The sequence below is a fragment of the Pollicipes pollicipes genome, unplaced genomic scaffold, assembly GCF_011947565.3.
Source record: "Pollicipes pollicipes isolate AB1234 unplaced genomic scaffold, Ppol_2.1 Scaffold_6686;HRSCAF=7923_pilon_pilon_pilon, whole genome shotgun sequence".
Taxonomy (NCBI): Eukaryota; Metazoa; Arthropoda; class Thecostraca; order Pollicipedomorpha; family Pollicipedidae; genus Pollicipes; species Pollicipes pollicipes.
In genome coordinates, this window is record NW_023596921.1 from 12,360,077 (window position 1) to 12,469,264 (window position 109,188).

At 51.0% G+C, this 109,188-nt stretch overlaps 4 protein-coding genes across 6 annotated transcripts in view; 1 reads left to right on the forward strand and 3 right to left on the reverse strand.

Annotated features, from left to right (window-relative positions):
• LOC119107476 (lysine-specific demethylase 5A) overlaps positions 1-8,926 on the reverse strand; it is a 27,581-nt gene extending 18,655 nt beyond the window's left edge. The window contains exon 1 of the mRNA XM_037230921.1: positions 8,918-8,926. Coding sequence (XP_037086816.1) covers positions 8,918-8,926 — 9 coding nt within the window. The remainder of the gene's footprint in view (positions 1-8,917) is intronic.
• A 1,311-nt stretch (positions 8,927-10,237) lies between these two features.
• LOC119107477 (lysine-specific demethylase 5A-like) lies at positions 10,238-41,730 on the reverse strand. Its single transcript, XM_037230922.1, is given in 36 exon segments — positions 10,238-11,425; positions 11,735-11,865; positions 12,155-12,270; positions 12,699-12,790; positions 13,416-13,658; positions 14,338-14,481; positions 14,524-14,612; positions 16,715-16,850; positions 17,447-17,599; positions 17,941-18,197; positions 18,776-18,932; positions 19,438-19,572; positions 20,124-20,273; positions 20,636-20,801; positions 21,105-21,313; positions 22,557-22,691; positions 23,137-23,263; positions 27,384-27,534; positions 28,972-29,096; positions 29,379-29,398; positions 29,400-29,558; positions 29,819-30,013; positions 30,525-30,652; positions 31,423-31,577; positions 31,805-31,986; positions 32,132-32,287; positions 32,683-32,834; positions 33,273-33,399; positions 34,963-35,100; positions 36,113-36,235; positions 36,848-37,011; positions 38,028-38,166; positions 38,766-38,843; positions 39,580-39,733; positions 41,381-41,462; positions 41,660-41,730. Coding segments are annotated over 34 exon segments (4,989 nt in total). The 5' UTR covers positions 39,727-39,733; positions 41,381-41,462; positions 41,660-41,730; the 3' UTR covers positions 10,238-11,215.
• Positions 41,731-49,232: 7,502 nt separating this feature from the next.
• LOC119107478 (uncharacterized protein K02A2.6-like) lies at positions 49,233-89,001 on the reverse strand. The gene is made up of 5 exons (XM_037230923.1): positions 88,200-89,001; positions 87,329-87,964; positions 86,878-87,011; positions 49,497-49,739; positions 49,233-49,244 (listed from the first exon to the last, which is right to left on the reverse strand). The coding sequence occupies exons 1-5, from the start codon at positions 88,999-89,001 to the stop codon at positions 49,233-49,235; spliced, it is 1,827 nt and encodes a 608-aa protein (XP_037086818.1).
• Positions 89,002-97,325: 8,324 nt separating this feature from the next.
• On the forward strand, positions 97,326-106,151 carry LOC119107205 (eukaryotic translation initiation factor 2D). Of its 3 annotated transcripts, none has more exons than XM_037230600.1 (6): positions 97,326-97,407; positions 101,737-101,805; positions 102,298-103,602; positions 104,001-104,214; positions 104,880-105,057; positions 105,999-106,151. In XM_037230600.1, exons 2-6 carry the CDS (start codon positions 101,750-101,752, stop codon positions 106,055-106,057), a joined length of 1,812 nt encoding a protein of 603 aa, XP_037086495.1. In that variant the 5' UTR covers positions 97,326-97,407; positions 101,737-101,749; the 3' UTR covers positions 106,058-106,151. The 3 variants fall into 3 exon arrangements, with proteins under 3 accessions (XP_037086495.1, XP_037086496.1, XP_037086498.1); XM_037230601.1 differs by having other exon boundaries at positions 97,332-97,344; XM_037230603.1 differs by having other exon boundaries at positions 97,332-97,337.
• The last annotated feature ends 3,037 nt before the right edge of the window (positions 106,152-109,188 follow it).

Genomic DNA, 109,188 nt, shown 5'->3' on the forward strand with positions numbered 1-109,188 from the left:
CAAGGTACAGAATGTCCCATGTCCATAATGTCCAAGGCATACAATGTCCAAAATGAGAAATCACTTCCAACATAGTGTAGAGTGGAAGGGGTTCGTTTAATAACGTCCAATATCCAGAATGTCTAAGGTACAGAATGTCCAAAGTATTGAATGTCCAATACACATATTGCCCAAGGTACAGAGTGTCCGAAGACCAAATTTTCCAAACTAGTTCCTAGAGTGGCCGCCAAGGTATGAATAATCGCCTTATTGGCAGGCAGCGTTGCCCCGCCCAGCGCCGGCCGCGCGCATACAGTCGGCACCATTACGAAGGCCACGCGCGTGAGGCTGGCCGGCCGGATTGCTAGCTTAGTAGCAAATCAATATCCGCTCTCCGACGCAATGGAGCCGGCTGGAAGTGTCGTGCCGAGCATTAGTCGCTTATTGTCAAAGTTGAGCCGGCAAAGTTTGCTTGCATTTTGGGCTGCTTAAAAACATTGAGAGCAGGCGGAATATGAAATGGAATTATAGCCGCGCTATGCCCACAAATGCAATTGTCGAAATCGATACCAGCAGTGGGTGATTGTGGACGCCGATCTTGACTGCTCGATTGTCAGTATCATGCAGACATAATAAGTTAGGATTAATAGCCTCAAATAAGTTCAAACAACAAAAAGCTTCGGGTTAATAATTGTTTCCGGCATCATACACCACATTGTGGTTACTATGGGATAGTTTTCAGCAATAGCAAGTTAACATCACAGATGTTTCGTACTCAGTAGTGGATATAGTTGAATGAAGCAATATTCTTCAATATGGTATTATCGAAACACCCCATATCCGGTAAGTGCGGAGAGCTGATCGAAACACAGACGGTTAAATTTGAAGTCACGGATGACCAGCACCAAGTTCAAGGCAATGACTAAAGCGCCATCCCTAGATGTACTTCGCATGAACAACGCTGCTTATGTGATGTCCCAAGATGGTGCATGCCTGCTTGCCTCGAAGAAAGTTGACAATTGCGTGCAACGATTTAAATATAATGAGTACTTGTCTCCTGCGTGAACATGCATTCTTTATAGCTAGTGTTTTGTTTGTGCAATGATGCATCGATCGAGCTACGCTCGCGATTTGCAACTACTTAATTCCGACATTAGGTATGCTTAAACAGTTTACTTGCTTATGTTTTCCTCGTAACGATGTGCATACCTTCCGTGCGATGTTTTCCTACGTAACGATGTGCATACCTTCCGTTTTACGTGCACCACTGAGGTGTCCAATGAAGCGGTCTGAAATCTTACGTTTCGATTATCCCACATGAACTGCCCCTGCACTTAAGCTTCTAGAGATTTGATGTCTTTCCCCGTTTTTTTAGAACTTTCATTTTCACTCTTTTAGCGCATACAAGACCAACTTTTACCCCGAACGGAACACTACGGTTTCCCGGAGAGGCCAACTAGAATGAAATTCAGATGAGGACTGCTAATTACGCTACCCTAAGGTCATGCATATTTTTTGAGTGGGCTCCCGTATTTACCATTACATATATGTACACACACACACACACACACACACACATATATATATATATATATATATATATATATATATATATATATATATATATGCATACCTATATCCATATCTGTTGCATATGATAACTAATGTAAGTATTGGAACCCATGTTACACTGCGCAGCCCTTAGAGAACGAGGGCTAAAAAGGGTTAAAAAAAACTGAGGCTGAAAGCTATCGCCAGTTGCGCCAAAAAGCTAGGGGTGTAATGTATATATCCTTTTTGTTTTAACATGTCATGTCAGATTTTTTTTAGAGGGGCCCCAAACTCTAGGGGGCCCACAATGTTTCGTGCCCGCCCCCTTGATGAAATCTTGGATCTGCTCCTGTTTGCAATCATGTCACTGTGCAGTGGTAGCGCGGTATATCCCTGTTCTCAGTTTACGCCATCTATAAATAAGGTTCCACATATTCCGAAAGCGTTTGCTTCCCCTTTTTACGACTTATTTTTGGACGTGAAGGGGAATTACATCGAGGAGGCGCAATACAAGCCCACTTGATGCTCGTTTTTACGAATACGTATTGTTCTGGAAAACGAGGAGCACTTCCTTTAAATCTACTTTCCTACACATTACGCTCACACTCACTGGAAAGGGCCAGAAAGAAACGCTCAACGTCTATAATATTTGTGATTTCAGGGCTGCTTGTTGTTTAGTCATGAACGTGCCGACGCCAAGTGTATGTATAATCGGGTCACCATGGGCTTGAAGCGTGTTGCTGTGGTTTAGGTCCCATCTGGCGGTACTACAAATAAGGTGTCGAGGAAGCAATTAACTTTACTGCGCGCTATGTGCCGATATGATAGACATGCTGGTGTTGCGCGTCTAATTTTAGCAAAGTTGTCTAGCCAGTCAGTCTCCTAGGCTCCGATGTAAGAAAATCAACACATCAACACCTTAACTTAAGCCTCATTTCGAAAGACAGAAGAATGAAAACAAATACTAGAGGTAGGGGGTGGTGCACGGCTATTACCTATAGCTATGCGTTCAAGTTGTGCACTGAGTTTGCAAAGAGCACCAGGCTATAGTCAAATATGTGAGATGGTTCTTGAAAACAGTCAGTGAGCACTCAGTTGGTGTAATACCAAAGGACGATAAGCTATCAAGCTTTCCTCGATTTTGCTCACTGTACCGACCTTATTCTGTAAACGGAATGTTCCTACAAGTTGTTGCATTCTTCGTCACGTTTAGTGCTTTCGCGTTTAGTGATACTGTCTGAACTATCATCTTGCTAGACTTTATTATCTATGCTCTGTCTGGACTCGTCTTTTCTTCCAGTTATATGCCATGTAAAACTATGATCGCACATCCGATACGCCGATGACACTTGCGCGTTTTGGTCCATGGAACTAGCTCATGTCAGGTTTCTTTGCCGAAATCGATAGAAAAGGAATGTCATAAGAACTTCATCAAACCTGCCATATATGCCTCAATCACAGGCGTAGGAGCGTTTCAAAAGGCAGGGGCCCAAACTCAGGGTGTACTCCAGGAACTTTTTCTGGAAAGCGAGCCCGATGATCGGCGAGGGGAAGGAATGGAGGTTGTTATCGCTCTTTATTCAAATGTCATGGCTGCTATGGTAGATATGCATCTAGAGCTGCTTCTCACTGGTGCACAATCCTGCCTATTCGACTCATTTGTCATTTGGCAAATACGGCTATTCAGCTTCCCAAGATTATTCGTCCATTTTAACGTTGTCTTTCCTGGGGAGGCAAAATTGCACGAGCGGGTAGGCATTTTGGATCATTGAGGAGACATCTCCCTTCACAGGATCTCCCTTCACTTCACAGATGCCAAAACACGGCCAGTGCATAGGCTGGTGAAAATTTTGAAAGTGGATCGATGGCTCACAAAGCGACAGATTTTTCATGCGTCCTCATTTTGCTGACTGCTTTTCAAGAGATAAGATTTGTCGCAGTATTTTAGGCGGGAACAAATTGGGACCTTGGACCTCCCAAAAACAATGACAAACACCATGAAACTGGAGATTCTGTTTTAAAAACCGAGCCAAATAATAAGGCCCATTTATCATATGTTCGTTATCTGGGCCCTGGTCCTGTCCGCCGTCGGTGGCCACTGCCCTGTCCCGAATGCCTCCGTAGACTGACTGCGAGCTGATCGTATGGCTGCTTTGTTGCATGCTTTTGGATTAGCTTTACTACTACATGGTGTATGAAACAAGTGTTGGACACTTGCAACAGTATTTTTTTTCCGAATGATCTTCCTTTTTACACCCCCATCGCAGAAAAAAACTCCGTGAAGTTGTCTGCCTTAGGTATGGATTGGCCCAACAGTCACTTCATTGTCCATCATGCAACGAATGCGACTTGATCTGTTTGTGTATACACACAAACACATCAAGTCGTATTCGTTGCATGATTCGTTGCAGGTAAGGGCGTAGCCAGAGTCTTGTCAAGGGTGAACACAGGGTTGAGAAAAGCCCATCTTATGGCGATCCCCCCCAAAAAATCCCCGGATATGGCATACTTGTTAAAGGACACAGTTTTCTTCGCTTTATTGTTATTTGTACCGTGTAACTCGAACAGAAATGAGGAGCTATCGTGACTTCAATTCTGTTTGTATTTTGAGGTCATAAACTGCAGAAGTCAGGCGTTGAACCACTGCATTGAATAAATTACCGGCACTCTTAATTTACAATTAGTTGATTTTCTAACCCGATAGAATTCAGAAGCTTTGTCAGAATTTTTTATCTGGGCTCTAAAGCCATTGAGGACGTCGCGAAGGTAGATTGTAGATCGATACGTTTGATCCAAATTTGAAGATGACAATTTGATTGCAGATCGAGTGGTCAACAACGTGTATTAACATGGCCAAGCCATGTTTGTCTGAAAATGTTCACCACTCACTCAGAATCGATTAGTGATACGATTTATGTAACATGTTTTTTAACATGCGCGCTCGCAAATCTTAGAAACAAAAACCTCGACACCAGGCGTTGCAGTCTCCATTGTCCGCGGAGCGTTAGCCCAGTAGCCCAGTAATAGTACTGGTAGAAGAAGTAGTAGTAATTATCAGCCGTAGCCCACCGGCGGACGAATGTGATGGCGCTTTTGAAGTTATTACCTTTAAACACTCTAATAGACTAGTAACAAGAGTTATGCAACGTAATTTTGAGCACGTGCACTCGAAAACCTTAGAAACACAAGCCACGCGTTGCAGTCCCCGTGGGCCGCGCAGCGTCGGTCTAGCGGCTAATACTACTACGTTGTGGCCAACGAGTGGACGAAAATGACGACGCTTCTGAAAAAACGATCCTTGAACGCTTCATGGCATAAGATCTTTTATTAAAAAGGCAGTCTGAGCGCACATTTCACGTGTGTAATCTTTAGACTGATGAAAAGAACGAATTGGCCCTTAAAACATTGCTAAGAGGGGCTGGAAGTCTGGTGGTTGAACGGGAAGAGTGAAGGTAGGATCTTTATTTTCATGTTTCTGCAAGTATTTATCTATCCAGAAGACAGATTAACATGGTGCCCGCCGTCTGGGGTGCTTGTAGTGGCCGAATCTTTTCGGTTTCACGGAAGCTGCAACCCAGACAATCCTTGTCTTTGCCCTCGAGGTTGCGGGTGGGCATGTTCAAGCCTTTTGATGTAATTTGCTTGACTAATACGTTCCGAAAAATGAACGTTGTCAGGCAAACATGGCAAGACCTTGCTCGTTTTTTAAGCTCATTTCGACCCGCCTCATTTAACAATGAGACCCACTCTACTTAACAATAATGAGACACCCTTTTCCCTTCCGGGCAAGGGGCCTCTCGAGTATAACACCAGGAGGACATTACCGTTTCCGGTCAAGGGCTGCAGAGCCATTCCGTCCCATCGCAAAGTGTCCTCCTGGCTATCATTCTGGCGATGCGGGTTGGGACCTCCGTGGTTGATCTGGAGGCCATTAGAAGGATATATCATGTCACATTGTTTCCATCCCTGACACGGGAGGCCTTCTGACCCGCGCATTTAGCTACGGGTCAGCACAGGAACCCTCACTGACGCAACAACATCCCTGATCACTGCATGTAGTTCAATACTTGTCATATGGGCTCCATTTCCGCGTTTTTCTGGTTTTTTTCAGAGATATTGAGCTCTCCCTGACCGTAGGTTGTAGATGAAATGGGGTAGCTAATTTGTATTAACATGGTTAACTCATGTCCGTCTTAAAATGCTCAAAATTTTGTCATAACTGATTACTGATAAGAAAATTGCTTTTGGACACGCGCGCTCGCAAGTCGTAGCAACAACAGCCTCGACGACCGACGTTGCAGTCTCCGGGACGTGCGGCGTTGGCCTTGCGGCTGTAACACTAAGCGATGGTCAGTGAGCTAACGAAAAAGATGACGCATCTTAGAGGGGGGGATGTCTGGTGAACTAGGTAAATCGGTATACATGTTTAATGTAGTGCAAAAGTAAGCCAAATGCAACCTTATCTGAAAAGTAGCGGGGGGAGTTAGCATTGCTGCCCCACCTTAAAAAGTGAGTGGCCACGAACCACTGGCCTCCCTGTTCCTACACCCATGCCTTCAATATACCAAAAGTAAATGCACAAAATAGAGCAGAATACATAGTATATAGTGTATGGTTCTGTGGGCACAGAATGTACACAAAATGTCTTGTAATCTCTTTCCAGTGACATTGTATGCAAGAAAAAACAATACATGGCACTCAGGCTTGTTTAATGAAAACCTGGGGTTACATGTTTACCGAGAGCGCACGCTCACAAGTAGGGGAGGAAGTAGTTGACATAAATGCACAATGACACACATCATGACACACCTAAACTTCTATGTGCACATTTCATCAACGGCACAACATAACGCGGACCAAGGATATACGAATCGCTGTGTATCGGTAAAGTTTGACAGAGGTTAGACTCGCAAGCACCATTGTGAAATATGGATCGTTATCGCTGTTGTTCAGGTAAGGTACGTCCAGCAATACTTGTCTGCTGATTGATTTGAACACTGATGTCGTGTAGCGAATTGCCTTCTGATATGTGATGCAGTTCATGGAAACCTTTCGGCCTAGCCATCGATGGTTCATGCAAGCCTTATCATAATGCCGTGTGCCTAACATTAGGATATGGAAGCTTGCATGCTTGATTATTTTAGTATCTTTAATTGTCATGATCTGCACAGATTTGCAACAGTTGCAATCACTCACAGGCCTTTGAGTTCCGCGTTTTGTGTTAACTTATTCACAGGTGACCATGTGTACTATCAGAAAATGTCGAATCATCATAATATTTTGGAAATATTGGCGTAGAAACGTGGCGTAACCAAAGGTCTCCCGGTGTGCTGATGTACCTGTGTTTTTGCATAGTTTTCATAATGGCAAAAAAAAAATGGTGCGTGCACACGTATGTGTGTTACAGTACTGTTGTAAACATTAACGCTTGCCATACATGTCAGCAATGCCTTTTTCTTTCAACGAGTGATGGGTTTCTGGGTTTACCCTCATGCCATGAACGCAGCCAGTGCCACTGAATTCCCTTGTAGGGCGAGCATATCTAAAAAACGAAATTGTCCCCAGATTTCACCCACTTTACAAACTAACTTCCCAGATATATGAAATTAAGCTAAGCCACCTCTCAGTCTGGCGAGATCTCATGACCTGTTAATCAGTGTCCTCCTCTTGAACTGGTGGAACTTTTAGTAGCAGAACGCCACCGTAGCTCAATCAGTGCGTGCTGCCCAGCCCACAAGCGACGGTGTGGATAGGTTTGAGTCCCCCGTTACTCGCGCCCTGCGCTCCACGTTCGTTATTTGCCCATTTCTTTTTAGGGTCTCATCTGGAGGAGAAGAAGGTTCTTTCGAAGTCTCCTGAGCGTAGGCAATCCGAACGCGAGTACTACACGCATAGATCTTCCTCCGGGCATTAAGCCTTCCGAATATAGTTTTTCTGACCCTCATCTTTCCCGGTTCGGGAGACAAGCTCACCGTCGCTGCTTCATCAGCGGCAAGCTGTATGAGTTACCGGCTCGGGGGAGTGCATGGACAGCCGAAGAAGACAACAGTAGGACATGTTTTGACACCTTGAATGTATTTTTATGCGTTTGCTCGCCCTCCACCCCCCAGGGTTCATAGTTCACGACTTCACCAGTGTCACGTTTACAGCACTGAAACTAGACTTCAACATATACTAACATTCACGCACTCCACTAGTCTGGACTTTTCTTGTCGACATTGATTTACATGAAAATTAGTGCATGGTACAGTTCAATGAGGACTCACTGTCACAGGCCTTGGTGCCCGCTTCAAAAGGACCAGGCCTGGGAGTCCCTCTCCCCCCCCCCCCCGTCTCTGAAAGGAGACCCCATGTTGTTCAGGAAGCCCCCTGGAAAAGCCTTTCCTCAACTTATATTTCCTAACGACGCCCCTGCCAGACCCAATAACTTGTGGGGAATCCACACCAACGAAAAGTCTCCACCAATCTTTCAATCTATCAGGTAATTGTTCTAAATGTTATCACGTGCGGTGTTTTCAGCACAAGTGGCTATTCATTGAACCATATCCTATGATTTGTAATTGTAGCGTGCTTTGTAATATGTTGCACCTTCGACCTAGAACCCAGTGATAAGTAGATCAGAAACAGGCTATTAACCCGATAGGAAGCATGAATTATTCATACATATACTTTCACCTTTCTTGCAAGGTTACTCCGTTGGACACTGTAGGCTAATTGTGGTGAAAACATGACAGCGATCACTTAGAATAAACAACAGTTGCATCAAGACGTTCTAGTTGCATATAGTTATGACCAAACAGCGAACACGCCCCTGGTCAGACACAGAACAAGTTCCACGCCGGCGACGCTTTAACGGCAGCTCTGCGCACGTCCAACGCCCCACTCCACGGTACTCGTCCCGTATTCAACGATCACTTGCAAGTCGATCGCGGCCTCGAAAACCTGCAGCATCCGACACCAAGTTTATCCCGGCGTGGGAAATGAATCCGTTGCTATGCGACCCAACGACCGCGTGCTTGTAATGTTCGCACTGGCGTCGACTGTATGCGCGCAGCCGACGCTGGGCGGGGCAACGCTGCCTACCAATAAGGGCGATTATTCACACCGTGGCGGCCGCTCCAAGAACTATCTTCGAAGCTCTGGTCCGTGGACATTTTGTACCTTGGACAATTACGTACATTGGACATTCTATACTTTGGTCATTCTGTACCTCGGACATTCTGTACATTAGGCATTATCATACGGGCCCCTACCACTCTGCGCCATTTTGGAAGTTATTTTTCGTCTTGGACATCATGTACCTTGGACATTGTGAACTTTGAACATTTATTTTGACATTGACATTTGACATTTGACATCATATTGAACATTTGTGAACATTCTGTACCTTGGACATTGTGCTTTGGACATTCTGTACCCCTGGACATTCTGTACCTTGGACAACATGAACGCCTACCTGCTGAAGTACACCCTGAGCTTGGCCGCCCCATTTTCTGAAACGTTCCTACGCCTATGATGGGATGGCCTTCTTTGTTTAACAAATTCATTTCGACCTACTCTATTCGCCGATAATAAACCTCCACTCCACTCAACATTAATGGGGCCCCTTATTTCCTTCCGGGCAAGGGGCCCCTCGAGTAGAACACCAAGGGCACATTACCGGTTTCGGTCAAGAGCTGAAGGTTCACTCTTTCCCATCGCGAGGCGTCTTCTGGCTGTCATTCTAGTGACACGGGGCGGGATCTCCTGGTCGATCCGGCGGCCATTGGAAGTATATATCATATCGCATTGCTCCCCTCTCTCATACGGGAGGCCTTCTGACCCACGCAGTTGGCCCCGGATCAGCACAGGAACCCTCATTGACGTAAGAACATCCCTGGTCGCCAAAGGTGGTCCACTAATTACCACGCAGGCTCCAGTTCCGTGTTTTTCTGCTTTCTTCAGAGGTATTGACGGCTCCCTGAACGTAGATTGTAAATGAAATGGGTCCTAAGCTTGCATTAACATGGGTAGTCTATGTTTGCCCTAAAATGTTCAAGGTGTAGTCAGAATTGATTACTGATGAAAAAACTATGCAATATGGCTTTGAATATATGCGCTCGCGTCATAGCAACAACAGCCTGAACGCCCGGGCGTTGCAGTCTCCATAAGCCGCGTGGCGTCGGCCTGCGGCTGTGACACAAGCGACGGTCAATAAGCAAATGAAAAAGATGACGCATCTTGAGGAAGATGTCTGGTGAATTAGGTAAATCGGCATGCATATTTAAATGTGGTGCAAAAGTAAGATAAACACAGCCCTAACCTGCAGTGTGTGTGTGGGAGGGGGGGCAGTTAACACTGCTGGCCCCCCCCCACACTGAAAAGTGGGGGGCATGCCCACCTGACCCCCCCCCCCCTCCCCGCTGTTCCCACGCCCATGGCCCCGAGTGATATCTAGCTTGCCCCTCGCTAAGAAGCCGAAAAATAACCGATCCATGGAGGTAGATACTTCCCAAGCGCCCGGCAGGGCTGACAAGATTTGCATTTAACGGAAGTTTCCGCAGACCCTCATCTTATTTCCACCCCAATTTGCATGGACAGTTGCACATTGACACAGTTGCCAAATGCGCACATGTCTGATATGGCATCAAGCACGCGACAATGTTTGGATCTGTATTTGATGCGTTAGTTACGGCGATGCACAATGCCCGACCGCGTCTTTCAGCCTTAACGAACGTGAACCCGATTTCGTTTAGAGGCACGAGTTCTAGTCATTTATTCAAACGTTCACACTCACAGTGGACAGTACGTGTGTCTGTGCTCTTGGGCGCACTACTGCGTTAGGGCTCAACCTGGAGGCATCACTGCAGTACGGCGGTACCTAGTTTCGAGGCAGGTGCCGACGATGCGCGCACTTCGCGCCGACACGTACCCAGAGCGTCACACCAGCCAGCGAGCGGCCAACAGCTGAGATCGGAGAGCGAGAGAGAGGGGGAGAGAGTGGGAAAGGAAAGAAACACGAGGCGTGATGAAGCACACGCCGCAACCCAGCCCGGAGCGTGCACACACCGAGACGGCACACAGGAGCACATGTTCGCACCCGGCAGCGGTGGCGACCGGGCCAACTACACGCCAGATCACACAGGCCACTCGTCCAAACAAGCTTGCTGCGGCCGTCGTCACCCCCGGCGGCGCCCGCCGGTCGCCAGATCACACACGGGCCTGCGCCCGGCCCCACAAGTCACGCCGGGGTCCGACATCCGGCCCGCCGAGTCACACACGGATCTGACATCCGGCCCCACGTGTCACACCGGGGTCCGACATCCGGCCCGCCGAGTCACACGCGGGTCTGACATCCGGCCCCACGAGTCACACCGGGACCCGACATCCGGCTCGCGGGGTCACACAGGGGTCCGACATCCGGCCCGCCGAGTCACACAGGGGTCCGACATCCGGCCCGCAGTCACACAGGGAGCAAACACACACTGTCTGTCTGGCGTCGCAAGAGAACGGAAAGACCACTTGCCAGGCTAAAGAGGGGCCCCGCGGGCCGCCCGCAAGGCTACATCAGCCAGGCCCCGAGACACCGCTAACGTCTCACAGGGGAGCAAACAGATCGTTCCAGATCACACTGGGGGCCCAACAGGCCGCCTGCCGGATCAGGCCGAGGCCCGACAAGCCGCTGCTGCCGGGTCCCGCGGGGACCTCACTCCTCCTGCTCGTCGTCGTCGTGTTCGTCGTCGGCGATGGAGCGGGCGGTGCCGGTCGGCTCGGTCGGCTCCCGCTTGAGGGCGGCGGCCGGGCTGGCGCCCCCCGAAGCCAGACTGAGCAGCGCGCTGGCGCCGTCCTGCTCCTCGGCGGCGGCCGCCAGGTCCAGCAGGGAGCTGCCCGCCGACTCGGTCGGGCCCCGGGGCGCCTGGCGGGCATGCACGGCAAGCTATCACCGATGCCGCTGCCGTTCTTGCCGTGCAACGGGGTTACAAACGCACACATTGGACATAATGCTGCGCAGCCAACGCACCTTGCGCACCTAGTTCTGGTACCCTATACTTAACAAAAGCGAACAAACATCACGTACATCATACGCACATGCGACACATCTATGCACATCACGCACGCGATTGGCGTCAGCAATTGCGAACCATAGCGGTAGCCGTACGCCGATGATGTAGTTCCGCGTGTTTGGTCAGGTGCCCCGCCCGGCTGGCGCCCCGCCGCGGCGTACCTGGCTGTTCTGGCAGCGCGGACACATGTACACCATGTCCTCGGTGACCTGGTAGTTCTTGGGCAGGCCCACGCAGATGTAGTGGTACCACTGCTCGCAGGCGTCGCAGCCGATCCAGTTGATGCACGAGCCTGCCGACGGGCGGACCGTCGGCGGCGCGTCACTCCCCGGCCAGCTGCCGCGCGCCGGCGCCCGAGACGGCCGCGCGTGGCAGGGCGCGTGGCGTTCACAGGACGGCGGCAGCCGCGGCGTCGGCGTGGCGCCGCATCACGCGCAGCCCAGACGGCGTCGGCCAGCTGGCGCGCATCACGCGCAGCGCCCAGACCACAGCGGCGTCGGCCAGCTGGCGCCGCATCACGCGCAGCGCCCAGACCCACAGCGGCGTCGGCCAGCTGGCGCCGCATCACGCAGCGCCCAGACCCACAGCGGCGTCGGCCAGCTGGCGCCGCATCACGCATAGCGCCCAGACCCACAGCGGCGCGGCCAGCTGGCGCCGCATCACGAGCAGCGCCCAGACCCACAGCGGCGTCGGCCAGCTGGCGCCGCATCACGCATAGCGCCCAGACCCACAGCGGCGTCAGCCAGCTGGCGCCGCATCACGCATAGCGCCCATACCTACAGCGGTGACGGCCAGCTGGCGCCACCATCACGCATAGCGCCCAGACCACAGCGGCGACGGCCAGCTGGCGCCACATCACGCATAGCGCCCAGACCCACAACGGGGACGGCCGGTGGAGCCGACGGCCATCGCAGTGGACGCGCATGATTACAACACCCATCCCGTTAGTCGACCACACATTCAGGCTCCTGCCACCACGCGAGGCGGTGGCCAACGCCATCTATCGTGCGAGTGTGCGAGCGAGACGCCCCGCTGGGGTGCGCCGGACGGTGCGCGTGGGGACGCCGCCGCCGCCGGCCCGGCAGTCCGCTTACCGTGCGGCTTTCTGGCAGGGCGTGGCCGCACAGTCCCTCCACGTAGTTGCTGATGGGCCCCGACTCGCCGTCCTCCGAGCTGCGAGCGCCGCCCTGGGGTGGCGCTGGTTCTTTATCCACACACTGGAGCAGGCAGCGACGAGACCCATCTAACACACTGGGTCCACCGCAAAACACACTCGGGCACGCGACAAGTCGCGACGTCGCCTTCAGCATCCTTCTCTCTTCCAGACCTGCCCCTTTTGCACCACAGTATTTTCGGCAGTCTTTTCTTTGGTATGGACCATGTGGAAGGCTGTTGCTACTATCACATACCAACGCTGCAGCGTAGCACTCTTGGCGTAACATGACATCTCGCTGAGCGCAGGCCACGCACCAAAGTAACAATATTTTCACACCCCGGCATTTCGTGGTGCTGTAAAGCTGCTTTTATGATCACATTTCGTCGCTCAAGCAAGACTATAACTTGAGGAGCACTTTGGTAGACCCGATCTTTTTCAGTGCAACTTGGCCGCATTCAGGCCGCATTAACGAACGGCGTAGGATCTGTCGGTTACCCGAAAAGTTGCCGGTTCTTACTGAAACCAGTGAGAGGCAAGCTAATGCCCACAGCAGTTGTTAAAAACACGAACAACTAAATGAGAACGGTCATTTTAATTTAACATCAGTCACGACGCTGCGTCACTCATTTGGAATCGAAGTGGGTCACTGACCACCTCACGTTGGCCAATCCGCCCTACCCCCGTACCATTTTCTTGGTCTTGGTTAATTTGCGTTTGAAGCCTGCTGCAGCCGCCTTCGGTGTGCGTTTGCTGGGACTGGGCGACGTCTGCTCCGGCCCCGGGCTGGGCGTGGTCGGGTCAGCAGAGTCCTCGGGCGGCTTCACCTTGACCTTGAGCCGTTTGGGCGGCTGCAGACCGCGCGGCGAGTCCGGCGAGCGCTTCTTACGTCCGGCGCCGGCCGACTTACGGCGCGCGCCGCCTTCCTCCATCTGAGGGCGGAGGGGACGGGTCAGTACAGGGTGCCGACGGACTCACGGTGCGCGCCGCCTTCCTCCATCTGAGGGCGGAGGGGACGGGTAAGTACAGGGCGCCGACGGACTCACGGTGCAGGCCGCCCTCCTCCATCTGAGGGCGGAGGGGACGGGTCAGTACAGGGTGCCGACGGACTCACGGTGCACGCCGCCTTCCTCCATCTGAGGGCGGAGGGGACGGGTCAGTACAGGGTGCCGACGGACTCACGGTGCACGCCGCCTTCCTCGATCTGGGGGCGGAGTGGGGGGGGGGGGGGGGGATAAACGGTACCGGCCGGCTTACGGCGCACCATCCTCTCCCCAAGGAGAAGCGAGGCTGGCGAGCCATGCCAATCAACACGTCATCTCCGCTCCAGTGCAGTCCAGGCCGACTGCTGGCGGGGCGCCGTGTTAGGCGCAGGTCATACGGAACACAGCAGGGTGCTAGCACACAGCGCCACACGGCCACCAGATGACAGTATAGTACCAGCAGCAGCCCGGGTGAAACATAAGATGAAAATGACACGCGGCAGTGGCAGCTCACGCCATGCAGCCCGGCTATAGGTCGGCTGGTTGTTTGCCGTCCGCTGTTGTCCGAGCTGCGTCAGCCAGCTGACGCGCCGCTCCGCCTGGCGCGCGGGGCTGCACTCCGTCGCACCTTGACGATGTCGATGTCGGGGAAGTTGAGGTCGGCGGCGGCGGGTCGGGCGGCCAGTAGCAGGCGCCACAACTGCTCTGTCTCCTCCAGGCTGACCTCCAGCAGGTCTCCTTCCATCAGCACCGTCTCCAGCAGCGCCACGGACTCGGGCGGCAGTGGGCGGGCCGGAGCCGGCGGCGGGGGCGGCGGCGGCGGTGGCGGCGAGTCAGCCCGCCGTGGCGACAGCACAGCCTTGCGCGGTTTCCGCGTCGGCGGCGGCGGCGTCTGCTTGAAGGCTGCCAGAGGACGGCACGTGAGGCGAACGTGGGGATAAGTAGCTAACCATATGGATGACGTGTAGTACGCCGTGTAGGCGCCTACCACGAGGTACGAATATCTACGAGAACAGCCGAACCACCAGGGCCCTGTTTACGCAGCCACCTCAGCGCCAAAGCAACACTTAGCAGCACGAATGCTGATACTGTTAGCCCGTACAGCTACAACAGCCGACAAGCCCAGCAGAGGTAAGCGCGGCTGAAGAAACCTGGCCCGGATCAGTTCGCAAAGGGTAGAGCTGATGGGCTGTCACAAGTTCATGTGCAGGGTGCGCGGGCCGGTGTAAATACAACTTAATGACGCCCGATCGTTAATGGAGGAGGCGGCCGCACCCAGCATCATCCTGCACCACCAACAGCAGCTAGACAACGAGACCGATATATAACGTTACAGTGCAGCTGCGGGCATTCATAAGCAGGCGTTCTTATGTTTTTCTTGCATCTTTGTAAAGATCAGAAGTTACCTAGGCACAAGTGGTAGCATATTTCGAAATTTTCTAAAACGTGAAGCCAACCAAAATACAACCTAGGAAATGAGGTGTATATTTGCCAGCCCGTGAGCGAAGCAAGGAAAATAACATCGTTTCATGAAGTTAGGAACCATATAAAAAAGGAGAAACATTGTTTAACCCGCAATCCATGCTTAAAGTTCGCTAACTGAATGCAAAACTCGTCCGAAAAATATGAAAGAACCGAACCAGTTAACTATCCATACGTCATCATCAAATCTGTATTATGAATAAAGTTGCAAAAGAACTTTGATCAATTCGTGCATGGTCTAACATGATGCGCAATCACTTCCATCTTAAATTGTACATACACGTGCATTATGTGCTATTGAACAACTAGAGGGACGGATCAGACGGGGAGAATGGGCCAGGTCAAATCGAATGGCCCGGTGAGAACAGGAAATGAGAACTCCTCCCTACAAGCTCTGGACTTGACGCAGCACCACCGTTCCCCAATAAGTGCTCAAGCATTGTTACCGACGAAAGAAAGACGGATAATTCGTGTTTATGGAGCATTTCGAACGTCAATCAATCATCACAGACCAGACCGGACTACACCGCGTATCAGCGGTATGATCCTTGGTGGCAGACATATCGTTTAGCACCTGGTCCAGACGATAGGCAAATCAAAGTCATCAGCTGGCAGGATCACCCACGACCTGGTGATGTGATTGTCAATTACCAGAGTAAGGTCCGGTTCAGATTGTTTCCAGCCGTAAAGTAGAGCTAACATTGCCCATCAGAGATAAAGCGACTCGCCCCCTCCTGCACCTCTGCCACCTCAAACGGCTGGATCGGGCGTCTCAAAAGCCTGTCCATGTTGATGGCATCACGGGAGCGCCGCTCTGGTGTGCTAGCGGCCGCCTAGCCCCGGCCAGGGGTAGTCCGTTCTGTATTGTTTTATGCGTGCCCAGACTCACCTCTTGACGGCGTCTGGGTTGAAAAATATATGCAGCCATGTTGTTCGACCACTCTGAGAACCAGTCCCCAATGAGCAGGCCAACTGCACCTTCCCAAAAACCCACCTGAGGTCATTCGTTGACCTTTGACATTGAATTTGGACGACCACACCTCTGGGTTGATGGCCCATAGCGTTCAACTACAGCATCAACCGCTACAGCCCACCAGGCTGCAAATCCGCGCGAATGTCTGTGCCGCCAGCGCGGCCTGCAGCCTGTCGTCGGTACTGAGGCAGCCGCCGCGGCCGAGCGCAGCCGGACAGGGCCTGTCGTCGGTACTGAGGCAGCCGCCGCGGCCGAGCGCAGCCGGACAGGGCCTGTCGTCGGTACTGAGGCAGCCGCCGCGGCCGAGCGCAGCCGGACAGGGCCTGTCGTCGGTACTGAGACAGCCGCAGCGGCCGAGCGCAGCCGGACAGGGCTTGCCGCCGGTAATGAGGCAGCCGCCGCGGCCGAGCGCGGCCGGACAGGGCCTGAGGCCAGCAATGAGGCAGCCGCCGCGGCCGAGCGCAGCCGGACAGGGCCTGAGGCCAGCAATGAGGCAGCCGCCGCGGCCGAGCGCAGCCGGACAGGGCGAGCGGGCGCGCGGCGTCCCCACCTGACGAGTAGGCGTGCTCGGAGCTGGAGAAGCCGGCCGGCGGCGCCGCCGGCTGCTCGGAGCTCTCACGCTTGATGTGCACCGACGAGGCGTCCCGGCTGCTGTCCGACGACTCGGCGTCAGCGCCCAGCGACGACTGCCGGCACGGGCGGCGGTCGGTCGGCCGCAGGCCGAGTACAGCACGGATGCAGAGACCGAACGCCGTGCGTACGAATACCCAGCTGATCGCGAGCCCAGATGGCGTGAGGCGGTGAACGGCGCAATAGTGCCGCGTCACGTAACAAGGAGAAATGCGCGCCGCGAGTTTTGCGTACACCTCAGCTGAATTAAATTTGCTCTGATAGCTTTTAACTACATATCTGTACTCAAAATTCGTGGATGACCCGACATAGACCCCCAAAACTGCGTACGCAAGACTGTCTCCTAGCAAGAAAAATCCACTGCCGACCAGCTCTGACATCATCTGACCTATTTTAAGATGATGCGAGCCCTAATTGCCTACACCGTGTCAAACTTTTAATGAATGAACTAAAACGCTCAGATTGCCCGGAGCATTGGCTTCTTAGGCACGACGAAAACATGAGCGGAAAGGAAAACCCGTGAGTTTCCAGCAAAACGCGGATAAAGAGGAACAAACCGAGCCGCGGGCCGGCCCCCGCACACGCTAGCGAGGAGAACATTGCTACAAATCCGACGTGGGGTTCAGACTACATCCCGCGAGCGTGGCCTGACCTCGCTGTTTCTCTGGTCGGCCTTCGCGGCCTGCCGTCCGGCCGTCTTCTCGGCCCGCTCCTTGGCGCTGGTCTCGGCGCGCTGAGAGACGGCCGCCAGGCTACTCAGGCTGGCGGCCATCTCCTCCGAGGAGAGCACCTGGCGCGCCCGGTCCTGCCGGATACCACAGACGGGGTCAGGCTGACAGATACAGCCCTGCGCCACACCACAGCTGAGGTCAGGCTGACGGACCCGATTCTAACGTAACAATCAGTCAGAGGTCAGATTGGAAAGGGTGAGGAATCTGCTGGCAAGTCACCTGGGGTTATCAACGTCCGGCACTGACGTCAAGCGTTCGCTTCGGCCTCGAATAACATCGATTTTTTATAGCAATGCCACCAGGCACATAAAAGCCACAAGGTAACAACTGACGCCAACATCGCCAGTAGCTGGCGGTGTCGTGACGCCGCTAGCTGGCGCGGCTGGACAGGCGCGCCCGCTGGCGGCCAGCTCACCTGCCAGCGCATGGCACGCTCCGTCAGACACTGCAGCGCCACGCCCTCGGCCAGCCGGACGGCCAGCTTCTGGTGCGACACCAGCAGGCTCAGCACCGTGTCCAGCCGTGGGCGGCGGGAGCGCTGACACAGCGGGCACAGGAAGTGGGCGTCGGCCGGCGGCGGCGTCGGCGGCGGTGGCGGCGGCGGCGTGCCGTCCGAGCCGCCGCCCGACCGGCCCTTGCCCGAACCCCTCTGTGCCAGCGGCACGCACGACGCTGCCGGCACGTGACGACAGCGTTTGACCAGGCACGCACGCACGCGCACGCACACATACATGTATATTAACGATTTCGCACTGACGTGGACATCATGAACGGTGGAACGATGAAATGAAAATGTTGCGGCAGATCAGCCTCACATATTATATGCACCAGCCTATAATACCAGTCCGTCTATGTAGGGCACCAACCATCAAATTACTTAGTACCGGTTCAAAGCAGCATACGCTACACTTTTCCAGATAGTCGCGAGCCAGGAGCAGGTTAGTATATCTTGTAGCACGCCACAATCGTATTACCCGATCCGTTCGCTAGCAAGGTGGTTGCTTCTTGTTGTTGTTTATTGGAGTTACCGGGCGTGCCGACTGCGGTGGTCATTTGGCGCCCATAAAGCACTTACTTCTGCGTTACCAGAGGGTAACGAGGATGTAAGCGCTTTGGCCGGTCAGGGAAGCCCCGCTCCAGTTGGCAGTTGTTGGCGGTGACGGCCGCTGGTCCTCGGCCGAGACACAGCCGGCGGTGGCAGCCGCTGATCCCCAGCCGGGACAAAGCCGGCGGCCCTCGGCGGTGCTCACCGTGGAAGTAGTCCCGGCAGAGTTCGCACTGCAGCATGTAGCCGCGCAGCCGCTGCCGGCAGAGGCAGTACTTGCCCTGCTGGGCCTCAGTCTGCCGCTTCTGCAGGTTGCCGGCGCGCAGACCGCGCACCAGCTCCAGCTCGCGATCCTCGGCAGCCTGGCGGCCACAGCGACGCGTCCGTCAGAAGAGGGCGTTCACCGCCACCTCAACACCATCCGTTTCAACCGAGTGGCGGCCCGGCCACGACCGAGTCCTGGTACCTCACCACTGGCACTGGTACCTCACCACCATCACGTGCGGCGTCATCGGAAGTTGAAGTTGGGTCGTCAACCAAAACCACGTAAGCACTCATCAGTACAGCACTGACGCGTGGACACCCGACAGAGCGGCACAATGGCGGGAGGGGCCGCGACGAGTGACGCCCAAAACATGACATTGTAATGAATGCAATCGTAACGTCACAACAAAACGCAACGAGACCGGTCGCAACACGATTCACAATATACCACAATCATAGCATTGTTTTCCAACCAAACGCCGCACAAATCTTCCTCAAAGACGCCAGGACGGCGACCCCCTACGGGAGAGCAGGGCAGGAGAGCCTGACCCGCGCTCACGCCGGTCCCATCGAGCGGCGCCGTCTGTCAGCCAGCACTCTCACCCGGTAGGCGTCCACCACCTGGGCCACCGTGCTGCCGTCCGTCTCCAGATCACTGGAGAGCAGGTGCTCCTCCTTGGGGCGCCGCCGCTTGCCGCGTGACTGGTGTACGCTCACGTCCGCGCGGGGCGACAGTACCTGGCGGCGCACCGGGGTATTGGGCACAAACGAACCGAAACCAGTGCCAGCAGTGGCACCACCGTACAGCGAAGCAAGCGCCCAGGCAGCAGTAGAAAACCAACACTCGTCGGACATAGATGGGCAACTCACATTGACCAAACAGCGGCCAGCACAAAATTAAGCGTTTGGTTCAACTGTTTCCGGCGCTCGCATCTTGAAACCGCCCAGCGATCAGGACAGGTCTTCCTTATTTGCCTCGTAGACTGGTGATGCATTCAAGCTCCGAGAGTTATAATGAGCACAGGCTTCCCAAGATCATGACATTTCTAAGAGCACATCGTTGCACAGATGCCAAACTGTACAGAAGACGTTAAGTGCCATAGCACTGCCTCGCGCATGCTTTCAAAACAAAATATCGTAATATTGTACGGCTAAATATACCACCCATCCTTAGACGATCATGTCCCTAGATATCTGACACCACAGCCGACCAATCGGTTTGGCGCAGGAAGCGAGTGCCCTCTGTCTCGAAGCGAGCCTGGAGGGCACCGACCCCGATCTGGGCTTACCTCCAGCAGGGTGAAGGAGTTTCGCTTGAGGAAGGTGCGGCTGGTGCGCTCCCGCCAGGCTCTGGCGCTGTTGGCCATGTTCTCCAGGCGGCTGAGGTCAGGCAGCAGGACCGGCAGCGGCTGCCCGCGCGCCACCAGCGCCTCCACCACCTAAATCAGCAGGCCACCGTCAGACGGCCAGGCCAGCCTGCAGCCGGATTCACTGCTCGGTGATCTCTCATACAACAATGTGACATATGCTCCCAGGGGGGGGGGGGGGGGGGCTAAGAGAGCAGCACATGCTACAGGACTTGAGTGGACACCCACCTGATACAGCTTGACCATTTGAGTGCAAAGCGTGGGCATGTGTACCCACCCCTACAGCCGTGATTCCCTTCGCCGGGCCGACGCTGAGTACAAACAGCAGATGGCGCCCATCTCACGCGCCGGCGTTCGACGCTGCCCGCGCGGCGTGTCGGGTGGTGTCGCGCGCCGCCGCATGGGACGGCCCGCTGCGCTGCCGGCCGATTCACCTCCAGCCGAGGGTGCTCCTTCTTCTCGGTGAGCGCCACCACGCGCTCCAGCCAGTCCTGCGCCTTCTGCACCACCTCCTGCAGGCTCTCGACGTTGGGCAGCGAGGCGGGCACCTTCTCGGCGTCGCGCAGCAGCGCCTCCACCTCGGTCAGACTCTGCACCGGCCTGAGGAATCGCCGCGGAGTCGCCGTCAGCGCGCCGGACGGCCGGGACGGCGTGCGAGGCGGGCGGCCCGCGGGCCAGCTCGGCTGGCGGTCTTACCGATCGACAATCGTCCTTACCGGCGTCACATCGTCAGCACGAACTGAACGGTCCTAGCACTACTACACGCCGGCAGCGGACTCCCAGCCGCCACGCTTCAAGGCCAAGTAATGACACACTCGAAGTCCCGCCGCCATCCAGACAGCCGGCACGCGCCGCGCTCGCGTGCCGCCGCCGGCGCGGGTGGCGCGGCGGACCGTCCCTGACCGTGCGGTGAGCGCCAGCCGGGCGCGCTCCTCGTGCTGCTGGCCGGACAGCAGCAGGCCCTGCAGCTCGCCCATGGCGCGCTCCACCACGTGGTAGGGCGGCAGTGTCCTGCCGGTCTCCACCAGCTGGGCGATGCCGTCCAGAGTCAGCCGGCGCCGGCCGTCCAGGCCCTCCTCCACGGCCTCCATCCACTGGGCGTGGCTCAGCCGCTGGGGGCGCGCCGACCGTCAGCACTCACCAACATTTGCGGCCGGGTCGTACATTACAGTGTGCATTACAAGCCCGCAGAGATTTTCTCTCGCCAAATATCAAAGGGATCGTGCCATATTTCTGTGAGGTTTAAACAGAACTAGACGTCCTGAAGATCATTCGGTGTAGCTCACAGTCCTGCCCCTCCTAAGACTTCAAACCCGCCCGTTAATGAGCTACACGCCCACAAAGACGTGCAGGCTATTTCGTGCCGACCATTTCATGGCCATTCAGGCCCGCATGGCGCTATAGCAACGATATTCAAATTCTGCCACCCACAATGAAGAACTTGAAGGACGTCGGCCATGCGACGTTGCAAGTCAGTGACACTATCATCATCGACCCGATGAGATCTGACATCCGTGAGCACGATTTCTAAGTAAAGCGGATGTCAAATGACTCTCAATCAATCTTGAGCGAACTGTGCAAGCTTCAATCGTGAGTAACGGTTTGCGCTGCACAATTTAAGAAGTTGAACATGGTTTATTTACTTGCTAGCCATTACGAGAATAGGACTTCTTATCGAATAATTTAGGAATAACGCTATGACCGCGCCTGTTAATACAACTTAACATCTTAAAGTTACGAATAAATATGAAAGAATGCTACGAGAACGGGTCAAAACACGAGCACCTAACGGTATTTGGCTAGTGAACACTACCAAGCACCGCCACTGCCATTTTTCGGTGAGTTTGACGTAGTGAGCGCAAGTGAGCGCTAGAATAGCAATTTCGCACTAGTTTGGCAGCACCTAAACGTCGTACAAACGTCCCATGACACGATCAAACAGTAACAAAGTGTGAAGTATATTTACTGGAGAGATGTTCTGGTCTAAAGCACGCTATCCATTTCAAAGTACACCAATAGGTATAAGTGAGCTCATTTCATCACATCTGAGGCTTGCTTCAAAATTTTTAACAGTGGAGCATCCCCTTTCACAACATCAAACATCCTACATCGATTTACATATATAATAACCTTTCGCAAACTTATGACGAGCAAAAGACACAAGGTGATGGCGCAAGGTGATCGCGAGCAAAAGACACAAGGTGATGGCGCAAGGTGATCTCGAGCAAAAGACACAAGGTGATGGCGCAAGGTGATCGCGAACACAAGGCACAAAGTGACGGCGCAACGCCCGGGGCCCGTGACCCGCTGAGAGCGGCCCGGGACCGCGCCCGTTCGGTCCGGGGAGATCCTCACCTGGCGCAGCTCAATGATCTCGGGCAGCTCGATGTCCAGCTGGGAGCCGAGATCGACGCAGGCCTGAATGTCCGCGGCCGGCGGCGGCAGTTCCGGCTCCACCAGCTGCACGGCACGCCGCTGGAACTCCTGCACCTGGGGCACGGAGGTTAACAGCTCCAGCACAGCTCGACAGCGCGCTCCTGTACCAAAGTTGCATACATCAACAGCGCGCCAGACCGTAGCATTTAGTTGCTACACCTGCAGCGCTACGGTAAACAACACTCAACAAGCACACAGCCCAATGAGCGGCAGCCAACGCCAGCACCGCGGGCAATAGAAATGGTAACGCACGGGTTTGACGCAGCTGACAATAGTTAGATCACGCTCGGATTGAATGACTGCGACCACAGGGCACCAGGTGAACGAAATCGAACCAGTGCTGAGCTTGCATCATCAGTAACACGATTGCCAGATCACCAGCAACGACCCGCCTCATCTCCGCTATCTTCGAGTCACTGTGACCTCTGCCGGATCATCACCCATGTCCCCTTTGTGCCAGCTTGGCCGCGGCCTCCAGCGCGTCTCCTCGAACACTTACCTGGTCCAGCAGGCGCCGGATGTCGTCCTGCTCGCGGATCCGGCACGCCAGCTGCTCGATGTGCTCGTGAAACAGCTCCAGCTCGTCCACCGTCAGGCGGTATTTGGTCTCGCCCTGTGGCCGCGTCCTATCGACAACAACGCGCGTCACCAACGGCCGGGCGACGCCGAGGCACCCGACGGGCGACCGTCGGGCGACACTGAGGTGTCTTGTGAACTAAGGCGACCAACAGGCGGGGCACATACGTACAGACACTGGGAGCAGACGTACGCATAGTCACAGTCGACGGACATTGGTAAGGCGGAGCTTCGGCTGTCAGATCCAGGTTTTGCGAACAGGAATCCGACCGAGGGATAATGTCTCTGTTTACCAGTCATTCGCTCTCTATGCTGCGGCATTGCGTAAGGTTTAGCTTAGTAGAGGCGCTGTGCGAGACCGGTGCCCTACGGTGGCCACAGCATGGCGACGCAGTTTTTACCTTAGAATGCTACAGTGCAGCAACCGAAAATCATGACTGCTTAAGTGACAATTTTTTCGTTTTTCTGCAATGATTGGATTAACGTTGGGTATGTTAAGAGTTTTGGTCGGGTCAAAATCGCAATATCTTCCCCATTCAGGGGACCAGTGCCTTGGGAAAATGGATAGTGGGCCCCTTCTTGAGCTGAGACTTCGGACCCTGAATATCCGAATACTCAGCCAGAATTTTCACGTTCGAATGCCTACCGGAAAACACACCGATATCTTCCAAGAACACCAAACATACACCTTGGATCCAACCAACACCTGACTTTCGCATCTCTGTGGCCCACGGTTTAATCCTCAATACCCTCGATCCCCTTACATCACGTTTGCGTGAAAAGGGACTTCATCGCAATCCTGGGACACCACTGGTATGCCAAACATCTATAGTTTTACCTACACATGGTATGAAAAAATGAAGTATTTTTTGTGGCCTTTCCCATGGCAGTGATATTTTTCCTTGAAAAAAATCCTCCCAATCCGTGGGTAAGCTACAGTTTCTGCACGTCCGCCCGGTATGTCTATGGCTTCATATGTCTTTGAATCGATCTGCATGTGTACAAGCGGCGTCCATACAGCTATATGCACGTGTCCAAGAGGAGATTACGATCAGAGCAGCGGTAAGCCCTGTTTGTCGCAACAGTCAATTCAAACTGCAATTAAAATGTTGCACTCGGAAATCAATCAGGTCCAAAGGCACCAAGCTTATCAGCGAGCACTAAGTGAATACGGAAGTTTAACATAAGCTGCGCACATGATACGAAGCACACGACGCTGTGTGCTTTCGAGTTGTGGATCGGGAGCGTTTCATTGCTCAATAAAAATGATGCCTTTAAAAAATCGTACCTTTTGAAAACGACCTCATGGCATCACTTATGGACTGACCGTAGTTTTCGTTTCCCATTCATGGATATATGCGTAGATGAATGGGATCAGCCTATCCACCTGGACGTGTCTCCAATCCATTGAGTTTTCCGCTGACTTCGGTCTCCTTGAGGGCTTCGGCGCAGAGACTGGTCAGCATGGCACATTTTGGCCAGACAATTTTGCCATAACGCCCTCCAACAATAAGAAAAGCATTGGTTAATCACATCACCGGCTCCACCGGCACGTCAATGTACGCCGGAGCATGGCGCGCCACCATCTGGACGAATCGGTGGACGCCGCCGTACAGAAAATCCGGTAGCTTCACCAGCACGAGGGCGCACCACACAGAAAGCTCGCGCCATGCAGTCAAGCATGCTCGACCTCAACGGGACAGGGTTGCACTCGCATCGGACCAATCACACACGCACACACATGCGGTTACACGCACAGTAAACTGGGGCCTCTAGAGTACGACATGGTATCTACTCGGCAATGACTGACGTGCATAGCGGCAGTCCCGAACGGAGGGCCGTGGGAAATAGCTGTGCAGTCAGCCCAGTCCCGACAGTCATACAGAAGCGGATCGGAGATGGAGCACGATCCAGCCCACCAAACATGCACACAGCGGCTGGACAGCGGCGCGGGCCCGACATGGAGCAGGTCTGGGTCAACTACAGCTACCGTGTCTCAGCGAGTCGCCCGCCCTCTGGCACCGGCCGGCAGACGCGCAGATTTCAGTGTGGCGCGGCCCCAAACCGCCGCTTAACGCCGCCCGATCGGCGATACGGGAGCTCGGATGAACGACGCATCACCTTCCGTACAAGCTGTGGCAGCGGTTCTGGTGGACGCCGCGAGCCTCCGCTGCTCGTGCGCAGGCCCCGGGCGCAGGAAGTGGGTGACACTCCATGCTTTCATCCCCCCCCCCCCCCACGTCCAACAAATGGCAATGACCACGGCCCGCCGTCGATGGTCACTGCGCCCCCAACCCGACGAGAATCCCTCTGGAGCAACGGCAGCCGGCTACCGACGAAGCATACGGGCGAGCTCTGGGCCAACGCCAGTCAAACAGGACCAAGATCAGAACAAGAACAACACACCAGTCTATCATAAACCCACATATATTCATGCCAATAAAAACATCACGGCTATCCACAAGGACACTTCCTGCTGGCAGGAAGCTGCTATTTGGCTGAGTTATTGCAGCTACGACTGGAATATAAAGCATACTCACAAAAACGATTCGATTTGGCACGTAGCAGAGCCTGTGCCCCGTACTCGACCATTAAGACAAATCCGTAGCGGATTCGAGGCAAAGCTCGTTGGTCGAACCGTCTAACCAGCGGTTTTCAAACGGGCCCTTGCAATTTAAGGGCAAGAAGAAACACTAGACCAGAGACGTGCATAGCAGTGGGGATTTAAATAACGCCCTACAAGCATACAATCATTGGCATAAAGCGTCGCTTGAGTCGACGCAGCGAATCTGCATGCCACGTATGACGCGAGGATCGAAACAGGGCTGGGGAAGTGGCGTGAGTGCGTCACACGCACATCCAGTCACCCCGAACGCCAGCAGACTGCGCCACCAGCCTGCCGCACCGGCATCGACGGGTGACGACCGACGCACCACCAGCACGCCAACACCGATCATGGCGCCAGCCGGTGCAACCGCTTGGTTTTGCCCATCGATATTTCAAGGAATGCCAAAAGATGAGTTCCGATGGCCTTTGGTGCGCAGTGCGATAGAGCCTTGCACATGGGTTATAAAGGCACGTACATTCAGTGTTTGACAAACACGGAAACTAACAGGCTGTGCTGCTCCCTGAGATAGTGGCACAAACACATCAATTGCAAGTGAAACTAGAGAAACACAGAAGGTGACATCGAACAACATAACGCACTTTGCAGCGCAACAGCCCCGCTTAGTGAAGTAGTAATAAGACAGCCGCTGCAGCACCGTTCGGATCCTGATCCGCATACAACCGGGCGGGGTTCAACTCGTCAAAGCAGACCATGCAGCGGAACCATATGGCAACGGCTGTGCAACTGACTTAAATACACGGTTTGTTACGAATTACGAGCCCGTTTGCCACACGGGTTCATAATAAAACACGCTTCAAACACAGGAAACACTCCGAAGGCGCCGCCAAATATCCTGTTCGTAATATCTAGCGCGGTTACATCTGAGACATGCAGTACATCCTCCCATCGGAGCGCGCCAACAGAATCAAGAGTGCCCACTTCGCTGGCGGCTCTCGGGAAGCTCGTAGGTACATCGCGAAGCATACAATCGGCTAAGAAGTGCACACGGTGCCGCCCCGGACCGTGGGCGTTCCGCCACTCAGTGCACAGGACCGAGCCGGGCGAGTCCACTGCGGCCCGGCGCCCGCCGCGCAGCCTCATGAGATCAGCGCCATCTGCCGACCGGCCGGTCGCCGGCGGCGTCCGCGCAGACAGCGGCACCAGCGGCACCAGCGGCGGCGGAGGCGGCGGCGACGGCGGCGGCGGCGGCGGCCGGGACGCCGCGTCCGGCGGCCGCCTACGTGCCACTCCTGTAACACACGTGCGCGGTGCGAAAACAAGGAGGCAGCGCCGGGTGCGCTGCGGCGCGCCAGCGACAGAGGCGCGTGCGCCTGAGCGGCGGGCCGCCGGCGCCAGGGGGCCAGGTGGCGGGCGGGGAGCCGACCGCGCGCACACACACACGACGACCGCCTCTGATCAGCGCCGACACATGACCGCGCGGAGGGACGGCAACAGAGCGTGCGGACGCGCGGCGGGGCGCGGCGCGGCGCCGCCTGCAGCAGCCACCTGACCCCTCTGGCCCGGGCGGCCGCCCCGACCCCGGCCACCGCTGAGACACTCACCTGGTGCGGACTTTCTTCGTGGCCAGCTGCTGCGCCACCATCGAGCACTTGGTGGCTTCCTCGATCACCATGGCCAGTGAGCTGATGAGGTCTGACTCGGGGAACCGCTTGGCCTCGGCCTCCTGCAGCAGCCCCTTCAGCTCGTCCAGGCCTGAGCGACAGCGTGGGCGTCACAGGTCAAGCCGCTGACATCAGTGCTGGTACACGGGTCAACTCCCAAAACTCTATCCGATTGTACGATGTTGGAATATTAATTTAAAGATTCTGGCGCAGAAAACAAACCGGATCTCGGACTGCTGTCGGTAAGCACAATTAAGATGATCAGGATAATGCTTTGCTGCCTGAAACACGGTATGCCATCCGCCGTTTTGCAATATCTGCGAAACTTTTTCAAAGATTTCTAATCCGAGACTGTTAAATGGATGAATTTCTGGGATCACAGTTATCGCTAAGGAGTACTTGTTATGTGAGCGCCAACCCCTACCATCCAATCGAGAATTCCAGGGCAACGGCAAAATTTAGCGGCGAAAGTTTAACGTTGCTCGGAACGGTCTGACCAGCCCTCTGACGTCACTTGACCTTCAGCGCGGCCGCTGCCACCGGCCGCTGGCCACACCAGTCCAGGTCAAATAGCGGGCGCCTAAAGCGAGTCGAGCCCAGCCCGCCACTGGTGGGTGGACCGGAAGGTAGGCACTCTAACCAACTGAGTCGTCGGGACGGACAAATTACTTAGTGTGTAAGTGATCTTCCAATGGAGATACTTTTGCGAAGCATCCTCAGTGCCGCCACCAAGTTTCCAGGTGGCGTGGTTGTGACATACGAGGTGAACAATCGGATTCAGAACAACCAAATTTGCGAATTTAGCGGTTACTGAATTCATAAATAGCTGTAACATTCGGAAGCATTCCAATAACTGGTGAAATTTGAAGACATCTACGAACGCTTTTCACGCTTCTTGGGCATAATCAGTGGCAAAGCTGTTCGCGGCAGTCGGCTTTCAGATCAGTGGCTACTGGCTACCAAAACCGGCAACGGCGACTCGCCGGCTATCCGACTAGCTGATAACTAACAATCAGTGCGAGTCCAGCAGTCAGTTTCACTAGTAGATGCAGAGTGGGAAATTAACCCTATCGTTTTAAAGCTAATTGGATCGCTTAAATTTTCTCCTGAGATGCCAATAAAAATGACTTTCCCCGAGATATTGGCAAATCTCACATTGCCTGCCAGGCCTTTGGAAACTTTCAGCGATCTTAACAGTGTAGTTATGGCTAGAGGCTTGCATGGCTAACATCACGCTACTGTACACCATAAGTAAATATTACAAAAATGCCACAGGCGATCTAGAAAATCGAGATTTATTCCTTGGGCAACAGCTAATCACCTTGTTCTCAATTTTTAACGGATTTCCACAAATCTAAAAAAATCCTGCATATCTAGTAATCTTGTTAAACATTCAGGCTGGTGCGTAGTGGTCCAATAACATGAAATACTTTGTGTGTGCTTACAAGTTAAACATACGACTCATCGAGTAAATTGAATGTCTGTAAATTCCTGTAGCCGTGGCTGTATGTTTGCCGCGCGCCCTCACCAAGTCGAGCGTCGCCGGTGGCCTCGAGTCCGTCCTTAACGCGCAGGATCCACTGGTCGAAGCTCTCGACGCGCACCTTCAGGCCGTGCAGCATCTCCGGCAGCTCCTGCAGCGTGTACCGGTACCTGCCGACGGCCCACAGCGTACCGCTCAGCATGGCGCCCGACACCGCGTTCACCAGCTGGTTCATGGGCTGCTTGAGGGCAGTGTGGCATTGGCACATGACATTTTGAAATGCTGCAAGCAGGAGAGCAGGAACGACGTGAAGAAAGAGGGTCATGTTAATGGAAAGATGTGGACAGACAGCAAGAAGCGAAGGGGAGCGACGGGAAAGAGGAGAGCAAAGGAGAGCGAGACAGAGAGCGAGAGAGGGGATGGGGCACTCAGAAGGGTGTCTGACGACCCACCTCAGTACGTGATTTCGCGGCCGGGCACTGGCAGAGCTTGTCGTAATGGCGCAGGCACACGAGCCGCTTGCCGCACGGACAGGTGATGGCCGAGAGAAAGCAGGTGGTCTTGCAGTAGTCGCACTGGCGCTCGTCGTCCTGCAGCAGCTCGAACGCCTCCCGCTCTGCCTTCCGCACGCCCTGGCGCAGGCGGCGGCCACGTCAACCCTACGCCCACACTGGTATGAAGGTGATAAACGCACCATGACGGCTATGATAAACGCACCATAAACGCATATGAGGCTACACGCACCAGACGTCGGCTTCAGGCACCACTGTATGGCGGAAACAACGCACGAGCGAAGCATCAGTACTAGTGCTCAGTAGACTCGGCTAGTCCCGACGACCTCTCCGCCGCGACCGTCGCCTGGCGCGACGCCCCTCCCCCCGTGCACACACACCTTCTCGAGCATCTCGGTGCGTCCCTGCCGCTCCGATTCGATCATCTTGAGCATGTTCTGGTAGGTGGCGCTGGCCACCAGCAGGCTGAGCTTCTGCGGCTCCAGCGCCATACTGCACACCAGCTCGTCGTGCGAGAAGACGCAGAAGCGGCGCAGCTGCGAGTAGTGCGCCACGCACTCCCGCCCGATCGCCAGCTGGCGGCAGGAGCGAGCGGCGTCACCACGGGCGCGGAACGGTCCGCGCCACGTCACCACAGGCACGACACGGTCCGAACCGCAGGCACAGCACGGTCCGAGCCGCGTCACCACAGGTACGGCACGGTCCGCGCCGCGTCACCACAGGCACGACACGGTCCGAACCGCAGGCACAGCACGGTCCGAGCCGCGTCACCACAGGTACGGAACGTCGCGCGCGTCACCCGGACGCGTCGAACCGCAGGCAGCCGCGTCAGCCGCGACCACAAGCCAGCGTCCGGCTGCTCACACGAGCACCCGGTCACACGTCACCAAGGGCACAGCACGGTCCGCGCCCAGTCAACCAACGGCGACAGCGCCTAGACTACTCAGTCAACATCCTCATCTTGTGTTCCATACCGCCAGCACGCTAGATGTGGCAAAGCACACTACAAGGTCTCGTACCGACCCTTCTCAGCATTCGTGGGCACACATGCAGGAGAGAGAGAGGGAGACGGCGGGCGGAGCATACCCAGTCGGGCGGGGCGAAGTTGACGGCCTCGGCGAAGTTGAAGCCTTGGTTGAAGCCGGTGTGGTAAGCGCGAGGAAGAGTGATCACAAACTCGCCGGCGTGCTGGTCCGTTCGAAAGATTGGAACGCCTGCAACCGCAGTCATCTCAATCACGGACCGTCAAGGACACCAATGCCTTCCAAAACGCGTCGATGACGGAACTTCTCTGCAAGTCCCATGCAGGTCTGTCCTGCAGTAATACATTTGTCAGTCATCTTGCTTACTGTCACTTTTGTCAGTCATTTTCGCCCGAAAGTGTTTGGTGCGCGTGCCAGGAACCGGATCGGCTTGAGATAAGTACATTTGTAGGTAAACGCAGTACATTCTGAGAAAGTCATGGATTAGATGTATACTTACCATCATGCCAAGTGATGCACATGTTGCCTAACAATCCGTACCAGCACAACTTCACGGGGTTGACCCAGTGGAGAGCACTTTCATTAAAAGTAAAAAATGATGTCAAGTCCTCATGGTAAGTCACTTTTGCCACACACCACGTAATGTAATGTCTGTAATGATGCCGCGGATTTGCGGCTTTCGCAAGAACGATATGGAAGAACAGCATTCCAAATACGACAGTAATGAAGCGTTACTGTTGAATGTGTCAGTTTTCTCTGGCAATAACATCACGGCGAGGTCAGCTGAACCAAACATCACAAACGGCCAAAATCTCCGTCTCGTTCTACTTGCTGGGTCTGAAAATATCATTCTACAAACAATACATTTCACTACATTGAAGAAACATGACTCGGAAAACGTTACTGGTGGGTCCAATCCCTTTAGCGACACACCCGATTATGACCCGTCGCATGCGCCGTGCCCCGGCTGCCCGTTACGAGCCGGGTTAGTGGCCGCTCACCTGCCGCCATCAGCACGTTGGGGTTCATGGTGGTGACCAGCTGGTGCAGCAAGTCCGGCTGAGCCTTGAACAGCTCAGGCGCGGCTGCCCTCATCGCATCCTCGAACTGCTGCGCGCGCATGCCCGAACAGCCGTACCACGTCTTGGGCTCGCCCCTGGCCATGACAGGCGGCCGTGAGCGGGCGGCGGAACGGACGGGCCTCACGCAGCCGGCACGGCCGGCGTGCTGGGGCACGGTGTCAGGTGCAAACACTGACAAAACCCGCGGATGACAAGGCATTGGCAATTGGCGCTCTCCGCTGGTAGGTGTGACGGTGGATAAGCGACGTGGTGAAGTGAAGTCATGACGGCGAAAGATCATAGTGAACTTCGGGACACTTACCAGTGCAAATAGTTGATCGAATAGCTCCAGTGGTCCTCGTTGTGCCAGCAAAACGTGGAGAAGCACATGCCGACGTACATCCAGGGCACCTTCATGCCGGAGATGTTGGCCTTGATGTGCGCCAGGATCGAGTCGTCCAGCACGGCGATATTGTTGAGATTCCAGCCGGATGTGACGTACTTCTGCAGTGGATACAACGGTCATCAGCATTTCTCCGACCGGGATCTCAAACCCTCCCGCATATTCCTCACACAGCGACAGCTGTCGGGTCGATGTCGACCGCTCCGCCCTGTGCCGTGCTGCCCCGGGCCGCCCCGGCCGGCTCACCTGGTCATCGGCGCTCAGGTTGTTGGACTGGCTGGTGGGGAAGCCGGAGCCGTGGTCCATGGTGTGCAGGTCGGCACCGTACTCGACGCACACGTCCTCGTCGATCGACGACACGATCCGCCAGAACTCGCGCTCCACCGTCTGCGTGGGGATCATCTGCCGAGAGCGCCAGACCAGCTGTAGGGGCGGCGCCGACAGCGGCCGCCCGGCCGCAGCCCGCCGAACACGGGGGGACTCAGACCAGACCAGCTGTGGAGGCGGCGCCGACAGCGGCCGCCCGGCCGCAGCCCGCCGAACACGGGAGGACTCAGATGGCAAAACAGAGGACACATTGATCACCATGTGCTCACCAGGAACGGACAGGGTTACCATGCAGCTCTGTGGTCTGTCATAGGCGGTTTCCGAAGTACCCAATATCCACAACAGCAACAGAGCACGCCAGTAATCATCAGACGTCCGCCACCGTCGAGACCAGAGCACCGCCCGCCAGCGCCCAGCGCGCACGGCCGTGCCAGCGGCCGGCCTGTCCCAGCAGCGGCCGCGGCTCTTACGTGGACGGGCATGTTGAAGTAGTCCGACTTGAACTGGTCGGCCATCTCCCCGAACGTCTGTAGCGTGTACTCCTTCTGCGCCTGCTCGAAGCCGAACGCCTCCTGCGGCTTCTCCACCTCAGCGGCCACACACTGGGGACAGCGCCAGTCGCCTGCCGGCCGAGGCGCGCGCCGCTCAGCAGGGCACGCGGCCGACACACCACTCGAAGCGCCCGTCATCAGTCATCCCCAACACACACACACCGAAAATGGTACGTTTAAAGCGTGTAACGCATGCTGTCAGAAACAGCACAGCCAAGGTCAAAATTTCCCTTCACTTACGCTTACAACTTCCCGGCAATCTCGGATTCGACTTCCGTCATCTAAACAGACGGCGCCGAGCTGAGAGTGCGCTCGGCTCGCTGTGCGTTAGTGCTGTGAACGTTGGCTGCCGACACCTGTGTGCCGCACGAGCCGGGCGCCTGGCTGTGCGCCAGTGCTGTGAGCGCTAGCCGCCGACGCTCGTGTGCCGTGCGAACTGGGCGCCTGGCTGTGCTGTGAACGCTAACAGCCGACACCGGTGTGACGCACGAGCTGGGCGCGTCGCTCACCTTTGGGGATCTCCACCAGCGGCGGGTTGAGACAGAACGTGTGGTAGCTGTCGTCGCAGCCGTCGCAGAGCAGCATCGACTCCTCTGCGTCGCCCTTGGTGCAGATGTGGCAGACGTAGCGGGCCAGCTGGCGGGACACCGGTCAGTCAGAATACCAGCCGCAGATAACGCGGCCAGCGCACCACCCAAACACACCAACACAGCAGGCTGACTGGAGACCTGGGCTGGCAGCCTGGCCAGCCGCAGATAACGCGGCCAGCGCACCACCTAGACACACCAACACAGCAGGCTGACTGGAGACCGGGGCTGGCAGCCTGGCCAGCCGCGGGTAACGCGGCCAGCGCACCATATACAGACACACCAACACAGCGGGCTGACTGGAGACTGGGGCTGGCAGCCTGGCCAGCCGCGGGTAACGCGGTCAGCGCACCACCCACAGACACACCAACACAGCGGGCTGACTGGAGACCGGGGCTGGCAGCCTGGCCAGTCGCAGGTGACGCGGCCAGTTGTAAACTACTGGCGCCAATAATGTCTTTGTACTGATTTAAACCGGCTGACAGAAGCTCGCATAATCCGTGGAGCACTCAATTATATCAGCCCGTGTTACTGCCAGACAGTGGACAAAGTCGAACGGCAGAAAAAAAACATTACCTGATAAGAATGGTGTTGTGAGTATAGCATCCACATTTGGAGATTATACATAGCCCGAGTACTGCCCGACTGTCACAATTTCGTGTCGTCAGATATTGTTAAAACGACGCCTGGGATAAGGTGCTGTTACGTCAGCCTAGAGAAGCGCCAAAGCCCGAAGTTCAAGAGAGGAGATTTGGCCAGAAGCAGTGTCTTCAGTTTGCATTTGTACCTATCACCTTTGTAACTTGGGTAGTACACTATGAAACATTTGTTAAGAATAACATACGTGTGAGATGGCCATACAACTTTCTTCATTAAACCTGCATGCCCCTTTATCACCTACTTACATGCTCACCTACATCCTCTGAAATCGGTTCCGGCAATGTACAATAAGCGCTAGTTCCGCCCATGTACAATGAGCGCTAGTATAATTTTCACGAATGAATTGCATATTGCATGCTCTTTATGTACATGTTTTATCTTCGCGTACCTTGAAATGTTCCCTTTATGCCATTATTGCCTACTATGTTCGCAGACATAAATGTGTGCGTTGATTTAAGATCAGAGAAGTCACATTCGGACTCTTGCAGGTTGTATCAGTGCTTGGCTAAGGCGGAGCATGCAAAGGCTGGTTCCATTCAAACGCTTCGGCTCCAGTGCGGACCTGAGGCCACCGTCCCCCAAACTGGCCGCTCTGTGACAGCGCGCATCTGGCCGGTTCACTGCACACAGGCCTGGGCAGGCCAAACACGGCGTTAGGACACAGTTCGCGAGCAGCCTCGGCAGTCGAGGACACCCGTCCCCTCGTCGCCTTGGGCTTCACGACAAGCTCAGCTGCTGAGGCTATATGAGATCGCCTGCCTCTCACCCTGGCGGGAAGGGCAGGCGCCGCGGTAATCAAACCCCGTGCCTCTGGTTTCCCAGACGTGCAGCGGCTGAGCAGACGCGTTAACCACTCCACTATCGGCCCCCTAGACCCGTGCCCTCGATACTATCCCTACGGCCGCATGGCAGTTCCCAGTCGTCCACACGCGGACAGGCCGGGGCTACGTACTGGGTCCTGGTCGTACAGGATCTTCTTGGCGCGTGGCTTGTTCTTGGAGCTCTCCTGGTACCCGGACATTTTGGGGCCGGCTCCGTAAAACTGCAGCCGTTTCAGCTCCTTGTTGTTGGGCCCCTGGTCGGCCAGCTCCTGCCAAGAGATACATTTATGCATTCATCGCAAGGCGTGTGCTCTGATTAGGCGCAAGATCTGCCGCATCAAATACATGTGCTGAGAGCTTATGCGAAAAAGATGTGCCGGGAGGATGAGCAAGTGGCTAGTCACAGCAATGTCATGCAACTAGCACATGATCAGCACGATTGTAAACGGCAACCGGGTGATGGTACGTGGCGGAGTCCGTCCACATATCACCATTCGCTCCGATTTCTCAGGTTTTCAAGACAACCATTTTACAACCGTATCGGCTTCAAAACATGCTCTTACAAGATGAGTGCAGTTAGAGCAATGGTGCATCAGTCATACAGTCACTATTTTGGATAGGCTCCGAGGAGCGTAAGCCTTTGAACGCATAAAATACGTGAGAAAACATCTATTGAGAAAATCACACACTTTGATGTTTAAAAATCGCAAGGACTCTGTAGCTGACATTTTTAAGTCGTGACAATTGACATACAAGAGGTGACACTTGTATGTCACGTGTCAACCACACAAGAACAGCCGCCAAAACAAGCGGTGTTACATCTCGCAGGACTACACGACCAAAGGTGCTGCGTGAGGGGGATCAACAGATCGACGACAAGGGGCGACGCGCCAAGACCGACCGCTGTCCGACGACGCCGCGCATTCGATGCACGGAAAAAAACACCATGGAGTGCTACATTCAGGGCAGAGGTAAGATATTGCCCCACAGAAAATTGTCGCCATTCATCCCAAGCACGGATGAATAAGGCGTTCTTACCGCGCTGGACGCGGTGCTCGACTCAGACGGCTACGAAATGAACAAACCATGAAAACGCAGCCGACGATCAGCAAACCTCCTCCATCGCAACAGGCATTTCATGTGTCCAGAGGCAAACCAGCCACCACCCGCACAAGTGCACCGAACGCCCTCTCCCCCCCCCCCCCCCCCCCCTCCATGTGCGGTGTCTCAGCGCCAGGTGCTGAGCTCCTGTGGGGTCCGGGTGGCGCGCCCCGGCCGTACCTGGACGGCGTCATGGTCCAGCGTGGTCTCCTGAGGGCGCATGATGCGCCGAGACCCGCCCGCCATCTTCTTGCCCGTCTCCTCTGGCTTGGTTTCCGCCGGCTCCGGCTCCGGCTCCGGCTGCTGTGAGGCGGGTCAGGGTCAAACGGCTGTCCATGGAGCGCCAGATCTCCATTCTCTGCGGCGGGATCGGTCCGGCACAGTTCTCAGGATGGTCAGGGTCAGGGTCAGACAGCTGTCAATGGAGCGCCAGATCTCCATTCTCTGCGGCGGGACCGGTCCGGCACAGTTCTCAGGATGGTCAGGGTCAGGGTCAGACAGCTGTCCATGGAGCGCCATATCTCCATTCTCTGCGGCGGGATCGGTCCGGCACAGTTCTAAGGATAGTCAGGGTCAGGGTCAAACAGCTGTCCAGAGAGCGCCAGCTCCGGTCCACCGTCTCGGTCCACGTCCGTGTCAGTCACGGTTGGCGGCAGGGCCCGGGTCAGAGGGATGTCCAGAGAGCGCCTACTCCGGTCCACCGTCTCGGTCCAGGTCCATGCCAGCCACGGTTGGCGGCAGAGTCCGGGTCAGACGGATGCTGCGGCGGGACCACGCTCAGTCTGAGTGGTTGTCCTGCTCTCATCACGGCAGCGTTCTGGACCGCATGCAGGCGGGGCAGGTGAACACTCTCCACGCTCGCTGTCAACAGCACAAGACTGGCCAGCACACAGCGCAATAGCGAAATGAACTCACCTCCCCAGCCGCAGTCTGCGATGCCTTGAAGATATCATAAGGCAACAGGATCTTGTCGTAGTGGTGCTTAAGCGTGAAGCTGAGATGGTGTTTGGCGGTGGGGAAGCCCATGCGGTGGGCGATCTTGTTCCAGCGTCGGTTCTGGGAGACCACCTCAGGCCCACCTGCACGGAGAGATCGGATGTGGTTTGGCGGCTGGCGGTCCTGCAATTCTCACCCCACTTGCTGCCAATACGACACACGTTGCGGAAAACAAACTCGACGAATTTCACGTCCACATGCATTCATGATATAGCATTAACGTGAGAAACACGTGCATGTGAAAGGTATACCGCGGAAGAAAGCAACGCGCAACAGCCCAGCACAGCAGTCGAAAAGCCTATCGGACTATTGGACGAAGGAACGTCGCTGTCGCATACGCACGGCGCGTGTGTCAGTGTGGTGACTTAGTGTTATGAAATATGCATCGAGTTTGTCGTTTAACGTTTCATGTCATGTCAATCCTGCACGCACATTTTTCATGCTGCGTTCTCGCAAAACCACTTCACCTTGAATGAGATATGCAGCCTTGTAACACTGCAGCAGCTTTGTTTAATGCAAAAAGTCCATGTAACCAAAGAAAACATGCTCCGGATTCTGAAGAATTGGACCGATAATGTTAAAATGGTGCTGATGTGAGTGCGCTGTTGTCTATGTCACATATGAACGATCAGCACCACCCCTCCCAGAAATGTGTTCATTGTACCGAGAATGTTTGGGCTTGAATCAATGTAGCAAAATGGACTTTTTCGAACTTGGTACGTGACAACCATGGCAAAGTGGCGCCTGGAAAGCTTGCGAGAAAAAAACCGTGATGCCTCAGTAATACTGCAAGTATTTATCCAATGCTGATAACAGGTCCGTAGTCACATTCATAACTAACAAATCAGATGTCAGTGTCCCATACCGACTGACATCCTAATATCTCACCCTCAAAAACGGTCCGGCATCGGCAAACAAACCCCAGCAGACCGCCCCCATTGCACGACGAATGGCGCACACACCAGCATTGCGTCATCCGTAAAACACAAGTTGTGTTTATTCGAGTCACTTTTTCCGATCAAAGCAGCATCGCAGGCCTGACCTATCCACAGACGGGTGGCAGCCAGCGACCCAACACGACCGCTCACGAGTATCGTACCTTCCTTCTGTACTTCACAGTGCAGGGCATGGAGGTCGAGTGCTTTGCTTTCCACCAGAGGTATCCGCAGTGAAGATCCCTGTAGCTCCCAGAACTTTGCAATTTGATCCAGGAAGTTCAACTTCACTCTAGTATGAGCCTGCAAGTGAGCGATAAAACATTATGTAACATAATATTCTCAGCAAAAGTCATATGGTTCGGTTCCCATTCCACGCAACAGTATAGGGAGCAAAAACCGGGAACAAGGTGAAGGGTGGCGTACCCCCCCCCCCCCCCCCCACAGAACCAACATGATAACTCAAGCTTCTGCACAGTTTTGCAGGAATTCAGTCCAAGATCACCTGAAATTCGACAAGTCTAACTTCTTTCATGCCAACTGAAACCAATTTGCGCCATGCGCCTGGCAAAAACACCACCCAGCCTGAGGGTGAAACAGGAAAACCATCACGCCAAGCCCGAGGGTGAAACAGGAAAACCATCACGCCAAGCCCGAGGGTGAAACAGGAAAACTATCACGCCAAGCCCGAGGGTGAAACAGGAAAACTATCACGCCAAGCCCGAGGGTGAAACAGGAAAACTATCACGCCAAGCCCGAGGGTGAAACAGGAAAACTATCACGCCAAGCCCCAGGGTGAAACAGGAAAACTATCACGCATAAGAAACATACTGGTGCACTCTCCCAAAATACACGACACCCTCTGACTTCCAACAGGTGAAACATTCTCATATCAAACGTACCTCAAGCTCATTCAACCGCTGTATTCGCGGCGTGAACTTCAGATTGTCGACATCCACAGCGAATGGGGGTTGCCAATCCTGTGAATATAACAAGCATATGCATGTACCTCTTCAGCCCTCATGAATGCAATGTTTTAATATTTTTCCTGGGATAAGTATGCTTTAATCACTACAGTGCCCTCACATCTTAAAGGGAGTGTTCCATGTTTGCATGGTGCTTTGAACTGAAAAAGCCCTCTTGTTGAAGATCATTCTAAGCAGTTCACAGCCCTGCCCATCTCAACACCTAAACTATTGTAGTTTCTCATGAAGAGATACAGGCTGTTTTGGGGAGGCTACCTGAGGGTCACACAGGCATCCATGAAGCCATGGCATCATTCTAATCCTACCATTCCACCAATGCAGTGATCAAGGCCAAGAAAAACATAACTGTGAAGGTGTCCACATTTGGCATTTGAGCATGATTTTCAGCTGCAATGGCCATAAATTGCCCCTCAATCAATAACATGTAAGGTATGATGACCAAATCAAACAATGACATATTGTGGAGCACTCGTACTAAACAGAGAAATTGTGTTGCATAGTTGGTCTTTTTCACTTAAAAGTATACCAATAGATATAAGTGAACTTATTCCATTATTTCTGATGCTTGCTTCAATATCTCCAAATGTAAACACTCCCTTGAACACAAACACACATAGAAGCCTAGTTATGTTCAGTCGTAGGGCCGACGGCCGGAGGGTGACGGTGGTGGCCGTGACGTCGGCGTCCAGTCCGGTGGCTCGTGACATTGGACGGGGGCCGCGCCTCTCACCGGTGGAGGGATGATGCGAGCGATCCCTGTCTGCTCAGCTATCGGCCGGATCTTGTTGATGTAGGCCAGGGGGTCAGCGAACTCCTCCTCAGTGGGCCGGAACACCGGGGCCTCCGGTGGCGGCACAAACTCAAACTCTGCCGCCATCACCTGCCTGGAGCACAAACACACTTAGGCATGCTGACACTGCTGATATCAGGCTGGGACACAAAAGCAAATTCTGACATTGCTGCCATCCCCCCAACAAGTGTGCCCAGTTGAAGGAGGCAAACACATCAACAGGAACACCTTTAATAACTGAGTAAGGTCAAAGACAAGTGAATGACATATCTGCTCTTGGATGACCCAGCCCATCTAGCAATGCAGGGCAGATACTGAACTGAAGCTTGAACACCCTGGGCAGTGAGCCTCCTGAGCTATAAAACCAACATGTGAGTGCCTGCAGGATGTGGAGTAAACTGACATGGAGGATAGATAGAATGATAAAACAGACAACAAATGATAAAACCATGAAATCACGCATTACTTATCTTTCTCTCACACACATGTGGATATATATATATATATATATATATATATATATATATATATATAGCATAACACACATACATGTATACATTACATGAACCCCAATGTCTTTATAAGAATTGTACAGAAAATGATCTCTTGCAAGGGCCAGTGCAACCAACTTTTCCAAGGAAACATTTAAGGGCTTCCCAAGCAGATCAGGGGCTTCTTATACCAAGCCTCACCTAAAATTTTCCTACTGAATTGCATTCCCTTCTTAAGCCTTTAGCCTTTAACTTATGTCAGACAGACAGTATCCTGAAATTAGATGTGAAAGGTGGATAGCCAATAGGTGAACAAGTTAGCTTTACAGATGGATTGAGATAAGATAGTCTAAACTGTTTTACCCATGACAGCTATGTTTGCAATACCCTTGCCTCCAGCACCTAAAAGCATATTTGGCTGGATGTGAGGTAAATGTAACCATGACCAGTGACATATAGGTAGCTGAAACTTCACAGACTTCAGTCATTATTACAACATACACTTCAAACTATGTGAGGCTGTGACCCATTGGTGAGGCATATACCAAAGGTAAAGAAAACCCACTGATGTTGCCTTGATTCTCCTTTTGTGATTACCTATTCAGTGCCATGAATAGGTAGAATACAACTTAAAAGACTGTACCTTGGCTAAAATGTAGCTGCACCAACTACCATGCCCCTGATGCTTTCACTTATATTGTGGCTTGCATGACATTGCAAACATTATGTGCTCAGTGGAATGATGCAACAGGTGCACAGCATTTTAAGCACCTGCTTCTATCAGCCTGTATTGGGACAGACACCTTTACAATATAATTATTGATATCAACAACTTTCTATCAGACCTACTTAGGGAGCCAGAAAATTTAAGAATTGCAAGCAGCCAATTCCTAATGGTCTTTGGCAATCAATGAGACCAACTAGGGCATGGTGTTCACTATCATCTGCTGCCAAAGAATGTCCTTTAGTACCAGCTGTGAATGCAGCGCAGATTCACTTGGGTTAATTTGTTCTCGCTACTAGCTGTGATTCTAATATTTTTGTTCTCTCCATGAGCCAAAACCAGATTTCTGATAATGCATGACATGCATGTCAATGCCTTATAATCAGATTGCTGCATGACATTTATTTTGATTCAGTATCAGAGGCATGTGAGATCCTGGGAGGCCAGTGGAGAAAACATTCTATCAATCATTACCCAAATTAGAGTGATGTGATTCATGTCATACATACCTACATACCACACATACCTGTTTCATTTGGTGTTGGATGACAAATATCCCAACACAAATTCTTAAAACCCTGCACACCAAGTGACTTGCCGAAATGCGCCTGAAAAGAGCATTGCATCAGCCGCTTTGGATGACGAACACTGCTGGCGTTGAACAGAATTTGGCTATTGGCTAAATGACTGACATGCCCTCCTTCCTTTCACTATCGAACCTATGCATGACCCGCTCAGGCAAACACCCATACAAATTGGAAACACATCACACGAGGCTTCCAAGCACGTTGTTTCCTCCACACACCTAACATCGCGCACACTTCGCCAGTCCAACAAATCAATACGATCGAGTTAGGGCCAGATGCTCCACAAAGGCATCCAAAATGGCGCTCCGTATTTGCCGGTGGTCCCCAAAGAGCAAGGATACCACAAACACAACCTGCCATTCGACAATTTCTTTGTGTTGCTTATACGTCATTGTATTCACCGGCCGGTGTGCTCAAGATTTTCAAAAAGTGAAGTCGAAACGTAATAAGTGGAAGGGGCGAAGGGAGAGAGGGTAAGGTTAGGGTAAAGTCTGGATGAAAATAATCCGTTTTCTAAGTTGAATTATAGCAAGAACTTAAAGGAAATGTTGCATCATGAATGACTAAGGATGACTCTTAGTCTTCCATGGTTACACATTTGAAGATGTCGACGCAAGCACCAGATATCATGAAATGAGCTTACCGTAACCATTGGCGCGCTTTTATCCGAATATGACTTCCCTAGACAGCGAGCTTTAACTATTTAGCGATTATGTCACTCAATACGTCATCGTTTAACCGTGTTATGAAGAATGTTTATGACGTTGGGTCACTGCGAGATTGACCGTGACAGAATTTTCACGGCCAATTATTACGGACGGGCTGACTCAATAGAAGTGCTTCAATCTCCGGAAAGGAGGTCGAGGTGACTTTGGTGGTGTTGACTGAACGGAACGTCGTTACCCACTCAGCATGTCCAACTGCGACCCATGTGGATCCGAGATGGACAGCCGCATAGGGCCAATCTGGGCTACCCACTTCGATCCCATGTGGGCATGCCATGGGCAACCGCTTGGGTCCCCCATGGGAATCCCTCCTTGGGCCCATATGGAGCCAAGCTGGAATTCACATGGTGCCCACCTGGGTGCCCAGTTGGGACCCACGTGGGCATCTCCAACTGCGCCCCACATGGGCAGGCCACCTGAGCCCATAGGGGACCAAACTGGAACCCACACGGCGCCCACCTAGACTGCCCAGTTGGTACTCAAGCGGGCATGTTCAGCTGGGGTCTACATGGTTCATGGGTGTAGGAACGGGGGCGGGGGGCCCATGCATCCCACTTTTCAAGGTGAGGGGCCAGCAGTGTTAACTGCTCTCCCCTCCTCGACTTCCCGAATTAAGGTTGTGTTCACCTTTCTTTTGCGCTGCATTTTTATACATACCGATTTATCTAGTTCACCAGCCATCTTCCTCAAGATGCGCCATTTTTTTCGTTTGCTCATTGACCATCTTGAAAATTTTAAGACGAACATGGGCAACACGGCAGCCATGTAAAAGCAAGTTTGGGACCCCATTTCATGCACAATCTACGTCGAGGGAGTTCTCAATATCTCTGAAAGACGCAGAACAATATGGAACTGGAGTCAATGTAACAATTATCGGACCACCTGCAGCGATCAGGAATATTGCGTCAGTGAGGGTTCTTGTGCTGATCCGGGGAAATTATGCGGGTCAGAAGGCCTCCCGGGTCAGGGAGGGGAGCAATGCGATATGACGTATCCTTCTAAGCTTCCCGGATCGACCAGGAGATCCCACCTCGTAGTGTCAAAATGATAGCCATAAGACACTTCGCGATGGGACGGAATGGCCCTTCAGCCCTTGACCGGAAACGGTAACGTGCTCCTAGCGTTCTGCTTAGGGGACCCTTTTGCGTGGAACGAAATAAGGGGTCTCAACATTGTTGAATAAATTGGGGATCTCGTTAATGTTGAATAGAGAGGGTTGAAACGAATAACTGAAGCTTATTTGTTCAGAGTGGATTAGTGACACAAATAACATAAAAAAGTTTGAACGTGCCCGCCCGCAGCTTCGGGAGCAAGGACAGCGATGGTCTGGGCTGCAGTTTCCGTAAAACCGAACGGCGTCGGCCACTAGTGCCACCACATGGCGGGCGTCGTGTTTATTTGTCTTTTGTACAGATTAATAGTACAGGAATATGAAAATTAGAGGTTCTTCCTTTACTCTTCCAGTGCCCTCTCAGATTCCAGCGTCGCTTCACGGTGCTTTAGGAACCAATCCGTTTTCATCATTCCACGTCCACAATAGTACGAAAGCCAATGACGGCGATTGTGGCTGTGACCCGAGCTCTCATTGGTGGGTCGCTGATTTAAACCGAACCAATGTCAGTGACTACCATGGGACAACCCGGGAGGATGTGAGCGTATCTTATGGATGTGACGCTCCGTGTTGTTTGCTGGCGGCGTGCATACCGAGCGCGTCCCTCCTCGGCCTACCTGTTCCTCAACCACGAACCGAAGAATTTACCGAAACCGCCCACAAAGCCAAGTAAGTTCCATGGGCTATTTTGCGCTTGTGATATCGACTTTCGACGATAAACGTCGCAGAGGTCGTCTGTGGCAGGTGCCAGTCTATTTCTAACACGACTGAACGTTAGTCAGCTTTCACCGTACCAAACCATGTATAAATTTTACCTATTCCGCTTTTGTTCAAGGCAGTGCATGTGACTCAGTACGACGACTTTTGATACAAGATAATAGAAATCCCTTTTCAGCGGCCATCAAGCGAAATACAGCCTGCCATTATGCCTCCCGAAAGAAGCGGAGAGGGCACTAGGAAAATGGTTTACCGACGGAAGGGACCGAGACGGCGCAGACAACGTCGCACCAGCAAGGACAACACCAGCAGCGCAGATGACATTGTTTATAGATTTAGTAGTAATGACGCCGGGGAGTGGGTAAAGTTACAACTGCACTTTGTGAATTACGGTGTCGATGCCAAAGCAGTTTCGTACAAATACATACATAAATACCAATGAAATGACGGGGTTTGTCACTGATGATGCAGAACAGTCCGCCTGGAATAAAGGTGATTCAATTCATAAGGTGGGATTCACATGGGCAGGTCACATGTGCCCAAGTGGGACCCATCTGGACTGGCTCATGCGGATCCCAACTGAGTTACCCAGGTGGGTCTCAACTGGGTTGCCCAAGTGGGTCCCAACTGGGTTACCCAGTTGGGTCGCATCTAGGCTGCCCAGGTGGATCCCATGTTTATCCCAGCTAAGTCCCACAGGGGCCCCACATGGGCTTCCATGTGGAAACCAGTTGGGTGCCCATGACATGCCCGCTTGGGCCCGAGGTAGCAAGCCCAGGTGTGCCCTATTCCTTTATACATCTCGGATCCACATGGGTCCCGGTTGTAAACGTTAGATGGGCCCTATGTGTGCCCCAGTTAGGTCCACATGGGCCCAACAAGGATCACCCTTATGGGATCCAGGTGTCCGAAAATGTCACGCCCACATGGGACCAACGTGGACAGCCCAGGTGGGGCCCCATACGACTGTCCAACTGGGACCCATATGGGTTCCAATCGGACATGCTGGCTGGGTATTCACCTCTGTGGTTGTTAGATTAATGACAACAATGTATTGGTCTAAACAGCACCACGAAGTGGTGCTGGCATCTGGTGGTGGAACTGGAATAGTAAAGGTAAAATCCCTGTTTCGGTGTTGTTGCTGTTTATCTTTCCAGAGAACAGCCTCAAAGTTGAAAAAGACTCACCCAGTGTACTCTTAAAGCTTTACAAATATGCAAACCAAATCTAAAAGACACTCAGTAACACTATTTTGCGATGGTCATTGTTGCGCGCACGGCGCCCGACCCCTGGTGTTACTTGTAGAGGCCAACGTTGTTCGGTTTTACGTGGCCTGCAACCCAAGCCATCGCTATCCGTGCTCCCCGGGACTCCGGGCGCGTTATTGGGGCTTTCTGACGCCTTCATCTGCTGGAGCTATATGGCGTCGCCACCCTCTCAACCTGGCGGGAGAGGCTGACACCGCGGAGAATCGAACCCCGTACTTGCGATTTCCCAGACGCACGATGGCTAACGCAGGTGCGTCAACCACTGTGCTGTCGGCACCTGGCACACAGGCTCGGACTTTTGATGTTATTTGTTTCACTCGTCGATTCTGCAGCGTAATGAACATTCTCAGGGAAACATGGGATGGCCGCGTGCGTTTTGAGCTAATTTCGACCCACTCCATTCAACACTAATGAGACCCCTTATTTCTTTCCGGTAAATGGGCCCTCTTGAGCACAACACTACCGAGCACATTGTTGTTCACGGTCAAGGGCTGAATGGCCCTTCTATCCCACCGCGGTGTGTTTCCGGCCGACATTCTGGCGACACGGGGCGGTAACCCCTGGCCGGTCTGGAAGTCCTTAGAGGGATACATCGTATCACGTTGGTCCGCTTCCTGAAGCGAGAGGCCCTCTGACCCGCGCAGTTGACCACGGATCGACACATGAACCGTCATCGACACGACAACATCCCTGCTCGCCGCAGATGGTCAAATAATTGGCACATACACTGCAGTTGGGCTTAACGGCACCATGCTGGAATAGGGTTGGAGGGTCCACCGTTCGGCACTGGGTGCCCTGACTGGCACAGGACTCTTCCATTGCCTCAATGTGAGTATCCATGATAAGTTTTATGTTTTTTCTTTCAATTGTCAGAGGAATCCGACCAACGCAAGAGAGTCTCTGTCATTCGGGCTCCCGTCCCCGTCCCTGTTCAGCAAATCTTCCTCTGACCGACTGGCGGCCCCTTGTCGACATAGAGTGCCCTGTTAGTCATTGCAGGCCCCTGAACGATGCAGGAGCCCGACCAATGTAAAGCACGGGGCCGGCCTTATCACCGCTTTTGAAATGGCCCCCCAGAGCTCAGACCAACACAAAGCCAACAGTTCGCTTCCCGTGGTCTCTGGCCGAAATAGAGAAACGCTCCATTTCAGGGTTCCTATCGGTGCAGGAGATCATAGTTGTATGGCTTCGTGGCGGCCAGAGCTACCGGCCTGCCCCTAGCGGCCGGGCCAAGAACTAATCATGCAGGCGTCTGCCCCCATTATCGTGATGGCGGGGCGCGCTGGTATGAATAAAATAATAAGTATTTGAGCTATTCCCGTAAGGCCTTTCGTAATTAGAAAATTGTGAAGTGCTCAAAGCATGCAGGTCAGCATGCTTAATAAAGAACAACAAATCACTTTGAGCTGACATTCGACGTGAATGTGCAAATTGGCCGTCAATTCCCCCGTTCAGAGAAAAAAGCAATGATCGGGTCTAGGGGAACGTCATTGATTGATTACAAATTCACTTTTTCTACCCAAGCTACTGAAGCTTATTCATGTGCGCAGCTTGCTTAAGATTCAGCATGGAAATGGCTTTTAGCTAACATGTTTCATATTATCCTGGCAGTTATGGTGCCCATGCGAATTTCAGCTAAATGCGGCATGGCGTACGAATGCCAATGCAACCATACTAACTAAATAACACATAGATAAAAAATGTGGCATGACGGATATGGCCGCGGCCACACCAACTTTGTGGGCCTGATAATGCTATTTATTTTAATATCTATTTAAAAGGACAGGAACTAACAGCCTGCCGCCCGAACTATTTCGGTTAAATCTCCACCCGTGACCGCACAAACTATATCCCCATTGTTGAATATTATTTAAGCCGGCGATCCCTATTCCTATTCAAATAACTTACTGATTTGAATTTAGCGCATTCACAAGCGACTGTTTGGGTAACTCCTCATTATGGTTGGAATTCAGACTGAAAGTCAGGCAAGTGTTGCAACTAACTGACTATATATGAGTGTTGGTACATCCTTTACATGCAATGTCCATGTGCTGAATGTTAAAAACTGAAAACCTAGTCGAACTAGTCCCTTCCTGCTGCGGAATCCCTGTCAGGTACTACCCCTATTCCAGCACTGCTATTGCGAAGTTCTATTATGCAGTCCTTTTAATATCATTTAAGTGCTTAAAAATACAATATTCGCCACAACGAATGCATGTATTGCGAGCAGCTCCACGCACGCCCTATGCACATCGCCAATGCACCAGGCACATCGCCAGTCAGTGTGTATCCACAAGCGCAGCAGACGCCTACCCCCCTTCAGTAGCAGGTGTCTTGAGCCCTGACGCAAGTTGGTGCATGAGAAGAAAGAAGTTGTGACATGATGGTTCAACTCCTCGACAGCTTGCCGGTGAAACACGCCGAGAACACCGTGACGGCGGATCATGTCAGGCACATGAAAGACCATCATGTGCAGGTTTGGTGTCACCATACTGGACTGATACAGTGCACAGAAGATTTTCAAAAAGGTCTGACATTCTTCAGCGACTTCGTCGGCATTTTCGCTTTCTTTCACGAGTGTCATTACTTTTGACAATTTCGCGTACATATTTTGGAGCATCGAAACGCGTTTGCTGCCTTTCGGCATCATAACAGATAACAAATTTTCATTGACGATTGCCTGAATAAGGCGAGCTCTGTCCCGACTCTGTAGACTGGAAAACTGCAGAGTTCTCTGGTCAGTGTTGACCAGGTATCCTCTGAGTCCCAAGTCATGCAGAACCGAGTAGAGCAGAACGCAGGACTTATCACTGTCTGGCACCTCTTGCTCCACTAGTCTACCAAACAACAGATCACTTATTCTAAAATACATGTGCAGCACGTCTAAAACAACATCATCGGGTGAAAAACACGGCAACAAATTTTGACATTTTGTGCCCAGGCCACCACACCGTATGTCGCTGCGAGGAGTATCGCCACCCTTAAACAGGTCTTTCTTTTTATATAACCAGTATATACAGGCGAACGAGGAAGATGCAGCGTTCATACTCTGGGAAATGAGGATAAATTTGTAGTCTGAGCAGAATATCACTCTGACTTTGACGGTTGATCCCTGAACCTGAATCGGCTTGCTATCGAAACCACGAATTTCTTCTTCGAAACTGGTCAAAATGTATTTGACGTTGTCATACCGCTCAGACTCCTCTACCACACCAACCATGTGGGGTCCTTTAACATTTGAATCAGTTTCATCAACAAATGTGATGGTGAAGTTGGTAAAGGTACGGAATTTCCCAACGTTTGCCCCATCTGCCGAAAATTTTACCCGTATAGTGCCATCCTTGCAAATGGTTGCACCAACCTCTCTCATGACAGATGCCATACTACGAAATGATCCATTTGCTGATGACTGGATATGCTGACTAACTGCTTCATTTTGAATTCGTCTCTCTCTTAGGACGCTGTACAGGGAGGGCGTGCCAGGAAAACTTTTTCGAAGCCGGTTATATTTTCTGAGCAATATGTTGCTCTCATCCAAAGCTTCTGAAACGGTGCTGGCCGATGGTGTGCTACTGTCATCCAAAGAACCAAAGTGTACAGCTAACCCGTAACGAAAAACATCGAAGCATTTTTTGTTTGTTTAATTCGTCTCAAAGTTCGTCCCGAAGTCCCCCTTGCCCTGTCTCTTGCACGATCTCTTGATGCACGTAGTTTTGATTCAAGCAGTGACGCCTCTGCGCGCACTCTGTCGTATTCAGGTTTCGAAACGACCTCCACAATTCGGGCATCAACTTCAACTCGCCATTCGAAGAACTCCGAGTCAAACTCATGTTTTAGTCTATCTAGAGACCACCTACCCCGGCATGACTTTTTTGAACACAGGGTTCTCGCACATGACTTCCGCAAGGCACTGACTTGCTCGTGGAAATGGGGCATCGCAGTGAGTGTATCTCAACTTCCTTAACTAGCGCTAGTGCTGTGCCTGCGGCACAACAGTAATTATCCTCATACAGTTTCAAAAGACAGGCTTTCCTAACATGTAAACGCGAATTTTTGACAACCAAGTTTTCAGACAGTTTTATTTGATTCATAGTGTTGAAAAATGAGGGTTTCAAGATCAACTGCGAACCCACTAATCCACCCACACCACCTAGCAACGCTGTCCGTACAACTTTATAAACAGGTAAAGCTGCACAGCTGCCTTTTTACGCAGTGTGCCGTCTGCGGACCGCACCCAGTACGGCTCACGGCGGCGGCGGCGGCCGATCTGCACCGCGGCATCGCGGCTCTGCAGCTCGTTGGCGTCACCGTGCTCATTCACAACACGGATCCGCCACTGGTCGCAGACGGGGGTAGCCGCCAGGCCGATATCTGCGAGCGTTCTGCCCTTGAAATAGCCGGCGTCTGCCGTCCGGATGTCTTGGCGTATGGTGCAGGCGCGCTGCCCTCGCTTGGCGTACTTTAACAGCTGACGCACCTGAGAACATGTTTTGCTCAGATCAGCGTGTGGGTTTCACCCATCGCATGTTTAGCATGTCTAGACGTGTCCCGGCCAAGTCGGAGCTGGATCAATGGGCTCAAAGAGGATGAACGTTTTTATAGAATATACCCCATCTCAGCCCTTCAGTTTTAAACAAAAACATCCTGGCGATTCGATACAACTGAAAACAGAACTCCAAGAAATGTGATTGATTTTTTATTTAAAAAATACGTCGCTCCAAACAGTATCTGGGCAGAAAGATAACTTCAAATTAAGGTACCATTCAAAAAAGAGGATGAGCGTTTTTATAGAGTATACCCCATCTCAGCCCTTCAGTTTTAAACAAAAACATCCTGGCGATTCGATACAACTGAAAACAGAACTCCAAGAACTGTGATTGATTTTTTATTTAAAAAATACGTCGCTCCAAAACAGCATCTGGGCAGAAAGATAACTTCAAATTAAGGTGCCATTCAAATTACTTTCAAAGGAAGTGGCCAAACTATTAATTGTGCCCCAAGAGTTTGAGCATTTGGTTTGTTTTTTACACATTGATTGACACGAGTTCCTTTGCGGATTATATCTGGCATGCGTCCAACTACTTTGGGCTATAAGGCTACCGAAAACAGTATGGCCAAATTCATGATCCTGGTTTCAAATGGATACATAACCACCCAAATATATGCATCACATTCTTAAAAAAACCTACATCACCCAGCATTTATCCACAAACTTCATTGAAAATGATGTTTTTATGACTGGAAACAATGTAATTATGAGGTAACATATTTTGACAGTTTGATCTTTCACGTACGTTTTACTCTACTAAATGTGTGCAATTTAGCACCAATAACAGATACAACAGATAAATGTGTTTTTACATCATGCTTATATAAAATAGCGATTGCCTTTCTCAGAAGATGAAACATCTACATCACTTCACTCACTTTTTCTGCATCTGACAACCAACCCAAAATAGATTTAGCCACACTGGCCCACGATTCTGGCAATTTTTTGGGGTGCATAACTTTAACATTATTGATTCCGATGTAACTGATACAAACTGAATGCATACCATGCTTGCTTTCAGTCACAATCTGCACATTAATGCAAAACTGAAGGCAGGTCAGATCAAGTTAAACTAGGTAAGAACTTCAGATTAATTTAAACTAGGTAAGAATAGGCTAGGATGATTCCAAAGAGCTACCCGAGCATAGACGTTATCAGTCACAAGCTCAACACCTGCAGGCCGGGCTGACCTCGGACGTCCATAGAAGGTTAAGGGATCCATCAACCCAAAAGAACATGTTAGTATAAATGTGTCACACATACTCATTGCACAGTAACAAATAAACAAAACATACCAGTTTTGGATAAAACAGCTGTAGGCATGCCATTGCATTTGTTTACATTTGTTCAGTAGTACTGACATTTGAGATCACCGCCCAATGGGCATGGGTCTTTAACGTAATCTACAGCCGGCCCTTCGGAACCTTCAGCTATCCATTGAGCCCTTGATCTTTGGTCTCAAGAGCTCATTCAGCACCTCTCCGGACCACCCAACCACCGCTCCGACACGGGGCCGCTTGCCCTGTTGGGCCACAGGACCCTGTTAGGCACTGCGGCCTCAAATCGACATAGGAGTCCCTCACTGTGTCAGGGACCCCAAACATTGCAAATCGCGGGCCCCGGCCCCGTTTCTGCCTGAGAAATGGGTCTCAAGGGCTCAGGCGGCCATGAAGCCGACTGTTCGGTGTTTGTGGTCTCTGACCGACTTACACACCTGCATTTCCCAGGGGTTCCTGATACGGGGCAAGAGAACTTCTGACTGATATTTCAGGTCGCTATCCCTAGGGCCCTCGATTCTTTATGTGACCTACAGCCATTCCTTCGGGCCATTATGTCTTCTGATCGTTGCTTCAAGTGTTCCGTCTGGGCCCCTCCTCAGTCCTCATTCAATGCTTCCATTGTTCGGCTCGGGGCTCGTGCAGGCAAAGGGCCCTCTGTTAGGCACTGTGGTCCTGTGACAGTTACCAATCCTCCAACCATTGTTGATCGCTGGGCCCGGCTTTATAGCTGATTGAGAAGTATGCGCTCAGACCCATACCGCCAACTAACTTGAAATTTTCTCAGTTGCATGGTTTTGAAGTTGTTTTAAAAAAACCTTCACAAGCCGCGCTAAAATATTACAATTGTTGTACAAACCGTTGACACGCAGATAAACAGTTGCCGTTTCATACAAACACCAAATGGACCACACCCTTTCATTTTAAAATAAATAGCATTCTAAAAATTTCAAATTTTTCGAAAAAAGGTCACGCTCAAAGTTGTTTCCAATCACCCGCTAATCAAGAGTGCAGTCAACAACTTGAGATGTCATCTTACATCGTTTGCCAGCAAAAGCAGCCTTCTATTTTCATTGGTCCCAAAGATATGAGCTTGGAACGTTTTACTACACAAAAATCAGCCGTTTTCAAATCCTGCCAATGTGTTCCGTTACACGTGTTTTGGCGCAGAATTGCCTTCCCATGCTATGGTGTGACATAGCCTCTCCAATGCTGATAGGTTTTCAGTTAGGTACAAGCAACACGGAGTAATGTCTAAAAATGGCCATTTCGTGTAACACGCGCAAACAGTGGCAGAGCATGCATTCGCTCAGAACACAAACGCAATCTATCACTGGCCCTCATTTGAGCGGAAAAAACATCCGTTCAAGAATTTTGACTTTTTTGCAGCAAAGTTGCCGTGGTGAACTTTGTGTCCCCTTGAATGTTGACAACAACGACAATGAATGTGTGCTCCATCACTGTGTATCGTTTGAACATCCAATCCGCTTTCGAACGGAGCTGGTTTCAGAAAAAATACATGGAAATTGGCACGCATCAAGAAAGGTCCATTTCTCAAATGATGGAATCTCGCTTCACTATATGTCATTAGACGCGAAATCGCACGGCAAATGCGATGGTGTCACTTGGAAATTTCTCACTTGTACAGTTTTGAAATTATTTTGTTTAAACTTTCCTATGCCGCGCTAAATTATTGTAATTGCTAGAACCTGTTTAAATGCACGAATACACTTGCCGTTTCATACACACATTAAATGGACCACATCCTTTCATTTTATACCAAAAATTCGCATTTCTAAAATGTTTATTCTTCGAACAAACTGGTCATGCTAAAATTTGTTTCTCATCACCCGGTGATCAAAATTGTAGTCAACAACTTGCAACATCTTTTTACATCGTTTGCAAGTAAAAGTAGCCTTCATTTTTATTGGTTTGAGAGATCTGAGGCTGGAACATTTTACAACCAAAAAATGGACGGTTTTCAAATCCTGCCAATGTGTTGCGTTACGCATGTTTTGACGCAGAATGGCCTTCCCATGCTATGGTGTAACATAAACTGCCCAATGCTGATAGCTTTTCAGTTAAGTACAATCAACGTGGAATCATGTCAAAAATTGTAATTTCGTGTAAAACGCGCACACCGGGAAAAAACATGCACGCGCTTCGTACACCCTTCAATTTACTGTTGGTTTCAGTTTGTCAACATTCGTTCCAGAATTTTGAATTTGTCCGCAGCGAAGTGGTCGTGGTAAAATTTTGTGTTCACTTCCACGTTGACAACAACTGCAAATAATGTTTGTTCCATCATGGTGTATCGTTTGCACAAGCAATCTGCTTTCGAACACAAAACCAAAACTACGAGGAGTAAAGGAACCAAACCCTTTCATTTCATACCAAAAATCGCGTCTTCAAACTTCGCATTTTTTAACAAAATGACCCCGCCCAAATTTCTTTCTCATCACCAGGTGATCAAGATTTCAGTCAACAACTTGTAAGATCGTTTTAAATCGTTTGCAGGCAGAAATAGCCTTTATTTTCATTGGTTCGAGAGATATGAGGTTGGAACGTTTTACTACCCAAAAATGGGCCGTTGTAAATTCCTGTAAATGTGTTGCGTCACACGTGTTTTGCCGCAAAATTCCTTTTCCATGCTCTGGTGTGACAAATGCTCTCCAATGCTGCAAAGTTTAGAGTTAGGTACAACCAACGTGAAATCAGGTCGAAAATGGTCATTTGGTGTAAAACGCTTAACCCGGAATAGAAGATCCATCCGATTCGCGCACACGCTCAATTTACCATCGGCCCTCATTTGAAACGAAAAAAACATCCTTTTCAGAATGTTCCTTTTTCGCAACCAAGTGGCCATAATGAGATTTGTATCCACGTGCATGTTGACCACAACGGCAATAAATGTTTCTTCCATCATTCTGTATCACTTGCGCCTGCAATCTGCTTTTGAACCAAGCTGGTTTCAGGAACAAAGCAACGGAAACTTGCGCGCATCAATAATGGTTCAATTTTCAAGTGGTGGGATCTCAATGTGTTGTTTGTCATCAGAGGCCTAATCACACGGCGAATACGTTGATGTAACTCGAAATTTTCTTACGTAATAGCTTTGAAGACATTTGGAAAGCCTTCACAAGCCGCGCTAAAATTTTTCTGTTGCTATTGAAATTGATTACATGCACAGAAACACTTGGCGCTTCATACACACAATAAATGGACCACACCATTCCATTTTGCAAATGAAGATCGCATTTACAAGTAGTCCAATTTTTGCCAACAAAATGGTCACACGCAAATTTTTCTGTCATCACCCGATGATCAAGAGTGTAGTCAAAAACTTGTTACATTGTTTTACATCGTTTGCAAATAAAAGCAGCCTTCTGTTTTCATTAGTTTCAGAGATATGTGCTTTAAACGTTTAACTATCCAAAAATCAGCCGTTTTCAAATCATTCCAATGTCTTGCGTTGCACGTGTTTTCACACCGAATTGCCTTCCCATGCCACGGTGTGACATAATCTTTCAAATGCGGACAGGTTTCCATTTACGTACGACAAACGCAGAGTCATGTTGAAAAACGACCAGTTCGTGTAAAACGCGTAAACCGGGACAAAACATTCATCCGCTCCGTACACACGCTCAATTTACTATTGGCCCTCATTTCAGACGAAAAACCATCCGTTTCTCAACTTTACTTCTTTCGTAACCTAGTGGCCGTGGTGAGATTTGTGTTCACTCCCATGTTGACAACAACGGCAATGAATGTTTGTTTCTTCATTGTGTATCATATGCACGTGCACTCTGCTTTCGAACGGAGCTGGTTTCGGAAGCAAAACCATGCAATTTGCGCAAATCAAGAATGGTCCATTTTCCAAGTGGTAGAATCTCATTGTATATGTCATTAGAGGTGTAATCGCACGGGCAATACAATAGTGTAGCGTTTTCTTTTTTTGTCAGTTGCATAGCTCTGAATTTTTTGAAAAACTTTTACAAGGCGCGCTAACATTTTGCAATTGCTCCAGAAACTGTTAACATGCACATAAATACTTGCCGCTTCTTACACACACACTAAACAGAACACAACCTATCAGTTCATTACAAAAAACGCATTCTCAAACTTTTGATATTTTTTTAGAAAAATGGTCACGCCCACATTAATTTTTCATCTTTCGGTGATCAGCAGTGTAGTCAACAACTTGCAAAATCGTTCTACATCGTTTGCAAGTAAAAGCAGCCTTTTAATATCATAAGTGCGAGAGATACGAACCCGGAATGTTTTACTACCCAAAAATCGACGGTTTTCAAATCCTGCCAATGTGTTACGTTACACGTGTTTTGACGCAGAAATGCCTTCCGATGCTACTGTGTAACATAACTTGTCCCATGCCGGTAGATTTTGAATTACCTAGAATCAATGTGGAACTATGTCGAAAAAAAGCCATTTCGTGGAAATTGCGTAAACCGGGACAGAACATGAGTCCGCTACGTACACACGCTAAATGTACTGTTGGCCCTCATTTGAGACCAAAAAGCATCAGATTCAGAAAGTTACTTTTGTCGCAACAAAGTGGTCGTGATGAGATTTGTGTTCACTTCTATGTTGACAACAGCGGCAATAAATGCTTCTTCCATCATTGTGTTTTATTTGCTCATGCAATCTGCTTTCGAACGGAGCTGGTTTCAGAAACAAAACAATAGAATTTGCGGGCATCAAGAATGGTCCATGTTTTAGTGGTGGCATCTCATTGTATAATATGTCATTAGACGCGTAATGCACGGCGAATACGTTGGTGTAACTTATCGATTTCTCACTTGCATAGTTGTGATTTTTTTAGAACAAAATCTTTACAAACCGCGCCAAAATATTTGAATTGCTGTAGAAACTGTCGACATGCGCATTAAGCCTTCCCGCTTCATACACACACTAAATAGAACACACCGTTTCTCTTCATCGCTAAAATTGACATTTTCAAAGCTTAGGTTTTTCACACACAAAAACGGTCAGCTCGAGTTTGTTTTTCCATCCCCCGGTGATCAAGAGTGTAGTCAACAACATGTTGCATCGATTTACATTGATGGCAAGTAAAAACATATTTTAACTTTAAACTTTTTCGCTCTTTTAATTTTAACTTTTTAAAACTTTTTTAAAGAAAAATGGTCACCTCAAATTTGTTTCTTATCAGCAGGCGATCAAAGTGTAGTCAACAAAGTGCAATATTTTTCACATCGCTTGCCAGTAAAAGCAGCCTTTTGTTTTCATTGGTCCGAGACATCTGAGTTTCGTACGTTCGACTGCCAGTCTGGTCGAAAAATGGCCATTTCTTGCAAAACGTGTAAACCGGGACAGGATATGCATTCGCTTCGCACACACACTCAATTTGCTATAGGCCGTCGCTCAAGACAAAAAACATCCGTTTCAGAATGTTGACTTTTCTCGCAACAGAGTGGCTGTGGTGAGATTTGTGTTCACTTGCATGTTGACAACAACGGCAGTGAATGTCTGTTCCTTCATTGTGCATCGTTTGCATAATTTCGAAACATGGCTATTTCGTTGTAAAAGCGTAAACAGGGACAGACCATGCATGTGCTTCGTACGCGCGCTGAATTTATATTGGCCCTCAGTTGAGACAAAAAAAAACCGCTTCAGAAGTTTAGGTTTTCCGCAGCTAAGTGGCCTTGGCGAGATTTGCGTTCACTCCGGTGTTGACAACAAAGGCAATGAATGTTTCGTTCTTCATTGTGTACCGTTTGCACGTGCAATCTGCTTTCGAACAGAGCTTGTTTCAAAAACAAAACCAAGAAATTTTGCGCGCATCAATAATAGTCTATTTTCTATGTGGTTTGAATCTCATTGTATCATATGTCATTAGACACGTAATCGCACGGCCAATACAATGGTGTAGCGTTTGATGTTTTCAATCGCCTAGTTTTGAAGCTTGTTGAGAAAAACATTAAAAGCCGCCCTTAAATATTGCAATTCCTTTAGAAACTGTTGACATCCACTGAACCACTTCCACTTGCCACTTCGCACACTGAAAGCGACACACCGTTTCATTTGATATGAAAAATCGCATTTTCAAATTTTTAACTTGGTCAAAAAAAATCGTTCCGCGCAAATTGATTTCCCATCACCTGGTGAACAAGAGTGTAGTCAACGACTTGTGACGTCAGTTTACATCGTTTGGAATTAAAAGCAGCCTTTTATTTTCATTGCTTCGATAAATATGAACTTGCAATATGTTACTACCTTAAGATTTTGTCAATGCGCTGCGTTGCATCTGTTTTGACGCAGGTTTGCCTTCATATGCTATGGTGACACATAAACTGTTTAATGCTGATACGTTTTGAGTTAGGTACAACACACCTGGAATCATGTCGAAGACATCAAAGACTATTTCGCGTAAAACGCGTAAACCAAGACGGAGCATGCATCCGCTACGTAAACACGCTTAGCTTGCTTTTGGCCTTCACTTGAGGCAAAAAGCATCCGTTGCAAAATTTTACTTTTTCGCAACAAAGTGGCCGTGGTGAGATTGGTATTCATTTACATGCGGACGACAACGGCAATGCATGTTTGTTCTACCATTGTGTATCTTTTAGACGTGCAGTCTGCTTTCAATCGGTGCGGGTCTCAGAAACAAACGATGGATTTTGCGCGCATAAAGAATGGTCCATTTTCCAAATGGTGGAATCTCATTGTATTATATGTCATTAGACGCATAATTGCACGGAAAGTACGATGGTGTAACTTGAAAACTTATGGCCTTTATAGTTTTGAAGTTATATGAAAAAGCACTTACAAGCCGCGCCCGCTGTAGATTTTGTAATTGCTTTCGAAACTATTTGTATGCACAGAAACACTTGCCGCTTTATACACACACTAAATGGACCACACCCTTTCATGTGATAACAAAAAATCGCATTTGAGAAATTTTGACATTTTCGAAAAAAATGAACACGCCCAAATTATTTCTGATCACCCGGTGATAAAGCGTGTAGTCAACAACTTGTGACGTTAGTTTACATCGTTTGCGAGTAAAAGCAGCCTCTTGTTTTCATCGGTTCGTGAGACCTTGGAACTTTTTAATACACAAATTTCGGCCGTTTTCAAATTTTGTCAATGCGCTGCGTTGCACCTGTTTTGACGTATGTTTGCTTTCCCAAAATTACCGGCATCATGGCCGGCATCACTTTGGTGTTGCGGTAATATTTTACGCAGTGAAAATTTTTTAATGTATATTTCATATTTTGTATATTTTGTATATTTCAATGTCCTTTTATATCTTTTATATGTTTCAGTACCTACTTACCAATGAATGAAAAATCTAATCTAGCGTCTGGAAGCATTCTTGGGGCACAAAGTAGGGACATTGTTTATAATGTGCATCAACATTTTGTCGAAGACCGGGACATGAAGTTGAAGGCGGGAGACGACGACGCCGTCCGGGAGAGTCCGGGAGAAGAACAACAGCTGTAACGGGCGTTGGGAAGACTACAGTCTACCGTATACGACGTGAAGCCCAGAATGGTGCCAGACTGAAGTCGCCAAGCCGATCCCGACCAGCTGCAGCGAGACCAAGGGTGGATCTAGATCCGTTCGATGTTTGCGCGATGAGAAGAATGGTACACCAAATGAACATCGACGGAAAACATGTTACTCTGGACACCATCACGGATGCTCTTCACGAACAGCTCGGCGTCACCATGTCTAGGTCCACCGCGAGAAAACACCTACTCGCGAACGGCTTTAAGTACCGAAGGATCGACAAGCGCAAGATCCTGATCGGAAAACCTCATATTGCAGCAACGAGATGCCAGTTCTTGCGGGAGATAAGGAGGCTGCGTAGAAAAGTTCCCGATAGCAAAATCATTTATACCGACGAGACATGGTATAATCAGTACGATATTGAGGACTTGGCGTGGCAGGACGGTAGTCAAATCAACGGACGGAAGAACGCCATTGGAAAAGGAAAACGTTTTATTATAGTCCATGCCGGCTCTTCAGAAGGATTTATACCGGGCGCACTTCGCCACCTCAGGGCCGATGGCAAGAACGCCGACTACCATATGTTGATGAGCGCCGACTGCTACGAGAAGTGGTTCACCGAGTGCCTGCTTCCGAACGTGCCAGAGCACTCTGTGATCGTCATAGATAATGCCTCATATCATTCCCGTTTGTGCCAAAAAGTGCCAACTTCTAGCTGGCGTAAAGCGGAAATCCAAGAGTGGTTGCAGCAGGCAGGTGTGACCATCGACGAAGACATGCGGAAGGTGGAGCTGCTGGAGCTAGTCAAGTCCCAGAACCTGAAGAAGGAATATTTTCTGGACAACCTTGCTAGAAATCATGGTCATCGGATCGTTCGCCTGCCGCCGTATCACTGCGACTTGAACCCGATAGAGTTTGAGTGGGCACAGATGAAGCGCGTGATAAGACGGGGGAGCTTGACGGGGCGGATGGAGGAGGTGGAACGGGTGGTGGAGGCAGGTGTCGCAGCTGTCTCTCCAGAGGACTGGAGTAAGTGCTGTAAGCACGTCAAAGGGCTGGAGCAGCAGTACTGGACGAATGATGGGCTGCTAGAAGATCTCCCACCGGTTGTCGTAACAACCGGTGATAGCAGCGATTCTGGCACCGACTCCAGCAGCGACAACGATGAATGAGAACAGTATGACACATCGATCATAAGTGTTTCCGTTTCGTTCTTTTCAACTGACTTCGTAGCGTTTACGTGGATGTGGCATGTAGTTACGTGTGGGGTGTTTGAGCTGAATGTATTGTACATATATCTGCAGCCGAATGTTCAGCGTTTTGTTGAATACCTTCAATAAAACTGAGCGAATTAATTTTCTGCGTTTGGGATTTTCCCATGTTATCATGAAACAGCACCAGTTTGGAGCAATTACCGAATGAAATATAGCATAACTTGCTTCAAAGGTAGGCAATGAATTAAGAACGTAAAAATAATTGCCAACGAAAAAAACCGCAGTGCCAAAAAAAATGTGTATTTCGACCAGCCATATGAACATGAAGTTGCGGCAAGCAATGCAAACATCCAAAACTGCTATTGCTTCGAGAGATCCGCAGTGCTGTCCCGCAGGCCTTACGACCAATTTAGTTGAGCTCGAAAAAAAAATTCAGCGTGATGCTCGTGGCGAATTGATTGACCAGCTTTAATTCCGCTCTTTCTTACGATAAACAGAGCACTCTGTTTATCATAGCTTCTTTACATGCAACGCAATAAGGTCGAAGTCACCTGACGTGAATGGCCGGGGCAGTCAAGCCCCTGCCTTGCCTCATCCATCGTCCTCGCCGCGAAAAACACTGTTTATGGGAGGTTCAAGCGAGCGTTGGTCCGTCGGTGCGGACGCTTGTGAGTCTGCGGTTTTCCGATATGTTCATCGCGAGTCGCGTAGTGTGCGCACGTTCTCACCGTTTGATAACAGCATGCCTAAACTTGGGGCCAACTCAGATCTGTCTAATTTAGGGCTAATTTTGACCATGTAATGCGTTAAGAGAATGATGGGAAAAGAAAATTGGGCGGCATGCTGTAAGAAAGTTCCAGCACGCAACAAGCTCGAAGAAAGCGTGTGACAACTTAATTTAGCTTGAGTCGTCTCCGAAGCGAATAGGCACGTCGCACTATGCATAGTGTCAGCCTTGGTTCCTCTGTATCCAGCTGATCATCAGGAGGGATTTTCGCGATTGGAAGACAGACTTCGCCCTTTCAAGATTATGCACTACATATGTAGTACAACGTGCACACTGGTTACTTACAAACGTTTATTCACTTGTAGTATCCCCGTGCATCTCTCGATGGACGTGGATCGATGAAGCTGGGTTAGAAATTGCACTGTACATATATTGGGTAACAACCACACTCGTCACTTGCAGAGCTTTATTTTCTTGTAGCGTCCCCGTCCATCTCTCACGTAGGCGACAAGGTCGCCATCAGACGCAGAACAGCGGGGAGCCGATGGACGGAGATCGAGGGAGCTTGGCTGGCGGGGAGCGGGTGGGCGGAGATGGAGGGAGCTGGGTTGACGGGAAGCGGGTAGGCGGGGATCGAGGGAGTCTGGCTGGCGGGGATCGAGGGTGTTTGGCTGGCGGGGATCGAGGGAGTCTGGCTGGCGGGGATCGAGGGAGCTGGATTGGTGGGGAGCTGGTGAACGGGGATCGTTGGAGCTTTGTCGGCGAGCAGTGAGTAGGCGGGGAACAAGGGAGCTGGGCTGGCAGGGAGCGGATGGACTGGGAGCAGGAGAGCCGGACTGGCGGGGAGCCGATGGGCTGGAAACAAGAGGGGGCTGGCGGGGAGCGGATGGGCTGGGAACAAGAGAGCCGGACTGGAGGGGAGCCGATGGGCTGGGAGCAGGAGGGCTGGGATGGCGGGAAGTGGATGGGCTGCAAACAAGAGGGCGAGGCTGGCGGGCAGCGGATAGGTGCGGATCGGGGGAGTCGCGCTGGTGCAGAGCAGCTGGACAGGGAACATGGGTGGTTGGACCGATAGCAGGTGACAGTTCCTGTGACAGTTGTGATGCGGAGGTTTCTGTTGCGCACCTGGCACAGCGAAAATCGCCGTATCCTCGAAGTTGCTGTGTCGCTCTGCATCGTAGCCGAGCACCTGCGCAAAGCATTACAGATGTTACCTGTGATTACAACTAAATAATGATAAAGGCAAACAACTGTATGACATTATCGCCTGACGAGACATGCAAGTATACAAACGACAATGTTCCGATAAGGAAAAATCAATACAGATGACGACATATTTATTGAAGGAACTACGACATTGCAGTGACAAAAATCACCTCGCATTCAACCCGCTATGAAATATCTGATAAGTATTCACGCCCATCCACACTCAAGACACGTTTCTTGTAAAAGCTCGCTGCAGTTGTGGAGATCACACCGCGCAGTGGACTTCTGGTCCTTTTCCCTGCACTTCGTCACCCTGGTCTTACGGTCATTATTTAGTGACATTCCACGGACACGTCATAAGGTGGCCAAGTTTTGGGCTATCGGGACAGAAACTTACGGTGACAGAACGTCTTCATTATTGCCTCCTGAAATTCATTTGGCACTCTGCTGCCGCTTGCCGACGTCTCAGTGAAGGCGTCTATCAGTTGTTCCTCACTGAACGTCTCGAATTTCATGGTGGTTTTGTTGGCTGTCCGGAATCGGATCATGGCACAGTGGAATCCTTTTCCTTGGAGCCGGTACACCTGTGGATCACATTTGTATATCGATGAAATAATGTTAATCTACATGCAGAAGTGAGTTTCCGTACGTAGGGGCGAACGCATCTCGCATTCCTTCATCCGAGTCATCAGGCGGGGAAATAAATTTGAAGGTGCGTTAAGCTTGTATTTGTCACTGGTTATTACGAAATAGTATGTGATTTATTATCCACAAGTGGCGTGCCCCGTGTCTGAAATTTCAGCATGGTATACAGGCAAGGGGCAATTTACTACTAAATTTCTTCAAAATGGTATTGCCCCTTCCATAATGAAAGGAGCCCGGCAAAGTGCAATCATCGTTATGTTCGGCATGAGAGACTATCCGGCCCTAGCCAGGAGAGCTTTCAAACATAATTGGAGAACGCATCATCGTTGAATAGAATATCGTGCACTGGAGCGACATTTATGATAAAGCTGACAAACTTGCACTGCAACGAAGATGGAGTAAGTCGTTTATATATAATAAGTTTTTTAGTTATATTTTGTCTTCTTTTTTATTAACTTGTTAATTATATTATACATACATACTTATACATAATATATTAAAATATCTATATATAATATTCATATTATATTATAAACTTATATCTATATATATAATATAATAAGACATATTTGTGTATCTAGTGCCACACATTCCCCAAATGATTCCGCAAAAAAGTGCAGACTGCATTACTCTCCTGCAAGTTCACGATGGTGACTAACTCAGGCACCTCCCTAAGCAAGAAAACGGGGTGGATAAGGACTTCTACGCACAATCCTGTGAGCTCGACATCATTATGCGGCTTTTTGCGCTGTTTCATAAAATGGAATACCCAGTAAAACAAACCGTGCTGCATTCACATACCTGCTTTGTTATCTGTTTCAAAATCTTGTCTAAATTACTGTCTTTGCGACTGCGGCCTCGTTCTTGCAGGATATGACGCGCGCCCGCATCTCTGGCTGCACGCCCCGCTGCCAGGTCATGGCCGCAACCGCGGCAAACCTGTCGCCTTCCCCCAGTCGGCTGTTTGCAGGTTGGGCAGCTGTTGCCACCTGGCAAAATACCAATTCAATACCAATCATGGTGGAATAAGTTCTTCAGGCATCTGCAATGATATTTCCTTGGTGATAGCACAAAGGATAAGGTGTCACATCGGAGACCGCATCTCAAAAAGCAACCACAGCTGCTTACAGGACAAGTATTGGTATTTGATTGACAGGACAGGTTGCGTGCTACTTGATGCTTGGTAGATGGCCTCTTCATGTACTCTGAGCTGTCAAGTCTTTATATGCCCTGGTTGCCACAATCCGCTGCAACTCTGACCTGCAAACATGCATGCAAAAGCATGTCACCATGGCAGACACCCATGGGAGCAGAACTGTTGGATGGGTTCACAGACGTGTAGCACGCCGTCGGGGTCCTTCGCATAGAGCCGGCACATCGGGCCTGGGAAGGCGGGCTTCACCGTGTATGACTCGTGCCGCACGTGAACAGCCACCAGGCCGTTGTCAAGAGAGAGCGGGTCCGCTGTCGCCGGCCCCCGTCGTCGGCTGGCGCTGACGGTCGCTCCTGCCAGGCGACGCCCTCGGCGGCCGGCGGGCGTCCCGCGCCGTCCTGCTGGAGTGGCCGACCGCGCCCCGCCCGCCGTCTCGAACGATGTGTAGGTGACGGCGTGGGCCGGCCGGCCAAGCGGCGGCGGTATGTATGTACAGTATATATGTAGTATCACAGAGTAACTTTTCGCCTGATGATGGTGATGGGCCGTAGCGGGCCGGTATGAACGATATCGGTATGGTACCAACATAACACATATATAGTACGCAACCCCCCTACATACTCTGCTGAGCTTCATCAACCCTGAATGTCAGCTTACGTGGACCTCGCGCCCACGAGCCGGCGCCGGCACGCCGCCGCGATGGTGTAATTCTTAGATACACTTTGCAACACCCATAAACATACAAATACCTATCAAGGCCTCCGGGGCGGGCACTGGCCGCGCCGGCGGCCCGCTAGCGACGCTTCATGCGGCGCGTGCCGGCCGCGCATCCCTGGCACAGGCTATGTTCTTGCACCTACTGCGGCCGACCGAAGTCTTCTCGTGGGTCCTTGCTGGTGTTTGGCTTCTCTCTGAGCGATACAGCTGATCGATACATGTCAACGATCAAATTCAACAATACATTTCAACAATACAATTTACGGTTTGTCCGTCGACAGGTCGTCATTGCTTCACTGTACACGGTACGGTGCGGTCTGCCCACACCACATATATGCCGAATTAAACCTGGTAGCAGGATTGTTAGGTTGTGCACACAGATGTGCAGCCAGCCGGCGTGTAGCGAGAGGTCCGAGGTGCTCCAGAGGTAATGACTTGGAGATAAATAATATTCTAGAGATAGGAAATGAGATGCTTGCATTTCATCGGAGATGGTGGGTGGGAAGTCCACAGTGCTCTGAAGATTACGTGAAGTCATTGGTCCACCACTAGAAGTGTATATGCCGAAACTGTTTCGCACATTTCCTTACTGCTGGACGCAGTTCCCTTGTTTCAGTAAGACACATCGCGTTTTCATCCTTTTTGGAAAGTAAGTGCCGATGCAACTGCATAATCCTGAGTAGGTATGTCTAGTAAAGTCTACTTTTGGTCCAACTAAAGTGAGTTGTGACTTTTTTGGACATTACCTTTTGGAAAGCAGACCTTTTTAACTTGCAGTGCCTCAACTGCATTTTCCGCTTGCTGATAACCGACGGGATGAAGAATTACGTGTGTTTAACGGCTGTGCACAACAGACGTTTACCCAATATTTGTTTGCTATTCGCCCTGTTTTTCTTCTCCAGGCATGGGACCAGGAGCTTGCAGCCACCGCCCAGGCGCAGGCAGAGCAATGCACTGGAAACCATGGCTGCAGCGAGTGCCGGGCTAGCCGTAAGGCCGACAGCGATCGTAGCAGACCTGTAACGTGATGGGGAGTGGCTCCCAAAGCTTCCCAAGGCGATGAAACAGCACTGCATATTATTATTACATTTTAAATTGATAATTAAACTCTTGCATCTGTGATATGATGGGTTAATTGCTTGGATGTTGGTCCTTGACGTCACGAGGCGCTTCACGCCGTTCTTCTGCTGAGGAATGCAAATGCCCGTTTGACCGTTTGCTGCACAATCCCCCATCGCGGTAAAACGACTTGGGGTCAAAGGGCTCACTCAACCTACTGAAATGACCACAAATACGACCGAAATGCATATGCACGTACGCATTCCCTTAAACTGTATGTATCAATTACAGCACGTTTCTTCGTCGTCGGCCAGAACATCGCCGCATTGAGCACCTCGAAGTGGGGCGTTGCAAACTTCCATCAGAAAGTACTGGATTTGGCCCAAACCTGGTTTGCCGAGCCCGTCTACGCATCTGTGGACTTCGTCAACACGTTCGAATAAGCAGGCGTCCTTGCTGGGACGTTTGACCTCAATTCCGATGCCGTACATGGTAGGTGAACATACCTACGAGTTGCCAGATATAAGCCGCCGTGTCTGTTAGCCGGGAATCCTGGTGCCTGTCGCTACCGCCGACGTGTCTGCGCGGGTGTCTGTCACGGCGTCTGGCCGTCATCAGTCACGAGTGTCTGGGGTGTGGGTCATCAGTCTCGGGTGTCTGTGCACCTGTGCCGCCGTGTCCGGAGACCTGACGGACCCGCGCTGGGGTCGGCGCGGCGCGCCTCGCCGCCCATAGCAGGACGAGCGCTGCGTCTCATCGCCCCCAAGCAGAGGCGGTTTCGCTTGTACGCGTGCCGTGATTTCAGTCAGGGATGCTGCCACACGGGCACGTACGGCCATTTCGCCCAGGCGGTCTGGTCCATCATCCGCTACATCGGCTGTGCCGTAGTCACTCACCACGGCGACCTGGGCACGAAGGAGGGCACGCAGTGGGGGGGGGGGGGGGGGCGGGAGGGGGGGGGCGGCAGATGGGGGGGGGGGGGGCAATCATGGAGTGGGGGCGGCACGGTACGGCGATTGAACGGTGTTGTGGGTTAAGAGCAGGACCTCCAAGCGTTCTATGTGATGTTTAAGTGTCAGCTGCCGGGCCGCACATGCTCGTGGACGGACGACTGTATTTGGAAATGTTTGATTTGGCGTTTCTCGCTTTCTCACCGGTGCAAATGACGCCGTTGCCACGCCGCCAAAAAACAAAACACGCCGCTAGCCGTCGCACCCCTCTGGGGAGGGGAGTGGGGAGCCGGATCCAGGGACAGCCGGCGGCGCTCCTCGCCTGCAGGCGCCTCCCGGCCCACTGGGGCTCACATCAAAAAGGCACCCACCGTCCAGCAGCGACTTATTCGGTCTCCGACCGTCATCGCCCGCAGTGCGATCTCCGTCTCGCCATGGTCTCCGCCTCTGCCCTTGCCTTTGCCGTCGGTCTGCTGGTGCTGCTCTCCGCGCTGGGCAGCTCCAGCCAGCGGCGCGCTGACTTTTGCCGAATCATGCATCAACACTTCCTATGCCAGCAACGCGAACGTCTCCAACTGCGGCCAGGTCTACCAGCGCGGAATGTCACAGCAGCTCGCGCAGGACTTGGCGCATGTCCACAACGTCATGCGCAGCCGCGTGGCCCGCAGACGGTGGACGGCCAGAGAGGCAAGCTGCCGCAAGCCGCTGACATGCTGGAGCTGGTGAGTGGGAGGTCCAGTGTTCTGGAGACGGCGAGTGAGCCACAGGAGTTTGAAGGTGGCCAGAGGGAAACACACTAATTAAGGTAGTGCGAGGTCCGAGGTGCTCCAGAGGTGGTGACTTGGAGATAAATAATATTCTGGAGATAGCAAATGAGAGGTTTGCATTGTTTCGAAGATGGTGGGTGGGGGGTCCACAGTGCCCTGAAGATTAGATGAAGTCACTGTCTGGTCCACCACTAGAAGCATAGGTGCCGAAACTGCTTCGCGCATTTCCTTACTGTTAGACGTAGTTCCTTTGCTTCAGCGAAAAACATCGCGTTCTCATCCTTTTTGGAAGGGAAGTGCCGAGGCAACCGCACAATTCTGAACGTGTGTGGTTAAGTCTACTTTTGGTCTAACTTAGGTGCGATTTGTTGACTTTGACACTGCCTTTTGGTATGCACAACCTTTTTTAACTTACAGTGCCTCAACTGTATTTTCCGCTTGCAGATAACCGACGAGATGAAGAATTACGTGTGTTTAACGGCTGTGCACAACAGACGTTTACGTTAATTTGGTTGTTATTCGCCCCGTTTTTCTTCTCCAGATACGGGACAAGGAGCTGGCAGCCACCGCCCGGGCGCAGCCGGAACAGTGCGCTGGAAACCATGGCAGCGAGAGACGAGCTAGCCGTAAGGCAGACAGCGATCGTAGCCGACCTGTAACGTCATGGGGAGTGGCTCCCAAACCTTTCCAAAGCGGTGAAACACCACTGCATGCGATTATTGTATTTTTAAATTGATATTAAGGTTTTATATAGGCGTATGATGCGTTTCATTGGTGTGATGTTGATCTTTGACGTCTGAGTCGTCGTTGATCTCGACGACTTTGACGATCGTTGATCTTTGACGTCAAAGATGACGATCTTTGACGATTTGATCTTTGACGACGTTCAATCCTCAGCAGAGAAGCGACACTTCGTGTCGCTTCTCTGCTGAGGATTGAAAAGCCTGTTTGCCCGTTTGCCGCACAATTCCCCACCCCGGTAAAACGACATGGGTCAAAGAGCTCACTCAACCCACTGAAATGACCACTAGTACGGCTGAAATGGCTATGTACGCATTCCCGATTGTATGCAAAACTGTATGTCTTAACTACAGCACGTTTCTTCGTCGTCGGCCAGAACATCGCCGCATTCCACACCTCCCAGCGGAGCGTTGCAAACTTCCACCAGAAAGTACTGGATATGGCCAAACCTGGTTTGCCAATCAGTCCACGCATCTGTAGACTTTGTCAACACGTTCGAGTAACCAGGTGTCCCTGCTGGGACGACTGACTTCAATTATGATGCCGCACATTCAATGATAAGTGCACTTAAACAGGATAAAGAAGTATGTGCAAGACCACTCTCCGGGCGAGAGTTGCGGAGTAAGGAAATACTGGGAATGATAATATAATATAAATACTGGGCACGTTTATCTGAAATCGTACTCCCAGCAGTGCGAATGCTGCATCTCGTCGCTCCCAAGCAGAGGCAATTGCGCTTGTGCCTTAAACATGATGCGTGATGTGATTTCAGTCAGGAATGCTGCCACTCCGGCACGTATGGCTACTTTGCCCAGGCGTCTGTTCCATCACCCGCTACATGGGCTGTGGCGTAGTCACTCACCAGGGCGGCTTGGGCACGAAGGCGAGCACGCAGTGAGGGCGGCGGCGGACAAGTGGGCACGGAGAGAGGGGGGGGGGGGGGGGGGGGGGGGCAGGTAAGCATGGAGGGAGGGGGGCAGGGGACGGCATCAAGATCATTAAGTGCATCAAGAGTGGGGCCTCCAAACGTTCTATGCGAGTTTTAAGTGTCGATGGTCGGGCCGCACATGCTTGTGGAAGGACGTCTGTAATTGGAAATGTTTGATTTGGCTTCTCTCGCTGTTGACCTGAAAGCATACGATAGCCTTGCACCTATACTCACATGTTCGGAGACGGTTACCGGATTCGGTGGATGGTCTAGACAAAAATCGTCTGCGTGGATCAAAACGGAGACAATTAACAACGCCGCTGAACTCCAGGTACTGCTGTACTGCAATTACGGGCCTGGTGGTAATGCCGTCAGCAAGCTGATGTACCGGATGGAACGAACGTGCTCTGCGTGCCCGCAGGGCACTAAGTGCAACTCGCGGTACGAGGGTCTCTGCAACGTGGCGTCGTAGTTCGCCGATACCGGTAGGTAGGCTGCGCTCTGACCCGAGGAGCGGTTCCTGAGGGGCTCCGGCACGCTGCCGTGCTGTGTTGTTACACGGGTGGAGGCGGTTGGTCGTGTGATGCAGCCCCGCCCGCGACCCCGGCTGCAGCGCGCGCGGCTCGCAGCGCAGCGAGGCGACGGTCCAGCTGCCCTACGCGGTGCGCCATCCGGGCAGCCAGCCGCGGGGAATGCCGAGGGACAGGTCACGTGACAGGCCTGGAGCCCTACCTGGAATGTGACCCGTGGGTCGCACGCCATCAGCGACCCCACCGGCAGTTTTTGTTCCCTTAGTATCGGCGACGGCCGTTAGGTGGCGTTCGAGTCCTAGAGCGAGATCGTATAGATAGCGTCCCTGAGCGAGATCGTAGACGCATCATTTCGCTTGCCAAAACTGTGGATGTACAGACTTCGAACAGTAAAGTGTACCTCCCTGAGGACACCTGAAATATGTTGCAGTTTTCCTCGTGACGGGGAACAGCCGCGTCCCGAATGAATGTGTGCAAAGGATACCATCGCTAGGCGGCGCAGAACTGTGCCGGACGACATATTCGGACGGAGTTATTCCAGTGTCGCGACTGGATCCCTCTTTCGACATCCATCTCGTGGGACACGGGGCCCGTCTGTGCGACGACGAGGCCCCGTGCGCACTTCTGAGGTCCCGCGCAGCACCGTGCGCAGATCTTGGCACCTACGCCGAATGACCGGGAGCGGCCGCCAGCGGCTGCCCGCTGACGCTCTGCGCCGTCCCGCAGCGCGTGTTCTGCAGTTGGGATGGGCAGGTTCAGCCGTGTTCGAGCGTTACGGCCGAACATGATATCCGCCGGTGCCCGCCCGTGCTCATGCAGGTGACCGCTTAAGGCCTGGAGAGGCCGGTACAGTACACCTCGCGGGCTCCGGCTCGAACGGAGCGCAAATACGCACAAGTGGAACAAGAAGCAGCTGTCGTGTCGATCGGAGTGGGAGGCTACCACCAGTTCCTGATGGATCGACGTAACAGACGCTACCTCAGGTTACAGAGCCTGTGCGGTAAGAAATAGCGTCCTATCACAAAACATTACGCACTGGGTCAGCATCATTGCTGGCATCATCAGCGACGACAACCAAGGACAGTCATGACCCTCGGCCACACACGAAAAGCAGTATCGATTTTGGAGAAACTTTCGGCAGTGCCGTGTTCCAACAGCACCCAATCAGACACTGACAAAGCCAAGACATGCAAAAACCGTATTTTGGGAATGCGTCGAACTGGCACAAACTGGGCAACTGTGCGATCATAAATGACCCCTGGCCACGGTGAGAAATCCTCCGAAATCAGAAACCAGCCCACGAAAACAAAGAAAATGGTAGAAAATGCAAACATGACGAATGCAAGCAAGCAAGCATGAAGCAAACCGTCACTCAATCCAATCCAAGCAAGCAAATCGGCACAGCCCGAAATCGTTTGCACAAACGACCGCGGCGACGATATGCAGAGTCACATCTTAATGCCATGCCGGCGAAATCCTAGGATATTGGCGATTGTCTGCACCACAGGAGCACGCTGAGGTGGGGGAGGGGGGAGGGGGAGGGGACAGCAGGTCCCGCAAGATGCCCACGCATGCACAAGCCGCCCCTCTGGCCACGCCCGCGCGGAGCGGCAGCGTCCGGCCTGCTATTCTGGTCCGCAAACGTCGAAATGCAATCATGAGATGGTTCGGTATCCCAGACTCATCCCTCCGTTCTTTCAGCCACAAGCAACGCCGCAAAAGCGGAAGACAGGAAGTGTAACCATAGTGACTGGTTGCGTGCTGTGGTTTGAGGATTTATAGTCAGAAAAGACCCGTAAAGATCTCCTTTCACAGGGGTTCAAAGAATTCTGTTGGCAGCGATGAACCGAGGTACAGTTGGCAACTCCCACGATGAAAATGCATCCGAAGACGTCACGCTATGAGGAACATGCATGCCGTTTGTCTCCGTCCAGCAGACCATGCATGATACTGGGATGGAGTAGCGCAGTCCAGCATTGCGCTCCGCGGTTCCACACTAACACAGAGGTTTGCCTCGTGAAGACCAGCGGAAACGTCCCAACGAATAAGGCCACGCACGCAACAAGCGCCCGGACCTTCCGCCACCGTCCGGCGGAGACAAGTTCAGAAATGTATGATGAAGATATGGCATCCCAACAGAATCCAGGACGCATATTTGGTTTATAGTGTCTGTTAATCAATAATAGCGGCAGACACTATTCATATCTGGGCGGTGTAACGTTCATGGAGTTTAACTCGTCCACTGCTAGTACGATACAGTATATCTGGCTGACGGGTGTACCCACCCCAGCAGCACCAGCTCCTCAGCTCTGCTGTCCGCCTCGGATATTTCATCGCGGCGCTGGGGAACCCGCTCCCGATTCCCGGCTCCCGCCGTCTCGCCAGACTCACAGGAGGCCCGGGTAAACCCGTTGACTCTTGTCGGATCTCACGGCCAGATGCTGTTTCAGCTGCTCGCATTCCACACAGGCTGTTTTTGGCAGAGCAGCACAGTACTCGAATGCTTTGGCCCCCAACAAACCCAGCAGACATCGGGCCTTTTCTTCTTTTGGGCATTTGCCGGCGAATACTTCGAAACAACTCAGCCACGACTGAAATTCCTGCTTACCCTCCCCCGTAAACAATTCCAGATGTGACAGAAGGACCGCGTCCATTTGATCCATTTGAGTGTTTGACCCCTGTCGGTCACTTTAACATCACCCAAAAGGACAAATTGTGGCGGTAAAAGTACACGACACAGCACGCACTTCAGTAAATATTCCAAACAGTGTCACAAATATCACACATACTCTGTTAACAAGCTCAAGAGGACATATCAAACACATAGTACTTACTCTTTGTAGAGGCAGGTCCTACCGACCGCGCCAATGTCAAGTCTGTGCCATTCTGCCTCACCTCTGTCTGCTGTCTGCCGGCGCCCTCCCGCACGCGTCCACGTCTCAGGTCAGAGTGTACTTCCTCCGCGAGCCGGCCGCGCAGGTCACCGCCCCAGGCGGCCGGCGCAAGGGCGGGTCTAGGGGCGCTAACACTAGACCCCGCACGCCACATTAGTTTTATCCTCAATGGTTATGGCAGGAAGGAGCTCAGACCAAAGAATGATGCAACTGTCCCTTTTATTTTCTACTGTTTTTCATGTGAAACCAACAATAAAAAGTTCGGCCGTGAAACTAAAGTTTCTGATATCTGCGGAGTTTTCAGTCTCCAAGTTCTAAAGTTCTGAAGCAAGCCTCGCCCCCCTGGATGAAATTTGTTGTAAAGCCTTAACTAGCCCATGTCAAACTTTCTAAAAATATAAACATTGTCATCGCCTTCCTGGTGCAAGAGCATGGCGCAAAAACGCGAGACAGTTCTTTCAAAGTTGGCATATCGGGTCACTTTAAACCTCCGCGAAAAACAATGCACTCGGGACGACGACCAACAGTTGTCATGGCAACAAGTCAGTCGGCGCTTTCAGCGGCCACCAGCAAGGATGTGTTGGCGGCTTCAGCTCACACGGCGAGACAATGTCGGCGGCTGCGGACGCGTCCGACTCTGAAGCATCCGTTGCAGTGCGTCGCTATGCACGCGCAGGTACAGTACGAAGTCACGCTGGTGGCGATCTGCCCGCTGACGATCATCGGCTCGAGCGTGCCCGTGCTGGTCATCGTCACCAGCCGCGCGCTGCGTAACCGGCCCATGTTCCAGCTGATCGCGCACATGGCCGGCGCCGGCGTGCTGCTGGGCCTGCTGACGCTGCTGCTGGTCGGGCTGCGGCTCCTGTGGTTGTGGGGGTTTTGTGTTCACTTCCATATTGACAAGAAATGCACTGAATGTTTCTTGCATCATTGTGTATCGCTTGCCCGTCAATCTGCTGGAATTTTTTCGAAAAAATGTTCCCGCTCAAATTTTTTTCGCATCTTCCGGTGATCAAGGATGCAGTGACAACTTCCCCATCGTTTTACAACGTTTGCAAATTAAAGCGGCCTTTTATTTTCCTTAGTATGAGAGATAGAAGCTTGGAACATTTTACTATCCAAAAAACGGCCGTTTCTAAATTTTGCCAATGTGTCGCCTTCCACCTGTTTGACGCAGAATTGCCTCCCCATGCTATGGTGAGACATAAAGTGTCCAATGCCGACAGGTTTTGTGTTAGGTACAACCAACGTGGACTTATGTCGAAAAATGACCATTTCCTGGAAAACGCGTAATGAGCTTGGAACGTTTTACTATCCAAATAACGGCCGTTTTCATATTCTGCGAATGTGTTTGTTACACCCATTTTTTACTCAGAATTCCTTTTCCATGCCATGGTGTGACATAAACTGTTCAATGCCGAAAAGTTTTTAGTTAGGTACAACCAACATGGAAATCTGTCGAAAAATATCCATTTCGTGAAAAACGCGTAAACCGCCACCCAACATGCTTCCGCTTCGTACATGCGCTGAATTAGCCCTCATTTGATACGGAAAAAAATCCGTTTCTCAATTTTGCCATTCTTTGGAACACAGCGGCCGTGTCGAGATTTATCTTCACTTCGATGTTAAGAACGGCTTTCAAAAGTAGCGGGTTTCAGAAAAAAACATGGAAAATTACGCGCATCAAGACTAGAGCATTTTCAAAGTGGTGGAATCTCATCGCATTATAGGTCATTAGGCGCGTAGTCGCACGGCGAATACAATGGTGTCACTTGAGATTGCATCATTTGTATGCTTTTGAAGTTTGTTGACGAAAAAAAAACACTCATCAGCCGCGCTGGCTGTAGATATCGCAAGTGTTGTACAAACTGTTTACATGCACAGCACCACTTGCCGTTTCATACAGACACTAAATGGACTATGCCCTTTGATTTGATTCAAAAACGTGTGCTTAAATTCGGGCTTTTTTTAGAAAAAAAATGTTCACGCCCAAGTAAACTACTCCAAAAACGGCGCTTTTGAAATTCTCCCAATGTGTTGCGTTACACCAGTTTTGACGCAGAACTTCCCTCCTATGCTATGGTGTGACATAAACTGTCCAATGCCGATGGGTTTTAACTTAGGTACAACTAACGTGGAATTATGTTGAAAATGGCGATTTCGTGCAAAACGCGTAAATCGGCACAGAACATGCATCCGGTTCGCAAGCGCGCTGAATTTACCATTGGGCCTCCATTGATTCGAAAAACACCCGTTTCTGAACTTTGACTCTTTTTGCAACAAAGTTGCCCTGGCGAGATTTGTGTATACATCCATGTTCACAATAACGGCACTGAACGTTTGTTACATCACTGTGTATCGTTTCCACGTGCAATCTGCTTTCAAACGGAACGGGTTTGAGAAACAAAACTATAGAAAAACGCATCAAAAACGGTGCAGTTGCCAAGAGGTGAAATCTCATTGCATCGTGGGTCATTAGACGCGTAACCACATGGCAAATATGATAGTGGAACTTGAACCTTTATCACTTATATAGATTTGAAGTTGTTCGAAAAAACACTCACAAGCCGCACTTGCTTTAGATTTGCAAGTGCTGTAGAAACTGTTTACAAGAAACAATTACCACTTCATACCCACACCAAATAGACCATGTCTTTTCATTATTGTGCCCAAAATCACATTTTCAAAATTTTGAGTTTTTTCGAAAAATATCGTCGGCTCAAAATTTTTCCTCATCACCCGGTTATCAAGAACGTACTCAATGAAGGCACGGCTGGCTTTTATCTACCTCACAGAGGAATATGGCGAAACGGCAAGTTGAGAGTCGTGTATGATGGCTCTGCTCAGGATGCTTGCCAAGACCACTTTGTTGCGAAAAAAGGCAAAATTCATAAAAGTTTTTTTCGCCTCCAATGATGGGCAATAGTAGATTCAGCGCGTGTACGAAGCGAATGCATGCTCTATGCCGGATTGCGCGTTTTGTAAGAAAACAAATCATTTTCGGTATAATTCCGCGTTGGTTGTACCTAACTGAAAATCTATCGACATTAGACAGTTTGTGTCACACCATAACGTGGGAAGGCAATTCTACGTCAAAACAGGTGTAAAGCATTCCATTGGCAGTATTTGAAAACGGCCCTTTCTTTGCCCAAACTCATATCTCTCCAACCAATGAATATAGAAGGCCCCTTTTACTTGAAAACAGTGTAGAGCGATGTTACAAGTTACAAGTAGAGCGAGGAACCATCTCAGAGCAATGATTAGATCATTGACAGCCTGAGAATGGACCAGTTCAAGGTGGATGGCGCGTGATGTTGCACACGTGATGAGCAAAACCCACACCTTCTTCGACGCACCGTCCACGTACAGCGGTCCGAAGTGGTCCACGCCTACTTTGGTAAATGGACGGCACGGCTCAGTCCTGAAACTAGGCAGGGCACCCTCTGGGGACCGATACGGTAGTCCTCTATATCGACGACATGGGCGACAGGTTTCGACGACCCGTCGGACAGTCCGTCTACGTACCAGGTATTCGGCTGAGAGAAGAGACAGCGTGACACGCGTGCTTTGATGGAAGCATCGTCTATGCGCATCGTCCACAACCAGAGTGGTGATGTGTGCCAGGTCTGGTAGGATTGTCAGCGGACGCTCGCCTGTGCGCAGCGTTGTTACCAGGATGCCGTCGTTGTTAAGCTGGGGTCGGAGTCGGGCGAGTTGCGAACCCACGGGGCAGCAGCTCCCGAGAACGCATCGCATCGATCTCACCTGGGTACGCTCGATTCTGTGCATCTCTGATCCAGAAGCGCAGACCTTCCCTCTTCTCCTCTTGCGTCCTGGCAGTCGCTCAGACTTCGGTCTGCGGCTGTTGGCGATGAATCGGTGCGCCCACGCTACTTTGTCTGCCGCCTGGGCAAGGGTAGAGCATGCCGTCACATCGAACAGGTGACACTCCCCACGATGTGTGGTCTGCATTACAGCACGGACAGGCCTCTTCAGCTCCAACTCTACCTCCGGAGTGGGACTGAGACGATCAGGGTTAAGTGACCGGGGTAAAGGAACGGCAGATGTCGAGTCTCGTTGAAGGAATGCGGGGCCTCCCCACCATAGGTCACATTTCTCCAGCGTGCAGAGTGACATACCCCTAGTGCCCAGGTCAGCTGGACTGTCTGCTCCTCTGACATGTCGCCATTGTTCAAGACAGGACAGTTGCAGAATAGAGGTCACCCTGTCCTGCACAAACACCTTCAACGTTTTCTTGCTTTGTAGCCAGTACAGTACGTCCATGGAATCTGTCCAATAGATGATGTGTGGCTCCTTCAGGTGGAGAACCTGCTTGACAAAATCCGTGAGTCGACAGCCGAGCACAGCTGCCATCAGCTCGAGCCTAGGTATGGTAACGGCGGGGTCGGTAGGAGCCAGTCGGACCTTTGCCATCAGAGGACGTGATTTACTTCCCTCTGCAACGTATACGGCACAGCAGCACGCTCTCCTCGACGCATCGCAGAACACGTGGAATGTTGAATCACCCGTGGAGCTCAGAGCAGCGCGAGGAACTCTCACGAATCGGTTCGCCGTGTCGCGACACCATATTCTCACTTCCTCCTGAAGTGCCTGTGGAAGACTGACGTCCCACTCGGCTGTCTTTGTCTCCTTCCAGGTTTTCTGAAATACAACTCTGCCGACGACGAGCCATGGTGATAACACGCCTAAAGGGTCGAACGGCTTCGACACCGCCGCTAACAACTGTCGTTTGGTGGCTGTCGTTTGGTGGCTAACAGCTGGGGTGGCTGCATGATCGGCACGCAGACTGCGAGGCTGTCTGTGCTGGTACTCCACAGCAATCTTGGCACTTGTGCATCGGGTGAGCTGTCACCAGAGGTTCGCAGCTTGTGGAAGTTCATGCATGTTTCTGAGAAGATGTCTGCCGTCTTCTTCACGTTCTGATCAGCATCTCCTCTGGTGGCGAAGGTGGTACAGACATCATCCATGTACAGGCCAGCTTCTAACTTTTCACGAAGCTCTGGTTCTGAGCCGCGGTGTTTCGCCAGGTGAGTGGAGATCGTCTGTAACAGCATGTATGGAGAGCACGACAGCCCGAATGGCACACGTGTAAACCTGAAACATTGGTTAGCCCAGAAGAACTGTATATACTTTCGATCCTCTTCGATAACAGACACCTGGTGGAAAGCGGACTTTATGTCGGCTTGTGTGGCTACATCGTCTCGACGAAAGTTCAGCACCACAGCAGGTAGGCGTCGCAGCAGATTAGCACCAGGGTCTAGGTATTCATTCAGACTCCTGCCTGAAGCATCCTTAGCAGAGCCATCATACACGACTCTCAACTTGCCGTTTCGCCATATTCCTCTGTGGGGTGGATAAAAGCCAGCCGTGCCTTCATTCAGTACATTCTTGATAACCGGGTGATGATGACAAATTTTGGGCCGACGATATTTTTCGAAAAAACTCAAAATTTTGAAAATGTGATTTTGGGCCAAATAATGAAAAGGGATGGTCCATTTAGTGTGGGTATGAAGTGGTAATTGTTTCTGTGCATGTAAACAGTTTTTACAGCACTTGCAAATCTAAAGCAAGCGCGGCTTGTGAGTGTTTTTTTTCGAACAACTTCAAATCTATATAAGTGATAAAGGTTCAAGTTCCACCATCATATTTGCCATGTGGTTACGCGTCTAATGACCCATGATGCAATGAGATTTCACCCCTTGGCAACTGCACCGTTTTTGATGCGTTTTTCCATAGTTTTGTTTCTCAAACCCGTTCCGTTTGAAAGCAGATTGCACGTGGAAACGATACACAATGATGTAACAAACGTTCAGTGCCGTTATTGTGAACATGGATGTATACACAAATCTCGTCAGGGCAACTTTGTTGCAAAAAGAGTCAAAGTTCAGAAATGGGTGTTTTTCGGATCAATGGAGGGCCAGTGGCAAATTCAGCGCGCTTACGAACCGGATGCATGTTCTGTGCCGATTTACGCGTTTTGCACGAAATCGCCATTTTCAACATAATTCCACGTTGGTTGTACCTAAGCTAAAACCTTTTTGGCATTGGACAGTTTATGTCACACCATAGCATAGGAAGGAAGTTCTGCGTCATAACTGGTGTAACGCAACACATTGGAAGAATTTCAAAAGTGCCGTTTTTGGGGTATTTTATTTTGGCGTGAACATTTTTTTCTAAAAAAAAACCGAATTTAAACATGCATTTTTTTATCAAATCAAAGGGCATAGTCCATTTAGTGTCTGTATGAAACAGCAAGTGGTGCTGTGCATGTTAACAGTTTGTACAACAATTGCAATATCTACAGCCAGCGCGGCTGGTGAGTGTTTTTTTTTCTCCAACAAACTTCAAAAGCATACAAGTGATACAATCTCAAGTGATGCCATTGTATTCGCCGTGCGATTACGCGTCTAATGACCTACAATACGATGAGATTCCACCACCCTGAAAATGCTCCAGTCTTGATGCGCGTAATTTTCCATGTTTTTTTTCTGCCACCCGCTCCTTTTGAAAGCCGTTGTTAACATCGAAGTGAAGATAAATCTCGACACGGCCGCTGTGTTCCAAAGAAAGGCAAATTGAGAAACATATTTTTCCGTATCAAATGAGGGCTAATATTAAATTCAGCGCATGTGCGAAGCGGAAGCATGTTGGGTGGCGGTTTACGCGTTTTTCACGAAATGGATATTTTTCGACAGATTTCCATGTTGGTTGTACCTAACTAAAAACCACTCGGCATTGGACAGTTCATGTCACACCATAGGATGGAAAGGGAATTCTGAGTAAAAAATGTGTGTAACAAACACATTTGCAGAATTTGAAAACGGCCGTTATTAGGTTAGTAAAACGTTCCAAGCTCATTACGCGTTTTCCAGGAAATGGTCATTTTTCGACATAAGTCCACGTTGGTTGTACCTAACACAAAACCTCTCGGCATTGGACAATTCATGTCTCACCATAGCATGGGAAGGCAATTCTGCGTCAAACAGGTGGAAGGCGACACATTGGCAAAATTTAGAAACGGCCGTTTTTTGGGTAGTAAAATGTTCCAAGCTCCTATCTCTCAAACTAAGGAAAATAAAAGGCCGCTTTAATTTGCAAACGTTGTAAAACGATGGGAGAGTTGTCACTGCATTCTTGATCACCGGATGATGCGAAAAAATTCGAGCGGGAACATTTTTTTTCGAAAAATTCCAGCAGATTGATGGGCAAGCGATACGCAATGTTGCAAGAAACATTCAGTGCATTTATTGTCAACATGGAAGTGAACACAAAACCCCCACAACCAATTTGTTGCAAAAAAGTCAAAATTTGTAATCTGATTGTTTTCCGTCTCAAAAGAGGGCCAATAGTACATTCAGCGCATGTACGAAGCGGATGCATGTTATGTACCGGCTCACGCGTTTTGTACGAAAAGGGCATTTTTCGACCTATTTCGTCCTTGTTTGTGTCTAACTCGAAACCCATCGCCACCCGACAGTTTATGTCACACCCTTGCATAGGAAAGCAATTTTGTATCAAAACAGGTGTACCGCAACACATGGGCAGAATCTGAAAGCGGCCGTTTTTTGTGTAGTAATATGCTACAATCTCATATCTTTCGAACCGATGAAAATAGAAGGCTCTTTTTACTTGCAAACATTGTAAAACGATGTTCTCAGCTGTTGGCTACCTTGTGGATCACCGTGTGGAAAAAAAATTTGGTCGTGGCCATTTTTTCTGTTAAAAAAGTCAAAGTTTGTTAACGATTTTTGGTTATAAAATGAAAGAGCATCATCCATTCAGTGTGTGTATGAGGCGGCAAATGTTTGTGTAAATCTAAAATTATACAGCAAAATCAAAATCTAAGGCAACCGCGGCTTGCGAGAGTTTTTCAAGAACTTCAAAACTATACAAGTCATGAAATTTCAAGTTACACCGTGGAATTTGCCGTGGAATTACGCGTCTAGTTATTTATAATACAATGAGATTCCACAACTTCCTAAATGAATTATTCTTGATGCGCGCGTATCTCGATAGTTTTGTTTCTGAAACCCGCTGCGTTTGAAAGCAGATGGCACGTGCAAACGACGCACATGGATGGATCGAATGTTTAGTGCCGTCCCTGTCAAAACTCTCGAACCAATGAAAATAGAAGGCTGTTTTTATCTGCAAACGATGCAAAATCATTTTACAAGTTGTTGACTATATTCTTGATCACCGGGTGACGAGTAAAAATTTGGGCGTGGCCATTGTTTACGAACAATGTCAAAATTTCACAAGTGCGTTTTTTTACTATAAAATGAAAGGGCACGGTCCATTTATTGTGTGCATGAAGCGACAAGTGCTTCTGTGCTTGTAAATAGTTTCTACACAAATTGCAAAATATACAGCAAGCGCGGCGTGTCGTGTTTTTTTCAAGTAGCTTTAAAACTATACGAGTGGTAAAATTTCAAGTAAACCATCATCTCTGCCGTGCAATTACGCGTCTCATGATCTATAATACCATGAGATTTGCGTACTTGGAAAATGCACCGTTCTTGACGCGCGCATATTTCGATGGTTTTATTTCTGAAACCCGCTCCGTTTGAAAGCAGATTGAACGTGCAAACGATGCACAATAATGGAGCGAACATTTAGTGCCGTTTCTGTCAGCATGGAAGTGAGTACAAAACTCGCGACGGCTACTTTGTTGCAGAAAAAATCAATTTTCAGAATGGATATTTCCGTCTCAAATGAATGCCAATAGTGAATTCAGCGCGTGTACAAAGCGGATGCATGTTCTCTGCCGGTTTGCGCGTTGCCACTTTACGACAATACTCCCCGTTGGTTGTACCAAACTCAAAAACCATCGGTATTGGACAGTTTATGTCACACCATAGCATGGGAAGACTATTCTGCGTCAAAACATGTGTAACGCAACACATTGGAAGAATTTGAAAACGGCCGTTTTTGGGGTGTTAAAACCTTCAGACCTCATTTCTCTCGAACCAATGCAAATAGAAGGCTAGTTTTACTTGGAAACGATGTAAAACGACGTTCCAAATTGTTCACTACGTTATTGAGCACCGGGTGATGAGAGTAGAAAATTGGTTGACACCATTTCTTTTCAAAAATCAAACGTTTCAAAATGTGATATTTTGTTATAAAACGGAAGGACGTAATCCGTATAATGCGTGTATAAAGCCGCGAGTGTTTCTCTGCACCTTAACAGCTTCTACAAAAATTGCCAAAATCTACAGCAAGCGCAGTTTTGTGTATTTTAAAAATAACTTTAAACTATACAAGTGATAAAATTGTATGTAACATCATCATATTCGACGTGCTATTACGCGTGTAATGACTTCTAATACAATGAGATTCGCCCACATGGAAAGTGCACCATGTTTGATGCACGCAAATTTGCTACGTTCTTGATCACCGGGTGGTGCGAAAGATGTTTGGGCAGGACCGTTTCTTCCAAAAAATTCAAAGTTTTTAAAACTCGATTTTTTAATGAAATGAAAAGGCTTGGTCCATTTAGTGGGTGTATGAAGCGGCAAGTGTTTCTGGGAATGTAAACAGTTTCTACACCAATTGCAAAATCTACAGCAAGCGCTGATTGTGAGAGCTTTTCAAATAACTTCAAAACTATACAAGCGATAACATTTCAATTTATACCATCGTATTCGTCATGCGATTACACGTCTAATGACCTATAATACAATAAGATTTCACCACTCGCAAAATCCGCCATTCTTGATAAGCGCAAATTGTCATGGTTTTGTTTCTGAAACCCGCTCCGTTTGAAAGCAGATTGCACGTGCAATCAACACACAATGATGGAACGAACATTCAGTGCAGTTGCTGCCAACATGAAAGTGAACACAATCTCGCCACGGCTAAGTTGTTTCGAAAAAGTCAAAATTCAGCAAAGGATATTTTTTCGTCTCAAATGAGGGCAATAGTAAATTCGGCGCGTGTACGAAGCATATGCATGCTCTGTGCCGGTTTACGCGTTTTGCACGAACTGGCCATTTTCCTACATAATTCCACGTTGGTTGTACCTAACTCAAAAACTATCGGCATTGGATAGTTTATGTCACATCATAGCATAGGAAGGGAATTCTGCGTCACAACAGGTGTAACGCAGCACGTCGGCAGAATTTGAAAACGGCCGTTTTTGTGTAGTAAAAAGTTTCAAGCTCATATCTCTCGAACAAATGAAAATAGAAGGCTGCTTTTACTTCCAAACGATGTAGAACGATGTTGCAAGCTGCTGACTACATCCTTGACCACCGGGTGATGAGAACAATATTTTGGGCGTGAGCATCTTTTAAATATTCAATATTTTGAAAATGCTATTTTGCGTTATAACATGAAAGGGTATGGTCTATTTAGTGTGTGTATGAAGCGGCAAGTGTTTCTGTGCATGGAAAAAGTTCCTACACCAATTGCAAAGTCTACAGCAAGCGCGGCTCGTAGTTTTTCAAATAATTTCAAAACTATATAAGTGATAACATTTCTAGGTACACCATCACAATTATCATGCAATTACGCGTCTAATTACCTATAATACAATGAGATTCCACCGCTTGGAAATTGCACCAGTGTTGATGTGCGCATACTTCCAGTGTTTTGTTTCTGAAACCCGCTCCGTGTGAACGCAGATCGCACGTGCAAACGACACACAATGATAGAACGAACGTTCGGTGCAGTCGCTGTCAACATGGAAGTGAACACATATCTTGCCACGGCTACTTTGTTGCGAAACAAATCAAAATTCAGAAAAAAAATATTTTTTCGTCTCAAATGAGGGCCAATAGTAAATTTAGTGGGTATACGTAGCGGATGCATGCTTTGTGCCGGCTTACCCGTTTTGCACAAACTGGCCATTTTCCTACACAATTTTACGCTTGTTGTACCCAACTCAAAAACTACCGGCACATGACAGTTAATGTCTCACCATAGCATGGGAAGGCAATTCTGCGCCAAAACAGGTGTAACGCATCACATTGGAAGACGTTGAAAACGGCCGTTTTTGTAGTAAAACCTACAGAAGTCATTTATTTCGAACTAATGAAAATAGAAGGCTGCTTTTACTTGCAAACGATGTGAAACGATGTTACGGGTTCTGGAGGTTTTTCAAATAAGTTCAAAGCTATCCATGTGAGAAAATTTCAAGTGACATCATCGTATTTGCTTTGCGATTACTAGTAGAACTGCATATAATGCAATGAGGTTCCACCGCTTGGAAAATAGACCATTCCTGACGCGCGCAAATTTCCATGGTTTTGTTTCTGAAACCAGCTCCGTTCGAAACCAGATTGCAAGTGGAAACGACACACAATGATGGAACAGATATTCATTTTCTTGTTGTCCACATGCAACTGAATTAAATCTCATCGCGGCCACTTTGTTGTGAAAAAAGCCAAATTTTTACAACGAATGCTTTTTTTTGTCTTCAATGAGGGCCAGTAGTAACTTGAGCGTGTGTACGCAGCAGAGTCATGTTCTGTCTCGGTTTACGCCTTTTAAAAGAAATGGATATTTTTCGACATGATTCCACATTGATTGCACCTAAATGAAAACCTATCATCCTTGTACAGTTTATGTCATGCCATAGAATGGGAAGGCAATGCTGCATCAAAACAGGTGTAACGCAACACATTGACAGGATTTGAAAACTGGTGATTTTTGGGTTGTAAACTTTTCAAGCTCATATCTCTCGGAGCAATGAAAATAGAAGGCTGCTTTTGCTTGCAAACGAGGTATGACAATGTTGTAAGTTGTTGGCTACACACTTAATCACGGGGTGATGAGAAACAGATTGGAGCGTGACCATTTTGAAGTTAAACATTTGGAGATGCTATTTTTGCTATAGAATTAAAGGGTGTGGTTCATTTATTGTGAGTGTGAAGCGGCAAGTGTTTCTGTGCATGTAAACAGTTTGTGTAAGAATTGCAAAATTTTAGCGCGGGTTGTGAAGTTTGTTTAAATGACTTTAAAACTATGCAAGTGAGAAAAATTTCAATTTGCTCCGTCGTATTCGCAGTAAGATTTTGCGTCTAATGACATAATACAATGAGATTCCACCAATTGCAAAATGGACTGTTCCGGGTGCGCGCAAGCTTTTATGGTTTTGTTTCGGAAACAACCTCCGTTCGAAAGCAGGTTGCACGTGCAAAGAATGCACAATGATGGAACAAACATTCATTGTCGTTTTTGACAACATTCAACTGAACACAAATCTCAGCAAAGTGACTGTTGCGAAAAGTGAAGTAGTGAACCGGTTCTCTTTCGTCTCAAATGTGTGCCAATATTGAATTGAGTGTGTGTACGAAGCGAATGCATGCTCTGTCCCGGCTTACGCGTTTTACACGAAATGGCCATTTTCGACATGACCCCACGTAGGTTGTACCTACTTTAAAACCTATCAGCATGGGACAGGTTATGTCACACCATATCATCGGAAGGCAATTCTGCGTCTAAAGACAAGTAGCGTTTTTTTTTAACGTAGAATTGACGCAAACGATACACGATGAAGAAAGAAATATTTATTGCCGTTGTTGTTAACATAGAAGTGAACACCAGTCTGACCACGGCCACTTTTCTGCGAAAAATTAAAATTCTGAAACGAGTATTTTTTCGTGTCAAATGAGGGCCAACAGTATATTGGGGATGTGTGCGAAGCGAATGCATGTAATGTCCACTACCTGTGATTTTCCAAGCCCTAGCTGATTTCGCACAAACACTCGCATTTTAGGCGGTGAGCTGTTTTTGAAAACAAGGCAATGGCTCACATGAGGCTGTTTAGTGCACTGCCTGTGAAAAGAAATGGTCGACAGCCAGGATCCCCTTGAATGCGTTCCCGCATGTATTAATCCCGGCCTTTGTAAGCCACACCACCGCGTTTGCACCTTGTCACCGGGATACCCGGCCGTCAGCGGGGATTAGCGGAAAAACAGGTAACGTGTTGGATGTTTCTGGGTTCCACCCCTATGTTCCTAACCTCCCCTATTCAATGCCTTTTGGCATAGCTCGCGAGCAAACATGCGCTTTGAGGGGTCCGAAAAGGTTCCAGGGGTCAGTTCCCCTTGTGACGACGAAAGCAAAGCAGTTCCGTGCAAGTCATCCGTGCTCCGACGGATTCCTTCCTGAAGCCATGCTCTTCCTGCCGGATGTCGTGTTTGACGTCAGCGAAATTTTGACCGTAAGTGGTCGCTGTTCCAAGTAGTTTGTGTCGTGGTCAGTCTGATTCTTCGCCGTTACGTCATTGATGTATAATAAAACCCGGGCGAGTAACGCCACGTCTGCCGAGTGTGTTGTGCTGCCAACGAACTTTGTCTTCGAATAAAACCGTTTGCATACTAGCGCTATCACACAGCCAGTTTAGTACCAAGTTTGCGATCTCATGGGACGAAGCTATCAAGTAATGCAAACATGGATTAACTGAAAAGGGACACGATAATGAAACAATGTTTTTTTATTAAAAACTGGAAGCTATTTCTCTGGCCGGATAACAGTTCGGTGGCCTTGATTCTGTCACTTCGATTTTTGGGATATTTCAGATTTGGTTCCAGCGCAGGTATCTGTCCAACGTTGAGTTGTTAAGTGAAAACGACTATGAGGCGTTTTCGTTGAGCATAAATGCTACGCTTTACTGTTGGGCTTCAGCTGCGTAGTGACGTAACCCTTATTTTGCCATCTCTGTTCATCTATGAACTCGCCAGTGGTGGCGTCATCCTCAGCACTAAGACGTCAGTTTATGACCGGGTGGTTACATTAGCAATAATTTCGTATAAATACAGCAGCGTAAATTATTGCCGCAAAATATGTTTCCGACGCCTGAGAAGCAAAACCATCTTTCAGATTCCATTGTTTATTGTTAAGTGTGTGCTCATTGCTTGTAGCCAGTTATCTGTATTCCCTCGCATATCGCTTTTGATGCGAAGGTGAACTTGACTTTTCGAAACAAAAGCTTTTTTCCAATGAGGTTGTTTGGGGCGCAAAAACGTACGTGACATTGTAGTATCGTCCGCTCTCACAGCCCGACCAAACACTATGTCGGGTGTTTCCGTGGGTATTTGCCCAATACCTCGGTAGTGACAATAGCAATATAACGTTCGAGGCGACCGAACACGCCGCGCCCCCGCCACGCGCCACCACCCAAGGTCAACTCTCTCGCGCAACTGCCACTTGCCTGGCGCGTAGGCGCCCTAAACAACTGTCATGCACCACATTCCTCCTCCCTTTGAAAGAACGTTGCCCCTTACATAATTTGAATCAACCTCTCACGCGGTTTCTTATTCCGGTTACTCCGACGCACAGCGCCGCTGGACTCCCCGTGTACATCTGCGCCCTCTGGCCGCTGACCACTAACGCCACCTGACGTTCGATCGCCGCCAGCACTCAGACCAGACGGCCCGCCCGCGGCCGCAGCTGTCGTCGCTGGCTGGTGTGCTGAAGGCGTCTCCTCGGACGGTTCCGCCTCCGACGTCCCCTCGGACTGCTCCGCCTCGGATGCCGGTCGATCAGTGTCCAGGTCCACCGAGCCGTCCGATTCGGGTGCTGACGTAGCCGGGCTGGCGCAGTCTGCCGCTGCCGGTCGCGGCCGCGCCCGGCTCCTCACGTTGTGGGCGATCTGCTGGCGCCGCCGTTAGCCGTTCACCGTGCACCCGAGTGCCGTCTTCCAGGCGGCAGCTCACCGGTCCCAGGCGGGCCTCGATCCGGAGTGGCTCAGAGAAGCGTGGGCACCCTTACGGGGCCGGGGCATTCGCCGGATCCTCACCTGGTCCCCCACGTCGAATGGCGGCGTGCGCGCCCCGCTCCGTCCGTCGGCGTAGGCCTTGTGATAGGCCTGGCGGTTCTCCATCCGTCTCCGCACTTCTGACTCCGACACGGCCTGCTTTTCCGTTTTCAGAGCTGCGGCATACAGGTTTGTCCGCAACTGCCGACCGTGCAGCAGCTCGGACGGGCTGACTCCGGTCGTTGCATGCGGCGTGCTGCGGTATTGTTGCAAAAGCTTTTGCAAATACCGCGCTCTTCCCTCGCCGCTCTTGTCCGCCGCCTGGAGTGCCGCCTTAACCGTCCGATTGGCCCGCTCCACCGCACCTGACCCGGCCGGGTGATAGGGCGTGACGTGGATGTGGTGCGTCCCCACGCTCAGCAGGTGGGCTTCGAACCTTCTGAGCTGAAATGGCTCCCGTTATCCGATACTAGCTCTCTCGGGTAGCCCTCACGAGAGGCCAGCGTCTCCAGAAACTGGACCGCTGCCTCCGTGCTGGGCTCGGCACAGAAGCCCACCTCGATCCACTTCGAGTAGTAGTCGATGAGCACGACAGCGAACCGCTGCTGTCTCGGCGCCTCCATGGGTCCGATAAAGTCCAGCCCGACTTTATCCCATGCTGTCTCCGGCAGCGGCACCGGCTGGAGCGGCGTGCTGCGGGTGTTGGCCGACTTGTCCAGCGCCGCACACACTTCGCAGTTCGTCACGGCATCTTCGATTTCGGCGTCCATCTTCGGCCACCAGTAGAGGTCTCTGGCTCGCTGCTTCGGCCGCACGATTCCCTGATGTCCTTCGTGAGCCAGGGCTACCATCCGTGGTCGCAGCGCGGGGGGCACGACCACTCGTTGGCCGCGCACCACCAGGTCGCCCACCAGACTCAGCTCCTCTCTGCAGTGGAAGAACGGCTGCAGTTGCTCCGAGCAGTCCCGGCGCCTCCGCGGCCACTGTCGCGGAATCTGCTGCGTCAGCTGACGTAGCACCGGGTCCCGTCCGGTCGCAGACAGCAGCTCGTCCCGCTGCACCGCCTCAAGCTGGGCGGTCACCGCAGCTACTGCTACGACGTCGTCTTCCACGTCGCCTTCCTCCCCCGCTGGAAGTCTCGACAGGCCGTCAGCTGGGTTGTCTCCGCCTTTCACATGTTCCACGGTGAAGTCATAGGCCATCAGACGTAACGCCCCCCGGGCGATTCGGAGACCGGCTCGGCCCAACCCCGGTGACGTCATCAGAGTTCTGAGAGCGGCGTGGTCCACCCGGAGACAGAACGGCTTCCCCCACAGGTACTTTCCTCCATTTCTCGACAGCCCAGACGCAGGCCAGAGCCTCACGCTCCGTTACACTGTAGCGTCTCTGGGCTGGGTTGAGGCTGCAGGAGGCGAAGCTCACCACTCGCTCGCCCTGCGAGTGGAGTTGGGAGAGAACTGCTCCGACTCCCACGTCGCTGGCGTCTGTGGTGACCAGCGTTGGCAGAGACGGGTCGTACATCGCCAGTGCCTGGCTCTTGAGGATGCCCTGCCGCACTGCGTCCATCACCGCCTGCAGATCGGGCGTCCACAGGAACGGTGGCGCCCCCTTCCGCAGCAGACGGCGCAGCGGCTCCACCAGGGTGCTGGAGCTCGGGACGAACCGACTGTAGAAGCCGAACAGGCCCAGCATGATCTGCAGATCCTTCAGCCCTGAGGGTGGGGGCAGGTCTCGGAGAGCCTGAGCCCGGGCCAGGTTGACTGCCACCCCCTGCTGCGAGACGATGAAGCCCAGAAACTCCACCTTACGCTGGCGCATCCTGCACTTGTCCATGTTCAGTGTGATGCGACGTCGCCTGAGCCGCTCCATGACGGCTGACAACTGCACCTCGTGCTGACTGGGTGTCTGAGCGAAGATGATGACGTCATCCAGATACACCTGCACTCCATTGATGCCCCGAGGGACAGCTTCCATCACCTTCTGGAAGGCTTGCGGCAGGCTCTTCAACCCGTACGGGCACCTCTTGTACCGCATGAGGCCCTGATGGATGATGAACGTTGTCAGCGACCTCGAATCAGGATGAAGCTCTAGCTGGTGGCATGCTGACTTCAGATTCAGGCTGCTGAACACCGTATCTCCCTGCAGCTGCTCCAACAGGTCCTGCATGTCGGGGAGTGGATGTCCGCTTGCTTCCACTGTCTTGTTGACTTCCTTGAGGTCCACGCAGAGCCTCAGCTGACCATTCCGACGTCTGGCCGGACCGTTGTACATACGCCCGCTGGCATAGCAACGAGAGGTAACGTGCCGCGCCGCGGTGCGGTGCAGTGGACATGTGTAGCATGTTGTGGCGGCGCGCCCGCCGCAGATACCTGTGACGCCCGGCTGATGGATGTTCGCTAACGGCGTCCCCGGCTCCACTGCCGAGTCGACAGCCGGAGTACGGTCCTGATCTCTCCACTGCATTTTAGGTTATTTGTACGCTGCATTTCGGCGCTTCTCAGTCCAGGCGTCCCATCCAGTCGCCACGGCGAAGATTAGGAACTCCCTGAAACACTGGGTCCATGGGATCTGAGAACGGCCGGGGGCCATCAAAAATGGCGGCGGGGCACGCAGGCTGTCCATGGCGTCGGCCACGTGGTTCACTACCCGTCGCCAAATGTAGCATCGTCCGCTCTCACAGCCCGACCAAACACTAAGTCAAGTGTTTCCGTGAGTATCTGCCCCATACCTCGGTAATAACAACAATAGCAATAATATAACGTCCGGGGCGACCGGACACGCCGACTCCCCCCCCCCCCCCCCCCCGCGTCCGCGCCACGCGCCACCACCCAATGCCAACCCTCACGCGCAACTGCCACTTGCCTGGCGCGTAGGCGCCCTAAACAACTGCCATACACCACAGACATGTAGGTTTATATCTTCTGAAAATGTTCTATTTGCGAAACTAACGCTGAAAAATCAGTAAAGGTGAAACGTACGCCCAGTTCTTTTCCTACCTTGGTGTCCTTTGAGACTTGTGGTTATATCTCTTTGCATAAAAATTTCCGACATTTGTCAAGAAACGTTCATCATTGAAGAGACAGTCGGACAATGCAAAAAAGTCAATCATGACTCTGGACTTTCTGCCTGATCTAAATGACTGAATCGTCTTGAATCATTAGAGCATATGGACGTCGCAGACCATGAGCAGGCGATGCGCCCGAAAGCACCACGCACCGAACGTCGTCACCGTCATCTAGGCATGTGGCAATGCATGGAAACCTCAGCGTTGCCCGTTATGTCGCGTTGGGAGGGGAGGGATGAGAACGATGGGGAGGGAGGCTCCCAGTGGGCCCTGGCCAATGTAATTCCCTGTTTGTTTCGCTGACATCCAAAGCCGTGGGTGCTGGATAACGGGCAGCACGTGAATGGTGGCTGAGTCTATCTTACAGAGGGATAGTTGTGATATGCATTGCTAACGCCGCGTCATTTTCCAGGAATACAAGCTTTCTGATGGCACTGTCGAGGACATTCTGAGCCATCTGCCGGAGCCAGGGGCGTTCGAGTGCGACATTCCAGCGCTTTCGGGTACGTGACGGGATGGAAATGTTTTTAACCTCTCGCGTGATGTCCTCATCACGCAAAAGCATGTATCCGATAGGTTAATAACGGCATTTCGTTCGATACGTGCCTATAATCAGTGATATTTTGTGTTGTTTCGCCAAACATACCTGCAGAAAATCCGCAGTGCTCCGTGAAGCAAGTTCTGCCGTGGGAAGTGCCTGGGACCTGTAACGTGTTTGGGCGCAGAAATCGTAACTTTGGATCAGGATTGCGATAGCTTCTAACTTTGTTTGGTTCTGCTTTTTACCCAGTGAACGAGCTTTGCATAAACTTGGGAAAGCTCAATACCAACACCATGTTACGTCTTTCTTTGCTGCACCCCTTTATCTTATCTCACCCTTATTCTACTTTTCACAACGAACCTACAATCACATAAAATGTTCAAGCTCATCAATACAAGCCGAGTTGCGGGTACTTTAAGGGTACGTTTATTGACTCAACCGCATGGCTGAACGTCCATGGTGGAGGCACACAAGCACGCTTACGCTTTGAGTTCCTGCCACTTGCCGTGTGTATGGCATACTTCCAACGTAACAGTTATCCTTTATTCAACGCATTTACATCTAGAAATCTTGCTAAGATCTTGAAGATTACCACCCTTTACTAAGGAACGATGGAAGTCTTTTAAAATTCGCCCTCTCCTAGAAAAATCCGCAACGCAAACACGATACCAGAGCACGCTTTTGTAACTCGCTAACGTTTGTTCTCTCCCGTTCCAGACTGCCTTCCAGTGTGAAGAAGAGATGCTGCAGCGGCTCCGCTAGTGCTTCTGTATCGTTGCGCGGAGAGACAAGCGGAACTTTGTATACGGTTTATCGTGCGAACGAAACCTGACGTGCATCGGTGTGGTTTGTGTATTTTACATGTGCATGTGGCGCGCATAAACAAGCGGATCTTTTTTTACATTTTACTATGCGAATGATACCTGCACTGCTTTGGTGTTGTTTGCGTATTTTGTAGTGTAAATCTTTTCAAGGGTGTAGCATTGTGTGTTCGCTTTTCACACAAGATTTGCTTTGCAATGATCTCTAATGCGTTTCCGCCATTGTGGCGGTGCTTGAATTTCACGAACTGATGCAATCCACTCAGTGAAAAGCTACCGAGAAAGAGCGGAAGTTTTCACTTGACGCCATAATACGAAGAATATGGCTGAATAAGGCAGTGTTGCAACCATGCTGACCCTTTCAGTTTGATTACACACACTTTTGATAACGAAGAAGATTGTGTTATGCCACCATTCAGCACGTTGACCGAAATCACTTCACCTGCACCGGGGAGGTGGTTTTTGCGCTTCCTCAAAATCCTCCACATGTTCAGTCGGTTGACAAGCCGCCGTGATAATTGCGAACCTGACCCGTACGGCGTGCATACTGGTACAATCGAGGTGACAGTCACACACCGACAGTACAACGCGAAGATGGGGCCGAAATGTGCTGGGCTGCTGAAAACTTCGCAAGGGAGTTGATGATGACGCGAGGAACAAAGCACACAGTCGGCCAGCTCCGGTGGCTTTGTACAAAAGCGTCAGTGTTTCATGCGTCGGAATGTCGACAACGGGCATCTCCTCCGGCGCATCTGGACTACCCACCATGTGGTCTTTTTTGCGAGTTCCGACAAGGCAATTGCAGTAACGTAAATAACCGCAGAATGATGCTTATATTTTTCACCATACAATTACCGTAGAAAGAAAGACAACAACGGAGGTGTGAGAACGCTGGACGGTAGAATAGCTATAATTGCGTATGCTGGGATGGGTGATAGGCGTCACTAACACCGATCAAAATACCATAGAGCTTATCTGCCAGTGAGGTGGCATGGTTCGCTTTAGGCGCTCGCCATTTGCCCTTGACGGATGAAGCCTGCGGCCGGTGGCAGCGGTCGCGCTGAAGGTCAGTTGATGTCAGGGAGCTGGATAGACCGTGCCGGGCATTGCGGCACGTCAAACCTTTGCCATTAAATTCTGCTGTTGCCTGGAATTGCAGAATCAGATGGTAGAGATTAGGGCTCACACAACAAGCACTGCTTAGCGTGATGTCTGATGCCAGAAGTGCATCCATTCAGAGGATTCGTACCAAATCTTTAAAAAAGAAATCACAGCCAATGCGTTACAAAGCATTGCAGTCGGCTTTTGGCGCTAATGACTAGTTTATAGTTAAGCACCTGCGCCAAGCTCAATTCCTATTTTCAAGCAGGTGTGTCTCGCTAGAAATGTATGTTGGGCCGATCAAAAACCTGGCGAAACATTCTAGATCTTGGAAAGAAATCCCAAATTTCATACGATATGTCGAAAACAGTTTAAACCATATGGCTGAATCATAGTCAATTAACGCGAGATCATTCGAGATAAAAGCATAACAATATTTCAGACGTCAGAGGATTCCTTGGCAGCGCTTCAAAAAGATCATATATCTTAGAATATCCTAAGATAAGATTTCAAAAAGATTTAAGTTCCGGAGAGATCCTTGTCATTTGTAATATGTCAAAACTCAAAACATATTTCAATCAGATCAATAAAAAACACAAGTTTTATGGCATTAGAATGATTCAAGATCTCAGAAGATCCTTCGACAGCTACTTGCAATAACAAGTTGTGAATTATAGAAATATAGAGATTATGGCACGAATGCTGGCAAAATGATACCGGAAGAGAGTTCCTGTATAATATATGTATTATATGCTTGATTCCTGAAAGTTTACGAAATATGCGAACGCAGACCAGGTTATGAAGCTACGTAGTCCAGACAGCACAAAATGCGTAGAGATTAGACCAGCCTAGAACCCCGTTTATGCACCAATTATGATAGGGAGGGCAAACATAAGAGCAGGGAAGAGAATGAGGCAAAAAAGGTCAAAGCCAATGGGGAAACAAAGTTAAAATATGCACGTCCTTCCCCATCAAGTGAGTCATTGAGTTTCAGTAACTCTTACGTCATGACATTGGGACTAAATTGGGCCGAAAGCATGTGTCCGAGCCCATTCGAGACACTGCGGGGTATAGGCGGTATGCTGGAACTGCTTTTCACTCAGGTGGAGGGGTGATCTTGACGATATTGACTATTGACAATATTGCGATTATGATCATTGTTGACAAGGCTGCAGAAAAGCATATCATTACTGATGTGTTTAACATCACAGAAGTGGGCTAGAACATACCACAAATGACAGCTTACTATGCGCGTCCACCGGCTGTTGTTCCCATCCCGACCGAATCACGGACGCCGGTTCGATCCGAGGCTGTCCCTTGACTCCTCCCCGCCGGACGGGCGCGTGCCACGACAGTCTCTTCCGTTTCCTGCATAACTGGGGAATGGGAGGGGGGGGGGGGGGCACGGGCATGTGACCTCCCGGCCGGGTTCTGCGTCTCGGGGCGACAGGGTATGAAATCCTGATTAATGATGGGAGGGGGCATGTGTCACGCAGGTTTCGGACGCTGGACCAGCGCGTGGCTGTAGACTTGTGAGGACGGAGAACGCAAATTTGATAGTAATCAAACACGTGGTCATGTATGAATAACTGTATGACAGGTGATGGGCCGCGTTTTGATTGTTTGGCCCTGAAGCGAGGCCGGAGGTGCTTTGGTCGGGCGGCGACAGCGCACTCGCGCCCGGCGTTGGTGGACACGGCGAACGGCGCCGGTGACTCGCGCTTCATCGCGGCGGCTCGTTCATTAGCCTTCGCCGAGGCTTCCTTGGTTTCGTCGTTAGAGGTGGGCATGAGGATTCAGGTTGTTTCATTACGGCCCTAAACTTCCCCGCTTCGCGGTCGGGCTCGGCGTAAGGCCGCATCCGCATGCTCATGAAAGTTTTCTAACGGCTCAAACGTTAGTGTATTTGTCAGCTCGTCGGTGTCTTTTTTTGTTTATTTAGTTTTCACAATGATTCGTAACAGAAAGGGGAGGGGTCCCACCCGTGTGCGAGCCAAGAATGAGTGGGGTCACATGGGCGCCAGGGGAGATGTGTACTTCAAGTGAATGGCGTACGACGCCGAATGCATGGAGTCTGCGTGGATTCGTTAAGAACAGGTGGGGAGGGAGGCTCCCAAGATTGACATCCAGTGGGCCCTGGCCAATGTAATTCGCCGTTTGCTTCAAATATCTGCCAATGCGGGCGTGCAGGTTCAGGGTAATCAATTTCACTCAATGTATATAGTCCTGTTTTTGTTTCAGTCGAATATTATCATCACGTAAACGATGGAGGTGGGATACGGTGGTAACGCGTGCGCAACCATTTACGGGGAGACAGCGGCTCATGGTGCCTGACCGGACCTCCCGCGCCACCAGTACCCCAGTCACCCGCTACATCCCAGCCCTGCGGCTCGCACGTGTGTGATGATGTCGGGTGTACCGGAGTCTATGCGTGCTGAGTCGTGCGCTTGACGTCATCTGGCTCGGTTGCTGACCAATGGAATCCTCATTATAAATTTGCTCCCGTTAGGAGGCGTGATGGCGGCGGCCGGCGGAGCCCAACATCCAGCGGCAGCCGGGCAGCTGCGCAGAGCACGCATCCAATCAAATATCCCTCCACAGATGTATCTAATGGGCGCTTCTCAAACCCCAACAAATCCTGAGCTCGTGGCACATGCTGGCTTTTGCGTGTCGCCTATGCCAAACATTTCCCGCAGCGTATGCGCCCCAATGTGGCACTCACCTCACATTGGGCCCGTGTTAAGAGCAAAGCTGCCGGATTGCTGCGTCTCAGGAAACTCAGCAAAAAGGGGGTGCCGGATGAATTGGAAACGTGTCACAGCCTCCCGTACAATCAAGCTACTAACGAGTTTTGGGAAGTCCACCTTCACCAACGATTAAGCAGTGATGTGGAAGCACCACGCGAGTCATCAGTGTCAGCAGGTTTTTGTCGGAGACCAGCGGTCTAACGATATCTGGTCTGGTTTAGGGTGCTAGTGGGACTGTGCTACTGGCTTCGGGCGTCTCAGTCATTGTTTGGCGGGCGGCGATATGCTTTGGTCAGAACTGAAATATGAAACTGAAATAGAACAGAACAGAAACCAAATATATATATATATATATATATATATATATATATATATATATATATATATATATTGGGCTCAAAATGATGTGCAAGTATGTCGAAGTGTCAGCTGGAGTCTTTATGCCATAACTGATAGTGCAATCACTCAAAAATGTAAAAGGCGTATTGCCATCGGATGCAGGGAGCGTTTTACTTCTCGGATGCTGTTCATGATATGTCCTAAAAAGAAAAGACCGTTGCGATGAATTGCCACCAAGGTGGTTGTACATCATGTGAGTAGTCATTTTCGCACTTACATAGGCCCTTGAAGACGAAAATTTGTAACATAAGTAAATGAGATTGACTGCCCACTTGAACGGTCTGGACTGAAACATAAGATAGATTTAAACACCACAGAAGAATATTACATATTTGAATCATTTCAGCAAAAGGAAGAGACGTCGTAACTGTGGTTGGGAGGCAGGCTCAGCACGGCAGTTGGAGATCGGTGGATCCAAACTGACCCTGGGGTAGATATAAAAATCCATCAGTGGTGCAGATCACTGAACCGCGCTGGTCAGTCATCACACGTGTGAGCCGTAGGGCTCGGATGAAGCGGGTGACTGAGGTACTGGTGGCGCAGTAGGTCCGGTCAGGCACCATGAGCTGCGGCTGCATGCCGACTGTGCGGTACTCGTGGTACCCTGACCGACTTACAGGCCTTTATCGACCCCGTGGCCCCGGCCAGCGTAAAGGGCCCTGTGGTCGTTATTGGGAGTCTGTCTTCACAGGCCGGAGGCCCATGAGCAAGACTCCGAATAGCCCATTATGCCCTTAGACTCTCCAATCGCGCCCTTCATCGTCGGACCCGATGGGCCCTCTAGGCTTTTCGGGCCTCCTCAAACGCCGCCTCTGGCCAACCCGTGGCCCCTTGGCAACACAGGGCCCCTGTGAGGCGCTTTTGGGCCCTGAACAATGTAAGTCGCTGAATCCAGCTTTGTTCCTGGTTGGGAAATGGGCCCTTAGGTATATTCCGCTACGAAGCCGACTGTGCATTACTGGCGGTGTCTGAACGAAGTATTGGTCCTTATCGACTCAGCGGGCCCTGATCAGCGGCAGGGCCCTCAGGCTAGCATTGGAATTCCCGGCCCTGCGGGCCTGGGCCCCTGAGTGGGACCTCCGGCCGGACTTTCGGGCCTTTAATCGTAGGCTCCAATGGGCCCTTTGTCCCCTCGGAAACTGGGGGGGGGGGGGGAGGGGACATGCCCCCCTTTGCCTCCCTGCCTACACTATTGATACGTTGCCGTTGTTACCGTTGCAAACGCGATTTTTCCCGCCGTCGTCACATTCTCTCTCCTCGAAACAGCTTTGATTTTTTTGACGTCGTAGGTCCCGATGGGGCCTGGAGCTCAATCGAAACTGTCAGTACGGATTGACTTCGAGCTGACTGATAATCTCGGAAAGTGTTGTATGTCCGTCAGAGGTTTTCTAGACCTTCAGATGTACAGGCACATTTCCATCCACCAGACCATTTTCAGCCAGATTGTGAGGCTTTGAGAATATCAATATACGGTTTGGTATAAATGTGTTGCAAGCTTGACTCACGTTTAATCTTCTTAGGTTTAATGAGATACTGCTCAAAAACGTGATGACAGGAAGACTTAGAAATATAGAAATGTTGAAGAATATTCTCTTCGTCTTTTTGTGAATCCATTTGACGATGTGTTACATGGAAGACATTGTGTGTTTTTTATAAAATAAATATATACAGATGTTTCTGGAGGAGTTTAGACCGCTATATGGAGATAATTCTGCACTATAGGCAACTGAATGTCCACCGGCGTTTTTGGCGCGGGGATGACATAACCAAGGCCGACATAACGTTGTGAAAGAACAACACGAGTTTGTGGGATACCGCTTTGGGGCAGGGTAATGGGTGCAGCCCCGGGTGTTGTGCCTCTGTCGGATTCGTGTTTTTTTACCAGAAGTGACAGCGAAGGTTTGTTTTGTAAAAGCTCTAAGTAACTAAGAAAAACAGCATAAGTCATTCTGCCTCTGCCTGGTTGCGCTCGAACCGTGCTGCCAAGGAGTAGTTGCTTCTTACTTAGCTGTTAACTGATGGTAATATTGGTAGTATTTTGTTAATTTCACACCACAATGTTATAGCGCAGCTTGAGATTGGGCTTTGGAGTTAATCAGACGTTGATTACCAACATTCATTGAAAACTAAGTCTTGACCAAACTTCAGGTACCTATGTCTGATGTGTTTTTCAGCTGTGCAATAAAACTTGTCTTAAATTATAACATTCTTTGGGGTTTTAGCTGTGTGCAGCTAAATAACCCAGATATAGTGGGTCATTGGGTCATGCTGGGGGCCATTTTGATTCATAGCAGATGCATAAAGACTAGAAATGTGTTCACATAATACCAATAATTTATTTTCATCTTGGGACATATGTGTCCATCACAGTTTTACTTGTTTACCTTTGGTCTTCCCTAGCACTCTGTTTAATGCATTTTTAGGCTGTATGCAAAGCATCATTCACATGCTGACTAGGACTTCCATCATACTTCTGTTAAATGTTTTGAAACTGAATGTAGTGCTGTTAATGCTCTGATATCCAACTTGTCTCTTATTAGCTGATGGTAATTGTTTATGCTAAATGTGAATGTGGCATTATGTGAACCAAATGTGTGTTGTCAGTTTTGAGGCAGGACAGCTCAGCCATATAAATTATCTGCATAGGGCATTTCAGTGAACAGCTGTGTAGGGGTAGAGCATATTTGTCATACAATTGGAAAGTTGCTATTGCATAAAATTGGTGATGGCCATCAGTACTTACTGACATTGTTAGCATTTCTTATATCAATCCCAGATCTTTGGAAGCGCTTGAAAGTTGTATGTGATATTTGCTTTTTGCTCCACATGAATATAGCAGTGCCACAAAGGCCTGTAGGCATGTGATATTTGCCTTGTGTTTCACATGAATATAGCTTTGCCACTTAGAACTGTAGCAGCAACTAAAAAACAAACATGTTCAGCCCTTGCACAATGAGATCACAGATATTCTAGTCCTCTCAACTGTGTGTAAGCACAGTATTCCAAAATTCATCCAGCAGGGTGTGCAAGGTGTAAATATAAATTTTTGCTGCCAGAATCCTGGCTCTCTGCCCCCCCCCCCCCCCTCCAATGCATTTAATTGATGTAAGTATATTGCCCTTTGGACCCTGACCTAGACATCTGGCCTGCTCAGCCCATCTCAAGTCTGAGGCACATAAATACCAGTTTGACAGACACCCAGTTTGATGCTGAATAGCCGATTTTGAGCAAGGAGAGGGGCTGAAGGCAATGAGCTCAAAGCTGGGGTGTTGCAGTATGAAAAAATGTGGACATCCCTGCCACCCAGGTGGCAGAAAATTGGAGTGCTGCACAGGCCTGCTAGCAAGCATTGTATATTATACATGTATACAATATGCACATAGAGGCAGATCTAGGATTTCATCAAGGGTAATGGACACACAATATGGTGTTCCCCCCTAGAATTTGAGGCCTGAGGAAACATTGGATTTTGGGTATTAATTTTTCGTTAAACTTCATCATATTTTCTGCTTCCTCTGTGTGCTGCCTATTTCAGGGACTATTCCATGGTTACCTATGGTACCAGTATGCCATTCAAACCCTACCATTGAATTCGATTTTCCAAGCTGCGACAAAAGCCAAGAAGGGTGTAATTGTTTAGCTGCTCATCTCCGGTGTTTGTTAACACAATTTACAGATATGACAGTTGCCAATTTGCCCTCAATCAATTGCAAGGTGCATGATGTGATGAAACAATGATGTATTGAGGTGCATAGTCACTACCATGTAAAGTAATTGTGTTGTCTTGAGCAGTCTTTTCCACTTACAAGTGTATCAACTGTTATAAGTGAGCTTTTTCATCTCATCTGATGCTTGCTTCAATATCTTCAAATGTGGAACAGTCTCCTTAAAGGAAATGGGGTTTAAAGTGCCCTGGTTGATTAAAAGAGAATGCTCCACATTTAAAGATATTGAAGTATCAGGCATGATGAAATAAGCTCACTTATGGCTGCTGGTATACTTTCAAGTAGAAATGACTGCTCTAGGTAACAATATTTTTCTTTTGAGGAAATATGCTCTGCAATGCATTATTGTTTTATTGTGTCATGGAACGTTGGTATGACATTGAGGTGTTGCCAAACAAGCCGTGCGAAATTGATACGCATGTAGTACTTTACTTCGCGGAGAGATGGCAGTGGTGGTGGTGGAATTTTCGCTGAGCAAGCATCGTTATCTGCCCGTGTTTCGGCTCGTTCTCGTGGTGTTGCTGCACTTTTTTTCTATGCCGTTACCCAAGAACAGGTAACCAGGAGTGCCCCTCCCTCAATCCCAGCGACGCAGTAAACCGTACATTAACACCAGAAAACATAAAATCAAGTCGCGGCACTCCCAGCTAGGAAGATGAAACAAGCTTTAAAAAAAAACAGGCGAGGAGGTGGAGCAGACCCGAGGGAATTGTGTTATGTGAGAGGTAGGGAAAAGTCATAGATGAAAAGGCTTAAAGTAGTCATTAGCCAAAATCAGCTAATGACAGCCTGCTACAACCGCCCAATAATCTACAACCACTCAATTCCCCGTGTTAGTAAGGGTTATACAGTCACAAGTCGGAGGGGGCAATTATCTGGTCATTTTTGTGCTGGGTTTTGAGCTGGATTTCCAGGGAGTCCACCCAGCTAAGCAGAGCTTGTTGCTGGGAGAACTCCCGGAGCCAGCGCCATGAATTTGGGTATATGTGCATTGATCCAGAAGCTTAGTAATCTTACTTGCATTCACATGCTCGGATGCGTCGCTATTCTTAAGTTATTCGTTTATAATAGAATATGTTCAATGTTCCGGCCAAAAATATTGGGGGAGCCCAAGCCAACTTTGGGCGGCCTGACCCAACATTGGGGGGGGGGGGAGGGGCCGACCCTTACGAAATAATACAAATTAAGACACCTGCAAGCTAGTAATAATGTCAATAATATGTAGCACAAAACGTGGCTCGTGACTGAAATTTTCACAGCTTTCTCAACGTTGATTGAGAGTCAACTGACGTCCGCTTTCTTTCACGGACGCCACATCTGAACGGCTCGACGATCATGTTTTTCCTGGCATTGTACGCCGCATGGTCTATGGGATGACATGATCTGAATGACGATGCTTTGGCGTCATGTGTACCTGAATGACCTTGGAAGCAGTTAGCGCGAAATAGTATACATCTATTCGGGGGCATGTAGCTCGGAAACTAGATGGTTTTAGAGCTGAGAAGGGCAGGGCTGTGAACTGCGCCAAATAGTCTTCAAAATGACTAGTTCAGTACAAAACCCCACACAAATGTGGAACATTTCCTTTAACAGGGCGGGTCCCGGAGAAGGGTCTTCTGCAAGTGCGAGTGAATGGAAAGAACCCTTGAACTATGAAGAGGGCCCTTGAGCACCGAGTACCTTCGTATATTAACCTACATAGCCCCAGTAATAACGCAGGTCTCTCCGACCAAGTGAGGTTAACTCATTTTTTATGTGAATGATTGTAAAGATGAAGGCCCCTGAGCAACCAAGGGTCCCCAGGCAGGTTAACATATGTGGCCCCAGCGACAGCACAGAGAACATTCCGAGCGAATATAACCCCTGGAAGGCACCTGGTGGATAAAGAGGGCCCTGGCAGGTTAGCATGTAGTGCCCGCGAACAGCGTAGGACCCTCCGAGCAAATGCAACGAAATCAATGACAATGGGGGAGGAGCCTTAGCGATCAGAGTGCCTCGGCAAGTGGACATATAGAGGATCTCCGGCAGCAGGGTAGAGGATCTGGACAGCCTAATGAGCCCCGCAATTTCTCTAATCACCACCCTGTCCATCCAACGCCCTCTCAATCAGCAAATAATTGTCTCGCCACGAACCCTCAATTCTTACCTGCTGCCCTTCCTGATGGCTGGAGGCCCAAAGACCTTAATTTGTTGCCTTATGGATGATGTTCAAAAGCTGCGGCCCTTGTACCAGTTATGAGCCTCTTCGAAGTGTACGGGCCCAAGGCGGCATGACTACCTACCTCTTCCCGCACTAGACCCACCACTATGCACATACATGCATTGGGTTACTATATCCCATGATATAGTTGTATTTTGAACTTAAAAACGAACGTCATTTTCCGGCAGTTTATTTCCGGATGGTTATGGAATATACCTAGTTGTCTATGCTACTGAACCACGTCTGGATTGATGTGATATGCAAGAAAAAAACAGCGTTCAATCATGTGATTTTTGCTTTCAGAATTCAAATCAAGATGTTTCTTAAGCCTTTTAGAGTCAAATCAAATTCTCAAATTAAGGGATCCGACAGGTGAGTAATTATTTCCAAAAACTTAGGTGTCTGCGATGCTGTTATGTTTCCGTTACACTCCTGCCGTACTTTACCTTCGAGAAACTATCTACCGTTCGGTATAAGCAAGCGCATTGAAATATTGTCTTGTTACGTTCTGTATTAAATGTTTTTGCACCTTATATTATTATTAATTCCAAAGTTAAATGAATGCCATGCAATGTGCCTGTCAGGCTTTCAGGCTGAGAAAAGCTCAAAGCCTGACTGGTTGGGTGTTCCCTTCTTGTGTCACCAAGCGATTTGCATTGCTGGATTTGATGTCTGAAATTTTCTGCAAAATCTGTTCTGAATATAATCGTAATGACACTTCCGAAGTTTGTAAGAGTTTATACCATAGGGCACACACACTGCTGCCTTGAAAATTGGCGGGCAGAATCCAAGTGCATCTCACAATTATTGTCTCCCTTCATCACGAAGCACATGACATCAATGACCCTCGTTTCCGCCCCACAGGAAAAAGCTGCGCTCGCAGTTGGCGGCTGCCTTCCCGGTGCTGACGGCCGAGGCATGCGCCGAGCTGATCCCGACCAAGGACGAGGTGTCCGTGTCTCGCCTGGTGACGCACGGCGGTGCCACCGTCGTCTGCTACCTGTCGGCGCGCGAGCCCGTGCTGCTGGAGCTGGACGGCCGCCTGCTGCCGACCGTGTACACCCTGTGGCGTTACCCGGACCTGCTGCCCACCTTCACCACGTTCGCGCCGGTGCTGACCAAGCTGCGCGGCGGCGCCGACCTCATGCTGCCGGGCGTGATCGTCGACCGCGAGCTCGGCCTGCGCGCCTTCGGCCGACTACAGAAGGGCGTGCCGGTCGCCGTGAACACGGACGCCAACCGGGCGCCGGCGGCCGTCGGCTGGGCGGCGCGCAGCAGTGAGGACATGTACATGGCGGCCGGCCGCGGCAAGGCCGTGCTGCTCGTGCACGTGCTGGGGGACCTGCTCTGGGAGCTCGGCAGCCGGCGGCCGGCGCCCGAGCTGGGCCCTCCGCCCGCGCTGGCAGCGGCTGGGGACGTTGCGGCCGCGGAGGCTGCGGAGGGTGACGCGGAGGACGGGGAGGACACGGATGGCTCCGAGGGGGAGCCGGGGGAAGAGCAGCAGGAGCAGGCCGACAGGGACGGGGAAGTCGCCGGGGAGGCGGAGGAGCGGACCGACGCCGACTCAGAGACGGCCAGGCTCATTGCCGAGGCCCTCCGCCTGGAGGACAGCGACGCGGCGCCGCCGGCCGAGCCGGCACCCGAGCCCCCGAAGCCCGTCAACATGGACGAGCTGCTGTACGACGCCTTCCGACAAGCGTGGCGGACGTCCGCTAAGCGTCTCGAGCTGCCCGTCCTCGTCTCGAACTTCTACGCGCAGCACATGCAGCCCAACAGCCCGCACCCGCTGGACGTGAAGAAATCCTCCTACAAGAAGATCTCCAAGTTCCTGGAACGAATGCAGAAGGAGGGCCTGGTGGAGGTGAAAGAGCTGGCGAAGGGCGTACAGAGCATCGTGTCCGTGGCGCTGGAGCACCCGGAGATCCGCTCGTACAAGGTGCAGGACATCTGTCGGGAGGAGGAGCCGGCCCCGGCCGAGCCCGAGCCGGCCGGACACCGCTCCAAGACGATCGAGCGCATCGAGGAGCTCTACATCGTCAGCGGCAACGTCTCGGCCGTCTTCAAGGAGCTCAAAATCGCCAAGGGCACGCCCATGTCCGCACAGGACGTCAGGAAACACCTGACGCAGTATGTCAAAACGAAACAGCTGCAGGATGAAGATAACAAAAGGTATGTGTAACGTTTTGGGGCGGATAATTTGCGTGATTTGGTGGGGGCCAGTGGCATTATGGCACATACGTGAATGGAGAGAAGGTTCCGCTCGTACGCCTTATAATATGTGAAAGCAAGATGGAGTACACGCGATGCAAATAAAACCTTGCGCCAGCACTATTGCTGGCTGGCGGGCCGCAGCCACTGTGTCGCTGGGATAAATTAAAACCAGCTGTCCTCTGATGGAATCGGGGCGGATTATGTGGTCCTTGCTGATGTTCGTCACGTGACACCATAGCTATGCAACATACGACTGTTGCTTTTCCTGCGACCAAAACCCTTTGCTGTAAGCATTCTGGGCTGCGGCACCAGTGCTCCGGCATCAGCTGACGGACGCGTGCCGCCGCTGCCCGCAGCCAGGTGCGGCTGGACCCGGTGCTGGCGTCGAGCCTGACGGGCCGGGCCGACGGCGCCCTGGCGGCGCTGCGCTGGGACGAGCTGCACCAGCGCTGCCTGCAGCGCATGTCTCCCGGCCACCTGGTGCTGTTCCGCGGCGAGCCGCCGCTGGTCAAGAAGGGCGCCGTGCCCAGCGTCGAGCTCAACACCGCCACACGCTCCGGCAACAAGAAGGTGGGACGCGTGCTGGGCCGGGCCGGGCCGAGCTGGGTTGCCGGCCGGCGCGCAGGCCACAGCCGGCGCTCCGGCCCCTGCGGCGAATGCTGGCGTGGGCCTGGCTTTACACCTATTGTAGCCGTGATGTAGCATGCATGTCACAAAATAATGGCGTAAGACAGGTTGCCGATGTGTAATCCTTGGATGCGTTCACAGCTGTGTTAGACGCCGTTTGTTGACGATGCGTTTACCTAGTACAGTATCACATTGCGACGGTGCCAAATCTGCCGGGCTTGGCTGGCCCTTGCCTGTACATCCGCCCGCGGTTTTTGTCAGATCACGGCCATGCTGACCCCGTCCGTGTTGTCTCGCACGAGTTGGATGCGCGTCTCGCTGCTTGTTGTCGAATCCTACGGCGCTGAACCTGCCAGCGTGCCCAGGCGCTCGTCAACGCGGCGTCTGTGGGTCAGAGGACAGCGTTGCCGAGGATGATACGCGAAATTCGTTAGAGTTCAAAACCAGCTTGCAAGTCATGTCATTCCACAGCAGCGTTATAGGATCAATGCTATTTATCTCCAAGCTTGAGGGAGGGAGCAGCTGTCCCCTCTGCCCCCCCCCCCCCCCCCCCGGTCGGCGCTGACCGCCGTCTGCCTCACGTGCGTCTCCGTCGGCCCGTGCGTCAGATCACCATGGTGCTGAACCTGCCCGCGTTCGGGATCGACCCGGCCGAGTTCGCGCACCGCTGCCAGGTGGGCGTGGCGGCCAGTACCAGCGTCGGCGAGGCGCCCAACCGGCCGCCCGGCACCAGCCAGGTCATGGTGCAGGGCAACCAGATCCGCTTCATCGGCAAACTGCTGCAGGGTGAGGACGGATGGCCGCCGTCCGGACGCGCTCGGGGGCGCGTTAGCGTTGTGTGTATGATGCGTCTCGTTCACGCTCTCGGCACGTTGCAAAGCACCACATCCCAGTGGGAGGTTCGGTGTTTTTCGCACGCGCGTCACATTTGCGTCGCCGCCGTTCGCCGCCGCTGCACATTACAACTTGTGAAACGGTCTCTATCGTTCTCACAAGATGACAGTACTAAAGGCCTTGACGGGGAACGCAGCAGACACTGCTTATGGGGATCAGGGACTGCTTTCCAGACGCGCGCTTATCGCGCGCTTTGGTGACTGCAGTGTGTAACCGCACCTCAGCGACGCGGAATGATGTGGCGTGCAACGTCCTATTTTACCCATGCCAGGGATAAACGCGCTCAGCCAGAACGTACTCCCTCAACGCATGTTGTAGAAGTGTCATTGGGTCGGGTCGGGCCGCTGACAAAGGCTCCGCGCAGTCCGTCTGATCTTGGCCGGGTGGGATCACCTTGAGACAATAAGAGTCGCCAGAGATCAATGAATAATCGGGCGTCTGAGCGCGTTCCGACGACTCGGTTGCGTGCTGGCCCCTTGTTGTGCGGCCGGGCCACAGTACTGAATTTCCTCCCATCTGTGGATGTCCTTCATCAGCGCCTGATACCCGGCAGAGCCTCTGCCGTCTCCATAGCCAGTGGTGTTGCCCAACCATATGTTATTCGCTGGCTTGAAAAACAACACCGCCCTTTCTGTGTTGTTTATTGCGTCGCGACGTTGCATTTGAAAAGGATTGCGTGCCTTCGTAGGGGTGCCCCGTTATGTGGACACACCCCTATATTAAGCAATTTGTGTGGCAACTCAACGCTAAGTGTAATCATTTGAATTTCGATAGATTACGAGAAAACAACGGGATTGGTGTGTCTAAAGGGAAAATGTTCTCTGTCCTTTCAGAAGACTACAAGGTTCCCAAGAAGTACATCAAAGGCCTGGAGAAGGCTCCGAAGAAGTGATGGTTATTTTTTGGTGTTGTCTTTGTGATATCGTGTTCATCTTGAACCGTGTGTTGCTGACACTTTGTTTTTGATAACAGAGACATGACGGTGTGGGGACAAGAAATAATATGTCATCGATTTCCGTGAAAGGCCTTATTTGCGACAGACAAACTGTACCGTAAAAGAATTGTGGAAGGCATAGCCACTGCCGAGATCATGATGGCCACAAGCATCTTTTGCCTGGCGTGTTCAAAGCAGATCAGTTCAGAATTGTTACACCCACTTACGGAGTGGTGCGATGCCGGTAAAAAAACTGGTTTCGTTCATGAGCTCAAGTAACTTAACTGCTGGCAAACGAAGCCACTCAGGCAGCTGTCATCTTGTCACCCCGCGTGACGTCACACTGTCACCGACGGCCAGCTTCAGCACCGCCTCTCCATCCTCCGGCTCTGGTCCGCTGACGGGACCGGCGAGGGGGGGGGGGGGGGGCGGCGGCCTTCCTGCCGCGTCAGCTGGCACTACGGCGGAAGAGGCGTCGTCGCCGACACCGAACGATCGAACGTCGGCCTGGACGACCTTCGACACGGAGCCGTGCGGGGGCCCGATGATGCGGAGCCCGTGGCTGACTCGGGGTCATCACACCCGCTATTTCTGGTGGTCAGATACCCGTTCGCACTGTGTACCTCCGTGGTACGGATGCCGCGCAGAGTGGGGCCAGTTGAAAGGTGGGAAATGCGACTGGAGTATCTATGGTTATTGTACAAGTAAATCTTCCGAATATAAACAAATGTGACGACTTTCGTCGAACGGCGCTCCTATCGAACATGCACCAACTCAATTCTGCGATGGCAATACAACACGGTAATGTATCGAGAAAACTGTCCTCACGCCTCCGATGGCATTCCAAACAACGGTAATCTACCGGGAAAAACACTCACCCCTTGCCACCGTCCGCGCTCCGCGGCTAAACAACTCAGTTTAACGGTCAGGAGCCGGACGCCTGGCGTCGCAACTGCGCCCAGACAAGCGCGCACAGATCCTCGCGGCGGGGGAAGGGCGGGGCCTGGTCGCTCGACCTACCCTGATGACGGACAGTCGCCGGCCGCAACGAGCCGCGCGGCGCGGCGACACAACAGCAACACCTATGGCATCTTCGCAAGCTACAGTGGGCGTCGCGCGAGAGGAGCGCGCAGGCGCCGGAAGCGAGAAACTCCGAGCGATGCGGTGACAGCGTTCGGGCCGTGCGCGACGCGTATTGCACTCGCATTGCATTGCATTGCATCGCGTCGCCCCACACTGCACCGCACCGCATCGCACCGCATCGCTCCGTGGTCGGCATCGCTATCACGGCGGCGCGTCCAGAACTGGAACTGCACGAGAGCTGTCTCCTTCGCCGCCATCGACGGACAGGGAGGCTCCGGCTCATCAAAGCGACCCAGCCGGTCGACCGGTTCTCCTCTCGTCGTGCGTCCGCCAGACGGCTGCTGGCGCGGTGCCGAGATTGGCGGCCGGCTCGGGCGGCCCCACTCAGCTGTCCAGTGGACCAGTGTCCAACCGGGCGGGCCCGCTGCCGATGGGCGGCGGCCGGCTCGGGCGGCTTCCCCTCAGCCTGTTCAGCGGGACCGATGTCCAGCCGGGCGGCCCGCTGCCGATGGGCGGCGCCTCAGCCGTTGGAGGGCAACCTGAACAGCGGGAGCGGGGCGTGGCCGGCAGCCGGAGGACATCTCGGTGGTGTCGCCGCCGCCGGTGGCCAGCGAGCCGGGCAGGCTGGCCGACTGGCACGGGTCGTGCCGGCTCAGGAATGCCTCCAGCGTGTTCCCAACCGCCGCCCACACGCGCACCATTCACGTGACGTTCCGCTCAGCAACGGGAGGCAACACGCGCGGACGCGGTCAACACTGGCGTGGCGTGACGGCTCGCGGACCACGTTCGTCCACAACGGGACGAGTGGAGTCGCGAGGAATTTCCACTTGTACAGTTCTAGTTTGTGAACTGAGATTGGGGATACATCGGCAGCAGTTACTTACGGCTTAACGCCAAGGTCATTCGGCGAGATCGACATTCGTTTCAAAATGCGTGGACATTTGTTGTGTAGCAGGTATCTGTGGGGGGGCATAGTCATGAGCACGGAAGCCTTCGCGCACAGCTAGTCGCTATCTGCGTACCCGACCCGAGGCCCGTGTTGCGGGCACCGGCCGTCCTCCGCCTCGCGCATGCGCCGCCCTCCGGTGACGGCAGCTACACTCACCCGCGTATGAAGACGGTGCGCCCCGCCACGTTGTACTGGCCCTCCGCCACACGGCGAAGCTGCACGTCCGACATGCAGTTGCTGCGGCACTTGCAGCCGGCCGCCGACTCCTCCACCATCTGCTGCACCTGCGGAGAGGGGGAAGGCGTCACCGCTGGAGGGTCAGGCGGGGCGGAGAGCGACCGTCGCTGCCCACCTTCTTGACGCCAATCCCGGGGGATACCTTAATGATTCAGTTTCATATATTCGGTAGGATTCAGTTCTGCAAGCGTTAAAACAATGGTGTGGGCCCTGTGCTATCATGACAGGAGCGGTGTTCGTCACAGGTTCTGGGGTTTTGCGTCGAAGGAATGTGGCACCCCAACGCATCAGATGCTAAACGACCCTATTTTGTGGTTTGATTTTACACGCCGTCTTGACTAGCGGGCTGTTCTCTTAACCTTCGCCCTGATAGGGGGGGGGGGGGGGGCATGCGATTTCGAATACCTCCTCTCCGGCATGTTGCGCTATCGGGCCCAAATTTTCGGTAACCTATGGAGCACCCATCGCGCGTGATTGGACACGAAGAACGTGTTCCCAAGTTTTCTGGTTTCGGACCTGTGGCGGTTTTTGAGGAAAACCATGGCGATCTACGGCCGACGCGGGCGGCGGGTGGCAACCGACGGTGCCGCGGAACGCACGCGCCGCGGGCTGACATTGTTACATTAACGAATTCATATTTCATAAATTTGTTCTCAAAACACGTCAAAATATGCACCAATGTACTCAGAGCTGGACAAGGAATACGTCTGTTTCGGTTTTATATCGCCACGGGACATTTTCTGGTATTTGTATTAAGTGGAAAAGTGAGATTTTCTGAAACATTTGACCTCCAGCCTGGCATAATGGGGTCCGTTTTGAC

Bases quoted from the DNA above. Each gene is read 5' to 3' on its own strand.
- LOC119107478 (XM_037230923.1), bottom strand. From the start codon at position 89,001: ATGCAGGACCTGTTGGAGCAGCTGCAGGGAGATACGGTGTTCAGCAGC. The intron at 87,012-87,328 runs GTGAGGGCTACC...TGTATGCCGCAG, and splicing joins TCTGGAGACGCTGGCCTCTC to CTCTGAAAACGGAAAAGCAG. The intron at 49,740-86,877 runs GTGAGGATCCGG...ACATGTTCTCAG, and splicing joins CATTCGACGTGGGGGACCAG to GTGCGTCAGCTGTTAAAGTA.
- LOC119107205 (XM_037230600.1), top strand. From the start codon at position 101,750: ATGTTTCTTAAGCCTTTTAGAGTCAAATCAAATTCTCAAATTAAGGGA. The intron at 103,603-104,000 runs GTATGTGTAACG...CGCTGCCCGCAG, and splicing joins CAGGATGAAGATAACAAAAG to CCAGGTGCGGCTGGACCCGG. The intron at 104,215-104,879 runs GTGGGACGCGTG...CCCGTGCGTCAG, and splicing joins CACGCTCCGGCAACAAGAAG to ATCACCATGGTGCTGAACCT.